The sequence below is a fragment of the Thalassophryne amazonica genome, chromosome 21 (genome assembly GCF_902500255.1).
Source record: "Thalassophryne amazonica chromosome 21, fThaAma1.1, whole genome shotgun sequence".
NCBI classification, from domain to species: domain Eukaryota; kingdom Metazoa; phylum Chordata; class Actinopteri; order Batrachoidiformes; family Batrachoididae; genus Thalassophryne; species Thalassophryne amazonica.
The window spans coordinates 30,388,746-30,526,007 of NC_047123.1; the positions used below are offsets into that span (position 1 = coordinate 30,388,746).

At 40.3% G+C, this 137,262-nt stretch overlaps 1 protein-coding gene and 1 long non-coding RNA gene across 4 annotated transcripts; both read left to right on the forward strand.

Annotated features, from left to right (window-relative positions):
* Positions 1-539: 539 nt before the first annotated feature.
* On the forward strand, positions 540-38,549 carry LOC117503465. Its single transcript, XR_004558571.1, has 3 exons — positions 540-771; positions 36,990-37,213; positions 38,533-38,549. It is a non-coding gene; the product is annotated as an uncharacterized LOC117503465 (long non-coding RNA).
* Positions 38,550-62,605: 24,056 nt separating this feature from the next.
* Positions 62,606-115,490, forward strand: pak7 (p21 protein (Cdc42/Rac)-activated kinase 7). 3 transcript variants are annotated; one of them, XM_034162188.1, is made up of 11 exons: positions 62,606-62,830; positions 64,154-64,198; positions 87,166-88,005; positions 94,959-95,168; positions 97,765-97,906; positions 99,879-100,033; positions 103,633-103,766; positions 110,878-111,004; positions 113,050-113,175; positions 113,250-113,384; positions 114,600-115,490. In XM_034162188.1, exons 1-11 carry the CDS (start codon positions 62,627-62,629, stop codon positions 114,753-114,755), a joined length of 2,274 nt encoding a protein of 757 aa, XP_034018079.1. In that variant the 5' UTR covers positions 62,606-62,626; the 3' UTR covers positions 114,756-115,490. The 3 variants fall into 3 exon arrangements, with proteins under 3 accessions (XP_034018079.1, XP_034018077.1, XP_034018078.1); XM_034162186.1 differs by lacking the exon at positions 64,154-64,198 and having other exon boundaries at positions 62,607-62,830; XM_034162187.1 differs by lacking the exons at positions 62,606-62,830; positions 64,154-64,198 and adding an exon at positions 73,306-73,623.
* The last annotated feature ends 21,772 nt before the right edge of the window (positions 115,491-137,262 follow it).

Below are 137,262 nucleotides of genomic sequence, written 5' to 3' on the forward strand. Positions count from 1 at the left end.
AGACTGCAAAAAAAAAAAAGAAAAAAAAAGTGATGTGATAGAGGAAATCCAAGCTCAGATTTGGATTCAGCACCTCAAAATGACCCTAAATCAGTTCTCAAAGTCCATGCAAGAAAAAAAGAAATTGTTGACCAGTGCAATCCATGCTGTGAGCCATAAAGTACTGGGTCAAGGCCTTATCCAGCCCGTGGGTCACCAGTTTGCAACCCATGTTTACATTTCTCACATGCACCTCAGCTGTCTTATAATCATGATTATAACCCCAGATTCTCAAATATTATCTCACCTTAATAACAAACATTTGCGTTATTTGAGTTTTACGCACATTTTTATGATCTTTTTCTTTTTAATTTAAATTGTGACATATTTCCTCACAAATGTCAGACAAGAAGCGGCTGGAAAGTGACGTGTGTGTGTGTGTGTGTGTGTGTGTGTGTGTGTGTGTGTGTGTGTGTGTGTGTGTGTGTGTGTGTGTGTGTGTGTGTGTGTGTGTGTGTGTGTGTGTGTGTGTGTGTGTGTGTGTGTGTGTGTGTGTGTGTGTTGGAGCTGCGCACAGGTGATCCATACCCGGTGCGCACTCCGCCCTCTGCGCGCACAGACTGCGCTCATTCGCTCGCCGCTGCAGCCCGGATGTAGCACACAGGAGGAGCGCGCACGCACGCAGAATCGGCCCGCTCCGTGATGATAACATGGCGCTGGCACACACGTAACGGTGACAAACGGCCACAATAACACACAGGACATGTGAGCGCTTCGATCCGAGCCGAGCAGGTACGTGCGCACCGCTCGATACTTGTTTTTAATACGCCATCTACGCTTTGGTGAAATGTGGCTGCAGATTTGGATTTTTGTTGCATGACGAGGTTTAAAAAAAATAATGAATAAAAAAAGCCGCCGTGCAAAGGCTCAGCACAGGTCGTCGGTTTGATGCCAGGTCGGGGAAACAGCACCGTCATCGCCGGAACCAACAGCGGTGTTTTTTTTGCAGCCTGCGCGGTGTCTGCGCGCGTTGGCTGCTGTCCTTGGTGTTGGCCCGGATCAACATCACACCTATGCGTCCTGCAAATACATTCTGAAGGCCCTTTTTTGTGCAATCCAGTGGAATAATCAGTGTAATGCACCCAGAGCTTATAGAATCGGCGCGTTTTCGTCCTCATTTTGCTGCTTTCCTTCAGATGTGCAGTCACATGCATCCTCATCATAGTAGGATCGCTCTGTTTTTATTGTTTACTGTATGACTGTGACGATGACCGTGCACAGTGATGCTTTTGTGGACAGAGGCTGATATCCACTAGGATATTTTTTAAAAAGTGCATAAATATCCAATTTGCAGCCAAAAATCAGCAAAGCTGGTCTTATTTATAGACTGTTGCTATAGGTCCAGACCCTGTATCTCTGTGACCAATAAGGGTTCAGACCTCTCCCACATATGGCAGTTGAAGTGCTTCAAGCATCAAAAGGAGATTGAGGACTTTCCTCAAGGGCATCTTGGTGATGATAATAAGAGATGGGTGCTGTTTTTCACCTTACCACCCACATTTTGCAATGGTCGTGGATCAAGACTAAAACCCAGGCTTTTGGTTGCTTCCTGGTTTTGGTGTTGGACTTGCAGAGGCGTTCATTTATCTTGGCAGTCACGTTTGTTTCTGTGGATCCTCGGCCTTTGAGATCGAGAGACGCCTCCGATAAAGCTTATGGAGTTGCTGGACAGAGGTGTTTAGTACCTTTGCAAGAAAACCAATGTTCAAGCATTTAGGATCCTGGTGCTTCCTTCCTGGGGAGGTGATGGTCTAGTGGCGTTGGTCTTCAGACCAGAGGATCCTCAGTTTATAACCCTGCCAGACTGGGAAAATCACTAAGGGCTTTTGGGCAAGATCCTTAATCCCCTAGTTGCTCATGGTGTATAGGGAGGGCCTTGAATGGCAGCACCCTGACAGCGGTGTGTGTGTGTGAATGGGTGAATGTGAGGCATAATTGTAAAGCGCTTTGAGTTTCTGATGCAGATGGAAAAGTGCTCTAGAAATGCAATCCATTTACCATTCCTTATAACACAATTGTGAGGCTTGGATGCTAATTAGTGACCTAGTAAGATGTGTCCCGAGAACTGATGGAATGAGCATTATGGCCATGTGGTGTGTTTCCTTGGGCATGATCCAGTACACCAATGCCTCAACACTTAGGCATCGGTGTACTGGACTGATGCCGGTGTCGATGCCGGCTGGAGAAGGGCAAGGGGACACCTACATATCACCTGTCTGCTGCAGATAGTTAATTTTGAAGGGTGCGGATGCACCGGTTGTCTATCTGGGTGGTTGCCATCCAAGATCAACCGCAATTCTGTAGTATGGCGGTTGTGGCAACATGACAAAAGAGAAACCAGTGCATGCTCCCAGACCTGACCTATCCCACATTTTCTTATCAGGATGAAGGATTGAGTCCATCCAGATGGTCTCATATCCAAGGCGTTGAACCTGTGATGCTCTGGTCACATGACAACATCTCTAACCATTTTAAGGATGTTTACTTGTTGTGCTCTGACTTACGGAAACACATTGCGGCAGATCAAACCTCTGAGCGCTCCACTTACATTTGTAAATTGTTTTGTTTCAGAGAAATACATTTTTTTTAATTAGCTGAGGAAGAGATGGATTAGAGTGAACATGGCAGACATCCTGGGATCTTCAAAAGTCCACCGTACGGTTACAGTAGCAACAAAATAATGCTAATAGCCATCAATGCATTTATCAGCCAGTTAATGGTATGAGGTGGGGAGAAAAGCACCCAGCAAGATGTTTATGTCCATGTCTGCCCCCCAGTGGTGATGTCCTATAGAACTATAAATGCAGTCAGCAATGCAACTTTCTCCAAATGTTGGTCAAGACAACTGCAATATGCAGCAGTGTCGATGTAAAGCCAACGTTAAGTTGCCTTTGAAGTAGTACTGGTAACCCTGAACCATCAACAATGGCACCAGAACTGAGACACACAGTTCCACAGAGTGTACTGACTTGTAGCTGATTGGGACCATTATAGGTTCAGACCGAGACACTTTGTTATTGTTATAATTCCATAGAGCTAGATGCTTTATTCAGACTTAAAACATGTCTTCTTGAGAAACTGATGGCACAAAAACATATAACCTTCATTTTTTCTAAATTTTTGTTACTTTTTTCAAAGGGGTTAGTGTTTCATTGTTGTGTGTCTATTTGTCAACAGCATGTCTCAGAAGGACAAAAAACGATTTTGGTGAAGTTTGGTAGTGAGGCCTTTAGGCTCCCTTAAATCATTAAAAAACAATTAAATGTTGGTACAGTTCCAGATCAAGTGGCTTATCCTGCCTTTTATCATTGAACTTTGATCTTTATTCCTTCCATCCTGATTACAGGACCAAAGCATTTAGGATCAGTTGATCAGAATCAACGATAAAAGAGCAAGATATAAATTAAAGATCAAAGATGGGTGATCAGGATCAAAATGAGTGATCAGGAAAAACAATTCCGGACAAAAAAAAACCCCGAGTGATTGGAATAACATTTCAGGATCAAAGATGAGTGATTGGGATAACATTTCAGGATCAAAGATGAGTGATTGGGGTACCATGCCAGGATCAAAAATGAGTGATTGGGACAACAGTTCAAAATCAAAGATGAGTGTTCAGGATCAAAGGCACATGATCAGTATGACGATTCAAGATCAAAGATGAGTGATCGGGACAAGCAGGATCAAAGACTAGTGATAAGGTCACAGATGAGTTAAAGATGAGTGATCAGAATCAAACACCAGTGGTCAAGATCAATAAATGATGGAGAAGCGATCAGAGGAATAACTGCCTCAGAATGAAAAATAAATCACCGGAAAATGTTATCAGAAGTGATGTGAGAGAATCAAACACCAGTGGTCAAGATCAATAAATGATGGAGAAGCGATCAGAGGAATAACTGCCTCAGAATGAAAAATAAATCACCGGAAAATGTTATCAGAAGTGATGTGAGATGAGGTTTTTGAGCCTTGGCAGAAGTACATGACCTCTGAGTGTATTTGTAGTTATTGACCTTTGGAGTGGGAAACTCTGGAACATGTTGACGTGATAAAGTACTCTAAAGGTTTCTTGTTCGTGTCCACAAAATTTATTGACGGGATTAACCTTATCAAGAGGAACATTCCAATAAATCTATTTGCTGATCAAGATCTTGGATTACCTGAGAGAACTTGCACATGCAAACGCTCCACAGAAAGGCCTAAAGTCAGATTTGCATACCTCCGACAAGCTGGAACAATCCCATTGGGATTGACAAGATTGCTGGATGTTTGGAACTCGAAATGTTAGAATACTGTGAAATTTCACTTGTTGGCTTTTTTCTTTGGTTATATATGACTGACAGGTTTAATTAGAATCACTGGTTTATATTAAAAACAACAATAACAACAATTAAACAACTGATAATGTGGAAAAATGGCATATTAATGTTTTAATATGAACATATCTTTATCTTTAGTAGCGCTCTGGATGCAGTGGCTCACATTACATATTCAGGGCCAAGCAATCATTACTGTAAGAGTATTTTCTTTATCGATGTATTGGAGAAGTATCGTGATAGCTTAGCAGCCAGTACAGGAGCTGGTGCCAATGATTTCAATCAGTGTTGCACACGCGCTAATCAATTTGAGGCAAGTATATAACACATGATGAAAATGTTGTCTGTCTCTCTCTAGGTGGCAGCATGGCATCATATACCCAAACAGCAACATGCTTGTCGATAATCTATCAATATCTTACAATTGACTATATGTAGATGCACCAAATTCAAGCCAGTTCATCTTCATATTAATGTTTGTCTTCATGTAAAATTGAAAGGACCTGTGTGTGTTTGTTCATGAGTTATCATGTTAACAACTCAGATGGACTAATTCATGTTTTGGGGCTCTACGCTTTGGAAATGAAAGATGGCAACAAACAATCTCATCTCAAGCTAGATATGACTTCAAAGCCACACTTGCTCCTAATTTCCATCATGCATGTGGTTGATGATAAAACTATTCCCTAAATGTAGTCCTGACATGTCCACCTGGTGGCACACAAGTGGGTGATTCTTAGACTACGGGCACTTATGTCCTTTGATCATATTGTATGAAGAACAGAAAAAAGGGGAAATTTCACACTTATAGTTATCTTTACAATGAAAGTGTGTTAAGACATTTGTTCTAGTAGTCTATGATGACTTTTTCACCTTTTTTCAGCATCATTATATGCAAATATTGCCGTTTTGTGCTTGTCCCACACCCAGACTTTTGATCTTCAATGATAAAAATGAATGGTAAAGAAACATTTTTTCTAATGTTTTAAAATATCTCTGAATAAAATATCAGTAAAATAATCAAAACATAATTGGGGTATTCAATGCCATACAACTGTTGTGATTTTTTTAAACAAAATGTAGTTGTCCCACACTATTGCCGTAATTTCCACCACAACACTGTAATGTCCCTAAACAGTTTGTATGAAAGATTGTTTGGGTAGTTTCTATGGAGATAAACAGTGACATCAGAGCACATGTATATAGCGCCAAATCACAACAAACAGTTGCCCCAAGGCGCTTTATATTGTAAGGCAATGGTGTGGTGGAAATTACATTTACAAGGCCAATAGTGCCCGTAGTTAAAGAATCACCCAAGTATATTGTATATAACATAATAAAAAGAAACTTTCTTTTTCTGCTCATTTGGAATAATAAATGGAATTAACATTCGTTCAGCCGCCCCACTTTGACCTGTGTTAATCCTTATGAGTCACAGGAAAACCTTTCAGGAAAAACTATGCTTCTCATCTTGCATCCATGGCACGTCGCAGTGATCCGAGATGAAGGTTTTTCTTTATTTCTGCTTTGGAGATGAAGGGATTTGTGCTAACACTTAGTAGCCGTGTCAGTGGGTCGGTTTGAGTACAATCCCCGGTTATTGGCTCTGTGACGTATTCAGCAGCTTCACATTCATGATCAAAGCTGCAGACTTCCAGATCACGCTGTAAGTCTGCAACAACAATAATAACATTAATAATCTCAATCCACGCCCTCATTCCCTTCATGTTCTCAATTTTCTGCTTTGGCAGTCTCCCTCCACTGTGCACCTACACACACCGGCCCACTCCAAAGGCGAGCACTTCAAAGTGGTCATGAACACATGACTATTTTGGTCACCGTGGCTACATGATGTAGACTGATCTCACTGTGCACCAGCAGGAGACTGTTTTTCTTTTTTTCTTTTTTTTAATGTACAGTTGTGCAACAGTCATACGTGGAATAATGTGAAGAAAAATCTGCAGTAATTTGTAAATATCAAAATGTCTTAACTGGAAAATTGGAAACCACTTGGTTTAAAAATCTTTGTAGCAGTTCTACAAGAATGTTTGCCTTTTTTAAAAAAATAACCAGATAATTTCAAAATGGTCTAACCAAACAACAAACTGTCTTTATTTGGATTTAATATGTGGTTAAATTAGATATGAACTGATTTGCACACTGATTTAAAGTAATTTTGAAAACACTTTAAAAGGGTCTTACACCACATGGTTGTTAGTTTCAAGTATATTAAAATTTATGTTGTTTAAATGGTTTTAAATCTAGTGTAAATGGTCTTAATATGAATTTACTGGATTAAATTTATATAATCTGGTGCAAAGTGATTTTGAACTATTGTAGAACATGGTTAAGCAAGATTAAAGTTGCATTAAACCACTTTTGAAAGTGTTTTAAACCAGATGTTTGTTGACTCAAAACTCTAAACATATGGTAAATGGTCTTAATATGCATTTTAAACTGATGACATTGATATAATGTGGTCTAATGTGCTTTTGAAATATTGAAGATCAAGGTTAGGCAAGATTAAAGTTCCATTAGGACACTTTTAAAAGAGCTTTAAACCAGATATTTGTTGGTTTAAATACTTCCTGCCATAAATGTGTTAATAATATGCACTTAATATGAATGAATTGGTATAATCTGGTTAAAAGTGGTTTTGAACTATTGTAGAACAAGATTAGTCAACTTTAAAGTGTAATTAAAACACTTTAAAAAGGGTTTTAAACCAGATACTTCTTACTTTAAATCCTCAAAACCTATGATAAATAGTCTTAATGTGCATTTAATCAGATTAAATTGATATAATCTGGTTGAAAGTGGCTTTTAACTACTATTGTAGAACAATTATAGCCAATTTTAAAGTTCTGTTATACAACGTTTAAAAGGGTGTTAAACCAGATATTGGGTTTAATGGCTCTAAATCAACAGTAAATTATCTTAATATGGATTTAATATGATAAAATTAATTCAGTGCAGTTTAAAGTGGTTTTGAATTATTGTAGAACAAGGCTAGACAAGATTCAAGTGTCATTGTTTCACCTTTTAAGAGTTTAACCCAGAAGGGGATTTAAATGGTTCTAATGCTACTGTTGTTGTTGTAATTGTTGTAATATGCATTTAATCTAATTAACTGATATAATCTGGTTTAAAGTGATTTTGAACTATTGTAGAATAAGGTTACGTAATATTAAATTCCCATTAAGCCACTTTTAAAGGGTTTTAAGACAGATATCTAAAGGATTTAAACGGCTCTAAACCAGTACAGGAAAAACGTTTTAAACTAGGTATTTGTTGGATTTAAATGGCTCTAATGTTACAGCAAATTATTATGGATTTAATCTGATTAAAATATTATAATTTGGGTTTAAAGTGGTTTTTAACTATTGTAGAACAAGAAGTAATGGCACCAGTTTTAAAAAGGTTCCAATCCAGATATGTGTTGGTTTTAAATGTGTCTACAAAAGTGGTAAATGGGCTGAACCTGGTTTTTACTGGTTGTCAGAAACCATATAAATACCTCTAAATTTCAGATTTAAATAATAATAAAATGCTTGTAGTCTCATGTTGTCTTTTAGGCTGATACTCAGACATTCAGTCGTGACCTTATGTGCCACCAGCCAAGACGCTCACTTTTTGTAGCCAACATGGGAATGTGTTCTCAGTATGTGAAGGTGAACCAATTCAGACTTCTGCTTACATGGGATCCTCTCCATGGCGCGCCGTCCTGCACGGCCGTGTTGATTGATTCCATGAAGCAAGAACCAACATGTCAGAAAGCATGCAAATGAGGAGTGAAAATCAGATGGATGCAAAGCGCAAAACAGGGGGAAAGGAGGAAGGACAGATGAGATGTGAGAAAAAGATAGATGACAGGTGACCGTGGCAGAGATGGATCTGGATCAAAAGGGATGCAGGAATGCCAAATCACTTTGTTATGCACAAAGAGGGTAGTCTTTGCTTTAGGCTCATTCCGACGCCGTGTCTGCCTGGAAATTCGCTCTCGCTTTCAGGCCGTTGCTTTGCAGGATGAAGTGTTTCTGCTAACTGGTCACTGCCGGAGAGAAACATGAATAAATAAGGCGGAGAAAAGCTTTTGTGTGTACAAAGGCTGCTTTGGGTGAAAAGTTACTGAAGTGTGCATCACCCAGATGTGCACTGTGCCGAAGACCAGAGTGTTAAAGACATCAAATTATGCACCTTTTTCATCAACTCATAGAGGTCAAAAAGTCTGGAGCTTAAAATGCCCCAGAGACACGGAGGTGAAGCTTCATAAAGGACAATTTTCAGGTTTCTGAGAAACAACCTGTTTGTGTGCCTGTTGCTTTAATTGGAAAGAAGCTGCTACCAGCCACAGGTGGCACAGTGGCTCAGTGGCTCAGTGGTTAGCACTGTTGCCTCACAGCCGGAAGGTTGTGGGATCATTTCCCACCTGGGGTCTTTCTGTGTGGAGTTTGCATGTTCCCTCCGGGTGCTCCTGCTTCCTAAAGCATTCCAAAGACATGCAGTTTAGTTGGATTGGTGACTTTAAATTGGCCGTAGGTGTCCATATGTTGTCCTATGACAGACTCCCGTCCTGTCCAGCGTGGTCCCTGCCTCACGGTGACATCACACAATACTCAGTTTAAGTCTATAACCCATTGCGCCCTCTGTTGAGTGAAACTGGGACTGCATTCCAACCCAGTTTCAACCAGCAATTGAATTTTAATGGTCAGTTCTTGACTTGAGCTTTGATGAATATCTATTTAAAGGTGCAGCCCCCAAAGAGTGCAAAAATGAAGGATTGCATTTCTTAATGTGTCGTGATACATATCAAACTGGCCCTCAGGTATCGAGATTTGTATCGGGAGATAGGTGTATCGTCTAGGTCCTAGTATGTACCAGCGCAATTCATCCACTACACAGACCTGAATAATGATGAATTCTGGAGAACTGATGTTGGGTTAAAATTCCTTTGAGACCTCAAGTTTTATTCTTGATCCATTTCAACATTTTTCCTGAAAAAGGTCAAAAAGTCCCATTTTGACCTTTGCCCTCAGATAAAATATCCACATGCTGTATCTCAGTAGTGACAAAAGCTAAAGAGCAGAATTCTGTGCATAAATTGCTCAAACATATTATTTGATCAAATGAAGCACTTTTTGGGCAAATGACCGTAAATCCCTGTGATGATGTTTGACCCTCGTGAAACAACCTCTCACTGTATTTCCAATAGGGAAGAGCACTTAAATGTATTCTAACTGTAAGACACAGCGAGAAGCTACTGGAAGTCTGTTGCAGGCATTGTGGAGGAGAGCTTCTCTATAATTACATCTTTTGTTTCTCCTGACAGTCTTTTTTTTTGGTAATACCTGTTCTGAATACTAAAGTCGTCCAGGCAGTCTCAGAATCCTGCACGACTGTAGTGCTGCTGCACTAGTGCTATTCTTTTTCCACCATGCCTTCCTTTGCAAAATGTTTTTTTTTTCTCACTGTTTCTCATGATAGTTTTGCTGTGATGTCACAGACGCGTGTGACACCAAAACACACCTCCTGAGAAGACCGAGATGACACATCTTCCTTCTGACTCCCTGGAATAAATCAAGGGTTGCATCAATTCAGTATCTGCTCAACCGCATCAAAAATCGTCACATTCATTCATATTTAAAACTACAAGATCATCTGGTTGACGGCAACCAATCACATCCTCCTGTAAGTACAAAGCACTTATTTTTTTACCATTGTCCATCTGTCCCACAACATTAGCTCGCGATTTCTCCTCCTATAATTTCCTCTTGGATCAGATGGAGGGTTTTTTTTATATTTTTACCCGAGGCCATCAAATATGTCCACTGGGTATTGCGAAGACTATGCGTCCCTCCGTCTGTCTGTCCATCTACAGTAGTGTTCAGAATAATAGTAGTGCTATGTGACTAAAAAGATTAATCCAGGTTTTGAGTATATTTCTTATTGTTACATGGGAAACAAGGTACCAGTAGATTCAGTAGATTCTCACAAATCCAACAAGACCAAGCATTCATGATATGCACACTCTTAAGGCTATAAAACTGGGCTATTTGTTAAAAAAAAAAGTAGAAAAGGGGGTGTTCACAATAATAGTGGCATCTGCTGTTGACGCTACAAACTCAAAACTATTATGTTCAAACTGCTCTTTTAGCAATTCTGTGAATCACTAAACTAGTATTTAGTTGTATAACCACAGTTTTTCATGATTTCTTCACATCTGCGAGGCATTAATTTTGTTGGTTTGGAACCACGATTTTGCTTGTTTACTAGTGTGCTTGGGGTCATTGTCTTGTTGAAACACCCATTTCAAGGGCATGTCCTCTTCAGCATAAGGCAACATGACCTCTTCAAGTATTTTGACATATCCAAACTGATCCATGATACCTGGTATGCGATATATAGGCCCAACACCATAGTAGGAGAAACATGCCCATATCATGATGCTTGCACCACCATGCTTCACTGTCTTCACTGTGAACTGTGGTTTGAATTCAGAGTTTGGGGGTCGTCTCACAAACTGTCTGCGGCCCTTGGACCCAAAAGAACAGTTTTACTCTCATCAGTCCACAAAATATTCCTCCATTTCTCTTTAGGCCAGTTGATGTGTTCTTTGGCAAATTGTAACCTCTTCTGCACGTCTTTTATTTAACAGAGGGACTTTGTGGGGGATTCTTGCAAATAAATTAGCTTCACACAGGCGTCTTCTAACTGTCACAGCACTTGCAGGTAATTCCAGACTGTCTTTGATCATCCTGGAGCTGATCAGTGATCAACCTTTGCCATTCTGGTTATTCTTCTATCCATTTTGATGGTTGTTTTCCGTTTTCTTCCACGCGTCTGTTTTTTTTTTTGTCCATTTTAAAGCATTGGAGATCATTGTAGATGAACAGCCTATAATTTTTTGCACCTGCGTATAAGTTTTCCCCTCTCCAATCAACTTTTTAATCAAACTACGCTGTTCTTCTGAACAATGTCTTGAATGTCCCATTTTCCTCAGGCTTTCAAAGAGAAAAGCATGTTCAACAGGTGTTGGCTTCATCCTTAAATAGGGGACACCTGTTTGTTCCACAAAATTGACAAACTCACTGACTGAATGCCACACTACTATTATTGTGAACACCCCCTTTTCTACTTTTTTTTACTAACAGCCCAATTTCATAGCCTTAAGAGTGTGCATATCATGAATGCTTGGTCTTGTTGGATTTGTGAGAATCTACTGAATCTACTGGTACCTTGTTTCCCATGTAACAATAAGAAATATACTCAAATCCTGGATTAATCTTTTTAGTCACATAGCACTACTATTATTCTGAACACTACTGTATCTGTGCTCAGCATAACTCCAGTCCTATTCTTGCCAGGGTCTTTAAATTCACAGGGACCATTCTTGGGGCACAGACCTTGGACAAGTTCAAAGATGGCTAACCATGACCTAAGCTGTGCGAAAAACAGGTATAAAGAAGTGACCTTGGTTTATTCTTCAAGGCAGGACAATGCTGAGGCCAAGACTGAGTCTGAGTCCTTGCATAAGGAGGACAAGGCCAAGGCTTAAAAAAAGGCCTTTAGACCTCCACCATCCTTTATAAAACCAATTAAACAAAAGAAAAAAAGACAGTAAGGCATAATTTTTGTATGCTTTAAAATACCACTGGAGGGTGTCCTTAAGGTATTCCCTCATACGGCACACTCTCACCGGCTTCACCATAAATTGTTGGCTAAGTGATCTGCAAATTAACATCTTGTAAAGTCTTATTAACATCGTGGGTGTTTCACAATAATTTGTGACTTTATGATGTTTAACGTGTTTGATGGACCTCCCGCTGAACAGCCTTTCAGATTGACTGCTTTACTACACAGAGGTGAAATCTCATAAAGCAGGTTAATTGCCACACACGGGCATAATCGTGAAACCAATCGGCACTTACTGGCTGGGAAAATAAATTACTTTTTTGTTTGTTTGTTTTTTAAAGCTCCTCTGAGTGTTTTCTACTCTAAGGGGTGCAAAGAGGCACATCGTTTGTGATGTTCATTGCAGATCGGTGAAACAATATGATTCAAATTGAATCAAAACGGGCCCAAGGTTAACGTAGGAAGGATGGAAGGAAGCATTGAAGGACAGAACACTTGGTTCTTGCTCGGATCGGGCAACAGTTTTCATCATACAGCCAGCGAGTGGAGCTTTGGTAATAGTCGTCTTTCGTAACAGTTGTCAGGAGGCTTTTGCTGTTTTGTTCTGTGATTTGAGATCAGTCAGGTGGAATTTCATCAAAGCAGACTGAAATAAGGACGTTCATTATGGCTCAGTTTGATTCATTACCAAACCCCAGCTTGTACACCCCTGTGACAAAACTTCAAAGGAAACTGTGGTTTAATATGCTGCTGTCATCACGCTAAAGGCACCTGATCCATCAAACAGGAACCGGTTCTCAGCCATCATGTAACCTGTAGACTTTCTTGGAATGACATGGTCAAGTGATGTTTTTACATACTGAAGACATTTGGTTGATTAATATGAGAAGAAAGTTTAGAATGTTAGTATTTGGTTATGTTTGGCTTCATCTGTGAAGATGGCCTGGTGTTGTTAAAAGGGATAAGCCACCATGAAGCAGGTTGCTCACTGGGGTTGGAGTTGGACTAGCGTTTTGTAGACTTGGGGTTGATTCTCGTTCATGCTACAAGTCTGTCTCCTTGGAGAAGTTAAATTATGTCCATGGTCTCAGTCACCACAGGTGTTAATAAGCACTGCTTTGGATGGGAAGGGAGCATGCAATGGACCGGTGTCCTGTCCAGTGGAAGTTACAGGCCTTTTTCAGGCTGCTAGTCAGTTTTATTGCAAATCTGATTCAAATCTGGGCAGCACGGTGCTTAGTGGTTAGCACTGCTGCCTCACAGTGAGAAGGTTGTGGGTTCAATTCCCGTGGCCTTTCTGTGTGGAGTTTGCATGTTCTCCCCGTGTTTGCGTGGGTTTCCTCCGGGTGCTCCGGTTTCCTCCCACATCCAAAGACTTGCGGGTTAGGTGGATTGGACTCTTTAAAATTGTCTGTAGTTGTGTGTGTGTGTGTGTGTGTGTGTGTGTGTGTGTGTGTGTGTGTGTGTGTGTGTGTGTCTGTGACAGGGTCCTGGGTGTACCCCACCTCACGCTCTGTGACTGCTGGGATAGGCTCCAGCCCCCCGTGACCCTTAATTGGACTAAGCGGTAGAAGATGAATGAATGATTCAAATATCCCTGATTGACTGTCCACATTGTATATACCAAGTGACCAGGTCCGTCCTGTATGTCTGTGTTGCAGTCTTTATTTCCCTCTTATCCGCACTGGTTGCTGTAGTATTGAAATGGTGCCTAGCGGTGCACACGGGTGTAGCGGAGTCACCTTAATCTCTGACTCTGGCTTATTCCACTTTCGCATGGCAGAGTGGGGGAGGGGGTGCAGCTTACCTCGCTTCGTTAAATTTTGCATAGTGTCAGAGGTCTCAGATGTAACACCAGAGAAGTACCCGTTAGTTCGACACAGTCATTCAAGCGATACCCAAGGACCCTCCAAATAGACCTCGTACCAAAGACATCCAGTCTTGACTGCAGGTCACTTGTGTTTCAGTTTTTTCCTGCCCAAAATTTTGGTGGTGTGATAGAAAAGGTTATATGTTTTTGAACTAATCTTCTATCTAACTACCAGGAAATAAATGCTGAAGTTCTCCAATGCCTTCTGTTATTCTTGCTTTGATATCATGACCCAAACATCTTCAGTGGACAGCAAAATGGGTGTTGTCCCAATTGTTTTGCGGGGAACTACAGTTACTGACATGGATTAATTTGTTGATGTTTGGAATAAGGTTTGCTAAATGGTTGATTTGAAGTGAACTTGAGCCTTTAAAGGTGGATCACCGTGTTCACCCATTGAACAGCAAATGCACAGAATCCCATTTGTTCTGGCCAAATGAGTGAAAGCCATTCAATAAGCATTAGAAGAGACAAATAACATCCTGTTGCTAAGCCAATTATACGCAGTAGATGACTTTCTTATTGGACGCAGTCAGTTGACACTGATTTATATGAGCTGAGACAATCTAATCTGTCCGAACGTTTGGTCTGTGGCTCAATTAAAAATTGACTCCGGGTGCTTCCTGATGTTCTTTTGGTCTACACGGACTTGCGAACACACATGCCGCCTTCATGTGTTTGCGCTCAGGTCTGGGAGTGTGCATTGGCTCCACGTGTTGTTGCACCTATCACACTGTGCAACCACATGGGTCCTGGTTCTGGTTACTCTTGGTTACTCCATGCTACACCCATTCCTGTCTCCCAAGAGTAACCATCAGTCTGCCACAGCGAGGTGATGTGTGGGCATCATCTTGCCTGTTTTCAGTTTGTGAAGTCCTCAGTACTGAACAACGAAATGTCAACATTTACTATGACGATTTAACTGCAATTTGCGCAAGAGCCTCGCTCGGTCATTTCGTCTTTTTGGGTTTGTCAACATTCTGAAAATATCATAACTTTTGTGCAAATCTGTAATAAAAACCCAGCTACTTTTCCATCATATTATATCAAAGCTGACGTTCCCTCTCAGAAACAGTAGTCCTCATCATGGTCTCCCTTAGTAACTGTTCTTTTCACACAAAATTATTCCAGTAGCACCAAAAATAGCCATATTCAGTTCACTTCAGTCTTTATTATGAGCGTGATAGTTTGTATCGCATCTGTGCATCGTGCATTTGGGTCAAGCTCTTGATGCCTGTCACCTGAAGCAAAGACAAAGGCTTTGGAGCAAGAACAACAACGATGTTTCAGTTCAGCTCTAGACACCCCTGCATCTGATGTACAGTACAGCAAGAAAATTCAATTATGAGGGTTTTTATCCTTTTGATTATAACAGGTTGCCATGACAACTCCAGCATCATCTGACTGATGTTGTATGGGAGGTATCGGTAACCGTGCAGTTGTACCTTCATGTATCATCTAAAACGGGCTCATGGACCAAACGGTGCTGCACAGAGACGAAAAGGTCTATAATCGACTCTGACATTCAGCTCTGCTGCTTCTTCCTGGGGAGAAAAGAAAAAGCAGAATAGCAGAAGCTAAAAGTGTGGAAATGCAGCCTGAGCTGCTTCTTTTACATTTAAAAGGCATTAAGAGAAGTTTCAAAGAAGCAATGGAGACTTTTTTAACAAGAGAAGATGCACAAGAACCCTGCAAAAATATCTGCATCGCCAAGCGTCTGTCAAAGTCAAAAGCTGAGGACCAGGAGATGTGAATCTGCAGCATTCGACTTCAGTTTGATTTCAGACTCCTACAATTGGCTTTTCTATGGGACTACACGTACCTGTGAAGGCACGTCCAGAAAGAATTCATGGTACTTCACTTATTCCACATTTCGTCAGGTTACAGCCTTATTTTGAAATGGAGTAATTTTTTTTTTCTCCTAAAAATTCCAGTCACAACACCCCATAATGACAACATGAAAAAAAGGTTTTGTTTTTTTGCTTTTTTGTTGTTGTTGCAAATTTATTAAAAAACAAACAAAAAACTAAGAAATCAAATATTCATAAGTATTCACACCCATTTCAATACTTTGTTGATGAACCTTTGGCAGCAATTACAGTCTCAAGTCTTCTTGAATATGATGCCACAAGGGTGGCCATCAGGTTCTTCGTCACCTCCCTGACTAAGGCCTTTCTCCCCCGATGGCTCAGTTTAGATGAGTGGCCAGTTCTGGTGGGTCTGAGCTTCTCCCATTTATGGATGATGGAGGTCACTGTGCTCATTGTGACCTTCATGACAGCAGAAATGTATTCTGTATCCTTCCCCAGGTTTGTGCCTTGAGACAATCCTGTCTCCGAGGTCTGCAGACATTTCCTTTGACTTCATGCTTGGTTTGTGCTCTGTCATGTGCTGTCATCTGTAGGACCTTATATTTAGACAGGTGTGCGCCTTTCCAAATCATGTCCAGTCAACTGAATTTACCCCAGGTGGACTCCAGTTAAGCTGTAGAAACATCTCAAGGGTCATCAGTGGAAACAGGATCCACCTACATGAGATTTCTTAGCTTTTGTTATTTGTAATAAATTTGTAAAAATAAAAAAAAAACAAAAAACAAACAAACACTTTATCACATTGTCATTATGGGGTGTTGTGTGTAGAACTTTGAGGAAAAAAATGGATTTCATCCATTTTGGAATAAGGCATAACAAAATGTGTGAAAAAGTGTAGCGCTGTGAATACTTTCTGGATGCACCGTATTCGCTCCTAATCCCGGTTGGGTATCAGTGTGTGAAGTCATGTGGACTGGTATGAGTCTGTGCTTTAGCCTCCCACATCATGCACCCGGGATCTACAGATGAGAGCGTCTCCACTGGAGGCCTGTCATTCTTTCACATCACGTGCCGCTGCCCGACAGCGAACATTAGCAACTACATTTAACATGACCTGTCATTAAGAGTCACTGTCGTCAGCACACACATGCCCCTGAACCTCCATGAAAAGGTTTAACTAAGCCACATTTCATTTTTGTTTTACTCTGTTTTGTGCTGAATTTTAATTCATTATGTTCCACCACATTGAACGATATATGTGATGGTGTGTGTGTGTGTGTGTGTGTGTGTGGGGACATACTTTTTTGAATATAATAATTCAAAACAGATACATGGGCAAACATGATACCCACAGAATTTGTACATTCCATGGAAGAGAGGAGTTGATTTGATTTTTGAGGTTACAGGGAGAAACTTGATACTTGCACCATAGGTACCCAGCAGGGAGCTGATGAGCTTATTATATTTTAGAGTTGTTTCGTGTATATATTTTCATATGAACGAAGATTAAGTGATTTTTTTTTTTTGACAGAATATCTCATTAGCAATACAAAGTAGGCCCTTGACACTTACACTGTAGGTATCCTCTGAGAATTTCATGTGTCTCCTATTAATGGAGAGTGCGGTATTTTTAGCTCATACTCATAAACTGATTGGGGATGTCACATCTGTGTGTGTGTGTGTGTGTGTGTGTGTGTGTGTGTGTGTGTGTGTGTGTGTGTGTGTGTGTGTGTGTGTAATCTCCTTGTGTATGCAGGGCTGCGAGTCATGAGTTCATAATGACGTTTCTAATTATCTCGGCTGCCCTGTCGGCTCATACTTAATTTGAAGTGTTGTTTCTTTTTTTTTTTTTTTAATAAATAAAAGCACCACTTTTATTTCCAACTTTTTTGAGTGCTGCTGAATCGAATCCTCCTTTTGGCACTGTCTAACAGTTGTTAGTTGCATTGAATAGCTGTCATATTTCAATTTACTGCAACATAAAATATGATTTATTTATTTTTAGTAGGGGGAATTTTTACAGAATACCACTCCACACATCACCAACGGGATGCAGCACCCAGATTAACAATTAATCCTCTGGTTAATTATCACTTTCATTAAAGATGCCCCCCCCCCCCACCCCCAGCTCTATTTTCAGGCATTTAAAAATAATCTGCTATGAATTTCATTTTGTCTTAAATCATATATTGATTAAAATTGTGCAGAAAAAGGCCTGAATGCATGTTTTCTCTAGAAAAATAGGGTACGCATATTCAAGAATTTGCTGATTGAACTGCTCCTCAAGCCCCACCCACCCGGCCACACCTTAATGTTCATATACATAGTGGTCTGTGATTGGCCAGTTGGAATTTGTGAGGTAGGAAATCCAGTTTGCCTCACTGTCCTCTTAATAAATGCAGAAGCAATTGATTTAGTTCAAAGAGTCCAAAGAGGTCCTCCCAAGGATGTTTAGGGGGCTGACTGGGGAACTCTGGAAGAATAGTAGGTGCACAATGTGCAATGTGAAAATAAATAATTAAATGAGATGAGGGCAGGACATAAAAGGAAGACATATCAGCAAAATTAAGAATGGCATTATCTTACAAAAGATCATGGATCAACATTTAATACCCCTCTTATACCATAGATGAAATGCAGTTTCTAAGAAGGAAGGAGGTGATTATTACATAAAGAGCCAAGAGCAAACGCAGACACACATTTGAAGTGAAGTCCAAATTAATACCATATTTTAAGAGAGGCAAGCACAATAGGATTATCTGTGTACTGAGACAGGGACACAGGGAGAGATTAAAATAATAAGGCTGGGAGAGAGGTGGATATACACCAAGTTGTATGAGGATCCTTTAACCAGTAAATGATTTTTGAATGTTAACTACCCAATAATAAAACATCAAATTAATTAAAGACAGACCTCCACTGAGCTGATATTTTTGTAATAATGACTTAGTATTTTTGGAGTTTTATCGTCCCATATAAATGAGGATAGCATTTGATTAATGGATGTAAAAAAAAAAGGTTTTGGGTAAGAACAAAAGAATACACAGGAAAGGTATAAAAACTTTGGTAAAACATTCATTTTCACTATATTAATCGTACCTAAAAGAGACACTGGTAAATTAGCCCATCTTTGAAAAGCTGACCTTATATTGGACAGTAAATTTACAGCCCACAGAGAATGAGGTGAACCAGTTACATTTACTACCAAATACTACCAAAGATGAGTTTGTCTGAGACGCTGTGCAGCTGCATTTATGGGCAAGTATTTACTTTTTTCTATGTTAAGCCTATATCCAGAAAAGGTGGTTATCATACTCTTGCTGTGTGATAAGTTGTAGTTGCTTGCACTGGGTACTGTGGTCCCTGCTGACATCAGCTTGTATTCTTTAATGCCTGCTGAGATGGTGAGGATGTAGGTCAACAGGTATATACTTCCATTTAGCGTCCCACGGGACAAGTGGGGTAGAAGAATGGGCTGCGGGATGTCACCTCACACAGGATGAGTGGGTGATGGAGGGGGACGGACGGAGCGTAGTGGTGATCTGATGAATGTTTTATATCACTCCTCTGGTTGTAGGATAAACGTATCTCTCTGCTGCCGTGCGTGGGCTGGTGGAGGAGCTGTGAGTCACACGGTCCTGTGTTGTTCAGATAAATCCCTGCATTGTGTCTGTTCTTTGGTTCTATTCCAGTACAATTAAACAGCAATAAAAGTAACCAGCGCTACTTTTAATTTTGCAACCGTGGAACGGTTCAATTTATTAAATTTAAGGCTTGCCAGATTTGTTTTTGTTGCCATGGTTGCGGATGCAAGGCACAGATGGTTCCATGGATACTGTTCTGCAGAAATAACAGAAATAATACTTTTGCTTTTTGGCTTTTGCAGAAATCTGTGTAAATATTTAGTTGATATACATATGCACCACTACAGATTTACCAAACATGTTCTTATCAAGATTAAAATGGTAGTTTTTAATGAAGAAGTTATTTTACTTGTGCTTTTTTTTTCTTCAGATATGATATTGCCATATTGCAAAAGTATAAGGGGGCGCATGCAACATATGGCAGAATCATCTTGGTTGCCCCAGGACAATTTGAACTGCCGTGACCTACATCCTCAACTGTGGGCTCAAAGACCATCAAACCCAGGTTAGGGTTCATCCCCCGACAAAAGGAACAGTGGATTGAATCCTGGTCCTTGAGCAAGTAGATTAACCCAAAATTGTGCTGTCTTTGACAAAAAATCTGCATCTAGATCTGTAGAAATCTCTCCATGGAGGTGTTGGACTGGTGTCGTGGCAAAGTGTCATAGTGTTGCAACATAATGCAACAGCCTTGCAGAAATGCACATTTGGTCACATGTTCATGATCTGCTTTCAGGGTGTAGATTTAGAGATGCACCCTGCACCAACGGATCAGTTCATCCTAAAATTTTGGCGCTCCATCCTTTGAAAGGACTAATATGTATATAGGAAGGCCCCGAGGCCCACTGGTGATTGTGCTTATCCATGGAGTTGATAACTACCCCTGGATGGGATGCCAATCCATCACAGGTTACTTCCCCAGCTAAGGCCGGCACCCATTTACAGCTGGGTGGACTGGGACAGTGTGGATGAAGTGTCTTGTCCAAGGAACCCAGGTCTACATATTGGTAGCCCACATCTTAGCAGAGCTTACCTGCTCTGCAATATGGAGGTAATAAATTTGGTTTCTCAGAGTTGAGAACCACAGAGTCTAGAGAAGGACAAGAAGATTCCTACATTTCACCTGGCTGCAGGAGATATGTGGCTGAATTTGAGAAGTTTGGATTGGCCTGGATGGGTGCTATGCTGCAGGGCCCCTGGCGGTTCCATGTTGTGATGGCTGTGGGGACGTGTGGCACCAGCAGACTTAACTTGATTAAAACAGCATCCTTAGCTTTGCAAATAGCAGCAAGGCTGAAGTTGCCATGCTGTAGGAGGCCTATACTGTCTTCCATCAATCCTCCATCTCCACCTTTTACATCTCGGGCTTAACCATTTTCCCAATACTCCAGGGAGGGTGGTTTCTTGGCGAGCTATCAATAATGAATGATTAAGTTTAACATGCTTTTGTAGATAATGGGCTGGAAAGTGGGAGGCTTTTAAAGAACAGAGTGCTTTTAACCCAGAAAACAAGCAGCACAATGCACATGGATGCAAATGGTCGGGAGCTGTGAGCTTTGGGTTACCATCTACAGATGGCTAATGACTTTGTTTTTAGCGTATAACCCTTCCCAGGAAGAAATGTACACTCAGCTCTCTGCATAAACAAGTGGACCTGTTCTTCTCTGTATGTTAGCACACTTCTGACTGAAAAGATAAGTGGATGAAAAGACCATTCTGTCTTCAGAAAAGAGAAACATTTGTCTCCTCACTCTGGATGCTAGCTGAATACAGATGTTATCCCTGGGGCACTAAGCTAATGTTGTACGGCAGCGCCTCCTTTTCATGTGCTTTTCAGCATTGATCAGAAGACAGACTTTATTCTTATTGCTTGATAAGATTGGAGAATTTGACTTGTTGGCTGAGAAATATTTTAAATCCTGGATAGTGTATGTAGAGTATGGGCCAGATGTAGTAAATTTGGCTCATAAGTATCACTTGGGGGGAAGGGAGAATGCTGAAAATATCTTTGAGAGAGTTATTATCTCTAGAGTTTATTTCAGTATGATGGCAATCAATTTTGTTTAGCCTCTTGATTTTACAGCCTTTCAAAGTGATCCCCATCAACCACAATCTTATGTATATAAAATAAAATTATTTCATTTAAATACATATGAATGCTAAATAGAATAATAAATCCCATTGTAATCACATACTTAATATCATATTTGTTCAATTTTAGCCCCCCTCCCTGCAAAAACAAAACAAAAAAAAAAACAACAACCTTGACTCAAATATGGCCGCCAGTATCCAACATGGCGGCTAAATATATTCCGAACACATCTTTCTATTTTTTTTTTTCCAAGAAGATGCCTTTTATGGTCTGAAATACCATGTACGCTGAGTGCTTTTGATTTATGTTTCAACAAAATGGAAATCAGGCAATTAAAGCGATAACTTTTTCAACATTTGGGGAAATAATTATTTCTACTCTAAAAATGTTTGATGTAAAAGAACAACTGTTCAATTCAGAAGATAGTTTGTTTTTTTGAATTCATGGCTACACATAATATAATGACCTGAATCATTTAAAACAATTATCACTTCACTAGACATTTTGTATATGTTTGCACATCAACTGTGATATTTAGTATGATTGCAAGACTAATTTACGCATTTTATATGTTTACACATGAATAAGGGATTATTTATTAATTTATTTTTGAAATTTTGCTTGAAATGTTTGAAAGCTTGTAAAATCAAGAAGTTACACTACATTGATTGCTATCATGCAAAAACAAACTCCAAAGAGATATAGCTTTCAGAATTAAATGTACTTCACATCTGCTAAGTAAAGTGGTAGTTATTACCCCTCTTAACCCATGCACGAATGGGCAAAGCAGGGTGTTGCTGCCACCTAAGGCCCAGTCCAGTGTCGGTATACCATGGCCGACACAAAAACTGTATGATAACCTTCCCTGAGTAGCAGCTATAGCCAGTTAGGGGTCAATAAATAATTTTATAGGGGTTAAAATTGTAAAATATTCCAATCATGTTGAAAGGTAAACCACATTGTACTGTATATCTGATCATAAGAATTCCTAAAAAGTATAGTTTTTACTAACTGTGACCAAACATTATGGGGTTAAAACAGCAAAAATGGTGCCAGGCCAATCTCAATTTGTACAAGTGGCTTCAATTTTGGTCCAAAGGGCTGCAAATGATTGGTTGAGCTAATAAGGTCTAATAAAGGACTAGTTTGCACCATCTGTTATGCTTAATTAGCACATTTCATGGTAACATATGTCATAGACTCCAATGGACGTTGACCTTGTTTGCCTGTTATTTTGGAGACGAAGTATTCAAAACAGTCACAAGTATTCTGTTTAGTCAAGTTTACAAATGATGAAATATCTGAACTCATTTCAAAAAATGATACATTTTCTTATATATTAATATGGGGCCATAAATTTGACCTTAACATCTAAATTTGATCACTAATCGATCCAAACCAAAGTCATAGGCCCAATTCATAGGCCCAGTGTATCTCCATGACTGATCAAAATTGGTTTCAGCAATTTTAAGATGTATCTTGAAAACATATGAGTTTGATCCGTTTTAGAGTGCACCAGATCAGAACATAAGAGTGCCATTAGAGCGCCAGCTTCCGCCAAGGACTCTACTTGCACATGCTTATACGCGAGATATGCTCGGTCATAAAGACATACGTGCACATGATGAACACTCCTCTGTCCTTGGGACAGTAGAGATCTCATTTAGATAATGATCCTGATCTCTCAGAACCTCCCACAGTCACCTATATGTCTGCTTTATTCATGTGTTATTTTACCACAGGGAGGAGATCCTTTCTCCTGATGGTGAAACCTCTGTGGAGGAACTGAAGACCTGTAGACTCTGGCATTGAAGCGGTTTTGATGCTTTTAAATACTACACTATCTGAACTAAAACCACTTTGCACTCAAATTGTTGCATGAATTATCTATCTCACTGCGAAGCCTTCGTACTGTGGCAATTATGAAAATCCACTAATAATCTATGCGGATGGTTCTGTATTGGTGCCTTCAGATTGTGGCGTTCTGAGCGAAGCCAAACTGGCCTCAACTGCCATAATTCTAGTTGTCTGCTTCTTGATTTAGTCTGCAGCTGCTCCTGCAGCTCTCCACCTCGAGAGCGCTTAAATTACTCCTACGTCCGATAGAAAACTCTGTCCACACGGCTACAATACCTACCACAAGGACATCCTGAGAGCGCATACCTCTGCCAAGGCCGAACAATCCTGGAATTTTGCATTATGATCAGCATGAGTGTATATTCTTACATGTATTTCTCCTTAACCAGATGCAACATATGTGTGCTTCCTCTTACTTTATTTTAGATTTGCTTTCTCCTGAAAATATAGTGATATATGCTGAGATTTCATTGCAAAATCATGTGTTGACTCCTGTAGACAACGTGCACCAGGCAAGATGGCGCCACTGAGAACATAACTAGCGTGAACACCATCTGGGGGTAATACTACACTCTCGCACAGATGAGGCAAGCAGTGAAAAATCATGACGTTTTGTCTAATCTAAGCATTTATCATTTAGCATTTATCATTCATGGCATGCGGTTTTGATTTGATAAGCAATTAAAAAGTAATTGTGAATAGAAGATTAGATTAGATTGAAATTTATTGATCTCTTGGGAAGACTCCCTCTGGGAAATTGAGGTTCCAGCAGCATTGTATAACAGCACAGAGGGTAAGAAGCACACAGAGTATCAAAAGTGAAGTAAAAACAAACAAACAAAAATCTGCAAATATAAATATAAATACCAGACATACTGATCAATACTGGTTTACTGGCTACTACTGTTCCTCTCCTTCCTGTCCCCTGTCTTCCTGTTACTCCTCCCCCTGAGTGAAGAGTCTGATGGCCTGAGGGACAAAGGAGTTGTGTGATGATGCGTGAGATGCATGATATTTCATGATAGTTTTAGGAAAAAAATGAAAATGGCCGATGTTATGTGCTGCATTGCCTCGCCGCTGGTTGTGGTCTGCATTTTGTAATCATTTTACATTTGCTAGATCCGTTAAAATTGCAATACAACCAATATATCATTGTGGATACACTGGAGAGACCGTTTCGGAGTTCTACATGGATTAAACCTGCCTTCCAAATGAAAACTATTTCACAAAACTCCTTTGGGCTCAACGTTATTTTCTTTGGGAAAAGTAATCTAATGCCAAGGCACAAATTACCGGCAGCAGATTTTTGTGCTCAGGTGTACATTTTTCTTTCTCTTTTGGTTGTAGAAGCTGGATCTCTGGACACGAACCTACTCTAATTTTATTTTGTTGAGGAGCAGTTTGGTGCTGAGTAGTCGGGGATTAAACCATGGACTCATCAGTCTAGTTGGACATCGTGAGCCACAGTTACTGTTGCCATTTATCCTAGAACCCAAAGTCAAATTAACATCAGAATTGTGTTCTTTTGTTCCACTTCATATGTCAAGTGATAGAGATTGAACAGTTGAAGTCAGATCAACACCAAAGTTTAAACCTACTTGATAAGTCTCATTATTCCACCAAGATTTGTGGAGATCATCTGGAAAGTTCTTCAGTAAGACATTTGCGATCACTCGGCAGACTTAACAAGCAAACAGACAGTAGTTTGTGGAAACACATCCAGTAGGTTTTGATGTCAGATCTTGTTTTTTCAGTTTGTCCAGTTGGTTTTTCATGGGATAAACTCCATGTGCCACGACTGAATGTCCCTTTAGCTTCAACAAGTGGCCAAACTGTCACCCTTTTCCTTTTCCTTCTAACTTTTCTCCTCTTTTGGTTTCAAAAGTTTTGAATTTGGATGCTAACCAGTTACAGAAAGCAATGATCGGTGTGTTCAGAGGACACTTGGGTACTGCTCCAATGACGTAGCATCAAACGAGCAGTTACTAAGAGATACTAAGATATCACTTGGACTGTCAAGGAGCATCAGCTTCAAAATTTTGGCCATTTCTCTGTGTATCATCCAGCACGCAGGTGCTTGAGAGGTGAGGACCCCAGTATGAAGCATGAAGCTTCCTCAGCTAAAATTCTTGCTCTGGTAGTCTGACTTCTGTCTTGACTCTTGTAGAGAAGAATAAACAGAAGCCACAAAAGCTGGAGTTTTAAACCTAACCAGACCCCTCCTATCGAGAGGCAGACTGCTATAGGTTAGTGACTAAACAATAGCTCTAATTAGCACCTATTGTGCTCTAGTTAGCACCATCCTAATGACAGGGCAGCTGTCCCTCCTAATGATGGGATGGACGCCTCTCCTGATGGTTCCCTTGACGACTCTCCTGATGACGTGAATGACTCATTACCATGAACAAAAGACTGAACCTCTTTGGCCTGAGTACCCCATTGTAAAAGGGGACAAAGCATGTCTCAGACCCCTCCCCGGTTAAAGCTGGGTTTCAATTGTTCCCGTAGCACCAACTCTTACGCCCAGACTTGACTTTTTTGTTGTGTACTTTTAATAATTGGCATTTATTCTCTTATGGTTGGAGTCTAATATTATTTTGTCCTTTGATTCCTGGGAAAACCCAGGAATGCCACGAATGGGGAATATAGAGTGTAATTCTATGAGGTGAGGTGGGGATGCACCCGTGGTCCACCTAGGTTGTTCCCACAACTTATCTGAATCTATTAAATGCCTCCAAAATGTGCCTGCATCTGGAACCCTGGTGATGTGTTCAAGTGGCTGAGAAAAGATCCAAAACTGTAAACACAGGTGATACCTTGGACCAAAACAGATCACCACCTGATTGTCTTCTGAGTCAATTCCTCCTCTTCTCTGCAGCTGCAAATGAAGACAGGAGCGTTGCCCCTCCAGCTGTTTGCTTATCAGCAGGAATTTGTTATTTTTATGTTGCAGCTTAAATTATGTATGACATATTTTTGCACATTTCCGTATGAATGAGAGCGTTCTGCATCCCGACGCCAAATTATTCTTCTAAATTACGATGTAAGGAGATGCAAAACTATGGCAGTGTTGTAAAGCACTTACGTAAGCCGTGCCGCCGCAGAGCGTTAACACGCTGTTAGGCGCCAAAAATACTCGCATAAACACCACAAGCACGCATGCACAGTGTAAATATCTTTGCTGTAATGTGGGGCAGGTTCCAGTGAAAGCCTGCATGCTGAGGTGCAGTTGCACAAAAGGGAAAATGCCTGCGGAGGCTCAGAGGGTGACAGATGGTTTGGAGACGAGTCAGGATCTCTGTCCTGGGATTGTGTCAGTGTGGAATGTGTCACCGATGGTGTACTGTGCACCTTCAGGTTATTGGTTTACACATCCAATCACAAAGTGTTGGTGTGTGTTGTTGCGCATCTCCAAGCCCACTGTTTGTGTATGTATAAGAGGTCAGCCAAGATTATTTCGGTGAATTTGATCGTTCGTAATTTGATTCAAGTAGGTAACGGTACTCGTGGGCATGACGACAGTCAGGCCAACAAAAATCTGACGTTTGACCACAGTGACCCTGATCTTTACCTAAATGATGGTGCAAATCAGCAAAAAGACCTGGTAGGAGTCAGAGACATACAGACATGACCTTGATCCTAATGATTCACCTTTGCCAAATCCGGCGTAGCTGGGCATTTCCAGATCCTTTGGTACAAATCAGGGCAACAAACTCAAATTTTGACCTTTTGATCCCAAAGATTGGCCTAAATACATGTGCAAAATTTGGTGGACATAAAAATTTCAGTTCAATTTTGACCTCAATGACTTTGACCTCTGCTTAAACTAACCCTTGATCTTCATCCATGTACTTTGGTGGAAATTGGTCAAAGGACCTGGTAGAAGTAGAGGAACAAACAACACATATGGTGTGCGGAAAGGATGCATAGAAGCAATAGAAATGGTGCTTTTGGGACTGCTGCTCAATGTTCCACTTCTGTAGTTGGTAATGCCATGGTGACAGAATTACTGTACAATTAGAGCAATTTTTTTAATGGCAAGATAAAATATGGCCAGATTTCGCTATCATTGAAATTCCAGTCCTGTAGAATTGCGCCGATGTTTTCTGGTGTGTTTTATCCTCGTTTCGGAGCTGATTAATCAAGCAAATGTTCAAAAAGTGGCTCCATTGTTTCACATTCTTGCTTGATGTGTGTTGCATTGGTCTGCACAAATCTTTACCGGGCTAAAGTTGATTTTCTCTTAACTGCACAAAAATTTGAAATCTGAACATTTCAGAAATCGTGCAGTGGCTTTGCATGTTTGCAGACATCTTGCACAGTAGCAGGATTCCAACATGACCTGCGTCCACTTCTGGAAGTGTCCATCTTTGCATAGCGTGCATACTGCAACACCAAGACAAATTAGACTATTACAGTCAATGCAACGACTTGGAGGCGTTTTTGCCAACGCGTAACAGTGCGTGCTGCCACTAGGATGCGCACTCTGCAGTTTTGGATGAAGTTTGCAGAACATCTGTGGAGGAGTGGCTGAGTGGAGCTTGTTGTGGCGTGGATGATTTCTTCACTCCCAGCCTGTGTTTCAGAGAATGGGCGGATCATCCCATTCAAGACATCTCACACATTTTACTTTTTTCTTCTTCTTTCTTTTCGTCTTTCTTTTTTTAAATACGGTGACGGATTCTGTGGCGCGGCAGCTGTTACCCGCTCTAATTGTAGTTATGTAATTTTAAAATTGATTGCTTTTGCATTTTTAAAGGGTTTATGTTGCAAAACAAAATCATAATCCAAAATTTATTTGAATGTGGAGCTCTGAGAGCTGTGTTTTATAAGTAAAACCATACAACACACTCTCTCTCTGCCTTTATCTTTCTCACTTATTCATTACAAAACCTCTTTTATCTCCAGTTTTAGACTCCAGAATAATGGAGTCTGTTTTTATTTATATTTTTCCAGACATCACTACATGCATTGATATTTCACTTTTAAGCAAGATGACTCCAGTTGTACTGTCACCAGACATGGTATATGTATTACATATACAAATGATTTTGGAGTCAAAAGGCCAAGGTCATCGGAGTTCTACTTTGAAGAACACAATAGGTTTTTAACTGCCTGATTGTCACCAAACTTGGTAACCTGACCCAGAAAAAGTAGGGCGTGGCTCTGCAGTCCTTGATTCTGAGAAATCAACACTTCTCAACATTGCACCCACTGAGGCAAAATTTCACACATTCTGGAGAAATGTTGATTTCTCAGAATGCAAAAGTTGCAGAACGACATCCCAGTTTTTCGGGATCAGGCTCAAAGCTCCTCAATCGACCCTCGTATGTTAGACATGGTGAAAGCAAGAAGCCCATTGATTTTGAGGTCAGAATCACTGACTTGTGCATTCTAAAAGTCTTCTGCAGAAATGCATTGGAAGTTATATAGTGGAATAAGAAGAATAAAATCATGCAAGACAACCAGAGAGGACTTTTGATCTAAAACTAACATATAAAAGAGACTAAAAATAAAGAAGGCAGCAGGTTATTTTGTCACAGCTTATGTCATATTTTACCAGGTGCTGTTTCTCACAGTTGCTTGTCGCTGGAGGAAAAACCTCCCAGGCGTTACGGTGAGATTTCACAAATTGTTTTACAATCTGGCTCTAAATTGCCACTGGAGAGTTGGTTATGTGGCGTCCGTGAGAAACCGGGCAGTCGGCCGCTCCCTTTGGCTTCGGCGTCCCCGGAGGCCTTTGCACTTACATCTTAGTCCAAACTTGTTTACACTGTGTTGACAGGGAGCGGTGCTGGAGAGTTAAGTGCCTGCTGTGTGAGTGCACGTGCATGCATTTCCATCTACTGTGACGTGTTTGTGTGTGTGTGTGTGTGCGCACGCTCCCATTGAGCTTGGACTAGATAATTTAAGCCTTACTAGGCTTCCGTAATCCCATTCTCCAGATTTACATCGACTGTAGGTCAGTGGTTTCTATCCCTCGTTGCTATGGTGACATAGACGCGATTGAAAGACTTTTATATATTTCTTACATTTCTCAGAAATATTCTTTCTGTCTAACCAAGTGTCCTTCACCGGAAATGCTGGTAGTACACAGATTGGTTAGTTAGAATCACAAATACCACTTTTCTTCATTACCATTTAATCTGTTTAAATGTTTTTTTTTTTGCCATTAATTAATCATTTAATCTGCACCATATCAAAGAATAGTAGGAAAGTCAACCACCAGTTGTCGCACAGCAGAATTAGACACCTTTATATGACTTCATATACAATTAATAGTGAGCATGTGGACAGCGCCCTGCTACAAAATGTGACATGTGAAACAAAATGTAACGTATGTACGATTTAAATCATCATTTTCATTTCTGTTTATTTCACTCTTCTAAATGAGACTATACAAATAATATCATTAGTTATAATCTTTATTGAGATGTTGAAACATAAAGGTGCACATACAACATCTACACGTACATTAATTAATGGTACTGATTTCATATTTCAGTGATGTTTTAAGTACTGATTTCTAAAAACATTTTTTTTTTTTTTTTTTTTTTTTACAGTGATTTAAATCATAGCAGCTCTGAGTATAGCTAATATGTGTCTTAAAACCTGTTTAAATCAAATGAAGGATATAGCAGAGGCATGAAATAATTTGTCAACTAATTGCGTAATAATTCTGTTACCGTTACGAAAATTTTCAGCAACTCGGACGTGAATTGATGGCGTCTAAGTTTGTGCCGCTGTTAACCTTCATGCGACCCAATGACCCCAGCTATATATATATATATATATATATATATATATATATATATATATATATATATATATATATATATATGCCATTTTTATACTTAGAATCAGAAAAAATCTGTCTATAATTTGTAAATCTGTCTGTTTTTTTGTTATATTAAATCAATAATTATAACATAAGAATGCATTTTAAGTACTTCAATCTTTTTTGTTATCACTGTTGTAGAACACCTGAATCTCAAAACTGGTTTATGTCAAATAAAAAAGGAACAAATCCTCACATTTGAGAAAAAAGAGATGTCTAAATTGGGCTTGTGTTACTGGATTACTTATCAAAAATTGTAGATTATTTTCCCTGTTGGACAGTATTATAAAAGAATTATTGGTTAACTGATTACAGTTGATTAAATGATGATGCTTTAGAAAATTTTGTTTCAGCAGAATGTCATTAAAAATGTTCTTACCGACCTTTTTGTTGGGATTCTTTTATGAATATTCTACTCTAAAGTAATGATGGCTTCACTTTTGGCATGTTGTCAATTTGTCTGACTCAGTATGATGACGCGTTGTTTAGTCACTGTGTGCTGCACAGCGTTGCACAACAGCGATGATGTGTTCAATATTTTCAAAATATTTGAGCCTTTGCCTTCTGTCTTGCTGCTCCTCTACCAGAAACTGTATGGTGGCTCCATTTTTGATGATGTCACTTCACGTCTTCTTCAGATGTGCTGTTTGTCTCTATGTTTATTCGACAGATGGTCAGCAGGATATCTCAAATGATATAGACAGGTTTCAGTGAAATTTGAAATAGCAACAAAATATAACAAAGATCACGATAAAAAAAACTGACTCAAAGATGAATGATCAAAGATGAGTGATCAGGATCAAATATTTGGATCAAAGACAAGCATTAAAATCAAAGGTCAGGATCAAAGGTCACATTCCGCCTCTTTGGCTTTGATTCCTTTGATCATGTAATCAGATAAATGGCAACAAATTTAAACTTAAAAAATGAGTAATTGAGATCAAAGATGACCAGTCAGTATCAATGATCATGTTCAAAGATGAGTGAACTCAGGTGAGTGACCAGGATCAAATATCTGGATTAAAGACAAGTGCTCAGGATCAAAGATCATGTAATCAGGCAAATGACAAAAAAGTATAACCTTATGGGTGAATTCAAATTTAACTACCAGGATCAAACTTTAGCTACCAGAATCAAAGATCTAGATTAAAGACAAGTGCTCAGGATCAAAGATTAAACATTAGCCACCAGGATCAAATACCTGGATCAAAGATGAGCGATCATCTTATCAAAAATATAACCTTATTGCTGAACATCAAAGTTAAACAATCAGGATCAAATATCAGGATCAAACATGAGCAGAAAGAGATAAAAGGAATAATATAGAATGGAAAATGTCAACAGAGACCAGCAGAGGTTACTGGACCTTGGTGAAGGTACCTGATCTCAAAGTGTCCTTGTAGTTTCATCAGTTTTAAATGCTTCAGCAACACCAAGGTCGGAATCACTGGGTCAGCCTGCACAGGTTTAAATAACCTTCTGCCAAAACAATGTTCACAGACCATAAGAGATGATTACTGCTCAGCAAAATGGAAACAGGGGTGGAGAAGACGGTGAGCATTAAAAGACTATTGCTGGTTTTGTTGTCGTCACTGTCACTGAGGACGGGGATGAGCGTGTTTTAAGTTAGCTCAAAAACTGTTAGAGTAGAAATGTGAATGCAGAGTCGTGTAAATATGCCTGTGGGACGCAGCATCTCTGTGTGATTTGGCACCTTTTTGTTCCAGTATCCAGCTTCCTAAAAGCAGCAGTGTGATACAGAATAATTAGTTGTACTCAGTTGCAAAGGTTCCAAATCCACAAATTCTCTGGATTTGACTGTGGTCTTTAAATCTTTAGTCTACTGAACGTCTTCTGCATTTGTTCTTGTTTCTGCTCCTGCACGTCCTCTGTCTTTTCTCACTCTCGCAGCAGTCGTTCTTTCACACCATTTTTTTTTCTGTGCGAGTTGCATACAGGGCGTAAATAAAATGATGGATTTCCGTAATTACACTTTCTTCCTTGTCTGCTTAAAAGGTGCAATTAGAAACAAAGTATTATTGGCTTCTGTGACTGCATGTTTTCAGGTGCAACTGCTAAAGCAAGAAAAAATAGTCAGTGTCATTTATACTGATTAGGGACAAGTCATTCAAATTTAGGAAAGGTTGAGCTAAAGGGAACATTCAGGAATTTATAAATGAGATATTGCAATATTTCAGAAATTTGTCTCTGATATAACAACGTACCAGTGGTAAAAGTTTTCCAGAAATGTACCTAATTTGCAACTTTGGGTAAACTGCTCCTTTCTTTTGCTGTCTACTGTTACATGGACGTGGTACATTTTGAATGATGGGAGATGTTCAAGGAAATTGGATGATTAGTTGATGTAGGTAGTTATCGTGGCTAACTGCAGCTAGCCTACAGGCTCATGACAACTGTGACTAGCATAGGAGCTCGCGACAACTGCTGCTAGCGTACGGGTTCGCGACAACTGCTGCTAGCCTACAGGCTCGCGACAACTGCTGCTAGCGTACTTGCTCGCGACAGCTGTGGCTAACCCACAGGCTCGCAACAACTGTGGCTAGCCTACAGGCTCGTGACAACCTGCTGCTAGTGTAGAGGCTTGCTACAGCTGTGGCTAGTGTATGGGCTTGTGTCAACTGCCCATTAGTGTACAGGCTCGCGGCAACTGCGGCTAGCCTACGGGCTCGCGGCAACTGCGGCTAGCCTACGGGCTCGCGGCAACTGCGGCTAGCCTACGGCTCGCGGCAACTGCGGCTAGCCTACAGGCTCGCGACAACTGCTGCTAGTGTAGAGGCTTGCTACAGCTGTGGCTAGTGTATGGGCTTGTGTCAACTGCCCATAGTGTACAGGCTCGCGGCAACTGCGGCTAGCCTACGGGCTCGCGGCAACTGCGGCTAGCCTACGGGCTCGCGGCAACTGCGGCTAGCCTACGGGCTCGCGGCAACTGATGCTAGCGTACGGGCTTGCGACAACTGCTGCTAGCGTACTTGCTCGCGACAGCTGTGGCTAGCCTACAGGCTTGCGACAACTGCTGCTAGCGTAGAGGCTCGCGACAGCTGTGGCTAACCCACAGGCTCGCGACAACTGTGCTAGCCTACAGGCTTGCGACAACTGCTGCTAGCGTAGAGGCTCGCTACAGCTGTGGCTAGTGTATGGGCTTGTGTCAACTGCCCATAGTGTACAGGCTCGCGGCAACTGCGGCTAGCCTACGGGCTCGCGGCAACTGCGGCTAGCCTACGGGCTCGCGGCAACTGCGGCTAGCCTACGGGCTCGCGACAACTAATGCTAGCGTACAGGCTTGCGACAACTGCTGCTAGCGTACTTGCTCGCGACAGCTGTGGCTAGCCTACAGGCCTGCGACAACTGCTGCTAGCGTAGAGGCTCGCGACAGCTGTGGCTAACCCACAGGCTCGCGACAACTGTGGCTAGCCTACAGGCTTGCGACAACTGCTGCTAGCGTAGAGGCTCGCTACAGCTGTGGCTAGTGTATGGGCTTGTGTCAACTGCCCATAGTGTACCTGCTCGCAGCAACTGCAGCTAGCCTACAGGCTCGCAACAACTTTTGGCCAGCGTACGGGCTCGCGACAACCACAGGTAGCATATGTTGGTACATGGTACCAACTATGGCTAGCATATGTGAGTGGTGCCAACTGCTAGCATACGCACCATGACTACATGATTAGTGGAAGTTTTCTTGTGCATGTTGTTCTGCCGCACACCCGGAAATTGGGTAAAATGTATAAAACATGTCACTGTCATACAAAGACGGATGACAACCAGTGCCATAGGTTCAACCTGAGTCCTGAAAGGACAAAGAGGCTGCAGGTTTCTTTGTAACCACCAACTCCACCAGGTGGTTTCACTGATCAACAGCAGACGAGATGAGTTCATCAATGAAATCAGCTGGTGGAGTTGGTGGTTACAAAGAAACCTGCAGCCTCTTTGTCCTTTCAGGACTCAGGTTGACACCTGTGCAGTGTTATGTTATATATGAGGTCATCTACCAGTAAGTCTGTCTTCAGATGCAGTTTATTCCGTGTCTGTTCTGTGTCTGACACATTCACAATAATCTGTGGAAAACCCGTAACTGGGAGAGAGACAGTGGGAAGGGGAAGAAGGGTGACTTTGTTTTTCTCTGAGGACAATGAAGCATAGATGGCAAACACACAAAAGACTCCTTTTACAGCCTCAGAAACCATCACGACATTGTGTCCCTGTGACTTAAAGTTTCTGTCCAAATCTCAAAAGGACTCCACCTCTTGGACATGCCATGTCACATACGTACTCATTTTGTATTCCCAAACTACTAAACAAATTAGCCGTGTGTCCATATCAAACCATTTATACCCCCCCCCCCCCCCCCCTTCAAATAAAAAAAAAAACTTGAATAACCAAAGTGTTTTTTAATTTTTAAATTGTTTGGTTAAATAAATATATAATAATAATAATAAATCTCTGTTTTGTGTATGAACTTGCTCTAAATATTCATTTTCTTTGAGTGGGTCTTACTGCTTGCTACTTGCTTGTTACTCTTTTTGGAGAGCGATGTTACATTTTGCCCAAAGTGCTTTTTAAAAATTTTAACAATTCATGGTAGACTGATGATGCCTTCATGGAAAATCAGAATTTCCATGCTCTTTGTGGAAAAGTGAAAAGCTCGTCTATCCAGCGTAGACATTTGATGAAACTTGAAATATTATTATTGCCATGATGTTTGGGGGATTTTTGTACGCTTTAGTTCTACTTGAGTTTGTTATTTATGCTGGTAATTAATAATTGTAGGTTGTTTTTTTTGGGGTGGGGTGGGGTGGAGAATAGTAAAGTCAAAAGCTGCAGTGGTTTTGAAAGGTTGAAGTGAAAACACAAAGATACACAAATTCATGATCAGTGACAGCAACGTCACCACTAGATGGCAATAAATCCTACACAGTGTAGCTTTAAAGTTGTGAGCTCAGTTTGTACTGAGTCATACTGATGTGATGATTATAATTATATTAATGTTGCACAGCTCTTAGAACTTTATCACCAGCTGTAAATGTAAGATAAAATAACAGTAAAGATTACCGTCACAGCCAATAAAACTGATTGATTGATGTGTAATTCAGCCACGCAAATACCAAACACCACAAACAAGGCCTAAAGTCTTGCAGTATTCTACAAAGCTTATAACATAACATCATTTTGTTCATATTTTCTTTTCACCTGCTTCACTATTTATGTTTTTGGTGTCCTTTTTCACAATGGGGCAAGTTTAAATCCCAGTAGTGGATGCTGCAAGATCCCGATGCTTCCAAAGTCTTGTTGCACACCAAATCTCTACAGGAGATACCTTCTGGCACATTTTCAGCTTCTTCAAATTCACCCTCAGGTTGTTATTTGTTGGCTCAATGTTTATGGAAAAAAAAATCTAAAAAAAAAAAAAAAAAAAAAAGGAACAAAGAAATGGATGGATTTTAACAAAATTTAAAGATGTGCAACTACCATATTTTCCAAAGTGTATATCATAGATTTTCTTTTGTTGTTGTAGCTGTTAATAGTTTAGGGGATCCTGCAACTTATACTAAGGTGACTTGTATAATCCTGCAACTTATTTTAAGGTGACTTGTATACTGAAAAATCACACATTTAGTATTATTAATCATAGCACAAACTTTATATATTGCTTTCCCATTAAGCAATGCACTAAACAAAAGAAGCTACAATAATGATGGTACACTACAACAATGCACAAAATCTAAAAGGACGGATTAAAAAAAGACGCAATGGACTCAAGTTTTTATTGTAGTATTTCCAATGTCCATTACATTGCCAACATGTTTAGTTGTCCATCTTGCGTATTTGTGGAATTTAAAAGTCCTTATGTTAAGTAACAGCCCACACTGTGGCGTGCACATGCGTTAAAATGAGCTCCTGCCCTGCTATTAAACTCACTCCAGGTGAATCACTGTGTTAAAAAGAGAGTTCAACATCCAGAAAAAAAAGGTGCAACTTTACTCCAGTGTATAAAAACTCTTTCTCCAGCGTCCTAGATGTCGACATGCTTTTTTGCATTTGTGATTAGAGCCCGACCGATATATCGACCGGCCGATATTATTGGCTGATATAACCCCTTTTCAAAGTATTCACTATTGGCTGAAATTTTGCTGATAGAATGCCAATAATTTCTTATAAACAGAACAGTTATTGAAATAATGTTTGTGTCGGCAATGTAAATGTCCTTGCAACCGTTTGTCCAGTAGATGGAGCTCTGACTCCGTTCAGCTGAGAGCTGGTTACACCCCTGCTTAAATGTGTTCATCACCGGCCCCCGTGTTCGCTGTCACACTGCACTGATTGGCTGACAAAAGCATACAAGTAAGTTTATAAGGATCTTGTTTGTAATAACTTTGCGATTACATTCACCCCCACATTCCTCCCGTTGATTAACTCAGTTTATGTAGTAAGATCAGATGTATTCACAACTCTTTTTAAGGATATGTATTTGCTATTTCATAAAGGTTTAATTCTTGATTGCATTTTTTGAACTTGAAAATTCTTCTCTGATATAAAGTTAATCAGTATGAGGACAAAGCTTCAGCTTTTAGCTCATACCTTTTTTTGTTAAGAGTCCAAAAAAAAACACATTTTATTCATTAAAATAATAATAATAATAATATCGGCTGATTTATCAGCCATCGCAAATCAGTCAATTTATCGATTATCGGCATTTTTTTTCATCCAAATATCATTATCGGCATCGGCCTCAAAAAAATCCATATCGGTCGGGCTCTATTTGTGATGTCACTAAGATCTGAAGAGCCTGCTGACTAATAGAATGTTAGGCCTTGATTGAGCTTTTAACCAACATCTCCTTTTTTTTTAATCTCTTTGTATTTTATTGTTGCCAGGTTTGCCAGGGTTTTCCAGCATGTTTGGGAAGAAGAAGAAACGGCTGGAGATCTCCGCTCCATCTAACTTTGAGCACCGGGTTCACACAGGCTTTGACCCGCGGGAGCAGAAGTTCACCGGGCTGCCGCAGCAATGGCAGAGCCTCCTGGCAGACACTGCCAACCGGCCCAAGCCCATGGTGGACCCGTCGTACATTACCCCCATTCAGCTGGCACCAATGAAGGTACAGAACCACACAATGAAGTCTGAAATGCTGGTGATGGTGAATAATATGATCTGATTTGGCTGAGATAGGATGTGGTGAAACATGTTTGAATTATTGAATTTAGCTGGAATAGTTGAGGTTTTTCACCTCCAGCTGTGGTTACAGTGAAAACTTTCATGCTGCATGACTGTCTGCTATAATCCACATTTTACAGTGGATTAAAAAAAAAAAAAAAGTTGGGGAAATGAAGGCATTATTTAATTTTTCCCCCTTTATTCCAAAATGAAATGTTTGTTTTGGTGTCACAATACAAAAACAAACAAACAAACAAAAAAAAGTGTAGTGCTCATGAGAACAGGAAACCAACTGCTGATGTCATTTAACAAAACGGACGTTTATTTTACGAAACATAATCACGTACTGACAAGAACATAGTTATTTAAAATATATATAATTGCATGTATAAATTATGTATTCTCATATACAATGAAGTCCATAAGTATCTGGACAGCAGCAAGTTTTTACATTTTACAGCTGTACACCACAACATCGGACTTTAAATGAAAGAGTCGGTGTGGTTGCAGTGCAGACTTTTAATATTGTTTTATATGTGTAGGTATTTCAGCCGTTTTTATACACAGTCCCTCCATTTTCAGAGGCCATAAGTAATTGGACAAGGTACTTTTACAGAGTGGCTTTTTTTTTTTAGGGGGATGGATACATGAACATTTCCATGTCACTGAATATGTCACACAGACGTCATTTTCATCAGTCATTAAAAAGTACAAATAGTTTGGTAGTGTAACTTTAAATCTGACTGATAGAGGCAGACCAGTGAGGGAAGCCACCAAGACTTAACTGGCAACTTGGTTAATTGCTGTAGGTGTGATTGAGAAGCGTTTAAATCTTAGTTTGTCCATTACTTCTGACTCTGAAAATGGAGGGACTTTTAGCAAAAATGGCAATAATTCCTAAATTTTTAATTATATTTTTGTTTAAAAGCCCTTGATTTAAAGATCAATGTTTGCACTATGAGCATATCTTGATTGTGGTGGGTGGCAGATACAAAAATTGTGTATGTGTCCTAATACTTATGATCCTTATGATCCTGACTGTATAAATCATATAACCAGAGCAGGAATAATGAGTTTTTATGTGAATATAGAACTTTGCATCAGTCTGAAGGAGTTTTGCGGCGTCCTCTGTTCCCTCACCCGCCGCCAAACTCCACACTGTGCCCGATTGTTGCCAGATATTTATTATTCACAGCAATATGCAGCAGGAGATATCTCTGAAGAGGGGGAAACAAGAAAATAATTCTCTTGCTCTCTTCACAGATATCTCCCGAGAACGCCCGGTTCAGCCGAAACGCCGTTGTCCAAAGTATGACTTCTTACAGTACTTCCCCGTTTTCCCCCCCGACTCACACAGTCGCTACTCGCTGTTTGCTGTGACATCACTCCACCGCTGTCAGCATTCAGGTGGAGATGGTGTGTGAGCAGTAACAGGGAGAAGCACTGAGAATGACATAACTACATCCTTCTGCAAATCTTTTTTGTTGTTGTTTTTGTTTTTAATAATTCATTTCCACATTTTCCTTTGATTCATTCGCATGAGCCTTCCCAGGAATGACTAGATTAACTGTAGCAGCATGTTCTCTTCTTTCTCCCTTTGACGAGTACAGTCAGAGCCACTGATGATGATGATCATCATCATCTTAATGATGGTGATGGCTGATGATACATGAAGTGCATGTTGCCATGACAGCTGATTCTACTCTGCTGTAGGCTACTGCTGTATCAAAAATAAGCAAAAAGAAAGAGGGGAAAAAAAAAAGCTTTGCATGTGCCAGAAGAATACGTCGTAAAATTAGTTGAGCTGGGATGAGCCCCGCCCCTTCTCTGCATGATGTAATGTCAGTTGTAAAAGCACATTACAGCCTGGAAGATGACACCTTTATGTCAGATATAAAGTCACGATCGAGTTTCACTCCACGTTTTATATTACGCTTCTAAATGTGAACACGGCTGAAGTGTATTTGACCATTTTTCATATCCTGCAGTCAGGTTAGAAGAGTGTGCAGTGATGTTTTCTTTTTTTTTTGGAGCAGGAAATTTGTTTAATTTGGCAAATCCTAGTGTTTTACTTAAAGGTGCTATAAATAAATTTTCTGCCACTAGGTGTCATACGTGCTCCACATTTCAAGACATAAACAAAGATTCCATCCTCAGCCACTGCTCACTTGAGCAGAAGGAACAGCAGGGGAGCCCGTTAACAGGTGTCACATTGTGGGAAAATGCAAATGTATCTGGACTCTAGTTAGAGTTGAGGTTTTTTAGCCTCTAAATGGGATTTTTGGATATATTTCTGTAAAGTCGCTGACATCCACAATGTTAAAAAACATTTAACAGCTATGCAGTGAGTCCAGAGAGTACTGCTGAGTCTTCATAAATCACTGCATCATCAAATCCAGGGGGGATCTTGCTCTGTTCTCCATCAGCTGAAAAAGTGTGCAAATTCAAGATGTGAGACTTCAAGATTAAAGTTGTAAGCACACAAAGCACTGGTTGGTACACAGTGTTTTGTGCAGGTGCAAGTTGCAGGTCTTAGTAAATATGATGAAAATTCCCAAGTAGCGCTTGTAACCGAAAGTCGTTCCCTGGGTGTATGCAGATTAATATAAAGGTTTTCCAATCAGTTTTTCATGACGTGGGCCAGTTCACAGCCCCAAGATTAATTGTGTTCTTAACAGAACTACTCGTGCGGTTCATCTCTTGGGACCCGCGCTGCTAGAAGGGCCCACATCAAGGTGTAATTTGGGTAACAGAGAGAACTGGAGATGGTAAAAAACACTCACTCAAAGAATTTGATATTAGAATCCGTTTTCTTGTCAATATAACATTAGAATTATATGATTAATGCTACAATGAATGTGTGAATGTATTTTTTTGTAACCGTTTGCGAGACCCGACTCTCAAGGTGTGTTGGGTTATTAATAGCGCTGCATCCGCGGGTGTTCTTCTTTCCCCCTTGTGTCCAGACACTTGATTGACATCAGGTTTTCTTCTTGGCAGACCTCGGGCTCTGCCGGCTTATCTGCATGTGTGCACGAGTGCCACATGGGTGTGGGTAAACTTTAGGGTACAAGTTTTTTTTTAATCTTTGAATAATGGCATACAAATAAGTTTTGGTTTTTGGGGGTTTTTTTTTTTCCCAATTTCAGTGACTCTTTTCCATTCTGAAACATTAAATTAGTTTGTGACAGTCAAAATTTGTTGAATTTTCTTATTCCAGCTTTCCTTTTTTTAAAAGAATGATTAAAACCCATTTTAAACTATTTTGTAATTAGTTTAAAATGGTTTCAAATGACTGTGAAAAACCACAAATATTTTAATGAATGTTTCATTTTTATCTTCAGATCTTGTCATACTGTTTAAAACTCATTAAAACTAGAATATTTGTACGCAGCCAAAATGCATCTCATTTAAAACCATTAAAACATTGTCTTTTTAAAAATGGTTTAATATATTTAGTTGTCTTTGAGGTACTTCAGAGAAAACATCCATCCTTGTGCAGAATGGTTTAAAAGAATTTAAAACCTAATTATTTCTGTTGGGGAGATTAAATCCAGTTTAAATTACTTTTAAAAACACAAAATTTTGGTTGATCAACGATGAATTCTGTTTAAAGTATTTAAAAAAAAAAACTCTTTAATTTATCATTGCATGCAATGTTTTAAAATACAATAAAATACAATAAAACAGAATATTTATGTTTATTAAAATTAAAAACAGGTAAAAAAAAATTATGATTAATTAATTCTATTTACAATCACCAATTCAGACCAAATATATATTTATAAAAAACACTTCTTAAAACAACATCAATGCTCTTTATATATTGGATTAAATCCATTTTAAAATTTTTACTGTTAGTTCAGTGTGTGTGCGAGCGCGTGTATGTATGTAGTAAGTGGGTTTAAGAATGACTTTAAACACACTTATCTATTCTGTTTTAAATCAGTTTAAACCAGAATATTTATAATAATAATAATGGATCCTTTTAAAATAATTGTTTACATTGAATCCAAGTTTTGAATAAAAATCTGGATTTTTTTATTAAACCCTTTAATCCGACCTGCAACTGATGATTAAAATTATTCACAAGTCGAACATCCAAACTGAGCATACAGTATCCTCATTCTCAATAATTAATTATCAGAGTGATTGATCGTTATTTTTCTGCCCATTGACTAATCGATTAGTCTCGATTAGATTAGTTAGTCCATCCTAGATTACGTTCACATGCGTTAATGTCGTCTCCTGTTCAGCAGACTTTGTAGTCGTCACAAAACAGTAGAAGGTCACTGTCATGTTTGTGTGTCCGCACTTTGATATGTGGGTTTTGTTACTTGGATTTCCACATATGCGACTGTGTTCGTGCACGCCGAGCTGGCCGGCCGGTCACTGTGCTGAAATAGCGACGCCTACGAGCGCCCCGCAGCTGGTGCGCTCATCGTTTATTCACGAGCCTTGTAGCCTTGTTGTCAGATTGCTCATCTGAGCTGAGCTTCGGTACTTCTTCGAGCCTCAGCTCTCCTCTGCATACCCCCCCCCCCCCACGATCCCCCCAGCCATGAGTACACATGCTAATCCATGAGTACACACGCTGGCTGCATGCACTCCCATGTTTTAAACATCGTGCTCTCCAGACCTCTGCGGTTGACTGTGATTCATCACAGCGTGAATGCATCTTCCTTGTGAAACGTCTTCCCTCTCATGTTGCAGTTGTTCTTGTTGTGGGAGATTTGTAAGTGCGCTAACGTGTTGCATCCGTTAACATCAGCAGGGGGCGGTGCTGTGGTTATTATTAATAGTATCTTATGTCACACCTTGACTTTTACACACTCAAACTGGCGTCTCCTGCTCAGTTGAATGGTTAATTTACCATTTTGTATGTGTTTTTGCAGGGTTATGATGACTGCTTTAAAAGTGTGTTACAACATAGTTACCAACTAATAATACTTGCAGTGTCCACAAAGGGCCATTTTGCTACAAGTCGGATTCTCCAACGGTATAGTACCTATTTTCCGGAGTATAAGTCGCCGTTTCTGTTTGGTCAGCTCTTTAATTTGGAGATTTTGTGCATTGCTGTGTACTTTTAATTTTAGTCTTTTAGTTCAAGTCCATTTTGTTTAGTGCTTTGATTCCTGGGAAAGTCTTGTAAAAATATTATTATTATTATTGTCATACCCAATGTGTGAATTTATTATTTCTATACAAGTTGCACTGGAGTGTAAGTCGCAGGACATCCCAATCTAGTTTTAAAAAAAAAAGTGACATATACTCTGGAAAATACTGTATATGGTACAAAACAAAATCACACATGGCTACTAAATACTAAACTAAATTGGCATTAATATTTGTGCTGGCTAGATCTGGGTAGAAATAGCACCATAGAATTACTTAAAAAAATTGTGAACAAATTACCATGGAGTTCCATAGTAGCGACTGTGCTAGGCTAGTTGGCTAGTTACCCAGTACAATGATTTGCCACCTATCTTTGTTGCTCTGAGTTACTCTAATTTAGCACACAATACTCTCTATCAGACACAAAGTGTTTAACAGCTTCCCAACAAAATGGTTTAATCATTGTTTTTATAAAAATGCTGATCTCAACTAAACCATGTTTGCTAACATCTAGCATCACATCACTATAAATATCACAGTAAAAGTCTCAATGTAGTTGGCTGATGCCATTTTTTTCCTGTGATGCAGTATTTTGGCATTGCTTTTCTTATTTCACTTCATGCCTGCAGCAACAGAAACTGCATAACAGCGTTTTCTAGTTTTCCCTTTTGAAAGCATACTCTCCAAAACCTTGACATCAGGCAGCCCCCACATTTTATCCTGGTTCACTGCCAGGCCTGAACAGTGGCAAGGGAATCCCTACAGCGATTTAATAAAAACGATGGACGACTCATGTTTTTCAAAATAAATCATGAATCTGATTTTTATCTCTGTAAGTGTAATACAATACAGTTACACCCTGATCATGTATAGGTGCATGTATTCTGTTACTTACCGTGTGTGCATACACAGTATGTACTGCACAGGTTTGTGCACATGAGCACGTCTGTTAATACCGTCTTCTTGTTCTTGCTTGATCACATTTCCTCAGCCGCAATCCGATATCAGATATCTCGCTTCTTGTAAGGAGAAACGGAACGACCTGCCAATAAAAACGTATGAATAGAAACGTACATAATTTCAGCACCAGCAGATTCTGCACACGGCACTGATTTTTCTACTGTCATTAATGACTCAAATGGTGACTTACATTTTCAGCTTCCAAATAAATTTTCTGAACCCGTTGTTGCAGTCACAGTTTAACAGCTTGAGCCAATATCTTGATTTTTGGCCGCATGAATGTGAAAAGAAATGTAGCATTGGATGCCTGAAGGCTGCAGGAACAATCCCAAATATGGCATGTGGAGAACACAGATTTACACACTGTGCTTGTGGAAGATGCCTCAGTCGCTAAGGACGTGTGGTGTAATACCGTCAAACGTGTTTCCTAAGGGTTTAGAGAGGTTGCTAATTCTTTGTTGAGGTGAGGGAAGATGGTGTTAAAAACAACCTGAGGATTAAGCTGTTGCTCTGCAGAGAGTTTTGCTCTGTGACTGGTGCCGACACTGCAGGAAAGAAACCACATGGAGGTGCACGGTGTGAACACCACCCGCACACGTGTACATGGGTGCGAGCCAACTGGGGCCAGTCCAGGTTCTTCAGAGTCCTTTCCAAACTCATAAGATTTAGTTGTTCAGCACCTACGGGGGCACTAAGTGGCACACATACCTCAGCCGAGGATTTGTGCTGATTGTCAGGACACAGAGGGAGATGGAAACAAGGTTAAATAAGACACTGCGGATATTTCAGTCACCATGTCCAGCTGGTGTGTGGTTGTGTCAGATTATGTAGAGTTAAGTAGGTTTGGTTGTATCTGGTTGTGTAAAGATGTGCCTGGTGGCTTGTGTTAGGTTATGTGAAGTTACCACATAATGTAAATTTGTCAGGTTGTGTGTTTACGTCAGGTAATGTTGGGTTGGGTTGTGTCCGGTTGTGTAGGGTTATGTAGATTTGTATCGGGCTGTAGCAGGATATGTAGATTTGTGTCAGGTTATTGAATTGGTGTCAGTTTTGTTGGGTTTTGTCAGGTTATGTAGGGTTGTAATAGTTTGTGTGCAGTTGTGTAGAATTACATAAATTTATGTTGTTATGCCAGGTTATGTTGGGTTATGTATACTTGTATAAGGTTGTGTGGGACTGTATCCAGTTGTGTGTGGCCATGCCTGTTGCCTGATTGTGTAGGGTTGTGTCAGGATATGTAGAGTTGTATCAGGTTGTAGCAAGATGTGTAGATTTGCGTCTGGTAGTCGGATTATATGGATTTGTGTCAGTTGTTTAGGTTCATGTAAGGTTATGTAGAGTTGGGTAGACTTTGACAGGTTTGTGTAGAGTTGTGCAGAGTTACATTTGTGTCGTGTGAGGTTATGTAGAGTTGTGCAGGATATGTAGATTTTTGTTGGGTTGTGTAGTTATGTAGATTTGTGTCAGGTTGTTGGGTTATGTAGAGTTGTGTAGACTTTTATAGGGTTGAGTAAGGTTGTTGGGTTATGTGGATTAGTGTCAGTTGTGTGGGTTCGCGTCAGGTTACGTAGGGTTGTGTAGAGTTCTATGGGCTTGTGTGTGGTTGTGTAGAGTTCTGTAGATGTGTGTCACGTTGTTGGGTTAGGTGGAGTTTGTTGTGTAGGTGCAGGTTACATAGGGTTGTGTAGAGTTCTATGGGCTTGTGTGTGGTTGTGTAGAGTTGATTTTGTTGTATAGGTGAGTATCAGGTTATGTAGGGTTGTGTAGAGTTTTATGGGCTTCAGTGTGGTTGTGTAGAGTTGATTTTGTTGTGTAGGTGAGTATCAGGTTACGTAGGGTTGTGTAGAGTTCTGTGAGCTTGTGTGTGGTTGTGTAGAGTTGATTTTGTTGTATAGGTGAGTATCAGGTTACGTAGGGTTGTGTAGAGCTGTATGGGCTTCTGTGTGGTTGTGTAGAGTTCTATAGGTTTGTGTGTGGTTGTGTAGAGTTCTGAAGAGTTGTGTCTGGTTATCAGAATAGGTGGATTTGTGTTAGTTGTGTGGGTTCATATCAGATTATGTAGGGTTGTGTAGACTTCTGCAGGTTTGTGTAGAGTTGTGCAGGATATGTAGATTTTTGTTGGGTTGTGTAGTTGTGTAGATTTGTGTCAGGTTGTTTGGTTATGTAGAGTTGTGTAGACTTTTATAGGGTTGAGTAGGGTTGTTGGGTTATGTGGATTAGTGTCAGTTGTGTGGGTTTGTGTCAGGTTATGTAGGGTTGTGTAGAGTTTCTATGGGTTTGTGTGTGGTTGTGTAGAGTTCTGAAGAGTTGTGTCTGGTTGTCAGGATAGGTGGATTTGTGTTAGTTGTGTAGGTGCGTATCAGGTTATGTAGGGTTGTGTAGACTTCTATAGGTTTGTGTGTTTGTGTAGGTTGTACAGAGTTATGTAGATTTGTGTCTCTTGTGCAAGATATAGATTGTGTCAGGTTGTTGGGTTATGTGGATTTGTGTCAGTTGTGTGGGTTTGCATCAGGTTATGTAGGGTTATGTGTAGTTCTACAGGTTTGTGTGTGGTTGTGTCTGGTTGTCAGGATAGGTGGATTTGTGTTAGTTGTGTGGGTCCGAATCAGATTATGTAGGGTTGTGTAGAGTTCTACAGGCTTGTATGTCGTGTGTAGGGTTGTGCAGGGTGATGTAGATTTGTGTCGATTGTACCAGGGTGTGTAGAGATTTGCACATTTGTGTGTAGTTCTGTAGATTTGCGTCAGGTTATGTGGATTTGTGTCTGCTGTGCCTGGTTTGTTGGATTGTATCAGGTAGAGTTGTGTAGGAGATGTTTGGACTTTTATAGGCTTGTGTTGGTTGTGTAGGGTTGTGTAGGTGTGTGAACTCTGATCTGCTGTCAAACCCATTATTGGTGCGCTGAAAATACCACAAACTTGTTACACTGCAATAAAAAATGTACCACACAGCGCTGGAAGCTGTTGCATAATGATGTAAGAACTCTGAGTTGATGTGTTAATTTTGGAAAAGTGGACAGTTTTATCTGAAGGACAGTAAAATATAATTGGCCTTGATAAAAATGAAAGTGTGATTCTGGTATGTTAAGTATGTTAATATTTGTCCTATCGTGCTAAATTTATTGAGTGAACCACACGCAGACATCTGCTATACTGTTTGTGTACTGTACTGTATCTACTGTACTGAGACTGTAGTGGATTAATACGTGGAGTTCAGAGATTGCAGTGGTTCCGAGATCGTAGTGGATTAATACATGGAGTTCAGAGATTGCAGTGGTTCCGAGATCGTAGTGGATTAATACATGGAGTTCAGAGATTGCAGTGGTTCCGAGATCGTAGTGGATTAATACGTGGAGTTCAGAGATTGCAGTGGTTCCGAGATCGTAGTGGATTAATACGTGGAGTTCGGAAATTGCAGTGGTTCCGAGATCGTAGTGGATTAATACGTGGAGTTCAGAGATTGCAGTGGTTCCGAGATCGTAGTGGATTAATACGTGGAGTTCAGAGAGTGCAGTGGTTCCGAGATCGTAGTGGATTAATACGTGGAGTTCAGAGATTGCAGTGGTTCCGAGATCGTAGTGGATTAATACTGGAGTTCAGAGATTGCAGTGGTTCCGAGATCGTAGTGGATTAATACGTGGAGTTCAGAGATTGCAGTGGTTCCGAGATCGTAGTGGATTAATACGTGGAGTTCAGAGATTGCAGTGGTTCCGAGATCGTAGTGGATTAATACGTGGAGTTCAGAGATTGCAGTGGTTCCGAGATCGTAGTGGATTAATACGTGGAGTTCAGAGATTGCAGTGGTTCCGAGATCGTAGTGGATTAATACGTGGAGTTCAGAGATTGCAGTGGTTCCGAGATCGCTGGTCCCAAGGGTGCATGGTTCCAAGATCTTTAGAAACCACCATAATCACTGAGATGACTTGCGTAACCAAAAAAGTGAGAGATAATCAAGATATTGGCTTCTGTGACTTATGTCGCGTAAGTGTAAAACAAGCTCTTTCAGACCTCAGTTTTGTTTACAGGAGGAGAATTTCTACATGCACAGTCCTAGAATTGTGGGATGCTGCGATTGTTTACCAAATGTTAAAAAAAGGTAAATTTAACAACTGATTTTTACATGATGAGACCCCTTTAATAATAATAATAAAATTGGACTTTGAGCGAATGGCAGAATTCTGTGTGACCTCACTTGGTCCTCATCTGACATCTTTCCCTAAAGGATCAGCTGTTATTCATCAGCTGTCATTATGCAAATTTTGCGGCCGTGTGAAACAATCTTCAGATTATTAAGTAGACGAATAACTCACAGGGGCAGTGCTGCAGATACGACAGCTGACTGCAGCGGCCCCACGTACTCGTTTTTGGCAGTTGATGGAAGAAGAAACTCGATCACTGGAGGGTAGTTTCTGGGAGTGAGCGGAGGTCAGACTTGTTGCCTGTTCCGTCTGGATGCAGCTGCACAGTGACCTATGGCGGGTGGGCGAGGAGCAGCGGAAAACGGGGCCGGACTAAACAGGAAGACGGCGGGTCTGAGGGTGCAGCTGAGAATGGTGAAGACTGAGGAGGCTGACGGGCCGAGGCAGGCGGGTCGTAAGCAGTTACAGGTGGGCTGTTGAGCTGTTTCTGCTTCTCATGAGCAGAGAGCACATGCTGGAATGTGAACTATGCAGATTTGTCTGTGCAACAGGTCTGTGTGTCGGCCAAGTGAATGAAAATTAGCCTGTGCATGTAGGTATGGTAATATAACAATCATTTTTCCTGTCATTGACTTTAGAGAGGTCAGGAATCATGCAAAATCATTTTTTAAATCTATGTTGGCAGTTAAAAGCTGTTGAGGTTAAACGTCCTCACATTGTAGGCTTGAAGTGGCTTGTTTCATATTTCTGTAACCAAACTGAATCTGAATCCAAAATTACACAATTATAATCATAATACTTAAAAAACATTAATGATGCTACCTTATGCAAGAAGTCTAGCTTTCATTAACAATCCTTGTCAAGATATCGCATACACAAGTATTCTGAGTGTCAGCTCCTGATTAATACAGTTAGAATCGAAACATGCCCAATTTTGAACATTTCTGAGGTCTTAGTGGGGTGATGTTCTGTGCCAAGTTTCATCTTGATACGCAAAGTCTTTGTCAAGATATCGCATACACAAGTATTCTGAGTGTCAGCTCCTGATTAATACAGTTAGAATCGAAACATGCCCAATTTTGAACATTTCTGAGGTCTTAGTGGGGTGATGTTCTGTGCCAAGTTTCATCTTGATACGCAAAGTCTTTGTCAAGATATCGCATACACAAGTATTCTGAGTGTCAGCTCCTGATTAATACAGTTAGAATCAAAACATGCCCAATTTTGAACATTTCTGAGGTCTTAGTGGGGATGTTCTGTGCCAAGTTTCATCTTGATACGCAAAGTCTTTGTCAAGATATCGCATACACAAGTATTCTGAGTGTCAGCTCCTGATTAATACAGTTAGAATCGAAACATGCCCAATTTTGAACATTTCTGAGGTCTTAGTGGGGTGATGTTCTGTGCCAAGTTTCACCTTGATACGCAAAGTCTTTGTTAAGATATCGCATACACAAGACTAGGTTCTACACCTACTCTGTCTTCAGTAAACTGCAATTGAGTTTTTCAAATTAGTTTTCAGATGACAGAAGATTTTAACAAACCTGAACATGTTTATAAAGACACCTGGTGACCTGTATTATCTTGCTGAAGAGGTGTATAATATGACCCCTTTAATCGACACTGTCAGTTATAGCTGTGCCGAGTCTTTGCTTTCTCATGTTGCTGGTGAGGAAGCAGGTTTGTAGTTATTTTTGTCGCCTTATGGAGCTGCTTTACAGGATGTGTACATGTGGAATTGGAGCTACTGTAAGACAGGTAGAGTTTCTGATAAATCAGGGTCACTCCGTACTTGCTTTGGGGAGGAAAAGCAAACCGGAGAACTGCAGTATTTTCACTCTGACAAGTGCATACACTTGCAAAAATGTTAAAATAAAACCCCCAAATCAGCGATCACTGTAGATGGAAGAACGGTGTGTTTTAAAGATGGCCTCAGATCCAGTATATGCAACGATAAAGCAGAACCCATAAACATTTCAAAGCATCAGGCTGCAGCGCAGCATTTAAATACGAGACTCCTAATTTGATATGGATGCTTATTCATGAAATGTCCAGCAGATGTCAGTGTTCAGCAAGTCTTTCTTTTGATACGGACTCCAGAATAATGTGCGAAAACAGGTTTCAAAAGGTTCCTGGGCACCGTTTTGGGTTTGCCATCATTAATTTGCAGTAGTGACGAAAAGATTTGGCTCCTCCCTCAGCCATCTGTTCTCTAACCCCTGTTTAACGTCATCATCTTCTTATTTTAATTTATTTATAGCATTTATATAGCGCCAAATCACAACAAAGTTGCCTCAAGTCTAACCTTAACAACCCCTATAAGCACACAGGCGACAGTGGTAAGGAAAAACTCCCTCTGATGATTTGAGGAAGAAACCTCAAGCAGACCAGACTCAGAGGGGTGACCCACTGCTTGGGCCATGTACAGTATATATCTGCAAATGGCTCATTTCACAGAATGAGTCCAGAAACTGTGGTTTAGTGCACTATGCGCTTTTTTTAAAGAGTCTATAGTCACTCAGTCTTGGAATTAGAAACTTCTGTGCTTTCGTTATGATGTTTTTGGACGCGTTTTCTCCATCACATGCAGGACATGTACTGCATTTACTTAAAAATCTCCTACACTGCATTTCCTCTCTTAATTCTCTTGCATAAATATGGGCATTTCTTCAGTTTTGAGATAGCTTGAGAGACATTTGCAACCAAAACGTGTTTGATTTCACAATTTAATCTCAGCTCAATCTCCCACTGATCTGGGATTAAATTGGTCAAAGCAGGAATAGACTGGAGGCAAAATAGCTCCTGATTGATGTGCGACTGTGCGGGCCTGCACTCGCGTACACTTATAAACAGATAGAGGGAGCATCTGTCTTTCTTGGCAGCGAGTTGAAGTGGCGGCATTGATTTGGGGCCCCTCTCATTCTGTCCTTGTCTCCGCTGCCCCTCCTCTGCTCTCCCATATTGTGTTCTCCACCAGCTGCCACTCACAGTCACACTCTTCAAAATCACCTCTCGCCGCGGCTTCAGATTCACAGTCAAGCAGAGGAATTTTGGCTTTCAGCAGCGCACGTTGCGCCGTACCAGGCCATCTGAAAATGTCCCGGCAAGCAGCCAAACGTCAGTGTCCGAATGTGGGGTTTTGGGAAGTGCAGTTTGAGTGTGAATGGTAAACGCAGAAAGTGTGAGTGTTGCAAGAATAAAAGCTCAGGTGCTCGTTGGAATGCATAATTCAAAGTATTGTCACTGCATCACAATATAATGGAACAGATTACTTTGCAACATTAAAGGGGATATATTGTGTAATAAAAGAAGAAGAATAAGAAGAATAAGAATAGGAAGAAGAAGAAGAACTGCTTTTGCAGTTATGTCTATTTGGTCCCACAATTCTGTGTTTGTGCACAGGAATGATCAAGCTGCAAGCAAAGTTTTTGTCTGAAACAGCTTGTTTTAAACCTCTGTGACATATGTCACAGAACTTGGACTACTTTTGGCTCTGGATGACACGCCCCCATCCTCTGTGGGAGAGCAAGTTTATGCATTGCCTTGTTTCTGGTTACTACCCATAGGGGAAGAGGGTGTGGCTACAACACCTTATTTGTATTTAAAGCAACAGACACAAATTATTTCTTTCTGAGGATGCATCACCTCAGTGAATAAATAAAAGAAATAAATTAATAAAATAATAAAAGCATACATTATATACAGTAGTGTTCAGAATAATAGTGGTGCTATGTGACTAAAAAGATTAATCCAGGTTTTGAGTATATTTCTTATTGTTACATGGGAAACAAGGTACCAGTAGATTCAGTAGATTCTCACAAATCCAACAAGACAAAGCATTCATGATATGCACACTCTTAAAGCTATGAAATTGGGCTATTAGTAAAAAAAAGTAGAAAAGGGGATGTTCACAATAATAGTAGCATCTGCTGTTGACGCTACAAACTCAAAACTATTATGTTCAAACGCTCTTTTAGCAATCCTGTGAATCACTAAACTAGTATTTAGTTGTATAACCACAGATTTTCATGATTTCTTCACATCTGCGAGGCATTAATTTTGTTGGTTGGAACCAAGATTTTGCTTTTACTACTGTGCTTGGGGTCATTGTGTTGTTGAAACACCCATTTCAAGGGCATGTCCTCTTCAGCATAAGGCAACATGACCTCTTCAAGTATTTTGACATATCCAAACTGATCCATGATACCTGGTATGCGATATAGGCCCAACACCATAGTAGGAGAAACATGCCCTATCATGATGCTTGCACCACCATGCTTCACTGTCTTCACTGTGAACTGTGGCTTGAATTCAGAGTTTGGGGGTCGTCTCACAAACTGTCTGCAGCCCTTAGACCCAAAAGAACAATTTTACTCTCATCAGTCCACAAAGTATTCCTCCATTTCTCTTTAGGCCAGTTGATGTGTTCTTTGGCAAATTGTAACCTCTTCTGCACATGTCTTTTATTTAACAGAGGGACTTTGTGGGGGATTTTTGCAAATAAATTAGCTTCACACAGGCGTCTTCTAACTGTCACAGCACTTACAGGTAACTCCAGACTGTCTTTGATCATCCTGGAGCTGATCAGTGGGTGAGCCTTTGCCATTCTGGTTATTCTTCTATCCATTTTGATGTTTTTTTTTCTGTTTTCTTCCACGCACCTCTGTTTTGTTTTGTTTTTTTGTTTTTTGTCCATTTTAAAGCATTGGAGATCATTGTAGATGAACAGCCTATAATGTTTTGCACCTGCGTATAAGTTTTCCCCTCTCCAATCGACTATTTAATCAAACTACACTGTTCTTCTGAACAATGTCTTGAACGTCCCATTTTCCTCAGGCTTTCAAAGAGAAAAGCATGTGCAACAGGTGCTGGCTTCATCCTTAAATAGGGGACACAAAATTGACGAACTCACTGACTGAATGCCACACTACTATTATTGTGAAAACCCCCTTTTCTACTTTTTTACTAATAGCCCAATTTCATAGCCTTAAGCATATCATGAATGCTTGGTCTTGTTGAATTTGTGAGAATCTACTGAATCTACTGGTACCTTGTTTCCCATGTAACAATAAGAAATATACTCAAAATGTGGATTAATCTTTTTAGTCACATAGCACTACTTATTCTGAACACTACTATATATATACTCAACAAAAATATAAACGCAACACTTTGGTTTTGCTCCCATTTTGTATGAGATGAACTCAAAGATCTAAAACTTTTTCCACATACACAATATCACCATTTCTCTCAAATATTGTGTATAGAGGAACAAACAACACATATGTGTGTGCGGAAAGGATGCATAGAAGCAATAGAAATGGTGCTTTTGGGACTGCTGCTCAATGTTCCACTTCTGTAGTTGGTAATGCCATGGTGACAGAATTACTGTACAATTAGAGCAATTTTTTTAATGGCAAGATAAAATATGGCCAGATTTCGCTATCATTGAAATTCCAGTCCTGTAGAATTGCGCCGATGTTTTCTGGTGTGTTTTATCCTCGTTTCGGAGCTGATTAATCAAGCAAATGTTCAAAAAGTGGCTCCATTGTTTCACATTCTTGCTTGATGTGTGTTGCATTGGTCTGCACAAATCTTTACCGGGCTAAAGTTGATTTTCTCTTAACTGCACAAAAATTTGAAATCTGAACATTTCAGAAATCGTGCAGTGGCTTTGCATGTTTGCAGACATCTTGCACAGTAGCAGGATTCCAACATGACCTGCGTCCACTTCTGGAAGTGTCCATCTTTGCATAGCGTGCATACTGCAACACCAAGACAAATTAGACTATTACAGTCAATGCAACGACTTGGAGGCGTTTTTGCCAACGCGTAACAGTGCGTGCTGCCACTAGGATGCGCACTCTGCAGTTTTGGATGAAGTTTGCAGAACATCTGTGGAGGAGTGGCTGAGTGGAGCTTGTTGTGGCGTGGATGATTTCTTCACTCCCAGCCTGTGTTTCAGAGAATGGGCGGATCATCCCATTCAAGACATCTCACACATTTTACTTTTTTCTTCTTCTTTCTTTTCGTCTTTCTTTTTTTAAATACGGTGACGGATTCTGTGGCGCGGCAGCTGTTACCCGCTCTAATTGTAGTTATGTAATTTTAAAATTGATTGCTTTTGCATTTTTAAAGGGTTTATGTTGCAAAACAAAATCATAATCCAAAATTTATTTGAATGTGGAGCTCTGAGAGCTGTGTTTTATAAGTAAAACCATACAACACACTCTCTCTCTGCCTTTATCTTTCTCACTTATTCATTACAAAACCTCTTTTATCTCCAGTTTTAGACTCCCAGAATAATGGAGTCTGTTTTTATTTATATTTTTCCAGACATCACTACATGCATTGATATTTCACTTTTAAGCAAGATGACTCCAGTTGTACTGTCACCAGACATGGTATATGTATTACATATACAAATGATTTTGGAGTCAAAAGGCCAAGGTCATCGGAGTTCTACTTTGAAGAACACAATAGGTTTTTAACTGCCTGATTGTCACCAAACTTGGTAACCTGACCCAGAAAAAGTAGGGCGTGGCTCTGCAGTCCTTGATTCTGAGAAATCAACACTTCTCAACATTGCACCCACTGAGGCAAAATTTCACACATTCTGGAGAAATGTTGATTTCTCAGAATGCAAAAGTTGCAGAACGACATCCCAGTTTTTCGGGATCAGGCTCAAAGCTCCTCAATCGACCCTCGTATGTTAGACATGGTGAAAGCAAGAAGCCCATTGATTTTTGAGGTCAGAATCACTGACTTGTGCATTCTAAAAGTCTTCTGCAGAAATGCATTGGAAGTTATATAGTGGAATAAGAAGAATAAAATCATGCAAGACAACCAGAGGGACTTTTGATCTAAAACTAACATATAAAAGAGACTAAAAATAAAGAAGGCAGCAGGTTATTTTGTCACAGCTTATGTCATATTTTACCAGGTGCTGTTTCTCACAGTTGCTTGTCGCTGGAGGAAAAACCTCCCAGGCGTTACGGTGAGATTTCACAAATTGTTTTACAATCTGGCTCTAAATTGCCACTGGAGAGTTGGTTATGTGGCGTCCGTGAGAAACCGGGCAGTCGGCCGCTCCCTTTGGCTTCGGCGTCCCCGGAGGCCTTTGCACTTACATCTTAGTCCAAACTTGTTTACACTGTGTTGACAGGGAGCGGTGCTGGAGAGTTAAGTGCCTGTGTGTGTGAGTGCACGTGCATGCATTTCCATCTACTGTGACGTGTTTGTGTGTGTGTGTGTGTGCGCACGCTCCCATTGAGCTTGGACTAGATAATTTAAGCCTTACTAGGCTTCCGTAATCCCATTCTCCAGATTTACATCGACTGTAGGTCAGTGGTTTCTATCCCTCGTTGCTATGGTGACATAGACGCGATTGAAAGACTTTTATATATTTCTTACATTTCTCAGAAATATTCTTTCTGTCTAACCAAGTGTCCTTCACCGGAAATGCTGGTAGTACACAGATTGGTTAGTTAGAATCACAAATACCACTTTTCTTCATTACCATTTAATCTGTTTAAATGTTTTTTTTTTTGCCATTAATTAATCATTTAATCTGCACCATATCAAAGAATAGTAGGAAAAGTCAACCACCAGTTGTCGCACAGCAGAATTAGACACCTTTATATGACTTCATATACAATTAATAGTGAGCATGTGGACAGCGCCCTGCTACAAAATGTGACATGTGAAACAAAATGTAACGTATGTACGATTTAAATCATCATTTTCATTTCTGTTTATTTCACTCTTCTAAATGAGACTATACAAATAATATCATTAGTTATAATCTTTATTGAGATGTTGAAACATAAAGGTGCACATACAACATCTACACGTAACATTAATTAATGGTACTGATTTCATATTTCAGTGATGTTTTAAGTACTGATTTCTAAAAACATTTTTTTTTTTTTTTTTTTTTTACAGTGATTTAAATCATAGCAGCTCTGAGTATAGCTAATATGTGTCTTAAAACCTGTTTAAATCAAATGAAGGATATAGCAGAGGCATGAAATAATTTGTCAACTAATTGCGTAATAATTCTGTTACCGTTACGAAAATTTTCAGCAACTCGGACGTGAATTGATGGCGTCTAAGTTTGTGCCGCTGTTAACCTTCATGCGACCCAATGACCCCAGCTATATATATATATATATATATATATATATATATATATATATATATATATATATATATATATATATATGCCATTTTTTATACTTAGAATCAGAAAAAATCTGTCTATAAATTTGTAAATCTGTCTGTTTTTTTTGTTATATTAAATCAATAATTATAACATAAGAATGCATTTTAAGTACTTCAATCTTTTTTGTTATCACTGTTGTAGAACACCTGAATCTCAAAACTGGTTTATGTCAAATAAAAAAGGAACAAATCCTCACATTTGAGAAAAAAGAGATGTCTAAATTGGGCTTGTGTTACTGGATTACTTATCAAAAATTGTAGATTATTTTCCCTGTTGGACAGTATTAAAAGAATTATTGGTTAACTGATTACAGTTGATTAAATGATGATGCTTTAGAAAATTTTGTTTCAGCAGAATGTCATTAAAAATGTGCTTACCGACCTTTTTGTTGGGATTCTTTTATGAATATTCTACTCTAAAGTAATGATGGCTTCACTTTTGGCATGTTGTCAATTTGTCTGACTCAGTATGATGACGCGTTGTTTAGTCACTGTGTGCTGCACAGCGTTGCACAACAGCGATGATGTGTTCAATATTTTCAAAATATTTGAGCCTTTGCCTTCTGTCTTGCTGCTCCTCTACCAGAAACTGTATGGTGGCTCCATTTTTGATGATGTCACTTCACGTCTTCTTCAGATGTGCTGTTTGTCTCTATGTTTATTCGACAGATGGTCAGCAGGATATCTCAAAAAGATATAGACAGGTTTCAGTGAAATTTGAAATAGCAACAAAATATAACAAAGATCACGATAAAAAAAACTGACTCAAAGATGAATGATCAAAGATGAGTGATCAGGATCAAATATTTGGATCAAAGACAAGCATTAAAATCAAAGGTCAGGATCAAAGGTCACATTCCGCCTCTTTGGCTTTGATTCCTTTGATCATGTAATCAGATAAATGGCAACAAAATTTAAACTTAAAAAAATGAGTAATTGAGATCAAAGATGACCAGTCAGTATCAATGATCATGTTCAAAGATGAGTGAACTCAGGTGAGTGACCAGGATCAAATATCTGGATTAAAGACAAGTGCTCAGGATCAAAGATCATGTAATCAGGCAAATGACAAAAAAGTATAACCTTATGGGTGAATTCAAATTTAACTACCAGGATCAAACTTTAGCTACCAGAATCAAAGATCTAGATTAAAGACAAGTGCTCAGGATCAAAGATTAAACATTAGCCACCAGGATCAAATACCTGGATCAAAGATGAGCGATCATCTTATCAAAATATAACCTTATTGCTGAACATCAAAGTTAAACAATCAGGATCAAATATCAGGATCAAACATGAGCAGAAAGAGATAAAAGGAATAATATAGAATGGAAAATGTCAACAGAGACCAGCAGAGGTTACTGGACCTTGGTGAAGGTACCTGATCTCAAAGTGTCCTTGTAGTTTCATCAGTTTTAAATGCTTCAGCAACACCAAGGTCGGAATCACTGGGTCAGCCTGCACAGGTTTAAATAACCTTCTGCCAAAACAATGTTCACAGACCATAAGAGATGATTTACTGCTCAGCAAAAATGGAAACAGGGGTGGAGAAGACGGTGAGCATTAAAAGACTATTGCTGGTTTTTGTTGTCGTCACTGTCACTGAGGACGGGGATGAGCGTGTTTTAATTAGCTCAAAAACTGTTAGAGTAGAAATGTGAATGCAGAGTCGTGTAAATATGCCTGTGGGACGCAGCATCTCTGTGTGATTTGGCACCTTTTTGTTCCAGTATCCAGCTTCCTAAAAGCAGCAGTGTGATACAGAATAATTAGTTGTACTCAGTTGCAAAGGTTCCAAAATCCACAAATTCTCTGGATTTGACTGTGTCTTTAAATCTTTAGTCTACTGAACGTCTTCTGCATTTGTTCTTGTTTTCTGCTCCTGCACGTCCTCTGTCTTTTCTCACTCTCGCAGCAGTCGTTCTTTCACACCATTTTTTTTTTCTGTGCGAGTTGCATACAGGGCGTAAATAAAATGATGGATTTCCGTAATTACACTTTCTTCCTTGTCTGCTTAAAAGGTGCAATTAGAAACAAAGTATTTATTGGCTTCTGTGACTGCATGTTTTCAGGTGCAACTGCTAAAGCAAGAAAAAAATAGTCAGTGTCATTTATACTGATTTAGGGACAAGTCATTCAAATTTAGGAAAGGTTGAGCTAAAGGGAACATTCAGGAATTTATAAATGAGATATTGCAATATTTCAGAAATTTGTCTCTTATATAACAACGTACCAGTGGTAAAAGTTTTCCAGAAATGTACCTAATTTGCAACTTTGGGTAAACTGCTCCTTTCTTTTGCTGTCTACTGTTACATGGACGTGGTACATTTTGAATGATGGGAGATGTTCAAGGAAATTGGATGATTAGTTGATGTAGGTAGTTATCGTGGCTAACTGCAGCTAGCCTACAGGCTCATGACAACTGTGACTAGCATAGGAGCTCGCGACAACTGCTGCTAGCGTACGGGTTCGCGACAACTGCTGCTAGCCTACAGGCTCGCGACAACTGCTGCTAGCGTACTTGCTCGCGACAGCTGTGGCTAACCCACAGGCTCGCAACAACTGTGGCTAGCCTACAGGCTCGTGACAACTGCTGCTAGTGTAGAGGCTTGCTACAGCTGTGGCTAGTGTATGGGCTTGTGTCAACTGCCCATAGTGTACAGGCTCGCGGCAACTGCGGCTAGCCTACGGGCTCGCGGCAACTGCGGCTAGCCTACGGGCTCGCGGCAACTGCGGCTAGCCTACGGGCTCGCGGCAACTGCGGCTAGCCTACAGGCTCGCGACAACTGCTGCTAGTGTAGAGGCTTGCTACAGCTGTGGCTAGTGTATGGGCTTGTGTCAACTGCCCATAGTGTACAGGCTCGCGGCAACTGCGGCTAGCCTACGGGCTCGCGGCAACTGCGGCTAGCCTACGGGCTCGCGGCAACTGCGGCTAGCCTACGGGCTCGCGGCAACTGATGCTAGCGTACGGGCTTGCGACAACTGCTGCTAGCGTACTTGCTCGCGACAGCTGTGGCTAGCCTACAGGCTTGCGACAACTGCTGCTAGCGTAGAGGCTCGCGACAGCTGTGGCTAACCCACAGGCTCGCGACAACTGTGGCTAGCCTACAGGCTTGCGACAACTGCTGCTAGCGTAGAGGCTCGCTACAGCTGTGGCTAGTGTATGGGCTTGTGTCAACTGCCCATAGTGTACAGGCTCGCGGCAACTGCGGCTAGCCTACGGGCTCGCGGCAACTGCGGCTAGCCTACGGGCTCGCGGCAACTGCGGCTAGCCTACGGGCTCGCGACAACTAATGCTAGCGTACAGGCTTGCGACAACTGCTGCTAGCGTACTTGCTCGCGACAGCTGTGGCTAGCCTACAGGCCTGCGACAACTGCTGCTAGCGTAGAGGCTCGCGACAGCTGTGGCTAACCCACAGGCTCGCGACAACTGTGGCTAGCCTACATGCTTGCGACAACTGCTGCTAGCGTAGAGGCTCGCTACAGCTGTGGCTAGTGTATGGACTTGTGTCAACTGCCCATAGTGTACCTGCTCGCAGCAACTGCAGCTAGCCTACAGGCTCGCAACAACTTTGGCCAGCGTACGGGCTCGCGCAACCACAGGTAGCATATGTTGGTACATGGTACCAACTATGGCTAGCATATGTGAGTGGTGCCAACTGCTAGCATACGCACCATGACTACATGATTAGTGGAAGTTTTCTTGTGCATGTTGTTCTGCCGCACACCCGGAAATTGGGTAAAATGTATAAAACATGTCACTGTCATACAAAGACGGATGACAACCAGTGCCATAGGTGTCAACCTGAGTCCTGAAAGGACAAAGAGGCTGCAGGTTTCTTTGTAACCACCAACTCCACCAGGTGGTTTCACTGATCAACAGCAGACGAGATGAGTTCATCAATGAAATCAGCTGGTGGAGTTGGTGGTTACAAGAAACCTGCAGCCTCTTTGTCCTTTCAGGACTCAGGTTGACACCTGTGCAGGTTATGTATATATGAGGTCATCTACCAGTAAGTCTGTCTTCAGATGCAGTTTATTCCGTGTCTGTTCTGTGTCTGACACATTCACAATAATCTGTGGAAAACCCGTAACTGGGAGAGAGACAGTGGGAAGGGGAAGAAGGGTGACTTTGTTTTTCTCTGAGGACAATGAAGCATAGATGGCAAACACACAAAAGACTCCTTTTACAGCCTCAGAAACCATCACGACATTGTGTCCCTGTGACTTAAAGTTTCTGTCCAAATCTCAAAAGGACTCCACCTCTTGGACATGCCATGTCACATACGTACTCATTTTGTATTCCCAAACTACTAAACAATTAGCCGTGTGTCCATATCAAACCATTTATACCCCCCCCCCCCCCCCCCCTTCAAATAAAAAAAAAACTTGAATAACCAAAGTGTTTTTTAATTTTTAAATTGTTTGGTTAAATAAATATATAATAATAATAATAAATCTCTGTTTTGTGTATGAACTTGCTCTAAATATTCATTTTCTTTGAGTGGGTCTTACTGCTTGCTACTTGCTTGTTACTCTTTTTGGAGAGCGATGTTACATTTTGCCCAAAGTGCTTTTTAAAAAATTTTAACAATTCATGGTAGACTGATGATGCCTTCATGGAAAATCAGAATTTCCATGCTCTTTGTGGAAAAGTGAAAAGCTCGTCTATCCAGCGTAGACATTTGATGAAACTTGAAATATTATTATTGCCATGATGTTTGGGGGATTTTTGTACGCTTTAGTTCTACTTGAGTTTGTTATTTATGCTGGTAATTAATAATTGTAGGTTGTTTTTTTTGGGGTGGGGTGGGGTGGAGAATAGTAAAGTCAAAAGCTGCAGTGGTTTTGAAAGGTTGAAGTGAAACACAAAGATACACAAATTCATGATCAGTGACAGCAACGTCACCACTAGATGGCAATAAATCCTACACAGTGTAGCTTTAAAGTTGTGAGCTCAGTTTGTACTGAGTCATACTGATGTGATGATTATAATTATATTAATGTTGCACAGCTCTTAGAACTTTATCACCAGCTGTAAATGTAAGATAAAATAACAGTAAAGATTTACCGTCACAGCCAATAAAACTGATTGATTGATGTGTAATTCAGCCACGCAAATACCAAACACCACAAACAAGGCCTAAAGTCTTGCAGTATTCTACAAAGCTTATAACATAACATCATTTTTGTTCATATTTTCTTTTCACCTGCTTCACTATTTATGTTTTTGGTGTCCTTTTTCACAATGGGGCAAGTTTAAATCCCAGTAGTGGATGCTGCAAGATCCCGATGCTTCCAAAGTCTTGTTGCACACCAAATCTCTACAGGAGATACCTTCTGGCACATTTTCAGCTTCTTCAAATTCACCCTCAGGTTGTTATTTGTTGGCTCAATGTTTATGGAAAAAAAAAATCTAAAAAAAAAAAAAAAAAAAAAAAGGAACAAAGAAATGGATGGATTTTAACAAAATTTAAAGATGTGCAACTACCATATTTTCCAAAGTGTATATCATAGATTTTCTTTTGTTGTTGTAGCTGTTAATAGTTTAGGGGATCCTGCAACTTATACTAAGGTGACTTGTATAATCCTGCAACTTATTTTAAGGTGACTTGTATACTGAAAAATCACACATTTAGTATTATTAATCATAGCACAAACTTTATATATTGCTTTCCCATTAAGCAATGCACTAAACAAAAGAAGCTACAATAATGATGGTACACTACAACAATGCACAAAATCTAAAAGGACGGATTAAAAAAAAGACGCAATGGACTCAAGTTTTTATTGTAGTATTTCCAATGTCCATTACATTGCCAACATGTTTAGTTGTCCATCTTGCGTATTTGTGGAATTTAAAAGTCCTTATGTTAAGTAACAGCCCACACTGTGGCGTGCACATGCGTTAAAATGAGCTCCTGCCCTGCTATTAAACTCACTCCAGGTGAATCACTGTGTTAAAAAGAGAGTTCAACATCCAGAAAAAAAAGGTGCAACTTTACTCCAGTGTATAAAAACTCTTTCTCCAGCGTCCTAGATGTCGACATGCTTTTTTGCATTTGTGATTAGAGCCCGACCGATATATCGACCGGCCGATATTATTGGCTGATATAACCCCTTTTCAAAGTATTCACTATTGGCTGAAATTTTGCTGATAGAATGCCAATAATTTCTTATAAACAGAACAGTTATTGAAATAATGTTTGTGTCGGCAATGTAAAATGTCCTTGCACCGTTTGTCCAGTAGATGGAGCTCTGACTCCGTTCAGCTGAGAGCTGGTTACACCCCTGCTTAAATGTGTTCATCACCGGCCCCCGTAGTTCGCTGTCACACTGCACTGATTGGCTGACAAAAGCATACAAGTAAGTTTATAAGGATCTTGTTTGTAATAACTTTGCGATTACATTCACCCCACATTTCTCCCGTTTGATTAACTCAGTTTATGTAGTAAGATCAGATGTATTTCACAACTCTTTTTAAGGATATGTATTTGCTAATTTCATAAAGGTTTAATTCTTGATTGCATTTTTTGAACTTGAAAATTCTTCTCTGATATAAAGTTAATCAGTATGAGGACAAAGCTTCAGCTTTTAGCTCATACCTTTTTTTGTTAAGAGTCCAAAAAAAACACATTTTATTCATTAAAATAATAATAATAATAATATCGGCTGATTTATCAGCCATCGGCAAATCAGTCAATTTATCGATTATCGGCATTTTTTTCATCCAAATATCATTATCGGCATCGGCCTCAAAAAAAATCCATATCGGTCGGGCTCTATTTGTGATGTCACTAAGATCTGAAGAGCCTGCTGACTAATAGAATGTTAGGCCTTGATTGAGCTTTTAACCAACATCTCCTTTTTTTTTAATCTCTTTGTATTTTATTGTTGCCAGGTTTGCCAGGGTTTTCCAGCATGTTTGGGAAGAAGAAGAAACGGCTGGAGATCTCCGCTCCATCTAACTTTGAGCACCGGGTTCACACAGGCTTTGACCCGCGGGAGCAGAAGTTCACCGGGCTGCCGCAGCAATGGCAGAGCCTCCTGGCAGACACTGCCAACCGGCCCAAGCCCATGGTGGACCCGTCGTACATTACCCCCATTCAGCTGGCACCAATGAAGGTACAGAACCACACAATGAAGTCTGAAATGCTGGTGATGGTGATAATATGATCTGATTTGGCTGAGATAGGATGTGGTGAAACATGTTTGAATTTATTGAATTTAGCTGGAATAGTTGAGGTTTTTCACCTCCAGCTGTGGTTACAGTGAAAACATTTCATGCTGCATGACTGTCTGCTATAATCCACATTTTACAGTGGATTAAAAAAAAAAAAAAAGTTGGGGAAATGAAGGCATTATTTAATTTTTCCCCCTTTATTCCAAAATGAAATGTTTGTTTTGGTGTCACAATACAAAAAACAAACAAACAAACAAAAAAAGTGTAGTGCTCATGAGAACAGGAAACCAACTGCTGATGTCATTTAACAAAACGGACGTTTATTTTACGAAACATAATCACGTACTGACAAGAACATAGTTATTTAAAATATATATAATTGCATGTATAAATTATGTATTCTCATATACAATGAAGTCCATAAGTATCTGGACAGCAGCAAGTTTTTACATTTTACAGCTGTACACCACAACATCGGACTTTAAATGAAAGAGTCGGTGTGGTTGCAGTGCAGACTTTTAATATTGTTTTATATGTTTAGGTATTTCAGCCGTTTTTATACACAGTCCCTCCATTTTCAGAGGCCATAAGTAATTGGACAAGGTACTTTTACAGAGTGGCTTTTTTTTTTAGGGGGATGGATACATGAACATTTCCATGTCACTGAATATGTCACACAGACGTCATTTTCATCAGTCATTAAAAAGTACAAATAGTTTGGTAGTGTACTTTAAATCTGACTGATAGAGGCAGACCAGTGAGGGAAGCCACCAAGACTTAACTGGCAACTTGGTTAATTGCTGTAGGTGTGATTGGAGAAGCGTTTAATCTTAGTTTGTCCAATTACTTCTGGACTCTGAAAATGGAGGCACTTTTAGCAAAAATGGCAATAATTCCTAAATTTTTAATTATATTTTTGTTTAAAAGCCCTTGATTTAAAGATCAATGTTTGCACTATGAGCATATCTTGATTGTGGTGGTGTGCAGATACAAAAATTGTGTATGTGTCCTAATACTTATGATCCTTATGATCCTGACTGTATAAATCATATAACCAGAGCAGGAAATAATGAGTTTTTATGTGAATATAGAACTTTGGCATCAGTCTGAAGGAGTTTTGCGGCGTCCTCTGTTCCCTCACCCGCCGCCAAACTCCACACTGTGCCCGATTGTTGCCAGATATTTTATTATTCACAGCAATATGCAGCAGGAGATATCTCTGAAGAGGGGGAAACAAGAAAATAATTCTCTTGCTCTCTTCACAGATATCTCCCGAGAACGCCCGGTCAGCCGAAACGCCGTTGTCCAAAGTATGACTTCTTACAGTACTTCCCCGTTTTCCCCCCGACTCACACAGTCGCTACTCGCTGTTTTGCTGTGACATCACTCCACCGCTGTCAGCATTCAGGTGGAGATGGTGTGTGAGCAGTAACAGGGAGAAGCACTGAGAATGACATAACTACATCCTTCTGCAAAATCTTTTTTGTTGTTGTTTTTGTTTTTAATAATTCATTTCCACATTTTCCTTTGATTCATTCGCATGAGCCTTCCCAGGAATGACTAGATTAACTGTAGCAGCATGTTCTCTTCTTTCTCCCTTTGACGAGTACAGTCAGAGCCACTGATGATGATGATGATCATCATCATCTTAATGATGGTGATGGCTGATGATACATGAAGTGCATGTTGCCATGACAGCTGATTCTACTCTGCTGTAGGCTACTGCTGTATCAAAAATAAGCAAAAAGAAAGAGGGGAAAAAAAAAAAGCTTTGCATGTGCCAGAAGAATACGTCGTAAAATTAGTTGAGCTGGGATGAGCCCCGCCCCTTCTCTGCATGATGTAATGTCAGTTGTAAAAGCACATTACAGCCTGGAAGATGACACCTTTATGTCAGATATAAAGTCACGATCGAGTTTCACTCCACGTTTTATATTACGCTTCTAAATGTGAACACGGCTGAAGTGTATTTGACCATTTTTCATATCCTGCAGTCAGGTTAGAAGAGTGTGCAGTGATGTTTTTCTTTTTTTTTGGAGCAGGAAATTTGTTTAATTTGGCAAATCCTAGTGTTTTTACTTAAAGGTGCTATAAATAAATTTTCTGCCACTAGGTGTCATACGTGCTCCACATTTCAAGACATAAACAAAGATTCCATCCTCAGCCACTGCTCACTTGAGCAGAAGGAACAGCAGGTGGAGCCCGTTAACAGGTGTCACATTGTGGGAAAATGCAAATGTATCTGGACTCTAGTTAGAGTTGAGGTATTTTTAGCCTCTAAATGGGATTTTTGGATATATTTCTGTAAAGTCGCTGACATCCACAATGTTAAAAAACATTTAACAGCTATGCAGTGAGTCCAGAGAGTACTGCTGAGTCTTCATAAATCACTGCATCATCAAATCCAGAGGGGATCTTGCTCTGTTCTCCATCAGCTGAAAAAGTGTGCAAATTCAAGATGTGAGACTTCAAGATTAAAGTTGTAAGCACACAAAGCACTGGTTGGTACACAGTGTTTTGTGCAGGTGCAAGTTGCAGGTCTTAGTAAAATATGATGAAAATTCCCAAGTAGCATGCTTGTAACCGAAAGTCGTTCCCTGGGTGTATGCAGATTAATATAAAGGTTTTCCAATCAGTTTTTCATGACGTGGGCCAGTTCACAGCCCCAAGATTAATTGTGTTCTTAACAGAACTACTCGTGCGGTTCATCTCTTGGGACCCGCGCTGCTAGAAGGGCCCACATCAAGGTGTAATTTGGGTAACAGAGAAGAACTGGAGATGGTAAAAACACACTCACTCAAAGAATTTGATATTAGAATCCGTTTTCTTGTCAATATAACATTAGAATTATATGATTAATGCTACAATGAATGTGTGAATGTATTTTTTTGTAACCGTTTGCGAGACCCCGACTCTCAAGGTGTGTTGGGTTATTAATAGCGCTGCATCCGCGGGCTGTTCTTCTTTCCCCCTTGTTGTCCAGACACTTGATTGACATCAGGTTTTCTTTTCTTGGCAGACACCTCGGGCTCTGCCGGCTTATCTGCATGTGTGCACGAGTGCCACATGGGTGTGGGTAAACTTTAGGGTACAAGTTTTTTTTTAATCTTTGAATAATGGCATACAAATAAGTTTTGGTTTTTTGGGGTTTTTTTTTTTCCCAATTTCAGTGACTCTTTTCCATTCTGAAACATTAAATTAGTTTGTGACAGTCAAAATTTGTTGAATTTTCTTATTCCAGCTTTCCTTTTTTTAAAAGAATGATTAAAACCCATTTTAAACTATTTTGTAATTAGTTTAAAATGGTTTCAAATGACTGTGAAAAACCACAAATATTTTAATGAATGTTTCATTTTTATCTTCAGATCTTGTCATACTGTTTAAAACTCATTAAAACTAGAATATTTGTACGCAGCCAAAATGCATCTCATTTAAAACCATTAAAACATTGTCTTTTTAAAAATGGTTTAATATATTTAGTTGTCTTTGAGGTACTTCAGAGTTAAAACATCCATCCTTTGTGCAGAATGGTTTAAAAGAATTTAAAACCTAATTATTTCTGTTGGGGAGATTAAATCCAGTTTAAATTACTTTTAAAAACACAAAATTTTGGTTGATCAACGATGAATTCTGTTTAAAGTATTTAAAAAAAAAACTCTTTAATTTATCATTGCATGCAATGTTTTAAAATACAATAAAATACAATAAAACAGAATATTTATGTTTATTAAAATTAAAAACAGGTAAAAAAAAATTATGATTAATTAATTCTATTTACAATCACCAATTCAGACCAAATATATATTTTACATTATAAAAAACACTTCTTAAAACAACATCAATGCTCTTTATATATTGGATTAAATCCATTTTAAAATTTTTACTGTTAGTTCAGTGTGTGTGCGAGCGCGTGTATGTATGTAGTAAGTGGGTTTAAGAATGACTTTAAACACACTTATCTATTCTGTTTTAAATCAGTTTAAACCAGAATATTTATAATAATAATAATGGATCCTTTTAAAATAATTGTTTACATTGAATCCAAGTTTTGAATAAAAATATCTGGATTTTTTTATTAAACCCTTTAATCCGACCTGCAACTGATGATTAAAATTATTCACAAGTCGAACATCCAAACTGAGCATACAGTATCCTCATTCTCAATAATTAATTATCAGAGTGATTGATCGTTATTTTTCTGCCCATTGACTAATCGATTAGTCTCGATTAGATTAGTTAGTCCATCCTAGATTACGTTCAACATGCGTTAATGTCGTCTCCTGTTCAGCAGACTTTGTAGTCGTCACAAAACAGTAGAAGGTCACTGTCATGTTTGTGTGTCCGCACTTTGATATGTGTGTGTGTTTGTTACTTGGATTTCCACATATGCGACTGTGTTCGTGCACGCCGAGCTGGCCGGTCACTGTGCTGAAATAGCGACGCCTACGAGCGCCCCGCAGCTGGTGCGCTCATCGTTTATTCACGAGCCTTGTAGCCTTGTTGTCAGATTGCTCATCTGAGCTGAGCTTCGGTACTTCTTCGAGCCTCAGCTCTCCTCTGCATACCCCCCCCCCCCCCCCCCACGATCCCCCCAGCCATGAGTACACATGCTAATCCATGAGTACACACGCTGGCTCCATGCACTCCCATGTTTTAAACATCGTGCTCTCCAGACCTCTGCGGTTGACTGTGATTCATCACAGCGTGAATGCATCTTCCTTGTGAAACGTCTTCCCTCTCATGTTGCAGTTGTTCTTGTTGTGGGAGATTTGTAAGTGCGCTAACGTGTTGCATCCGTTAACATCAGCAGGGGGCGGTGCTGTGGTTATTATTAATAGTAGTCTTATGTCACACCTTGACTTTTACACACTCAAACTGGCGTCTCCTGCTCAGTTGAATGGTTAATTTACCATTTTGTATGTGTTTTTGCAGGGTTATGATGACTGCTTTAAAAGTGTGTTACAACATAGTTACCAACTAATAATACTTGCAGTGTCCACAAAGGGCCATTTTGCTACAAGTCGGATTCTCCAACGGTATAGTACCTATTTTCCGGAGTATAAGTCGCCGTTTCTGTTTGGTCAGCTCTTTAATTTGGAGATTTTGTGCATTGCTGTCATGTACTTTTAATTTTAGTCTTTTAGTTCAAGTCCATTTTGTTTAGTGCTTTGATTCCTGGGAAAGTCTTGTAAAAATATTATTATTATTATTGTCATACCCAATGTGTGAATTTATTTATTTCTATACAAGTTGCACTGGAGTGTAAGTCGCAGGACATCCCAATCTAGTTTTAAAAAAAAAAGTGACATATACTCTGGAAAATACTGTATATTGGTACAAAACAAAATCACACATGGCTACTAAATACTAAACTAAATTGGCATTAATATTTGTGCTGGCTAGATCTGGGTAGAAATAGCACCATAGAATTACTTAAAAAAAATTGTGAACAAATTACCATGGAGTTCCATAGTAGCGACTGTGCTAGGCTAGTTGGCTAGTTACCCAGTACAATGATTTGCCACCTATCTTTGTTGCTCTGAGTTACTCTAATTTAGCACACAATACTCTCTATCAGACACAAAGTGTTTAACAGCTTCCCAACAAAATGGTTTAATCATTGTTTTTATAAAAATGCTGATCTCAACTAAACCATGTTTGCTAACATCTAGCATCACATCACTATAAATATCACAGTAAAAGTCTCAATGTAGTTGGCTGATGCCATTTTTTTCCTGTGATGCAGTATTTTGGCATTGCTTTTCTTATTTCACTTCATGCCTGCAGCAACAGAAACTGCATAACAGCGTTTTCTAGTTTTCCCTTTTGAAAGCATACTCTCCAAAACCTTGACATCAGGCAGCCCCCACATTTTATCCTGGTTCACTGCCAGGCCTGAACAGTGGCAAGGGAATCCCTACAGCGATTTAATAAAAACGATGGACGACTCATGCTTTTTCAAAATAAATCATGAATCTGATTTTTATCTCTGTAAGTGTAATACAATACAGTTACACCCTGATCATGTATAGGTGCATGTATTCTGTTACTTACCGTGTGTGCATACACAGTATGTACTGCACAGGTTTGTGCACATGAGCACGTCTGTTAATACCGTCTTCTTGTTCTTGCTTGATCACATTTCCTCAGCCGCAATCCGATATCAGATATCTCGCTTCTTGTAAGAGAGAAACGGAACGACCTGCCAATAAAAACGTATGAATAGAAACGTACATAATTTCAGCACCAGCAGATTCTGCACACGGCACTGATTTTTCTACTGTCATTAATGACTCAAATGGTGACTTACATTTTCAGCTTCCAAATAAATTTTCTGAACCCGTTGTTGCAGTCACAGTTTAACAGCTTGAGCCAATATCTTGATTTTTGCCGCATGAATGTGAAAAGAAATGTAGCATTGGATGCCTGAAGGCTGCAGGAACAATCCCAAATATGGCATGTGGAGAACACAGATTTACACACTGTGCTTGTGGAAGATGCCTCAGTCGCTAAGGACGTGTGGTGTAATACCGTCAAACGTGTTTCCTAAGGGTTTAGAGAGGTTGCTAATTCTTTGTTGAGGTGAGGGAAGATGGTGTTAAAAACAACCTGAGGATTAAGCTGTTGCTCTGCAGAGAGTTTTGCTCTGTGACTGGTGCCGACACTGCAGGAAAGAAACCACATGGAGGTGCACGGTGTGAACACCACCCGCACACGTGTACATGGGTGCGAGCCAACTGGGGCCAGTCCAGGTTCTTCAGAGTCCTTTCCAAACTCATAAGATTTAGTTGTTCAGCACCTACGGGGGCACTAAGTGGCACACATACCTCAGCCGAGGATTTGTGCTGATTGTCAGGACACAGAGGGAGATGGAAACAAGGTTAAATAAAGACACTGCGGATATTTCAGTCACCATGTCCAGCTGGTGTGTGGTTGTGTCAGATTATGTAGAGTTAAGTAGGTTTGGTTGTATCTGGTTGTGTAAAGATGTGCCTGGTGGCTTGTGTTAGGTTATGTGAAGTTACCACATAATGTAAATTTGTCAGGTTGTGTGTGTTACGTCAGGTAATGTTGGGTTGGGTTGTGTCCGGTTGTGTAGGGTTATGTAGATTTGTATCGGGCTGTAGCAGGATATGTAGATTTGTGTCAGGTTATGTGAATTGGTGTCAGTTTTGTTGGGTTTTGTCAGGTTATGTAGGGTTGTAATAGTTTGTGTGCAGTTGTGTAGAATTACATAAATTTATGTTGTTATGCCAGGTTATGTTGGGTTATGTATACTTGTATAAGGTTGTGTGGGACTGTATCCAGTTGTGTGTGGCCATGCCTGTTGCCTGATTGTGTAGGGTTGTGTCAGGATATGTAGAGTTGTATCAGGTTGTAGCAAGATGTGTAGATTTGCGTCTGGTAGTCGGATTATATGGATTTGTGTCAGTTGTTTAGGTTCATGTAAGGTTATGTAGAGTTGGGTAGACTTTGACAGGTTTGTGTAGAGTTGTGCAGAGTTACATTTGTGTCGTGTGAGGTTATGTAGAGTTGTGCAGGATATGTAGATTTTTGTTGGGTTGTGTAGTTATGTACATTTGTGTCAGGTTGTTGGGTTATGTAGAGTTGTGTAGACTTTTATAGGGTTGAGTAAGGTTGTTGGGTTATGTGGATTAGTGTCAGTTGTGTGGGTTCGCGTCAGGTTACGTAGGGTTGTGTAGAGTTCTATGGGCTTGTGTGTGGTTGTGTAGAGTTCTGTAGATGTGTGTCACGTTGTTGGGTTAGGTGGATTTTGTTGTGTAGGTGCATATCAGGTTACATAGGGTTGTGTAGAGTTCTATGGGCTTGTGTGTGGTTGTGTAGAGTTGATTTTGTTGTATAGGTGAGTATCAGGTTATGTAGGGTTGTGTAGCGTTTTATGGGCTTCAGTGTGGTTGTGTAGAGTTGATTTTGTTGTGTAGGTGAGTATCAGGTTACGTAGGGTTGTGTAGAGTTCTGTGAGCTTGTGTGTGGTTGTGTAGAGTTGATTTTGTTGTATAGGTGAGTATCAGGTTACGTAGGGTTGTGTAGAGCTGTATGGGCTTCTGTGTGGTTGTGTAGAGTTCTATAGGTTTGTGTGTGGTTGTGTAGAGTTCTGAAGAGTTGTGTCTGGTTATCAGAATAGGTGGATTTGTGTTAGTTGTGTGGGTTCATATCAGATTATGTAGGGTTGTGTAGACTTCTGCAGGTTTGTGTAGAGTTGTGCAGGATATGTAGATTTTTGTTGGGTTGTGTAGTTGTGTAGATTTGTGTCAGGTTGTTTGGTTATGTAGAGTTGTGTAGACTTTTATAGGGTTGAGTAGGGTTGTTGGGTTATGTGGATTAGTGTCAGTTGTGTGGGTTTGTGTCAGGTTATGTAGGGTTGTGTAGAGTTTCTATGGGTTTGTGTGTGGTTGTGTAGAGTTCTGAAGAGTTGTGTCTGGTTGTCAGGATAGGTGGATTTGTGTTAGTTGTGTAGGTGCGTATCAGGTTATGTAGGGTTGTGTAGACTTCTATAGGTTTGTGTGTTTGTGTAGGTTGTACAGAGTTATGTAGATTTGTGTCTCTTGTGCAAGATATAGATTGTGTCAGGTTGTTGGGTTATGTGGATTTGTGTCAGTTGTGTGGGTTTGCATCAGGTTATGTAGGGTTATGTGTAGTTCTACAGGTTTGTGTGTGGTTGTGTCTGGTTGTCAGGATAGGTGGATTTGTGTTAGTTGTGTGGGTCCGAATCAGATTATGTAGGGTTGTGTAGAGTTCTACAGGCTTGTATGTCGTGTGTAGGGTTGTGCAGGGTGATGTAGATTTGTGTCGATTGTACCAGGGTGTGTAGAGATTTGCACATTTGTGTGTAGTTCTGTAGATTTGCGTCAGGTTATGTGGATTTGTGTCTGCTGTGCCTGGTTTGTTGGATTGTATCAGGTAGAGTTGTGTAGGAGATGTTTGGACTTTTATAGGCTTGTGTTGGTTGTGTAGGGTTGTGTAGGTGTGTTGAACTCTGATCTGCTGTCAAACCCATTATTGGTGCGCTGAAAATACCACAAACTTGTTACACTGCAATAAAAAATGTACCACACAGCGCTGGAAGCTGTTGCATAATGATGTAAGAACTCTGAGTTGATGTGTTAATTTTGGAAAAGTGGACAGTTTTATCTGAAGGACAGTAAAATATAATTGGCCTTGATAAAAATGAAAGTGTGATTCTGGTATGTTAAGTATGTTAATATTTGTCCTATCGTGCTAAATTTATTGAGTGAACCACACGCAGACATCTGCTATACTGTTTGTGTACTGTACTGTATCTACTGTACTGAGACTGTAGTGGATTAATACGTGGAGTTCAGAGATTGCAGTGGTTCCGAGATCGTAGTGGATTAATACATGGAGTTCAGAGATTGCAGTGGTTCCGAGATCGTAGTGGATTAATACATGGAGTTCAGAGATTGCAGTGGTTCCGAGATCGTAGTGGATTAATACGTGGAGTTCAGAGATTGCAGTGGTTCCGAGATCGTAGTGGATTAATACGTGGAGTTCGGAAATTGCAGTGGTTCCGAGATCGTAGTGGATTAATACGTGGAGTTCAGAGATTGCAGTGGTTCCGAGATCGTAGTGGATTAATACGTGGAGTTCAGAGAGTGCAGTGGTTCCGAGATCGTAGTGGATTAATACGTGGAGTTCAGAGAGTGCAGTGGTTCCGAGATCGTAGTGGATTAATACATGGAGTTCAGAGATTGCAGTGGTTCCGAGATCGTAGTGGATTAATACGTGGAGTTCAGAGATTGCAGTGGTTCCGAGATCGTAGTGGATTAATACGTGGAGTTCAGAGATTGCAGTGGTTCCGAGATCGTAGTGGATTAATACGTGGAGTTCAGAGATTGCAGTGGTTCCGAGATCGTAGTGGATTAATACGTGGAGTTCAGAGATTGCAGTGGTTCCGAGATCGTAGTGGATTAATACGTGGAGTTCAGAGATTGCAGTGGTTCCGAGATCGCTGGTCCCAAGGGTGCATGGTTCCAAGATCTTTAGAAACCACCATAATCACTGAGATGACTTGCGTAACCAAAAAAGTGAGAGATAATCAAGATATTGGCTTCTGTGACTTATGTCGCGTAAGTGTAAAACAAGCTCTTTCAGACCTCAGTTTTGTTTACAGGAGGAGAATTTCTACATGCACAGTCCTAGAATTGTGGGATGCTGCGATTGTTTACCAAATGTTAAAAAAAGGTAAATTTAACAACTGATTTTTACATGATGAGACCCCTTTAATAATAATAATAAAATTGGACTTTGAGCGAATGGCAGAATTCTGTGTGACCTCACTTGGTCCTCATCTGACATCTTTCCCTAAAGGATCAGCTGTTATTCATCAGCTGTCATTATGCAAATTTTGCGGCCGTGTGAAACAATCTTCAGATTATTAAGTAGACGAATAACTCACAGGGGCAGTGCTGCAGATACGACAGCTGACTGCAGCGGCCCCACGTACTCGTTTTTGGCAGTTGATGGAAGAAGAAACTCGATCACTGGAGGGTAGTTTCTGGGAGTGAGCGGAGGTCAGACTTGTTGCCTGTTCCGTCTGGATGCAGCTGCACAGTGACCTATGGCGGGTGGGCGAGGAGCAGCGGAAAACGGGGCCGGACTAAACAGGAAGACGGCGGGTCTGAGGGTGCAGCTGAGAATGGTGAAGACTGAGGAGGCTGACGGGCCGAGGCAGGCGGGTCGTAAGCAGTTACAGGTGGGCTGTTGAGCTGTTTCTGCTTCTCATGAGCAGAGAGCACATGCTGGAATGTGAACTATGCAGATTTGTCTGTGCAACAGGTCTGTGTGTCGGCCAAGTGAATGAAAATTAGCCTGTGCATGTAGGTATGGTAATATAACAATCATTTTTCCTGTCATTGACTTTAGAGAGGTCAGGAATCATGCAAAATCATTTTTTAAATCTATGTTGGCAGTTAAAAGCTGTTGAGGTTAAACGTCCTCACATTGTAGGCTTGAAGTGGCTTGTTTCATATTTCTGTAACCAAACTGAATCTGAATCCAAAATTACACAATTATAATCATAATACTTAAAAAACATTAATGATGCTACCTTATGCAAGAAGTCTAGCTTTCATTAACAATCCTTGTCAAGATATCGCATACACAAGTATTCTGAGTGTCAGCTCCTGATTAATACAGTTAGAATCGAAACATGCCCAATTTTGAACATTTCTGAGGTCTTAGTGGGGTGATGTTCTGTGCCAAGTTTCATCTTGATACGCAAAGTCTTTGTCAAGATATCGCATACACAAGTATTCTGAGTGTCAGCTCCTGATTAATACAGTTAGAATCGAAACATGCCCAATTTTGAACATTTCTGAGGTCTTAGTGGGGTGATGTTCTGTGCCAAGTTTCATCTTGATACGCAAAGTCTTTGTCAAGATATCGCATACACAAGTATTCTGAGTGTCAGCTCCTGATTAATACAGTTAGAATCAAAACATGCCCAATTTTGAACATTTCTGAGGTCTTAGTGGGGTGATGTTCTGTGCCAAGTTTCATCTTGATACGCAAAGTCTTTGTCAAGATATCGCATACACAAGTATTCTGAGTGTCAGCTCCTGATTAATACAGTTAGAATCGAAACATGCCCAATTTTGAACATTTCTGAGGTCTTAGTGGGGTGATGTTCTGTGCCAAGTTTCACCTTGATACGCAAAGTCTTTGTTAAGATATCGCATACACAAGACTAGGTTCTACACCTACTCTGTCTTCAGTAAACTGCAATTGAGTTTTTCAAATTAGTTTTCAGATGACAGAAGATTTTAACAAACCTGAACATGTTTATAAAGACACCTGGTGACCTGTATTATCTTGCTGAAGAGGTGTATAATATGACCCCTTTAATCGACACTGTCAGTTATAGCTGTGCCGAGTCTTTGCTTTCTCATGTTGCTGGTGAGGAAGCAGGTTTGTAGTTATTTTTGTCGCCTTATGGAGCTGCTTTACAGGATGTGTACATGTGGAATTGGAGCTACTGTAAGACAGGTAGAGTTTCTGATAAATCAGGGTCACTCCGTACTTGCTTTGGGGAGGAAAAGCAAACCGGAGAACTGCAGTATTTTCACTCTGACAAGTGCATACACTTGCAAAAATGTTAAAATAAAACCCCCAAATCAGCGATCACTGTAGATGGAAGAACGGGTGTGTTTTAAAGATGGCCTCAGATCCAGTATATGCAACGATAAAGCAGAACCCATAAACATTTCAAAGCATCAGGCTGCAGCGCAGCATTTAAATACGAGACTCCTAATTTGATATGGATGCTTATTCATGAAATGTCCAGCAGATGTCAGTGTTCAGCAAGTCTTTCTTTTGATACGGACTCCAGAATAATGTGCGAAAACAGGTTTCAAAAGGTTCCTGGGCACCGTTTTGGGTTTGCCATCATTAATTTGCAGTAGTGACGAAAAGATTTGGCTCCTCCCTCAGCCATCTGTTCTCTAACCCCTGTTTAACGTCATCATCTTCTTATTTTAATTTATTTATAGCATTTATATAGCGCCAAATCACAACAAAGTTGCCTCAAGTCTAACCTTAACAACCCCTATAAGCACACAGGCGACAGTGGTAAGGAAAAACTCCCTCTGATGATTTGAGGAAGAAACCTCAAGCAGACCAGACTCAGAGGGGTGACCCACTGCTTGGGCCATGTACAGTATATATCTGCAAATGGCTCATTTCACAGAATGAGTCCAGAAACTGTGGTTTAGTGCACTATGCGCTTGTTTTTAAAGAGTCTATAGTCACTCAGTCTTGGAATTAGAAACTTCTGTGCTTTCGTTATGATGTTTTTGGACGCGTTTTCTCCATCACATGCAGGACATGTACTGCATTTACTTAAAAATCTCCTACACTGCATTTCCTCTCTTAATTCTCTTGCATAAATATGGGCATTTCTTCAGTTTTGAGATAGCTTGAGAGACATTTGCAACCAAAACGTGTTTGATTTCACAATTTAATCTCAGCTCAATCTCCCACTGATCTGGGATTAAATTGGTCAAAGCAGGAATAGACTGGAGGCAAAATAGCTCCTGATTGATGTGCGACTGTGCGGGCCTGCACTCGCGTACACTTATAAACAGATAGAGGGAGCATCTGTCTTTCTTGGCAGCGAGTTGAAGTGGCGGCATTGATTTGGGGCCCCTCTCATTCTGTCCTTGTCTCCGCTGCCCCTCCTCTGCTCTCCCATATTGTGTTCTCCACCAGCTGCCACTCACAGTCACACTCTTCAAAATCACCTCTCGCCGCGGCTTCAGATTCACAGTCAAGCAGAGGAATTTTGGCTTTCAGCAGCGCACGTTGCGCCGTACCAGGCCATCTGAAAATGTCCCGGCAAGCAGCCAAACGTCAGTGTCCGAATGTGGGGTTTTGGGAAGTGCAGTTTGAGTGTGAATGGTAAACGCAGAAAGTGTGAGTGTTGCAAGAATAAAAGCTCAGGTGCTCGTTGGAATGCATAATTCAAAGTATTGTCACTGCATCACAATATAATGGAACAGATTACTTTGCAACATTAAAGGGGATATATTGTGTAATAATAAGAAGAAGAAGAATAAGAAGAATAAGAATAGGAAGAAGAAGAAGAACTGCTTTTGCAGTTATGTCTATTTGGTCCCACAATTCTGTGTTTGTGCACAGGAATGATCAAGCTGCAAGCAAAGTTTTTGTCTGAAACAGCTTGTTTTAAACCTCTGTGACATATGTCACAGAACTTGGACTACTTTTGGCTCTGGATGACACGCCCCCACATCCTCTGTGGGAGAGCAAGTTTATGCATTGCCTTGTTTCTGGTTACTACCCATAGGGGAAGAGGGTGTGGCTACAACACCTTATTTGTATTTAAAGCAACAGACACAAATTATTTCTTTCTGAGGATGCATCACCTCAGTGAATAAATAAAAGAAATAAATTAATAAAATAATAAAAGCATACATTATATACAGTAGTGTTCAGAATAATAGTGGTGCTATGTGACTAAAAAGATTAATCCAGGTTTTGAGTATATTTCTTATTGTTACATGGGAAACAAGGTACCAGTAGATTCAGTAGATTCTCACAAATCCAACAAGACAAAGCATTCATGATATGCACACTCTTAAAGCTATGAAATTGGGCTATTAGTAAAAAAAAAGTAGAAAAGGGGATGTTCACAATAATAGTAGCATCTGCTGTTGACGCTACAAACTCAAAACTATTATGTTCAAACTGCTCTTTTAGCAATCCTGTGAATCACTAAACTAGTATTTAGTTGTATAACCACAGATTTTCATGATTTCTTCACATCTGCGAGGCATTAATTTTGTTGGTTTGGAACCAAGATTTTGCTCATTTACTACTGTGCTTGGGGTCATTGTGTTGTTGAAACACCCATTTCAAGGGCATGTCCTCTTCAGCATAAGGCAACATGACCTCTTCAAGTATTTTGACATATCCAAACTGATCCATGATACCTGGTATGCGATATAGGCCCAACACCATAGTAGGAGAAACATGCCCATATCATGATGCTTGCACCACCATGCTTCACTGTCTTCACTGTGAACTGTGGCTTGAATTCAGAGTTTGGGGGTCGTCTCACAAACTGTCTGCAGCCCTTAGACCCAAAAAGAACAATTTTACTCTCATCAGTCCACAAAGTATTCCTCCATTTCTCTTTAGGCCAGTTGATGTGTTCTTTGGCAAATTGTAACCTCTTCTGCACATGTCTTTTATTTAACAGAGGGACTTTGTGGGGGATTTTTGCAAATAAATTAGCTTCACACAGGCGTCTTCTAACTGTCACAGCACTTACAGGTAACTCCAGACTGTCTTTGATCATCCTGGAGCTGATCAGTGGGTGAGCCTTTGCCATTCTGGTTATTCTTCTATCCATTTTGATGTTTTTTTTTTCTGTTTTCTTCCACGCACCTCTGTTTTGTTTTGTTTTTTTGTTTTTTGTCCATTTTAAAGCATTGGAGATCATTGTAGATGAACAGCCTATAATGTTTTGCACCTGCGTATAAGTTTTCCCCTCTCCAATCGACTATTTAATCAAACTACACTGTTCTTCTGAACAATGTCTTGAACGTCCCATTTTCCTCAGGCTTTCAAAGAGAAAAGCATGTGCAACAGGTGCTGGCTTCATCCTTAAATAGGGGACACAAAATTGACGAACTCACTGACTGAATGCCACACTACTATTATTGTGAAAACCCCCTTTTCTACTTTTTTACTAATAGCCCAATTTCATAGCCTTAAGCATATCATGAATGCTTGGTCTTGTTGAATTTGTGAGAATCTACTGAATCTACTGGTACCTTGTTTCCCATGTAACAATAAGAAATATACTCAAAATGTGGATTAATCTTTTTAGTCACATAGCACTACTATTATTCTGAACACTACTATATATATACTCAACAAAAATATAAACGCAACACTTTTGGTTTTGCTCCCATTTTGTATGAGATGAACTCAAAGATCTAAAACTTTTTCCACATACACAATATCACCATTTCTCTCAAATATTGTGTATATTAACAATGTCCAGACCCCCATCCTTTCAAATCCATACTAAAATTGAATAGTGTCAATTTGAAGGCAGGTTAAAAATAAATAAATACACCATTCTGTCTTGGAATAAAAACTGACTACTCTTGCTCAATGGGAAAAGAAACAGGGGTGCATTTAGGAAGACTCTGTTCCTTAAAAAATTGAAGAAGGAAGTGGTTTTATTCTAAATGTTGGAATGGGCTGTGCTATTTTTATGCTTTTATGACTGGCCTTTAATGCTAAATATGACAAGAAAAAAAAAGATCAAGATTTTATATTTTCTTCATCAGCACACTGTTTGATGTGACTAAATTTGATGCCTCGTCCTTTAGTGCCCTCGTGCGGCCAGAGGCGAATTTACAACTCACTTCTCTGGATTTTAAATATGGATAAAAATCACTTTTGAATCTCAGATAATATTTGTTCATATAAACTTATGTAACTTTCTTATATTTTTATTCATTATGAAAATAATTTATCATTAAAATTAAATTGTGAATGTGTCAAATGTAATTTGAATGTATATTTGTATAAGTAGCTCTCATCATATTCTAAACCGTTTAAATTAATCTTTTCCAAAGTGATCTGAAAGATTGCAAAAGTTTATCAATTTAAGATGAAAGTCAAAGAAGTACACGATGGTCTGAGAGAGGAGGATGGCAGGAACCATGTGATGTTCAGGCAGCCTGAGATTAACGAGCACTGCTGAGTAATTAATCTGGAGCGGGGCAGCTGTCTCTTTATCTGTCTCAGAGTTGACGAGAAGATAAGTGAGGGACATTTAATTGATCCCCTCCTCTTCTTCAATGTCCCTTTCTTCTTATCCGTCAGCGGCACATTAATTCACAAACTCCTCGAAAGTGGACCCTAAAAACTATTTGCATTAATTGATCATGCTTTTGTGGACTAGTTATTCTTGGGATATTTTTCCAGATGATTCAGCTGGTAGTAAAAAGTTCTGCGGCTTTGTTAGAGTGTCATGATTAGTATCAGCATTTGGTTCCACTTAATATTGCTGGGCATCAGTTTTCTTTCCATGTGTAGCTCCATGTGTGACCTGTGGCTTCAGGTTCCATCTGCCTTGCTGAGGTCAAATGCCATCCTAGTATGAGCTGGAGCTTGTGGAGCTCAGACCTTCATGAAGCTTGTCATTGCATAGAGGATGATCGCACATGATGCTTCATTGGTCATTGGTCAACACATTTTGCCCTTCACAAAAGTGCAAGATTGCAAAGATGATGGACCAGCTGAAGGTGGGTCAAGCTGCAGGAATCTGGCATAGGGCTTGAAATTCTTCAGGCGGGTGGAGATGCTGTTCTCTTGATGTTGCAACTGCAGCCTGACTGCAGTTGCAACATCATGTAATTTGGCCAATATCAGCCTGTCATGCACATATCAGTATCAGCACCATTTATGTCAATATGAAAACTCTTATTTTACTCAATAAACAATGCAGAAAGATTCTTTGACTGTTGGAAATGGTGTGATTATATAGTTTGTGCAGCAGAGGTTGCTTTCACGGTACTGTTTACAATGCCAAGCATGGCTAGGACCCTTATCACCCCTTGGTCGCATGAGCTACAAGAGACAGAGGCAAAGCGACCAGCTGCCATTCATTTTCAATTGGAGCGGGTGTTGTGGTTCCTATGCCACCACCCTGGTGGGGCCAAAATAGCAGAGAAGTCAATTTTATGTAGATTTTATGCAAATGCTGAGCGATGCACCACGCCTAGCGAAAGCAGCGTGAAGGCAGCCTTCAATAGGATTCATGTCAAAATGTAAAACATCATCTCAATTACATTTTTTTCTCATAAGGGCTTGGTAATAAAATCTGAGGACTCATCGTTTTTTCATGGATTTATCAGCAGATATATTGGTATCATAACATTTTTACTCCCTAAGCTCTAAATCAGGTACATATCGCATGATCCAGCATGTAGGTGCCTCAGGAGATGGACTGGGAGTCTGTCTGGGTGGCTGCCCGTCAAAATCCAGGTCAGGTCTGTATCATGTGATGGTTGCTACAACATACAGCACCAGTGCATGCTCCCAAACCTGACCTGATCTGACCTGACTCACCCTCCCAAAGTCTAGACTATTCATAAAACAGACTGATATAATTTGCAGTAAATTATAGACTAGCACCAGATATGGAATAATTAATTGTCTGGTTCACAGCTGCACTTGTAATAAGGGTTGATGGATGTGTGCTTAAAAGCGCACAGTCCAGGAGAAACCACGCCATTGCACCTCAGATTGTTTTATAGCTTTTGATCATGTCCAAATATACGATGAAATTTCTCCCTCTCACCACTTTACAGCAAGCTGTAATGACTGTTCTTCATTGCTGTAACTACCAGGTGGCGCGATGGCCCGAGGAAACAGGCCGGCTCTCAGCCTATTAATCATGGAACTGCTCCAAAACCCTCGCCTGGAATGATCTGGCTCATATTTACCCAGACCTTGCCTGTAATTTAGCTAATAACATGCCAAGAACTCAGCAAAGCTGTTTTAAATCCTTATTTTCTTCATAATGTAGGTGGGTCAACCTGTCAGCCGGGTCAGGGGTCGCACATTTTAATTACAATCCTCAGCATGTGTCCCGGGAATCTTATTAAAAAAAAGCATTACTGTGTTGTGACCTTGCATCACTCAATTTAAAATCCACATAATTTTAATTAACACTTGTTTAAATTGAAATAAACATGCAATTTTAAGTATGCAATGCACACTCAGACCAGCAGATGGCAGCAGAGCTCAAGCAGGTTTTTTCAAATCAAACCACACTAAATATTGTTCTCACTTTAATAAATTGTTGAACAAATAATTAAATACAACATTATTTGTCTGTTTGTTTAATTAACAATTACTACCACAATAATCTGATTAGGTTATTATTTCTTGTATGTTTAATACATTTAATAGTAAAAGTAAGTCCCTTCGGCTGCTCCCTTGTTTGCACTCGGGGTCGCCACACCAAATCCAAGGTGGATCTGCATGTTGATTTGGCACATGTTTTACGCCGGATGCCCTTCCTGACGCAACTCCACATTACATGGAGAAATGTGGCAGGGGTGTGATTTGAACCCAGAACCTTCCGAACTGAAAATACACACATTAAATTAATACCACCTCTGTAAAAAGATCACGAGCGCCCTAAAATTAACATTTCCGCAATTAATATATTATTTAACAATAGATCGGGTACAGGGCTGATTATTTTTTAATGAAATACTTTTTTTTTTTTTTTCTTTTTTTTTTTGCTCGTCAACCTGTGTGCTTTAACAAGCTGCATCCAGCAGAGGGAGGTAGAGGATAAGTATCTCCATATCTGGACCATTCCAAGTCATTGTCTATTGAAGTCAATTTTACTCTGAATTCTTGCAGGGTTGTTTTAAAAAGTTTGATCATGAATAAATGAAAGAGGGGATAAGGATGACTGATGCAGAGCAGTGATCCTGCACAAAGCTAAATGCATCATTTTGTAAAGACTCTGGTTGTGCAACATCTGTAGAAGATTGTGGATACTTCTTTTCCAGACACTCGAATGCGAGTTTCAAATCGATGCTGCGCCTGCTGTCTCTGAGCGTATCTGAAGTGGCTCCTGCTGGTGATGCAGCAGGATGGAGCAACAGCAGGAGCAGCATATGCATAAAAAAATAAAAAATAAAAAAAAAACCTGCATGTGCTCGATCTCTGCAGTGTGAGTCGTGACGGAGAGGATGCACGGGATGCACCGCGCGGGGGGGGGGGGGGGGGGGGGGGGGGTCAGTGTGACGTGCAAATGATGTTAAAGGCTTCACATTATGCTATATTGTTAATTAGCATGTGATTAGTTGATATTATGCACAATTTCCAGGTGTTTTCATAACATTATTTCAAATGGTTTAACAAAAAAGTTGCGTTAAATATTTAGAAGTTCCAGCTTTTTTTTTTTTTTGCATGCATGCATGCATGCATGCACAGTCCCTCTGGGTCCAAAGACCACAAGTAACTGGACGAAATTAATATGTGGATTATAGTTAACAGATGTCATTGTTGCGTTTGCATTTCTTTGTGATTCCTGGAATCAGGAATTCTGGCGGTTGCGTGACGTCAACCCAGAGACAAAATGTGCAACTGAAGCTTGTGTGTCATCTGTAAAACCAAAGATCTGTACAGAGAGGAGCAGACTGTTCCCTCCTTAGGTGTCCCAGGACCCTGCTGGCCAGCCATGCAGATCCTCCAAACCAGGGTTCTAACAGGAGTCACAGGAAGGGCAAGCTCATTAATAATCTCTCCCTCCATCCTCCATTCACCCCTTCCTTCACTGACTGCAAGGTTAAACCCCGCCCCCACTCTCTTATCTCCCAATGAGCTTCATTTTTCATCAGTCCTTCCATCTGCAGCTGCTCCTCCTCTTCTTATCCTCTGCTCCTCCCCTAATGTCTTCGGTGACGCTCTCTTGTTTTTCCTCCTCTCCTGTGCTTACCTTGAACGGGCTGCGGCGAGCACAGAGAGTAGATCTATTACAGCTTATCGCTAAAGGACAGGCCAACGCAGCAGGGCAGTGAAATATGGCTGCTGTCACAGGCCCCACCCCACACGGCTCCTGCAAGGAGCAGGAGGAGAGGAGACGAGGGGGGAAGCTGGTATCAACCCCCCCCCTTCAAATTAATGGAAAGATTTTCAGGCCTGATGCCGGCTGTTTGACAGTGATTTGCCACACAATTAACCTTGTCTCTCAGCGCCGCCATCACCTCCTCGCTTTCATTTGCAGGCTTGTTCTCCCTCCCTTGTTGCCTCCTGAACTTCGCACACTCCTCGACACGGTCTTATTGATTATGAACCGAATGGGGACGATGGCGTTTTTATTAGATAACTGTCACTCCCCGTTTCTGGGCGCCAGTTGAATTAGCTCCGAATCACCGGCGTGCATGTATCCAAACACGATGCGACAGGTTTTTTGGTTTCACGCAAAATCCATCATTCATACTTGCTCAGCAAATTCTCTGCATCACTTTCATGAAACACATCTACATGCACTCAGGTCCATAAGTGTGTTTGTAGTTTTTCTCCTGCACAAAACAACGGTGGAGCTGAAATGAAACAATCGAGATTCACTTGTGGTGTCGACTTTCAGCTTTAATTCAAGGCGAAGCTGATCGGGAACTGCAGAGCTGCCGTCCAGACAGAGCTGAGGCACGACCGCTTTCCATTTGATGTTAGTGTCCAAGATTGTTGAGCCTTTTGAAACATTTCATCTTCTTGTGAAGCAATTGCTTCACTCTGTGTCTTTTAACATGGATCTTAATTTCTTGAGTTTTTTTAAGTCTTTTGGTAAACCATAAACCTTTTTTTTTAAATCGGGGACTACCAGCTGCCCATTAGATGTCCCCGTCGTCGTATTTATAATGTTTGTGAAGCAACTCTTTGATTATGTTTTAGTAATTCAAATCTCTGAATCTTTTATTATTTCTCGTTGACTGTTTCCAGCATTTCAAGATTATGAATCACTCTTTGAAGCATTTGTTTCATTTACGTTTTTGAGCATTTCAGTACAGTGAATCATTGTGTTAACTAATTGATTCAGTTAGTGTCTTGAACTTTTAAACACAATGAATCATTTTCTTAGCCAGCTGATTAAATAAGTGTTTTGAACATTTAACATCAGTCATTATCTGAACTGTTCTGAATTGCTTCACTAGTCATTTTAAACATTTCTAAACAATGAATCTTTGCATTTTTTTTCAGTTTGTTTCAATTTTTGACCATTTGAAAACAGTGAATCATTATTTGAACCAGGTTTTTTTTTTTTTTTTTTTACTGTGTTGAATAATTTAAAACACTTAACGTCTAATTTTTCTTATGTTTTGAGCATTTCTGATGCAATTATCTCAGTTAATGGTTTTGAGCATTTCTAGTCATTTTAGATTCATGTTTTTCTGAACCAATTGATTTATTTAGTCATTTGACATTTTTAAAACAGTCTCGGAGCCCCCATCAGGAGCCAGGCCTGAACGAAGGGCCCGTCAAAAGGCATCTGGTGGCCAGGCTTGGCATGGAGCCCAGACAGGCTCAGACCAAAGACATAACGTGGACTTTCCCTCTCCACCCACAGGGTGTATAGTTAACAGATGGGGTCGGGTGTCATATATGTGTTGAGCATTTCAAAATACTCATTTTAGTTGAGTCATTTTCCGAAGCAGCTGGTTTAAGTGGTTTGACCTTGTTTAAAAAAGAAAAAAATTTAATTTTTTAACCATGTAATATCTTTAACAACTGCAAACACTTTATCTTTTCAAAAGCAATTGTTTTGTTTATAGATTTAAGTGTATCAGAATAATGAATCATTTTCTAAAACAGTTGGTTTGTTTGGTTCAAAGTATCAAAAAGCACATTCCTGCCATCTGTGTGTGTGTGTGTGTGTGTGTGTGTGTGTGTGTGTGGTGTGTGTGTGTGTGTGTGTGTGTGTGTGTGTGTGTGTGTGTGTGTGTGTGTGTGTGTGTGTGTGTGTGGCTTCAAAACGTAAGTCCACCTGTAAGCTCCAGCTGTGTTCCGACATGTTTTTTGGGAATAACGAATTGTGGTTTGAGCTGAATGCGTTTCATTTCTGGTGCAAAGGTTCATGTATGTCTGCAGGACAAACAGGAAAAATACAAATGAATGCATCTGAACATGAGGCCTGTGGGAGTGCTGCTGTGCTGTATGCACTCTGACCCGAAGATGCTTAATGATCAAAGGTCAAGGTCACTGACACATGCTTTGTAAAAATCTTATGAACACAATAACTTCTATTTAAACTGCCTGATTGCAGCAAACTTGGTATGTGTTCAGTATATAAGACTTTGTAAAAAGTCTTCTGCAGAAAAGTGTCATTTGTGAATGGTAAGTGTATCAATGATCGCCTAAGGGTGCCGTGGGTCGCTGCAGACTGTTTGGTGTTGTTCATTGGTAGCCCAACTCCTTATCTGCTCTACACTGATAAGAGCCAGAGCCACACATTTTCTGACTATTTTTCACTTTTGTGTGATCAACCCTCAGATAGGTTATGCAAGAGTTTAAAATTCAGATGGTGTCCAACATTTGCTCTCCTTTCAGCAGTCAGCGTGACGCTATAACGCATCTTCTCTTCACGTCCAAGTGCTGCAGAGACGGCAGATAAAAGCCGTGTGGATGGCTTCCGAATTCGCTCTTGTGGTTTTTGAGTGGTGATGACGTTCCACGCCGTGAGCACATCTATCCACGCTCACTGTGTGTAATTCTGAGTATGACGTTGTAGTGCCGGTTCTTCCTCGTGACTCACGACACGGCCGTGTAAAGGGTTTAGCGTGATGTGGGAGGGGATCAGGAGCAGCTCTGATGTGTGCGCTGCGTTTGCTCTGAAGTAGATGTCAGCATGCATGCTCAAGTGTCCCTGTGTCTTTCTTTTCTTTGTGTGTGCATGGGTATGCTAGCGTGCTGATGCGCCTCACTAACTGTCACGACAGTTAATGTCCTCTGATCAGCCCACTGAAAATTAAGATAATCTGGGCAGGATTTGGCTCCTTCAGTCCACCAACAGTATACTTTTAGTGTCTTATCTCCATTCAGAGAACTACACCAGGTTATTACTATACTTTCCCGTGTATAAGTCAGTGTTTTTTACTAGTTTGGAAAATCCTGCAACTTGTCTGCATCTGCATCAAATAACATCCAATATATTGTCCAATGTGCGTTATTTGTCCATGTTGCTCATTTTTGGAATGTAAAAGTCCTTCTGTTAAGTAACAGCACATGCTGTGGTGTGCACATGAGTTACTATCCGTTGTTAAATTCACCCCCATGGAAAACCTGTGTTATAAAGTTATACGTGGGTGTGACAAATATATGTCCCCCCACCCCCTCTTCGAGACAAAGTTTTTGACAAGTACTCTAGTGCCATATATACACTGACAATTTTTTTTATTCCAGCTTCAGTTTTGTGTACAGTTGCAAATCTCCAACCATCCATCTAGCTATTCTCTTGGGGCTCCATGAGGCTGCTGGAGCTTCTCCCAGTGTACACTGGGTAACTCTGCAGAGATCACAAGTCTGTCACAGGACTAGAATTTTACAAAAGGGCATTCAAATTAAATCTTGTGTCTACTTCTGCAACCATCACGTCCTGTGCATCAGTAAAATTACCTGTATATTTGTTTTGTAAATTGTGTCAGTAGCACGGCCCATGCAGAGGGTCACCCCTTTGAGCCTGGTCTGCTTGAGGTTTCTTCCTGAAATCATCAGAGGGAGTTTTTCCTTACCATTGTCGCCCATGTGCTTGCTCAAGAGGTTGGTAAGGTTAGACCTTACTTGTGTGAAGTACCTTGAGGCAGCTTTGTTGTGAACTGGCACTATATAAATGAAATAAATTGAATTAAATTGAAATTGAAATCTTGAGGTTGCTGGACATATGTGTTTGGCGATGCAAATGCCTTTTCGCATCCAAGTCTTTAGGGTCCTCTGATTCCTACCTTACGGTATGGTTGTGAGACTTTGAGGAAAACCAGTGACATAAGGCCATGACTGGAGCCACCCAAGCAGACAAGGCCCAACCTGCTGCTTAAATTCAGTCAATTCAGTTTTAATCGGAAGTTATTGAATTTAAATTGATTATGCTGCCCCTCATCATGTGAAGATTGTTTTTGTCAAGATGTCACACAATGTACTGTCTTTTATATTAAGTGTAAATGTTTTGTCACCCCCTTAGACCATTGTTCGAGGCAACCGGCCACCAAAGGATGCATCCATCAATGGCCTTTTGGAAGAGTTCGACAACATCTCGGTGACGCGCTCCAATTCCCTGCGTAAAGAGAGCCCACCAGGTTCTCACCAGGTTGGCAGCAGTTCCAAACCCTCTGTCAGTGGTCGCCCCAATGCCCCAGAGGAGAATGGATTCAACCACTACTACTCCCGTTATTCCTGTGACCTGGACACCTCCAGCAGGGACTTCTCTCTCGATCCTGGCAAGCCAAGTTTCTCCATAGATGGAGATTGGGCTGTGGGAAGGCACTATCGCTTCACCAAGCAAAATGGCCACTCGCACCTCATACGCAGTCCCTTCTACCCAGATGCCATGCCCCAAAAATCAGACTACACCAAACTGCCACCAGATTACCATGCATACCTAGAGAGCAAAGGACGCTCAGCTGATGAGGTGGCATCCACAGTGGGCAGTGGGGTGGGCTCCAGTGGCTACTATCGGGCATCTGTGGGAGGATCTTCCAGCCAGGATTACCGGGACACTTCAGTAGGCACACCATCTCGTGCCTCACTACATAGTGAGCAGATTAACTATCCAGACAGTGAATGGAGTTACGGTGGCCTGCGAGATGACTATGACAAGCGACCCAAGAGTTCCTATGTGGCACAAACTAGCCCCACACCAGCTATAAGGCAACGATCCCGATCAGGCTCTGGACTACAGGAACCAAATGTTCCCTATGCGGCCAGCATTGCTTTCAAGAACCTCCCTCAGCCTCATTCGTACAGCTCCTATACTTTCCCCCGCCTGTCGGAGAGCCTCAGCAACACACAAACAATGACAAAGGTAACTACGTTACTACATATGAATCGAATTTTACAGAACTTTGTGAAATGGTGGCAACTACCCCAGAATAGCAGGCATTGAAATTTTGGGGTAGGGTTGACATTGCATTGGGGCACCTCTATGGCAATGGAATTACAATAAGAGCAATTTTTAATGGTGAGGTAAAACATGGCCAAATTTTGCTGTCAGTGTAATTCCGTAAATCACGGTGTTGAGAGGTTTTCTGGCCTCATTACAGGTTTGCACTGAATTCAGTTTGTGTTGAGCTTATTGCAATGGACCAGGAATATGTTGATCATGAGTACATTCTTAGACGCTCTTACCTTTCCAAAAATAATGTTAGCTAATAATGTACAACATGGCAGTCTGCCTGATAGAAAAGAGCAATTTAGCCCCCAAAATTGTAACGATGATCCCACTGAGGTTTGGTTTGTCCAGTTTATTGCAACATAACCCATTGTTAGATTATAAATTCATTGAGCCACAAAGAAACATTGAAAAAACTTAATCCGCTATCTAAATTTTATATTGATGACCAAATTGTTTAGAGTTTTGGTGAACCAACCATAGTTTAGTTGAGAGTAGCTATGTCACCCCTTTGAATAGAACCTATTAATAACTAAATTATCATAAGAAAGGTTATCGATACATATTTTTGGAAATTTTCACAAAGCTGTGCTCTGTTTTTATTTTGGCCAGTAGCTTATTGCATAGCAGATGCAAATTTAACCACTTGTCCTTTAAACAGCCACAAGGGGGCATTAGAAAAATTTTGGTTTCACTTTTCAAGAGGTGTCCCATCATTTATTTCTGTTACCTCTCACAAATGATGCTGTAACTTATAAAGGATTTGATTAATTGCAGTGCAAATGTTAAGGAGAGATGTCCTATATTTCAAAGAAATCTCAAGGAATTTTTTTGCAAAGACAATTTTTCTTATTGTTCTTTTCTTTAAATTTGTTAATATTGTGAGATAGGGTTTTCTTTTGCTCGTCTCAGTAATGTAATGCAAATCTAATTCTAATAAGAATGAAAGTAAATATTCGCACTGCCCCCCTCTGCTGGTTAGTGGAGGTAATAGCAGTTGGCTAAGGTATGCACCGTCTGAGTTCACCTTCTAGTTTATGGCTGCACCCTGTGATGTGCTCTAATGGAACGGTGCAAGGAACTAAGACACCCAACAGTCTGCAAAAAGATGCAACACCAAACAAAGACTCTATGTGGTGCAATTTAAGCGTATTTAGACCCCATGTTCCTCCTTTAACTAATGCATGTTGTCAGCTTTATTCATACTATATCATGTGCATGGATGCTGTGTGTCCAAAAGTGCTGCAATCGAAAGCAAGTCAAGTGGAGCAGTATGAGCCAGTAACAGTAAACCGTAAGGTGCTCTCGTATGCTTGTGTCGTTCTCGGTGCACCACTTCACCCGTTACAGCATGCAGCACTATTACATTTCCACACTCCCTTTTGCTCGCAGTTGGTCCAATAGTTTAAAAAACTGCACTTGCTGATGTAAGTCCCAGGGTGCCTTGATGAAAAACCATTTAACCTGCATGCTTCAGTAAATAGCTACTCGTACAAAAAAAAAAACACTAAAACAGCTACAGAGAACACACAGAGCAGCAGACTTACACGAGCTGCAGGAGGAGGTCATTTTTCTTCTGTATTACGTTTTGTTATTGCTTTCTGATTTGCCATGCTTGGAAAAGTTTCTTTTCTGAAAAGGTGTAAGAAATGTAAATAAAAAAAAATTGATATTTAACTATGATGGTGTATTAATGCCATTGTAGGTTTACAAAAGAAAAAGCATAAATAAATAATTAAAAGCCTCAGAATTTTTGTAAATTCATGAGTTTAATTTCAGTGACTGTCAGACTTATTTTAACTTGCAAATTTCTGACTTTATAATTAATAGAGATTTATGTTATGGGCAGTGACATGGTGGCTGTCTGTTGCCTCGCGGTGAGAAGGTCTTGGGTTTGCTTCCCCCCAATCCTTTCTGCGTGGAGTTTGCATGCCCCCCCTCCCCCCGACCTTTGTGAGGGTTCCCTCATCTCACCTCCGAACACATGCAGATTAGGTGAATTGGTGACTCCAAATTGGCCTCAGCTGTGCATCATAGTGCAAATTTGTTTGTCTATATGTGGCCGGACTGGAGGCGTGTCCAGGGTTTACCCCGCCTCTCACCCATTCATTGCTGGGATAGGCTCCACCTCCCCCATGACCCTTAATTGGAGTAGTCGTGGTGAGGAAGATCATCTCTTGGTTGATTCCCAGACAGGATGGTGGACATCCAGGGTCCATCATGAGATGCCTGCGTGTGGGTTTGTTTATCTTGGGAATGTCGTTACACGCCAACAAACACACAGTCCTGGAGAGATTCTTAGCCTGATCCAATGGCTGTGAAATCCCAGACAAACAGGGTCTGATGACCTGCTACAGCCTTCATTTGCCTTCATAGCCATTGTCTTACAGGCCATCACCTCCTCCGCCTGATCCACCTTTGAAGACTTCTTGTTTCACCAGAGCCCAGTTAGCTATCTCATGTTCAGGATTCCTGTTGGGCCTTCGTGGCACAGAAGGTTTAAAATTAAGCTCCATTCTCATGTTCAAGCAAATACATTGCAGAAGGTCACTGTCTGAAACCATGTCCATATCTTGGACAACCTTAGAGGGTCAAATCAAATCAAATCAATTTTATTTATATAGCGCCAAATCACAACAAACAGTTGCCCCAAGGCGCTTTATATTGTAAGGCAAGGCCATACAATAATTACGGAAAAACCCCAGCGGTCAAAACGACCCCCTGTGGGCAAGCACTTGGCAACAGTGGGAAGGAAAAACTCCCTTTTAACAGGAAGAAACCTCCAGCAGAACCAGGCTCAGGGAGGGGCAGTCTTCTGCTGGGACTGGTTGGGGCTGAGGGAGAGAACCAGGAAAAAGACATGCTGTGGAGGGGAGCAGAGATCAATCACTAATGATTAAATGCAGAGTGGTGCATACAGAGCAAAAGAGAAAGAAACACTCAGTGCATCATGGGAACCCCCCAGCAGTCTAAGTCTATAGCAGCATAACTAAGGGATGGTTCAGGGTCACCTGATCCAGCCCTAACTATAAGCTTTAGCAAAAGGAAAGTTTTAAGCCTAATTTTAAAAGTAGAGAGGGTGTCTGTCTCCCTGATCTGAATTGGGAGCTGGTTCCACAGGAGAGGAGCCTGAAAGCTGAAGGCTCTGCCTCCCATTCTACTCTTACAAACCCTAGGAACTACAAGTAAGCCTGCAGTCTGAGAGTGAAGCGCTCTATTTGGGTGTTATGGTACTATGAGGTCCCTAAGATAAGATGGGACCTGATTATTCAAAACCTTATAAGTAAGAAGAAGAATTTAAATTCTATTCTAGAATTAACAGGAAGCCAATGAAGAGAGACCAATATGGGTGAGATATGCTCTCTCCTTCTAGTCCCCGTTAGTACTCTAGCTGCAGTATTTTGAATTAACTGTTGTCAGATTGTGCGTAAGATCACATTCATGGCTCAGCGGGACCTTCACACGCTGGTTTCTCGCGGTTACAGATGGTGAGCGTACGGGATGTGACTGCAGTAGTGCAGGCAGCTCTGGGAACCCCTGTGGTCGCATCCCTTCTTGGAATTCTTTCCAAGCCGGAAAGATGCCAGCATGTTTTCAATGGAATCATAATATGTATCTTTAAAACGTGTTGCGCTTCAATTTGCCTTTTGATGCTTTGAGATTCTGCAGCATTGAGTAAGAAGGAAACAAGCAGGAGTTTTCTGGCAGCTTCCGAGTCACTATTCTTCTCGGCTCATAGAGCTCGTAACAAACCCATCCCTCTCCCCTATCACCCTCCCTCTTTCTTACTTCCTCCCACCCAAACCCACTTGCACCACTGAAGTAAATCCTTTTTGTTATTGGGATCCGTTGGGGGATGCGGTAGTAATCACCACGGAGACATAGCCTCACACAGACACCCGAAGAGGAAAATCCCCACCTTCATTCTCTCCCTTCCTTTCTCTTCCACTCCCTCCTTTTGTGGCGAGTTGTGAGCTCAGTGCCGCAGCTCTTGGTGACAAATTGATGTTGCGGCACTTTCTCTTTTCTGCAGCCTTAGCATAAAACTGGCCCGACGATGCTCTACCGCGGAATTCAATTTCACAGTTGAGTTAGGCTGTTGATTACCCTGCCAAACTCAGATTAATGCACGTTTAACCAACATGGATCACGAGACCCCTGGATGACAGCCAGTACAGTGGTGCAGGCCAACGATAGGAGGCCTCCAGACTGCCCCCCCGCTGCCTAGAACCAACCCCGCCTCCCCCGCACCTGCCTGAGAATGATTGATTAAGAGTTCACACCATGTAATTACACAACATCCCAACACATCAGTGCTCCTCCTCTTGGCCTGTCCGTGCACGAGTGGGTGTCACTCCACGGATGCGTAACGGAGAGAGTGATCGGCACAGACGGAGGGACAGATGAATAGAAAGGGAGAAGCAGAGCGTTTTCTGTTATCCCCTCCGTCTCAGTTTCCAGGAGGCGTGGCGACACTCATTTAACTTTGTCTCTGCCGCACACTGTCAGTTCGTTAGTTTCTTCGAGGTGGAATCAGCACCAGTGATCTGCAATGGACATGTTTTGCCTTTTGTGCAGTCAACAAAAATATGAACACAGCTTTTGTTTTTGTTCGCTTATTGCATGCGTTGAAGTTAAATATCAAGGATTTCATCCATGCACACAAAAGGCTAATTTCTCACAAATTTTGTTCACTATCCGTGTTCATGAGCACGTCACCTAATCCACCCACCTGGCTGGTGGGGCAGATCAAGATGCAGATTAAGCGGCATGATTATTGCACAAATGTACCTTGAATTGGTCACAATAAAAGGCCACTCTAAAATATGCAGATGATCTATTTTTTATATATATAGAAAAAAGGGTTTCTTTATATGGTAGAGATGAAACGATACACACTTGTTCCATGATATGATACATATCACGATACATAATTACATTACTGTTCACACTAATTATGCAGAAAGTAATCTATAGTGAATATTTAATATTTCTCTATTTCTTCCGTTCAGTATGTTACATTCATTGCAGGATCCACGATACGATTATCACGATACTCGATGTATCGCTCCGTCCCATTATCAGGTGAATAAGGCAGATATGGCAGTCCTCGACTGGCGTGGTGACACGTGCTCTGAAATTGTGAGACTGGTGAGGTAATGATTAATTACGGCCCCTGTAATGGTGACTAAATAGTTGACCTTAGATCTGTAGGGAACTAATTGTTGCTGCAGGGTGTTTGATGCATTTTATGAAAATTTCTGGTTAAAGCTGCCAATGTAGCAATAACTATAATATATATATATATATATATATATATATATATATATATATATATATATGATTTGAGATAGTGTTTCCTTTAAAATGAGCTGAAAACTCTTAAAAAAAAAAAACATTCATTTCTATGAAGAAAATATTCCTTCCTGTGGCTTTTACAATGCGTGCAAAGCTGTTTTTGAAAGCCATCTAATCTTCTTGATGCAGAAGAACACTCTTGTAAAATCAACTTAAAATATGTTTGAAAGTTTTGTATAATCAGGATATTTAATAAAATGCCTAAAGTTTTAATATGTTTGAAAGTTTTGTATAATCAGGATATTTAATAAAATGCCTAAAGTTTTAATATGTTTGAAAGTTTTGTATAATCAGGATATTTAATAAAATGCCTAAAGTTTTAATGTTTGAAAGTTTTGTATAATCAGGATATTTAATAAAATGCCTAAAGTTTTAATATGTTTGAAAGTTTTGTATAATCAGGATATTTAATAAAATGCCTAAAGTTTTAAGTCCCTTCGGCTGCTCCCTTGTTTGCACTCGGGGTCGCCACAGCAAATCCAAGGTGGATCTGCATGTTGATTTGGCACAGGTTTTACGCCGGATGCCCTTCCTGACGCAACTCCACATTACATGGAGAAATGTGGCAGGGGTGGGATTTGAACCCAGAACCTTCCGAACTGAAACCAAGCGCATTAACTACTTGGCCACCACCCATGCTTATAAAATGCAATTAGCAGAAAATTCATTTATATCCTGAAATAATAATAATAATAATAATACTTTCTTCTTCTTCTTCACTATTATTATTATAAATTTTCAACATTATAAAACATCACACCACAATAAAACAAAATTGCTGCACCTGAAAAATGATTAATATTCAATGTTACCTGCAAATAAATAATATATAAATCCATAAAAGTGGTGGAGCAGCACAGAGAAGGACTTTGTCAAAAGCAAACAAATGGAAATATCGGTTCAAGTCTCAGAAACCTAGAATTCTTTGAGTTGTCATGTGTGTCTTGGTGGCTTCCCTCACCCATCCTCTTCTTGCATGGTCGCTCAGTTTTTGAGAACTGCCTACTCTACAGCGCTTAATGATTCAGTAACTTAGAAATGCTCATTTATCAATATCCTCACGAGTCCAAAAGAAAACTGGCTGATGATTTACTGTGAATTTATCAAAGGATGCCAATAATTGAGTCGTGTACAATTTGTGCTTGAATTTTTATTTCTGTATGAAAGCATTTTCTGTTCTTCTTAAATTACCTTTTTGACATTTGAAAAATATTGGATTTATTTCTAAGTAAATTTAAATGTAGTGATGCCACGGATGCTAATCAGGCTTATGAATTTGTGAATGTAAAAAGTGATTGTGCAACAATTTGGCTCTGCATTAATCTGTTTAATATGTTTTATGTTAGTAACGCTCAAATCATGAGCGCTGCTTTGGACGTTTGTCTAAGTGCATAAAAATGTCATGTGATCATCTCTTCAGTAATGAAAAAGCTGTAAAATGGGGAGTAAAATGTGTAAATTTGGATCCATTTAGTGGCATAATGAAGTCCTTGTGCTTTCCCGTTCAGGGCAAATACGAACGTCAGCCGCGTGACAGCAGCCCCCAGGTCACGGGCGGGGACACCTACCCCAGAGGGCCTCTTAAGCTACCTCAGAGCCATACCAAGCCGCCTGGCTACCCCCCAACGCACCTGCCCTACCCACCGGTCTTTCACCATTACAAGCCGTCACCCTACCACCACCCCCCCTCCCAGCCCAGCCCACCTTACACCCCACAGGTACAGTATGTTTACAGTCACCCGCCTTATTAACTCCACCAACAAAGTTGGAGGTTATTTTTTGCCCCTGTTTATTTGTTTATCTGTTTGTCTGTTTTTTTTCACAATTTTTCATATGTTATTATGAAGTTTTTACTGAAGATTCATATCCTGATAGGCAAGAATTGATTCAATTTTCAAGGTCTAAGGTCAAAGTCAGAGAGAATCTTGGAAAACTGGAAAAATCCCTATTTGTATATTGAACAAATTTTCAAAAATTCATAACACCATCTAAAAAGATGAAATATCGTTCATATTTCAGAGCTTTATGTAGGATGGTATCCTTTATGCACTGACAAAGTTTGATCCAGGTCTGATCCAGATTACAGATTTTATGGCCATTTAAATTTAACTTGGAAAAACTCCTTTAATGTATATGTTACATTATTACGTACCTTAATCAAATGTGCCCCAATCACTCTCACATTTGAAAGTGAGGTGCAGACTGGCACTCACTATCACCTGACAAAGTTTGATCCAGATCTGATCTGGATTGTGGATTCTGTGGCCATTTAAATTTAACATTGAAAACTCCATTTAATGTATATGTTACATTATATCTTAACCAAACTTGCCCCAATCACTGTCATATTTGAAAATGAGGTTCAGACTGGCACTCACTATAGCCTGACAAAATTTGATCCAGATCTGATCTGGATTGTGGATTCTGTGGCCATTTAAATTTAACATTGAAAACTCCATTTAATGTATATGTTACATTATATCTTAACCAAACTTGCCCCAATCACTGTCATATTTGAAAATGAGGTTCAGACTGGCACTCACTATAGCCTGACAAAATTTGATCCAGATCTGATCTGGATTGTGGATTTTGTGGCCATTTAAATTTAACATTGAAAACCCCATTTAATATATATTTTACATTATATTTTAATCAAACGTGCCTCAGTCACTCTCATATTTGAAAGTAAGGTGCAGACTGGCACTCACTATCACCTGACAAAATTTGATCCAGATCTGATCTGGATTGTGGATTTTGTGGCCATTTAAATTTAACATTGAAAACCCCATTTAATATATATTTACATTATATTTTAATCAAACGTGCCTCAGTCACTCTCATATTTGAAAGTAAGGTGCAGACTGGCACTCACTATCACCTGACAAAATTTGATCCAGATCTGATCTGGATTGTGGATTTTGTGGCCATTTAAATTTAACATTGAAAACCCCATTTAATATATATTTTACATTATATTTTAATCAAACGTGCCTCAGTCACTCTCATATTTGAAAGTAAGGTGCAGACTGGCACTCACTATCACCTGACAAAATTTGATCCAGATCTGATCTGGATTGTGGATTTTGTGGCCATTTAAATTTAACATTGAAAACCCCATTTAATGTATATTTTACATTATATCTTAAACAACGTGCCTCAATCACTCTCATATTTAAAAGTGAGGTGCAGACTGGCACTCACTATCACCTGACAAAGTTTGTTCCAGATCTGATCCGGATTGTGGATTTTGTGGGTATTTGAATTTAATATTGAAAATCCCATTTGATGTACATTTTGCATTATATCGCAATCAAAAGTGTGTGTCACTCTCATTTGTGACAATGAGGTACAAACTGGCACTCAGATATTTTCAGATACTTTAGCAGATATTTGATTTTAACATTGAAAAGCCCTTTTGATCTATATTTTGTGTTATATTTTAGTTTATGAAAAGCCACTTCTAACAGGACTTTGACCTTGAAAATGTTTTTCCAACAAAAATGTGGAATTGGAAACTAGTGCTGGCAGACGTTTGCACTCTATGAGCATGGTGCTTTAGTCTGTGATTGTTGTGGCTCAAAATTTGCAGCACCTGGTGAAAAACTGTCTAAATTTGCAGTAAATTGCAATAAAATGTTTATCTCCTCTTATGTTTTGCAGTGTACTTGAATATGTGGATTATATTTTTCAGGCAAATACTCGTAGTGTTTTTAAGAGGCACTTTTAACCTAATTTATTGTTTGAGTGCTTTCAGGCTTTTTTGTGGGGAAAAACAAATGGGAAAATATGTAAAAGAAGACAGACATGAATGTCATATTCAGACTTAAATGACCTGATAACAATCATCAATTTAAATTACAGAAGGGTAATTTATGAACATTAAGAGAAATATTGCACATACGAAATCCTGCAAAATCGTAATAAAAAAAATTCTAACCATTATTTTGTGAGGTGAACTTGATGTGGCTGATTCCTCTTTGCAGAAATAATGAGTACAGTTAATAACTTTTTTATTACGCTCTTTTCCATCGTTGTTTTTCATCAGCAACAGCTCAGAATGTGATTACTGCTTTTAATGATTCGCAGCTCGCTGTTGGTAAATTGCTTCTTTTTTTATTAATGCATTTGCATCTTAACATGCAGGTGCATCCTGGTAATATTTCAAATTTCACATTTAATTGAGGCAAACCTGCTGACTGACTTTCCACTTCAGCATTATGCCTGACTGAAGCAATTTCAGAAAAAAAAAAAAAAACATGACCTGTGGAGACTAATAAAACGTTTTTTCTGTTTGTGTGTGCATTTTATTTTCAGGGGGCGTACTCGCAACCATCATCACCCTACATCCCCCCGGGAGCCTATCCACCTCCTTCCTGGGGTTCTAGCTCTGACATTCAGCCATCCAGGGTTTCCCATGAACAGTTCAGAGCTGCATTACAACTAGTGGTGAACCCAGGTGGGGAAAAAACTAGAGGACTCATTTACATGGTCTCTGACATTCCCTTTTCTTTGATCCTTGTGGCTAACATTTGATGCTGATCACTTTTGTATCCTGATTTGTAATCCAAATCATTCATTTTTGGTATAAATTGCCGAATTTTGATTCAGACTTTTAACATGATTACTCCTTTTTGATCCCGATTGCCGAAGTTTCACTCTTCTTTGATCCTGATTTGCAATCCAAATCCATTCACTTTGATCCTGATCTTTGGCCTCTATCACTCATATTTTATCCTGTTTGCAGAACTTTGATAGTAATTGCTAACTTTTGGTATTGATCATTCTTCTTTGATCATGATATCAATCAATCAACTTTTTTCTTGTATAGCGCCAAATCACAACAAACAGTTGCCCCAAGGCGCTCCACATTGCAAGGCAAGGCCATACAATAATTATGAAACACAGTCTACGTCTAAAGCAACATAACCAAGGGATGGTCCAGGGTCACCCGATCCAGCCCTAACTATAAGCCTTAGCGAAAAGGAAAGTTTTAAGCCTAATCTTAAAAGTAGAGAGGGTATCTGTCTCCCTGATCTGAATTGGGAGCTGGTTCCACAGGAGAGGAGCCTGAAAGCTGAAGGCTCTGCCTCCCATTCTACTCTTACAAACCCTAGGAACTACAAGTAAGCCCGCAGTCTGAGAGCGAAGCGCTCTAATGGGGTAATATGGTACTACGAGGTCCCTAAGATAAGATGGGACCTGATTATTCAAAACCTTATAAGTAAGAAGAAGAATTTTAAATTCTATTCTAGCATTAACAGGAAGCCAATGAAGGGAGGCCAACACGGGTGAGATATGCTCTCTCCTGCTAGTCCCCGTCAGTACTCTAGCTGCAGTATTCTGAACCAACTGAAGGCTTTTTAGGGAACTTTTAGGACAACCTGATAATAATGAATTACAATAGTCCAGCCTAGAGGAAATAAATGCATGAATTAGTTTTTCAGCATCACTCTGAGACAAGACCTTTCTGATTTTAGAGATATTGCGTAAATGCAAAAAGGCAGTCCTACATATTTGTTTAATATGCGCTTTGAATGACATATCCTGATCAAAAATAACTCCAAGATTTCTCACAGTATTACTAGAGATCAGGGAAATGCCATCCAGAGTAACGATCTGGTTAGACACCATGCTTCTAAGATTTGTGGGGCCAAGTACAATAACTTCAGTTTTATCTGAGTTTAAAAGCAGGAAATTAGAGGTCATCCATGTCTTTATGTCTGTAAGACAATCCTGCAGTTTAGCTAATTGGTGCGTATCCTCTGGCTTCATGGATAGATAAAGCTGGGTATCATCTGCGTAATGATATGTAATCTAGATCATTCATCTTTTATCCTGACTGATGAACTTTGATCCAGATTGTTGAACTTCAAGCATGATTGCTGAAAAGGTCTATGTAATCCTGATTAAGATAATCTCGATAATAATATGAAAGGAATCGGGGACAGAGATCATGAATCAAAGGAAAGACTGAGATCAAAGGAATCTGGATCAAAGGAAACCAAATCAAAGGACCTAAGACCAACCTCTCCACCAAATATTAGTGAAATTTGCTGATCTCATGTTGAGGTGTCCTGCTGATACCTGCCATTGATTCTGAACTTTGATCCTGGTTGATTACCTTAGATACTGATTGCTGAAAATGTCTTTGATCCTGTTCCCGATTACAGCAACTCTTGGTTATAAGACCAAAAGAATCAACAACAACAAAAAAAAGGCATGATTAGGATCCAATGAATCAGAATCCTGCTGACAACAAAGCGAACAAACATACAGAGGGGATGAAAACAAAACCTTTTTGAGGGAGATAAAAGTATAGTTTTCAACAAGAGCCCTCAGCCAAACCACACTTTGTAATGCTGTGAAACATTCCCCCGTAAAATTCTGTCTCACGTTTGTTTCTGGTGTGGTCCTGTGTGTTCCACTAGGAGACCCTCGGGAATACCTGGACAGCTTTATCAAGATTGGCGAGGGCTCCACAGGTATCGTGTGCATCGCCAGCGAAAAACACAGCGGCAAGCAGGTGGCTGTGAAGAAGATGGACCTCAGGAAACAGCAGAGGAGAGAGCTGCTCTTTAATGAGGTGTGAAAAATCCACAACACACACCTAAAGGCATTCATTTGGCATCATGTTACTGAAAATGCTATTATGTACGGTGGTCGTGAGATGCTTTCAACTTTAAAAAAAAATTTAACTTGTTAGTTGTTATAGGAGGGAGTCGAACTCACACTTTGACATAAAAGTCAGGCATCTCCAATCCCCACAAGCAAGTTCTGAGGTTCAAGATCTCTAATGTGGCACTGCACCTGTGTGATCATCCATGTCGATGAGTCACGTACAACAACATTAGTTCCTCCCCACATCAGTTCAGTCACAACGCACATCCGCTGATTCTCTCCAGCGCGGCTGGAAATTCGTCACCACCGAAAGCTGCAGTCTTCATCTATCCGCTGCCATCAACCCCACGCGGTGTGTGCAGGCAGGATCCCGGATAGACAACAAATAGGAATCAATCACAATGACAAATCCAGCATAACATTGTCAACATAACAGATTTGCTGTTAGCATTCAAATATGGATATTAGGATAGGAGTTGGACTACCAATATGTAGTCCTGGGTTTGATTCTTGGTCATGCTACCAGTTCCTGTCCACCCAGCTGTAAGCAGATACCAGCCTCAGCTGGGGGAGTAACTTGATGGCTCAGGTACCTTTGAGCGTTTGGGCTCATGTAGTACTACTTCCTTATCTAAACAGGATTAAGCCAATTAAAGGTATTTCACATCAAATGGAGCTAGCTGAGGTGGTTTAGGGATTTGGTGAGGATGCCCTCTGGTCATCTCCCTAGGGAGGTCTTCCAGGCACATCCAACTGAGAGGAGGCCTGCAGGAGGGATTACATTTCCCAACTGGATTGGGAATGCCTCGGGATCCCCATGGAAGAGTTACAGGACTTGGCCGATAGGATAGAGAAGTGGGGTTTGAGCTGCTTGGTTGGCTTCCACTGCCACCTGGACCCAGATAACCGGCAGAAGATGAATGAATGAATGCATGAACAGTTATGATGATTGTTATCTATGAAGCTAACCATTAGCCATGATGCTTAGTTGCTAACAATTAGCATTGTTTAATCCAGTCGGCCAACAGCCAAATGTGCCACGTTAGCGTAACGATATAAGAAAGAAACTGGGAAATCCAGTAATATCTAGACTAAAATGTTATTTAGTCAACTGAATCATCTGAGTTGTTTTAGTTTTAATTTACCTGATGAGATATCACCAGATTTTAGTCAACTAAGTTTGTAGATTTTTAATTTAGTTTATTTAGATGTTAGAATTTGCAGCATAATTATGAATGTGGAGGCTCGTAGTTAATTGCGGTGATGTGTGTGTGTGGGCGGGGGGGGGGTCCCCTCTGAATTAAATAGTATTCAGAGCCAAACACTGGAGGCAAGAACTGTATTTATAGCCGTCTGGCACATTCATGTTATTTGCAGTAAATTTATTCATATTTCCACACGTTTCTGTGTAGGCTTTCAGTTGTCCAGGTGCTTTCCATAGTAGAGAAGCTTGAATCTTCGACTGGACTGGGTTGCTTGATGTGAGGAAGTTTCGCTTCAAATCACAGAAGCTTCCTCAGCTAAAATTCTTGCTCTGGTAGTCTGACTTCTGTCTGACTCTTGTAGAGAAGAATAAAACAGAAGCCAACAAAAGCTGGAGTTTTAAACCTAACCAGACCCCTCCTACTGAGAGGCAGACTGCTATAGGCTAGTGACTAAACAATAGCTCTAATTAGCAACTATTGTGCTCTAGTTAGCACACCTAATGACAGGACAGCTGTCCCTCTAATGATGGGATGGATGCCTTTCTGATGGCTCCCTTGATGACGTGAATGACTCATTACCATGAACAAAAGACTGAAACTCCTTTGACCTGAGTACCCCATTGTAAACAGGGGATAAATTGTGTCTCAGACCCCCTCCCCTGGTTAAGGCTGGGTTTCAAACGTTTCACATAAAATGCCTCCTTGACCCCTCTCTCAAACAATTTCTTCTCTCTGGCTAATATTTTAACTTCCTTGTCCTTAAACGTGTGGTTAGTGTCTTTAAGGTGGAGATGAACTGCAGACTGAGGTCCACTGGCGCCCTCTCTGCGGTGCTGGTATAGCCTTTTGTGTAAAGGTTGCTTAGTCTCACCTATGTAGTGTTTGTTACAGTTTTCCTGACATCTGATAGAATACACTACATTGCTCTGTTTGTAACTAGGGATCATGTCCTTAGGGTGAACTAAGTTCTGTCTCAAGGTGTTAACCGGTTTAAAGTAAACTGGGATTTTGTGCTGTCTGAAGATCCTCTGTAGTTTTTCCCCTACTCCTGCTAAATAAGGGAGAGACACTCTTCTTCTTCTTGTCTCCGTCTCCTGTCTATCTGGTCTCTTTGTTCTCTGGGACTTCTGCACTTTGTCCAGGGACCATCGTGGGTACCCACATACTGTGAGGGCTTTCCGGACACGTTGTTGTTCTTCAGCCCTTCCCTCTGCAGTTGTGGGCACCTGTAGGGCTCTGTGTTGAAGAGTCCTGATCACCCCGAGCTTGTGTTCAAGGGGGTGGTTTGAGCCAAAGAGCAGATATTGGTCAGTGTGAGTTGGTTTTCTGTAAACCCCTGTCTGGAGCTGCCTGTTCTCTCCAATCGTAACATCACAGTCCAAGAAGGCTAAATGGTTGTTTCTGGCATCCTCACGTGTGAACTTGATATTGGCGTCCACCGAGTTGATGTGTTCTGTAAAGTCCTCAACTTGCTGTTGCTTGATTTTAACCCATGTGTCATCAACATATCTGAACCAGTGACTGGGAGAGATTCCCGTGGAAGACGTCAAGGCTGTCTTCTCCACTCGCTCCATGTACAGATTGGCCACAATGGGGGATACCGGAGACCCCATCGCACAACCATGAATCTGTCTGTAGTAATTCCCCCTAAACAGGAAATACGTGGTGTTGAGGCAGATCTCCAAGAGTTGGCAGATGTGGTCTGGTGTGAGTTTGGTCCTTTCAAGTAGAGACACATCCTTCAGCAGTCTCTGCCTCACAGCTGAGACGGCCTCAGCAGTGGGGATGCAGGTGAACAACGATGTCACATCAAATGACACCATAGTTTCATCTGCCTCCAGCTGTAGGTCCTTGAGCTTGTTCACAAAATCTTGTGTGTTCTCCACATGGTGGTCTGAGTTACCCACTAGAGGAGCCAACATATTTCCACATATATATATCATGATTACTTGTAGTGGCATCATAAAGTAGGAAATCTGTGATTTTGCTTTAGTCTTTGCAGCACAGGATGTGTTTATTTGGGTGCTAATTTATTTTACGTAATCTGACCCATTTTTTTTTTTTTTTTTTTTTTTTTTTATGTAATCCTTTTACAGTTGAGCCTCCAGAACTTCTTCAAAATAGAGTCAAATTAATATTTAACTGTCAGATATTCAGAGATTAATTTAATTTAGTTGCATGTTTCAATGAATTTAATTTTGTGTGTTGATGCAACGACTGCGTCTACTCACGCTGTGGCAAATGGGAAATGTCTTTCATGTCAGGATGTTTGTTCGACCTTATTGGGTTGAGAAAGGGGGGAAATGAAGACATTAAGCGATAACGGCGGTGACTGTTGGAGGTTATTCGTCTGTTTTAGGTGGTGATCATGAGGGACTACCATCATGAGAATGTGGTGGACATGTACAACAGCTACCTGGTGGGAGATGAGCTGTGGGTTGTAATGGAGTTCCTAGAGGGCGGCGCCCTGACTGACATCGTGACCCACACCAGGTAGGAAGTCGCATATAAAAAGGACCATCACTGACCTGAGATCAGGGGTACAAAACACAAAATAGCTGGAATGAAAAGGTCTAATTCATAATTCATCTGTTACTAATACTTCCTTATGCAGTTTTAAAATGGGTCGTCAACAGGAAATTTAGCATCACTAGCATTTTTTTTTTTTTTTTTTTGCATGTCTTCAGACTGTTGGACAAAATCCTTCAACTTTCAAACAATAAACTACCTGACCTTAGTCCATTTTCCCTGGATCAGCATGTCCAGGAGTTCTGGACATGCTGTATATGACTATTTACAGTGGACATGGCAACGTTTACGTCGCACATTTGGCTACTGGGGATCTGTATCACAGGGAATCACTGACCTCCATTAGCATGACCACATATGGTAATGCTAACCGTGGCTGCTGCTAATATTAGGGATCTTGTTGGGAACTTCCCACTAGACCTAGGGTCCCCTAGTCCTAGTATTAAGGAGAGCATGTTGAAGTTTTTACATTTATGATAGGCTATATGTTGCACTAAAGTAGGTTAAGTAATGTTACAAAAGTGTGACAATTAAAAAAATAAATTTTAGTTATGGTAAATTACCATTATTTGTTGATTTTCAATTCAACAGATTTATAGGCAACAATACAATTAAAGGTGATTAATGGTGTATGTCAACAGAATCATACGCTTTATAAATTAAACAAAACTGGATCTGGTTTGTTACCAATTTGAAGTTTATGGTTGTAATATACACCATCAAATAATATAAAGAGGTTAGGACCAGTGGAGCCTAGGACTAGTGGACCTTCCCCATGTTGGTTAGAATCACCCGCTAACCATTAGCATCAACCATGGTTGTCGCTAACTACGTACCACTAGCAGACAATATTACAGGAAAACATTTGCAGTTATACCACCTGTGGTTGATGCCAACCATGAGGGTTGCTCATAATACTAGCCGTGGGCAGCGTGAGCGTGTATGCTAATGCTAACTGCTAAAGCGTGACCACATTTTCTGTCATACGGCCTGCCAGTAGGCAAACGTGCCACGCCTATGTAACAGCAGCTGGTATCAGTAATGTAAATTGCACATCTGAAAATCTGCTACTTTGTGGGAAATTTTTGACACTGGTATATAAATGTTATTCATTTAATTAATTAATGAATTAATTACTTATTTTAAGTTCATGCATTATTTTATAATATATTGCAAAAGTGGTGGCATAGGATTGGGTGTGGTGATTAGATCCATGGATTCACCCCTGGATTCAGATATACACTGAATTTCAAAATAAAAAATAATGAATTAAAAAAAATTGGATAAACTGCTAAAACAACACAAGCAAATGCCAGTGATCATGTTACATCCTTGTCAGATATAGAAATAATAATAATTCATGCATCAACTGTGTAATATTTCTACATGTGCGGAGAAGACAGAAATATCTCCAGTAATTTTGCAATAACAGAGAATATAGTTAAGACGCTGAAAAATCTATATCTAGGATATAAAATGTAAATTGAAGCTAAACGATTCCCAGCATAAAGTGTAACTGAAGACAATGTAAATTAAGCGTTAAATTTATTTCTCTGGTGTAACGATCACGATTTGTAATGTTCTCTGTCATTATTTATTTGCCAAATCAAACAGCAGGGTATGAAAAAGATGATGTGATGAGCTGTAATCCAGCTCTGTGTTTGACAGTTTGAGGCCGAGCGTTTTCCAACTTTTCCTAATTACTTCTGCAGAGTTGCGTCGTGTTTCAAAGCGAACGCCTCGTGTTTTAAGCTTACTCGGTGCGTGGTGTTTAATTACAGTCATTACAGTCATGTGTGGAGTGTCAGTGCGGGCGCGGCGCAGTGTTGAGTGCTAATAACACGCTTTGGTGAGGCCGAGCCGGCGCCGTTGCCGTGGAGTTTTGAACCATCTCCCACACAAGCCTGTTTGTGTGTGTGTGTGTGTGTGTGTGTGTGTGTGTGTGTATGCACGATTTATTTTGGAAGTATGAACAGAAATGCCCATCAACAGGACACTACTGACCACATGTTAATTTCGCTGATTTTATTTCTATAAAAATTAAAAAAAAAAGACATAATTCACTTGTTCCATCTTCTGAAATGGGAGGATTTCTGTTCTACGTGGGACAGGTTGAGACGGATTTGAAGGAGATCTTTCACTGTGTGCCTTAAACCACCAGTAAGGGCTGCCAAATCGCAATGTCTCCATACAGCCAGTAGGTGGCAGTAAATGTCCACATCAGAGTTAATGCTTTGAAATTTGAGCCACCCTACTTTAAAAACATGTCGTGATGCACGTCATTAATGTAGAGGAGGTAGCTGAGTGGGATAAGGATTTGGGATACCGAATTCTGGTCATGTGACCTGTCTGTGTACTTGGTCAAAACACTTGTCCGTCTAAATGTAAATTCGTACCAGCCCTGGCTGGAGTAGTAACCTGTGTTGGACAGGCGTGCCGTCCAGAGTGGGTCATTCTCTTGGCGCTACAGAATCCGGCAGTAAGCCCAGGCGCCACCTGCCCTTAGGATTGATATCGTCGTGGCAATCCTTCGGTAATCCTTCCTCTCTTTTTCGATTCCCAAGAGATCTAGAGATACCTATGCAAGGGTTTGTTTAATGTGGGAATGTTGTTACATGCCAACAAATGCATGGTCCTGGACAGATCGTTATCCTTACTCTCGTCCAATAGCTGGGAAATCCTAGATGATCGGGGTCTGAAGACCTGCTGCAGCCTTCATCTGCCTTCACAACCGTTGGATTACAAGCCATCATCTCCTCCGCCTGATCTGCCGTTGAGGACTTCTTGTTTCACCAGAGCCTGATTAGCCTTCTTGTGTTCAGGGTTCCTGCTGGGCCTTCATGGTTGACCATAGCGGCCACAAGGCACACAAGGTCCACATCGTATTTCACCCTGACAGACAATCCCCTACTTAATCTGTTACCCAGGTGTCACAACACGGACAAGGTGTTAGGACTAATCTAGGACCCTGTTAGGGCTAATCTAGGACTTAGTTCCCATTGTTTAATTTTTTTAACCTCAAATGTTGCTCCTTCTGTCCTCAGCACTTATCTTGTAGCTTTTAAGTCTCTCCAACAGAGACACTGTCCTCCTGAAGAATAGAACTGGAGCTACACTAGCGAACGCCGCTTGGATGAGCGTTGAGATTGAATCTCCATGACAGACTGTGTTTGACTACAACTGGCCAATAACAAAACAGTCTGTACTTTCCGGGCAAAATCTCAAATTTAGCCACTAGAAGGTGCTACACACCATCCTAAAACATCTGAATGTACCATCACAACCAACATACTCCCCAAAAAATCGTGATTGTTCACCAGCACACTTTACGTTGCTCGTACGTGATCGCACGTCCTACCCGAAATGTATATCTGTTCCGTGCAAAGTGTGGATGTGCGCATGAATTGCCCCTCCCCTTCCTTTAACAATGTGAATAGGCTCATTAAAAGTGTTTTTCACGCATTGGGACAATTTTCTGTTTCAGCAATTCTGTTTAATTGTGAGAGTTTGGTGGGTTTTTATTGATTTTTATTATTATTTATTAATTATTTTACATACACATCTCCAGCTCATTCACTTTCGTTTCGCCAGTTGTTTTCTTTTCCCCATTAGCAGAAAGCAAATCTCATTTATCTGTTGTGATTGCGAAAGCATACACGTGTGACAGTAAAATCTGCTGCAGTCTGTCGAGTTGGTGTGCACGAGCGGGTGTAAACCTGGTTTATATGAGGACCCAGTGGAATTTTATACCTCTCATTATCCTTCAAAGAGTTCAGAAGGGGGGGTTTCTGTGTGGCATTAGAATCGGGTTTTAAATATCCAAATTGTCTTCAGCAGCAAGAAGATGAACGTCCTACAGAGGGTTTGAGGCCCATTGGTGCACGTCCCTGTATTCTGACACCCTCTGAACAGGGCACCAGCCCATCATTGTACCAAGGGTACCAAGGCTGGTACCCTTTTACAGCTGAGTGGACTAGGACGATGCAAATCAAGCATCTCTTACAACGACCAGAAATCAAACCCTGGTCTGCTTGTTGTCAGCCCAACTCCTATCTCATGGAGTTCGAAGAAGTAAGTCCTACACAGTCCTTGAGGTCCACTGGTGCCACTGCTTATCCTCAAATTCCGTACCATGAAATGGTTGATGAGTCGACAACACCACCAAACACATCACAGCACGCAAACACAGAACAGCCACCAGTGCTCCCTGAGGTGAAGCTTTGTATTTTTCCGTTCATCAAGTCAAGTCAAGTGTGGGCGAGAAAGCTGGTGCTGTGGATCACCGTGTGCATTACACAGTTGAATCTCCGTGGGTCCTGGATGGCACCCACCCAGGCAGACAACTGACCCGTCCCCATTCTCACACAGAAACCATGTGCTATACATGCCGGCACTTGTTGAGAAATGGTCTCCAAAAACTCCCTGAGTATCCATTCATGTTTATTGAACTTAAGTGTTGTGTTCTGTTCAGTTTTGATGTATATACAAGCAGACGGTACACGCCTTTAACCCACTTATGTAAACCGTAGCATATCTTTGGTCTTAATATTCCGCAGGGAAACAAGACTGTGTTTTTTGTGGTCTGTGGTGCAGTTGTTTGTTGCTGTGCCCAACCACACGTCATGTTTAGACTAACATGCTCGCATGCGCACAAATGAGGGGATTTCCGATTTAAAGGACACTCGCTCTGGGTGTGAATACCACAGCTGCTTCGGGTAGAAAGTAGCACTGTGCGGTTCTCTGCATATTGCACTGGATGGAATTGAAGGTCCAATGTGTTTCATTCCACCACCCCCCCGCAACTAGCTGCCCAACTTTTTGCAGATGAAGGAGCATCATCTCCTAATGTTCTCTCTGCACCGGCATGGATTTGCATAAGAATTAACCCTTTCACTGATGATTGAGCAAAGACTATACTGCCTGTTTCCTGGATTGGGTTTATCTGTGTGCAGAATGTGTGCCTGTCCTGTATATTCATTCACGTGTGGTACATACATGTAGATGCATGTGTGTTATGTTGTGCATGCAGATGAGAGAGCACACACATTGTGCACTGCCCAGCTGGGCTCAGTGGAGCTGTGAGCGCAACTCCATATGGGACCCTGCCGCCTGCAGGCTACTGGGGAATATAAAAAAAAAATAAATAAATAAATCCTGCTTAGTCTCACTAATGTTGGACTGAAATCATGTCAAGAGTCTGAATCCAGATGTGTCTCTGCTGTGACATAACACACACTGTGTATTTGTTTATCAGCATCATAGCCAATTTTGCATCTCATTTTTTACTTTCTCAACAAATTTAAATTTTTTTCTCCTATTTTTTTATGACAATGTAAACTGAGATACATTTCAAAGTAACATGTAAATCCATGTTTTGAAATAAATTCTGTTGGTTTAAGAGAAATAAGGAGATGATCAAAACCCAACAGTGCCTCTTAAATCATGTTTAAGAAAAGAAAATTGTGATTTAAAATATTAATAAATCAAGATGGTATTGACTCATATGTATTTGTGTTCCACCTCAGCAAAATTCTTTCTCTGCAAATTCACAGAATAAGTCTGAAAATGTATTTGTCTCTTTGTTTTTCATACTGTTAACAACAATAATATTAATAATAATAATAATAATGGCAAAAAAAATGTTAGGTAATTTTATATTAATTTTATTGATTTTTGAAAAATAATCTCATTTATAATACTTTTTTTTTGTTTTATTTAAATAAATAAGTTTGATTTTTTTAAAGTTAATTTTTTATTTATTGTTTTTTAAACATCAAATACGCAATAATCCCGATACTGTTTTGAAAAATATTCTTTCTCTCCAAGTATTTTTTGTTTAAGATCTGGACAACAGACACTTTTTTAAAATTATATAACTACAATCCCAATAGCAATTAATATATTGCTGAACCATTTGGAACATGTGCGTTTATTGGGAAGGCAAAAAAAGTTTATTAATCAGTTAGTAAATTAAGTGCCATGTTTAGCATCAATCATTTTGAGACTTTATGTAAAGAAATTCTCCTATTTCAGGTTCTCAAATGTGAATATTTTTTGGTTTCTTTACTTCTTTACACTTATATTCTGAGGACGTAATTTTTGGCTTTGGGAAAAACCAATCAGCCGATCACTCAGCTTTGATCCTGAATTCTTTTTTTGATCACTCATATTTGATACATATTTTTATCCTGATTTCACCATTTTCTGACATTTTATGAACTCAAGAAAATAATTAAAGATGCTAATCCAATTACATTTTTTCTGCGAAGAGATTTCAGACCATAAAATATTGCATAAACGGTGGCAAAATATTAAAACCATTTCACCTTTAATGTGTTACTCCGCGCCCTGTCCGTGCGCGTTGCTACACAGACGTCAGTAATGGTGCTGTCAGCTGAGAGCGAGAGGTTGCCAACCGCCATTAAACACAAAGAAGAAGAAGAAGAAACAACAAAAACAACTGGCGGGGCAACAACACAGAAATGGATTAAAGATACCATACGAAAGTAGCGATGTGGATTCTGCTCACAGAATTTCCAGTTTTGCATGAAGACGCCGGTGTCATGGTAAACTTTGACAACCACACCCTTTGTCTGCGTAACATTTTTTAACTATATTGAGATGCGGATTAAGATGTAGCCTTCAGTGGTGGACACGGATCCTTGCAAACGTTGGAATTGGATTAGAATGTGGATTAGAATGGGAATAACCGCCTTGTATCTGATGATTTGCAGACGTTAATGCTGGATTACGGTTGTAAATTATCGTAACTCGTAAAATCAATTTGCGACCATAAAATCCAGCATTAACGTCCGCAAATCATCAGACACAACAGGGTTATTCCCTAATTAATCAATAATGAAAACAGTCGTTACTTGCAGCCCGAATGGCTAATGACATAAAGTTTTTATTTAAAGCATTTTGCAATTCTTAAAGACGACCTAACATGGTGTTTTTGTTTTGTTTTGTTTAACCATAGATTTGTGGTTGGGATTTTGCATCATTTGATTGATTGATTTATTTGTGCTTATGTCATTTTGTTGCGCTCTCTGACGTTTGCCGTTTGTGTCCGCAGGATGAATGAGGAGCAGATTGCTACTGTGTGTTTGTCGGTGCTGAGGGCTCTGTCCTACCTGCACATGCAGGGCGTCATCCACCGCGACATCAAGAGCGACTCCATCCTCCTCACCAGCGACGGCCGGGTAACGACACACACGCCTGTGCGTCTATATTTGTATGTTTGTCTGTGATGGTGCTTCTCACTGAAGAACATCACAAAACCACAGGATTCCATTTCAAACATTCCGCTTCAGATGACTGCTGAAATAGTTTCTGCAGCGAGGCAGCATAAACATTACAAACAATAGAAGAGGCCAATGTGAACGCAAATTTGTTTAAAGTGGCCCAAAAAATCGGCTTAAACCAGATCTCCTTCCAGTTCACCATATCAGACGATAGTCTGAGCAACTTCTGTCTATTTGTCCATCCTTCAGAGACCAGAATTGCCCTTTGGAGGTTTGTTTTGGCACAAGTCAAGGTCATTTGGCTTAGAGCCCGACCGATATGGATTTTTGAGGCCGATGCCGATAACGATATTTTGGTGAAAAAATGCAGATAATTAATAAATTGGCTGATTTGCCGATAGCCGATAAATCAGCCGATATTTTTTTTTTAGTGAATAAAATGTTCTTTTTTGGACCCTTAACAAAATAAGGTATAAGCTAAAAGCTGAAGCTTTGTCCTCATATTGATTAACTTTATAACAGAGAAGAATTTTCAAGTTAAAAAAATGCAATCTAGAATTAAACCTTTGTGAAATTTGCAAATACATATCCTTAAAAAGAGTTGTGAAATACATCGGATCTTGTACCTTTTGTTGCTGCAACTTAGATATAGGTTCAGGATAAGGATATAGATCCTTTTAAACTTACTTGTATGCTTTTGTCAGCCGATCAGTGCAGTGTGACGGCAAACTACGGGGGCTGGTGATGAACACATTTAAGCAGGGGTGTAAGCAGCTCTCAGTTGAATGGAGTCAGAGCTCCATCTACTGGACAAATGGTGCAAGGACATTTTACATTGCCGACACAAACATTATTTCAATAACTGTTCTGTTTATGAGAAATTATCGGTGTTCTATCGGCAAAATTTCGGCTGATAGTGATTACTTTGAAAAGAGCTTATATCGGCCGATAATATCGGCTGGCCGATATATCGGTCGGGCTCTAATTTGGGTCAAAGGTCAGGTTTTTCAGTGCAGTTTGCACCAAACTTAACACATAAATGGAGGTAGCCTCCAGAATTACCCAACAAGCTCAAATTTGCCAAAAGTCGATCACTGGGGTCAAATGTCATCTTTGCCTGTCTGTTTGCTGACCTCCCAAACTTGGTATGTCAGTGAACCCTGAAATTGTCCTTGCAGCAATGTGATTTGAACACATTTAGATTCTAGAAGTGCCCTGACAATGTCAGCCAGAGGCCGATCATTTGGGTGAAAATCGAGGTCATTGTGGTCAAATGTCAGATTACAGTAGCCTTTATGGGTGTTATCAAATTGGTTAGTTTGTTTTAAATCATGTTGCTAACAATCAAACATGCATGTGTGCACAGGCAAAAACAATAAAGGCATGAAATGAAATGGTACTCTGAGTCCAGAAATTTTAATTTGAAATAATCTTGCTCCTTTTTTTTGGCCATTCAGCACAAATCTGGGTTTTTACTCCTGTTTGGAACCAACTTTTCACCAAGTCTGAGGAACACCGTTGTTTCTTCCCTCATTTATCCAGATCTGCCCCAAAATGGAACATGTTCTTGATTTTCACCCCACAAAAAAACATGAATTACAGTTTATTGTGCCCACGTAAATCAGAGTACAATAAACTTGAATTCCTAATGTGAGTTTGTTTGTTTTATACCATAAGTACATCCTTGTGGTTTCACTGGTTATTTTAGTTATTTCGTGATTATGTATGCTGACCTTCTTCATGGGTGCCACGTGTCAGTAGCTCATGCCAGGAATTCATCGTAATTAATTCACACTTTGGCTGTGCTAATTAATTCCAGCCCGCTGCCTCCTAACGAGCCTACACGACATGATTAATTGGAGGATAATTAACAGTGAGTTGGGGAGATTAGCATCTTTTATGAATTGTTCATCGCAAGGGGTTATTGTGCCTCTCGACTTCGAACGCTGAGGTGTCAAAGTCCACGGCTGCTACTGTACGTACTATTTGTGTTTTCTGTGTAGATAAAACTGTCAGACTTCGGCTTTTGTGCGCAAGTTTCCAAAGAGGTGCTGAAGAGGAAATCTCTCGTGGGTACACCCTACTGGATGGCACCAGAAGTTATCTCCAGACTGCCTTACGGGACTGAGGTAAAAACATATTATGTCACTCAACAACACGGAGGTAGCTGCCGTATGTCACCTTGTGTGACCTATGTGTCCAGGTGGACATCTGGTCTTTAGGCATCATGGTGATTGAGATGGTTGATGGAGAGCCCCCTTATTTCAACGAGCCCCCCTTGCAAGCCATGAGGAGGATACGAGATAATCTGCCACCGCGGCTAAAAGAGTCACACAAGGTAAAGAAACAAACAAAACAAAAAGCAATAGTTAGTTTGCTCTCATTATTTACAATAAGATGTTGAAGACCAAACCTTTCATTGTTTACTATGAAGTTATATATATACATGTATAAAGGTAGCTGTATGTTTGTACGTACCTATGTCGGGGGGGTCATAACATTCATTTTATTATCCAGTACATGTGTAATAACTTTATGTACATTAGTTGGGAATCATTTTGTAAAAATGCTGAATTCATATACTAGCGTAGATGATGGTTTGTACTTTTGCATGATATGAATGCCCCCCCCCCAGTGGTGATGATATGAAGTAATGTGCATGCACTACAGTATATCTTCTTACATCGTCTTCTACCTAGAAGCATTGCATTCCACACTAACCCTGCGGTCACACTAGCTACAAGCGACAGAGGCAAAGTGACGACTTATCATTCATTTTCAATCAGAGTGGGCGTTTTGCAGTGACAAGAGGCAACACCCGCTGTGCCACCTCACTGGCAGCACAGCGATGCCATACGGCAAGTGCCAATCCAAATAAAAAGGCAGCGTGACGTCAGCTGTTTGGTTGCTTGAACAAAATAATCCTATATGTCGGAATACTCTCCGAAACAGTTGCATTTCTGTGTAAATCTAATATGTTTGGCATTTTTTATATATATATTTTGTAAAAGTTAGCAAGAAATAAACACTTCTAAATCTAAAACGTTGTTTTTGTAACCGGATAATACATCTAAAGTGAATAACAAGACATATTATGGAGATGTTAGCATGCTAACTAGCAATACAGGAATGTCCCTGTGAAAGACATTGAAGTGGAAAAAAAAAATCAAGCAGTCAAGCACGGAGGACAAACTCATGCTAACAGTGTTGGGTTTCCCTGTCCTTTATAACCTATCATTAAACATAATGCCAAGTAACCGCGAGCTGGCCACGCCCTGGGAACAGCCATCGTGCCACAAACGCCGAGTGTTTGTCACCTACACTTGAAGCTAATTTGATTGTAGGGTTAGGTTATAGGTAACATATATATATATATATATATATATATATATATATATATATATATATATATATATATATATATATATATATATATATGAATCTTGGCATCTATGGCACATCTACTGTATTTTTCAGACATTTGCTAATCTGCTGCTTATCTTGTAACCTCTTTAAATTTTGAAGTAATGTTACTTTGTCTCCCATGTCCCAGGTGTCCTCAGTGCTGCGGTCTTTTCTGGACCTAATGCTGGTGAGAGAGCCGTCTCAGAGAGCCACAGCCCAGGAACTCCTCCAACACCCCTTCCTAAAACTATCGGGACCCCCTTCCTGCATCGTCCCCCTCATGAGACACTACCGCCATCGCTGACCTCCTGACCCCAACTTCCCCCATCCACACTGAAACCATACATACACTCGCCATCAAGGAGGCTCCGCCCTCACCCAGCCAAAACACGCACACCGCACAGTGCCGCGACACTGAAGTAACACTCCCACCTGTAACCGTGACGTAGATTAGCTCCAGGAATATCTAAGTACCACAAACAAAACACATGACTGAGAAAAGAAGAAATATATATCTATACCCAAACTGTGACCTGGAGTAGACGAGCCACGCCGCGCCGCGCTATGCTGCACCGCGCTGCAGGAACTCTGTAGAATTCCAGTAAAAACATTCGGGCCAGCTCGCCCTCTCTCTCTGTCTCTTCCTGTCCTGAGTCTTCAGCTGCCTGTCGTAGCCATCAGCGAGAGCGCGAAGCGGGGTGCGGAGGGACCACGGGGACCGACTGGTGCGCTGCTCCACCCTTGAACAACAGGGGGCAGCACAATCAGCTGCAAGCTCTGAAAAAGAGACAAACTCTCTTGTATTGCTCTTCTTGCGCACTAACTTAAAAAAAAAAGTATTTTAGAGAAACTTGTAAGTTTTTCTGTACAGTTTTGATAATTTGCAGTATTTTATCGTGTCGTAACCATTGTGATATGAGCAGTATTAAATAGAGTTTCTGCAGAGATCTTTCCTACTGTTTATAACACAGTTTTTGCTTAAAGATATAAGAGATATCCCACAGTAAACTCACCTAACTGCTACTAAAAATTCAAAATATATTTATTATATTACATTTGTAAACAGAACTTCCATTAAATGTTGGGAAAAGGGTAATGTCAGAATTTTTTGTATGACATTTTAAAGTATTTATTTATTTATTGGAATTGGAGCTTTATTTTTTGGTAATGTGGCCTTTTGTCTGTTCTTGGTTTTGTTCTAGTTTTGATTTAATTTCTAAAAGTACAATACCCCACGTATATTTGTGACATCATAAAGGTTTGATTTATGATACTTGTAATTTCACATTTAAATGTAGCACAGACTGAGAAGATTTGATCCCCCCCCCCCCCCCACACACACACACCCCTAAAAAAAGGAGAAAGCTGTATTTTTTTTTTTTTTCTAATGCAGACTTATTTTATATTTGAAGCCTCCGTGTTTTTCATGATACAATGTCCACATCATCTCGCGCTCACCGGGACTGTGCTGCCATTTTCATCTCCTTCTCGGACCGAGAGATCCTCCTCCTCCTCCACGTCGTTTTCACCCATCATCCACTGTGATTTGTAAATATGACTGTGTGTGTGTGTGTGTGTGTGTGTGTGTGTGTGTGTGTGTGTGTGTGTGTGTGTGTGTGTGTGTGTGTGTGTGTGTGTGTGTGTGTGTGTGTGTGTGTGTGTGTGTGTGTGTCGAAGCGCGAAAGGGATTCGAGTGCATTTATCTCTGTGCCGCATCTGCTGGCTGATCCTCGACAAAACGTGGAGCCCTGAATGAGTGACACTTATCTCTGGTGTCGGCTTGTACAGTGATACTGCATGTTTGTTATCATTGAAAGCTGGTCTCAATTAAAAACTTTTTTAAAAAAATAATTAAAAATGTCATGTGTTGCATGGATTTTTGTTTCAACACCACACTGTCAGACATTGTTTTTAATCCCAGTGTCATTTGGGTCTTTCATAACCTCCTATTTCTACACTTCTCATTTCCAGCGGTTTCACCCCGATGTTGCCTCAGAACAGATAAATGACATATTCGCGGATCGGTATTGCCATAATACAAGTATATGACGTTATTTCTCCTTCTTCCCTCTATCACTAAAAGCACCATCTGGAGACAGAATCGTAAGAACCTGTGCCACTTTGGGACAAATGCAATGATTATTCTTATTAAAATATCCTGTAAATCCTTCTGTTTGTACCATTATGTACCTATAAAACTTACTCAAAGTGTGTTTAAGTATTCCGAAGCGTCACAAACTCAACCAGCTCTTAAACTTGGCCACATTCGGTGTGAGTTCCCCCAAGCAGAGTTTTCAGCACGTTTGGAGTCTTGCAGAGTTGCACTCCCGGAGGCGCTTGGTGCATGGCTGATGCATTCCCTGCACACCACAAAATGCACAAGTAAATATACTCATTTGTAATGGTCTTTTTGACTCTGTATGACTTCATCATATGGCTTCTGTGTGACGTTATTATGAATTCCTACCAATCAATCACCAATATTTTGCTGATCAATATTTGCTTTAGATCACCCATCTTGGCGTCTTGGTTGTTGAGATATTAAAAAAGGTTTTGAGTTGTTCCTCGCCTTTCCTAGACCATCCTGAGCCAAATACAGGTGGAACCAAGGTGGTTAGAAGTCCATCAAGCTCTGGGGGGGGGGAAGACTTTTTGTGAATTTTTCCGAGCAGTGCGCCTGTTTGAGAGGTCACATGGTCAGGCGAGGTACACGCTTTTGTAGGTTGCAATCCGCACATGAATCACACTATTTAGTGATTTGGGTCACTTGTGCCAGGTCGTCGTGCTCATTCCTGTTCTACCCTCATTTATTTATTTATTTATATTTTTTGTTACATTATGATGCATCATCTGCTGTCATTCCTCAGTATGATCATCAAGCTGCCCTAACATTTGCCAGATTTCTATCTGCATTCCTTCTTCACTCACCAGCTTCATTTTTCCTGCCCTGCTACTTCACATTTGCCAGATTGTCATGTGTTTTGTCTGCTTTGCTGCTTGACATTTGTGAGATCAACATGCGCATTACTGCCTTAACGTCTAGCATTGATCACTGGTCCATGTTCCTACTTCACATTTGCCAGATTGTCATATGGGTTTCTACCATAATCTCTACCTTGATCATTGTTTGATCTTCTTATATCACATTCGCCAAATTCTAATGGGTGTTCTGCCATAAGATATGACCATGATTATTATTCAGCCCCCCATTTGCAATTAACCAGATTTTCCTGTGCAGCCCTGCCGTACTCTCCAGCTTTGATCATCTTTCTACCATTCTTCATATTTGCCAGATTGTCATGTACAGTTGTGCCACATTCTGCCTCTGTGATCACCATGCTACCCTACTACTTATCATTTGCCACTTTTTTATGTGCATTACTACCATAACATCTATTTTTGAGAATTGATTCAGCCTGATACTTAATGTTTGCCACATTCTTATATGCATTAGTCACCTGACATCTGTGTAATGTTAAGTTTTGATCATTGCCAGATTGTAACGGGTGTTCTATGCCCGTGAGCGTTATTCCATCCTGCTTTTTTGCATTCACCTGATTGTCCTGTGGCTTCTGTCCCTCCATGATCATCATGCTGCCCAACTATTTAGCATTTGCCAGATTCTCATGTGCATTAGTGCAATAATGTCTAGTTTTGATAGTTTTTTGATTTGCCAGATGTGTGTTCCTACTGTACTCTCTAGTTTGCTTATTGTTCTACCCTCTTGTTTCTCGTTTGCCACATGTGCTTTTACTAGATTCTTTACAACCTTGATAATTTTTCCTACCATGCTAGCAAAAAGAAATCTGTTTTTGTTGTTTTGCCTGATCCTGGGGGAGGGGATCTGGGGGGAGTGAATCTACCGTCTGTCTGGGAGTTGATTTTGGTTCCAGCTGGTTATTTTTCTCGACTCAGCTCAGTCTGGCAAATGTGGAGTGCATAAGTGCATGTGTAATGGAGTGCGGCAGGGATGATGGTGAGGTGACACCAATGGCAGGAGGAACAGGAGGTGTGATAGGCGATTATTTGCAACAATTAAAAGTTATAGCTGACGAAATAGAAGCATGGTGGAGAAATCATGATATAATTAATATTCCTTATAATGTTTATCTTGTTCTTTTTATGTGTAATTTTTTTATGTTTCCATCTTGCTCCAGTGTTCCGACTCTGACTGTTGATTGGTCGACTTTGAGAATCTGAGCTAATATCTTCAGTCTGCCCTGTAATACATTTTTTAAAAAAGAGGATGTATTTGGTCCCACCAGGTTTTCTCGGGGGTCAGATGAAAAATTTTTGAGTAAGACTGCAAAAACCCCAAACAATTGGAGGCAATCACACGTCCTGATTGGCCGGTTTATCAGTGAGGTTCTGCAAAAGTGTGTTTGAGGATTAGACTTTGAGGAGCGGTGATTCAGGACAACACACAATGTGAATGATGTCTTTTCAGCTGCTCAGATTGGATTTCCTCTGATGGACTCACTCAGACGACACGATCAATAGTTCGTCCCTGCAGCATCGCCTCTGATGGGAGCATCACTCAGCTTTTCCACTCGCCTAGATTCTGATTATTTTCCAGCAAATACACAACAAAGCAGTGATTCTCCCCACAGTCATTTATATTGAGGTTGAGTGTAATAAATCGTAATAAAATTAGACAGGCTTGTCAAGATGATTCCAGCAATTTATTTGGATGAATGGAATACTGCACAAGATTGCATCAGCAGAGGTTTATGCATAGACCTTGTTTGTGAAAATATTATGTACACGTTTACTTTTTAAATGTGATAATCTCTTGCAAGGGGTCATGCATTCCATAATTCACATCTCTCTTACATATATTCTCCATCGCACATACAGATATTTCTCACGTTCACGTCTCTTTCACGTGTTTTTGCCATATTCCCTAATACATATATACTTTCCCTCTCTCGTACATATATTCTTATTCATATACATGCAGCATGTTAATCCTCGCATTCTACTTCTTATGTACGTACAGCGTATTGTCTTTCGCATGTATGTATGTATGTTTATATGTATATATTCCTTTCATTCACTTCATATCTTCTCCATCTTGTATTTTTTCTTCATTCAACATACATTCTTCCTCTCACATACATAAGACATATTATCCCTCTCACACACACATAATTCTCTCTTCCACATGCATATATGTATTCTTCCTCTTACTTACATGCAGCACATTATCTTTCCCACATACAGCTATTCTCCTCACTCACATACATGATATTATCCCGCTTGCATGCATATACTCTCCTTCTCACAAACATCTACCACTATAAGCAACAGGTTGGCCGTTGTCATGGCCCACAGCAGCCTGAACTCAGGGTTCTTGAAATGGAGCAATATCTCCACCTGGTGGACATTTACCATTAATGCAGGTACAACAGAATTTCACCAAGAGGTCTAGTATACCATTCTCTATTCTGCATTCATATATTCTCCTTCTCACATACATACAGGATATTATCCCACTCACATGCATTCATTTTCCCTCTTACTTACATGCAGCACATTCTCCTTCCCACATTCATGTAATCTCCTTCTCATACATCTACTAATATAAGCAACAGGTCAGTCATTGTCATGTCATCCACTAGACTGAACCCAAGGTTCTTGAAATGGAGCAATATCTCCACCTGGTGGACATTTACCATTAATGCAAGTAGAAAAGAATTTCGACAAGTACAATAGTGTCACATTTTCTGTCCTGCATCCATATATTCTCCCTCTCACATACATACAGTATGTATGTATGTATGTATGCATACATACCATCTCCAGCTTACATGCATGCAGCATCTTTCCACATACATATATTTCTATCTATTCTTCATCTTACATACACTCTCATTCACATTTATATTCTCCCTCTCACATTTTTCCTCATATGCATATATTCTTCCTCTTACATATACTACATAGAGCATAGGCGTCTCACATACAGTACATATTCTTACATGCAGTATATATCCTTCCTCTTGCATACAGTACATGTATTCTACCTCTTATGTACATATATTTTCCTCCACATTTGAATGCATTTCTCTCACATACACTACATACATTATATTCTTCTCACGTTCACACACATTAATAAATCTATTTTTATGAGATGCAGAATGAATTATGACTTGCACAGCCCCTTGCAGTCTTTAGGTTCATAAACAAATTCATATGGCATTCTGATAAATAAAGCATTCATCAGTGGAACATTTCTTTTAAAGTACTCACTCTCTCTTTTTTCTGTATTTGATATGTTCCATAAATGAACCTGTGGATAAAATATTACTTCAGCTTAAAGCAATATCTCCATTAAATGTTAATGACTGTGGATGGCACTGCACTGGACATACAAGACAAGACTGTAAACTGTCAACACTATGGCTGCATTAAAAACAAACAAGTAAAGAAAAAATATTCATTCCAAAAAAAAAAAAATTCCAAAATTATATTAGCAATCCACAGATGGGTGGTGGAATTTTTTTTTTTTTTTGCAGCAGATTCAGAGAAATATAGGAGAAGACAAACTGTTTGTTATTTCAAAAAAGAAGTTGAAGTGATAAATAATGAGGAAATTATGGGGAAAAGTGTAACCCATGCACAAATTTAGAGATTATCAAGTTGCAAACTACCAATATGAATACATTAACACAGCATGAAATATTTCCCAATTTTTTAATGGATGTAGCTCACTACAATGTAGAATATGAATTTTATGGCATAACGATTCAAAGACTGAAGCACTCCAGAAATCGAGTTACGTTGGGTTTACTCTCCGCTCCATGTTGGGCCCCAAACACATGTCCAGTAGGCATACCAGTTCCAAACAGAGTTCCGGGCCCTTTTTGTTTGGGAGGGTTGGGCCTGGGCCATCCAGGAGGACAGCAGTCCTGCGTCAGGTGAGGTTTTGAAAGAGCTGCAGTATCACTGGCTACATGTTCTTGTACATGGAGCGATCTCTGGGGAGCTGCGACTGGTTCACTGTCAGTTTGAGGTGGAAGTGGTAGACTGTGAGCGTGGTGATTATTATCAGGCCCAAAATGAGACCCAGGATGAGAGGGAGGGTTTCCTCCAGGCGCTCCCTCTGGTCGGTGATGCATTTATATGCTGTGTGAAAAGAAGGAACATGTAAACATTCAGCTTAATAAGAAATCAGTACCATTGCTGAAGAGTAGACTTTTGTATCATCTGCATACAACTGCACACTCAAGTTGGTAATAAAGGAGTAACATTGCGTGATTTGATGGTAAATGCATCAATTTGTGCACAAACACTGTTTGGTACACAATTAAAAAATGATTTCATGTCAAGATCAATTTTTTATATATATATTTTCATTATCAATTTAATTATGGTTGGAATGGATTCAGCATGTGAGAAAACATAGAAAACTGCACCTCAGCTTTGAAAATATTCCTAAATGGCAGGTGGCCATCTATCCTTAGCTTGGCATATCTAAATTTTTTATTATATATCAAACAGTTTAGTGGTTTTACCATAGATCCCATAATCACAGTGATATTTTACACATATCTGTTCCACTACTGTGAACTACAGCCAAAACCAATGTGGATTATGTGAAGGCTGACACCGATCCCAATATTGGGGAATATAACAAATTTATGAAACCAATATATCTGCCAATATATATATAAAAAATGGCAGTGATTATGAACATTTCATTATCAAACCCTTACGACAAAAAAATGTAATTGAGGCTTGATGTTTTACCGTTTAAACATGAAGTTTATTATAAATAAATATAACCAGCAACCCACCAACATATGTCACATTGCCTGTACTCTGATTGGCAATCAGCGTGTTGCATCGCTCGTCATTTGCATAAAATAAATTTCTCATCTATTATGGTTTGTAGCCCCACCTAATTGTCCACACTTATCTCTTCTTGATGTAAAACACCCACTCTGACTGAAAATGAAGGGCAACTAGTTGCTTCGCCTCAGTCTTTTGCAGCGAATGTGAGTAAGGGGTGATGGGGTCCCAGCCATGCTTGAAAGCATTGTAAAACAACGTTGTCAGAGCACCCTCTGCTGGACAAACTATGTAATGGCACCATTTAAAACAGACCAATGGTTTGTTTCTACATTGCCTGCTCTGCAAAATACAAGTTTTCATATCAGCAAAAATTTTGTCAATACTAACACCTGTTTGTGAAAGACTCATATCAGCCAACTGATATATCGGTCAGGTATGAAGTGCAACATGGGTGTTGGTGTGCATGCATTTTTGGGCAAACCAGTCTATGCCAATGATATGAATTTGATGCTGATGTTTCTTCTCTGTTGCACAAACATGAGATGATTTTTTTTTTTTTTACTCTTTGTTGTACTGGGCCAAGATGCATGCATGAGAACGGTACTAAAACTGCCGAAGTATCTATATGTGTCTGGCAGAGGAAGGTGCTAAAGGAAGGCGGTGAAGCGGACGACACTGTAGTTTCCCGCAGCTGAAATGATTCTTCCAAGGTGATTGTCTTCAAAGGACAGATGGGATCATTATGTCTATAAAAGCTGCACTGACTGTACTCGTAAAGTCCTAACGACCCCAAACCCCCGTTCTCTCTTTGTCTCCTCACACTGCAGCAAATAAACCCCTAGAGCGTTGGCGGGCACTGTTCTAGAAGAGGTGTGCTCCTCTTACGCTCGCTGAACATGAAGTCAGACGAGATGTCGAAAGGCTGGATCTGGATATTGGACATGGACATGGTGACGCCCTTCTGGTGGTCGCTCGAGATGAGGGTGAGGGTCTGCTGTGCCGTGCACATGTAGGAGCGCCCGGCAGGGGTTACCAAGGCCGAGAGGCGGTGCGTGCTGGCTGTGTGCTTCCCAGCTGAAGACAGAGTGTGTCGCAAAAACACAAAGAGAGAGAGAGTGAGCAGGGAACAAATAACCTCAATGAAATTTTCTTCTGAGTCTGGGCTTGTTGCAGGGGATAATCTTATCATCACATGCATGAGGGAGATTAGGAGCATGTGTTTCCGTTTCATGGTGATAGAATATTAAATTTAAAAAAAAAAAAAACTTTGCAGAGGATTCATGTTGAAGTCCAGCAACCAAAGATCAACCAAGACTATGGACAAGAAACGCGTGCATCTGATCAACTACCTCTGTCTATAACGGAACACTACTCAAACTGTGCAATGTTATGGGTTTGAATCTCAGCTTTGCCACTCAGATTTGAAGTCCAAGAGACAACATACAAAATTCCAAAAAGTAGATGTTAGCTATGTGTTTGTGTGTAGTTCACAGTAATACTGTGCCTTTTGAGGTTGTGGGTTCAAATCTCATTTTACAGTTTATCTGTGAGATTTCATAACAGAAAGTGAACATTGAAAAAGTGTGAAGACTTTGTAGTAATTATTATGTGTTTCCTTCGTGGAATACTTTGAAGTTAAAACCACCTACACATGTCTGCTAATGTGACTTAAACTGTTCCTGTTATGGTTCCCAATTTTGACATCTGACATACAAAACAACACCTCAAAAGCTATGTGTGTGTGTGAAGATTCAAGTACCTGTTGGTAAAAAGGGCATTGGTTTATGCATTGATTTGTCTCACACCTGTGAGTTGAGTTCCTGAATGTCTGATAGAATTTTGAAGTCAGTTCAAGAAAGTAGAAGCCTGAACAAACATTGTCTGTCTTCATATGGCTCAAATACCTGAAAGGCTGCATAGAGTTGTTTTTAACATCATGGGTTCAATTCTCAGCCTGATGTCTCCTGTTTATGTTCACCAACAAAAGAGAATACTCAAAAGTCCTGTGGTGGCTCGAGTGAAAGTTATGGCAGCACCAAATTTTAACGGCCAGCTTTTCAAGTAAAAAGATAAATGCTCCAGGAGAACATATGGATTCAATGTGGTCTGGTGGTATGTTGATGTGATAGACTTCAGCTTTGATGCCACAAAGCTATTGGCTCAAATCTTGTTGGCACACCAAAATTCTGAAGGCTAACTTATAGAGGGAAAAGATAGAAGTACCATGAGAGGAGACACTCAGCATGAAGTGTTTGTGGTGCTGTGGTAGGTTTTTTTGTTAGGAAACACTTTTAATATTATTAAGTCATGGGTTCAAATCTTACACATGCCATGAAATTTTCAAGTCCAGCTTACCAAATGAAAAGATTAAAATGCCACAAGAAGAAATAAAACACATTAAGGGCTGGTGGTGTAGTGGCATGTTGGAGTGTGACTTTGACATCATAATGCTGTTGGTTCAAATTCTGTGCCTCTTCTAAGGTTTTGAAGTCCAAACATAAAATGTTGTGGGGTCAGGGCTGTGTTTTTTGCACTAAGTTGGTCTGGTCTGAAGTGAGCTTGAGAGGGGTGGAGTCAGTCCTTGAGAAGACCTTAAGGTGTCCAGGCCTGTTGGTGCAGGGGTCTGATGCTGGATTACAACATGACTTCAGCACCATAAAGTTGTGTGTTCAAATCCTGGTGATAGTCCAAAATTTTGAAGCCTAATTTATGAAGGGGAAAGGATAAAAGTACCATGAGAGGATGTGCTAAATGTGAATGGTTTGTGGTCCTGGGGTAAGGAGTTGAGGAGACATCTTTGACATTATGAAGCCATGGGTTCAAATCTTGCACATACTGTGAAATTTTTAAGTCCATTTTACCAAGTCAAAAGATAAAAGCACCAGGAGAAGTGCTGGAGGTGTTCAGGCCAGTTGGTGCAGTGGTCTGGTGCTGTGATACAGCATCATGAGGTTATCATTTCAAATCCTGTTTATATGCCAAATTTTTAAAGTCTAGTTTATGAAGAGTAAAGGATAAAAGCACCATGAGAGGATGAGCCAAACATGAAGTGTTTGTGGCTCAGTGGTAAAGTCTTCTTAAGAAACAAATGTGATATTAGGAAGTCATGGGTTCAAGTTTTGCACATCCTTTGAAATTTTCAAGTCTAATTTACCAAGTGAAAATATAAAAGCACCAAGAGAAGAACTGAAGGTGTTTAGACCAGTTGGTGCAGTGGTCTGGTGCTGAGTTACAACATCATGAAGTTGTGAGTTCAAATCCTGTTGATATGCCAGATTTTTAAAGTCTAATTTATGAAGAGGAAAGAATAAAAGCACCAGCAGAAGATGGTAAAATATTAATTGTTGGTGGTTCAGTTGTAAAGTCTTCTGTTAAACTATAAATTTGACATTATGAAGTCATGGGTTCAAATCTTGCACATACTTTAAAATTTTAAAGTCCAATTTACCAAGTTAAAGGATAAAAGCACCAGGAGAAGTGATGAGATGTTAAGAGCTAGTGGTGCAGTAGTATGTTTGTAGGTTAGTGTGTAGTTTTGACATTATGAAGCCATGGGTTCAAATCTTGCACATACTGCAAAATTTTCAAGTCCATTTTGCCAAGTCAAACGATAAAAGCTCCAGGACAAGAACAAGGTGTTCAGGCCACTTGGTGCAGTGGTCTGGCGCTGTGTTACAGCATCATGAAGTTGTGAGTTCAAATCCTGTTGATATGTCAAATTTTTCAGGTGTAATTTGTGAAGAGGAAAGGAAAAAAGCACCATGAGAGGAGGTGCCAAATATTAAGCTTTGGTGGCTCAGTGGTAAAGTCTTCTGTTAGGCTACAAATTTGACATTATGAAGTCATGGGTTCAAATCTTGCACATACTTCAAAAATTTAAAGTCCAATTTACCAAGTTAAAGGTTAAAGTGCCAGAAAACGTGATGAAGTGCTAAGAGCTGGTGGTGTAGTTGTATGTTTGTGGGTTAGTGTGCAGCTTTGACATTATGATGCCATGGGTTCAAATCTTGCACATCCTGTGAATTTTTTAAGTCCATTTTACCAAGTCAAATGATAAAAGCTCCAGGAGAAGAACTGGAGGTGTTCAGGCCAGTTGGTGCAGTGTTGTGGTGCTGTGTTACAGCATCATGAAGCTGTGAGTTCAAATCCTGTTGATATATCAAATTTTTGAAGTCTAATTTATGAAGAGGAAAACATAAAAGCGCCAGGAGAGGATGAGCCAAACATTAAGTGTTTGTGGTCTTGTGGTAAGGACTTCTGTTAGGAGACATGTTTGACATTATGAAGTCATGGGTTCAAATCTTGCACATACTTCAAAATTTTCAAGTCTAATTTATCAAGATAAAAAAATAAAAGCACCAGGAGAAGAACTTGAGGTGTTCAGGCCAGTTGGTGCAGTGTTGTGATGCAGTGTTACTACATCATGAAGCTGTGAGTTCAAATCCTGCAGGTATGCTAAATTTTTGAAGTCTAATTTATGAAGAGGAAAGGATAAAAGCACCAGGAAACATTAAGTGTTTGTGGTCTTGTGTTAAGACACAAGTTTGAGATGATCAAATCATGGGTTCAAATCTTGCACATACTTCAAAATTTTCAAGCCTAATTTACCAAGTTAAAAGATAAAAGCGCCAGGAGAAGAACTTGAGGTGTTCAGGCCAGTTGGTGCAGTGGTCTGGTGCTGTGTTACAACATCATGAAGTTGTAAGTTCAAATCCTGCTCATATGCTAAATTTTTTAAGTGTAATTTATGAGGAGGAAAGGATAAAAGCATAAAAGTATATTAGATAAGCATCATATTAGCTTTATATGAAGGTATTTCCTATATAGGCAATATATTAGATTACATTAGTATAGAAGGGAAGCAAATAATAAAAATAGAATATTAAAAGCAGTTAAATAATTAATAAATGAATTCTATTTAAATAATTAATTAAATATTTAAACACATTTAAATTATTTTAATAATTAATTCAATTATTATTTAATTAATAATTGATTCCACCCCTTTATAGTTTCCTCTTAAAATTATAGCCAGTCACTTCACTCTGCAGCATAACCCCAACCTTCTACACGGCCCCTCCCGAGTCCCCCCGGGCAACTGATCCAGACACGAGTGGTACGGCGGGTCTTGAACCAGACACTGCATCACTGACGACTTACGGTCGCGAACACTGCCCTAACCGCAACACCACGAGCCCTTCACAGCCACAGAGCTTCTCCTGGCACTTTTATCTCTTCCCTTGGTAAGCTAGCCTTCAAAATTTTAAGCATGTGCAAGATTTGAACCCATGACTTCATAATGTCAAACACATCTCCTGACAGAAGACTTTACCACTGAGCTACCAACATTGCATGTTTGACACATCTTCTCCTGGCGCTTTTATCCTTTCCCCTTCATAAATTAGACTTCAAAAGTTCAGAGCATAAACAGAATTTGAACTCACACCTTCATGATGTTGTAACACAGCACCAGACCACTGCACCAACTGGCCTGAACACCTTCAGTGCTTCTCTTGGTGCTTTTATCATTTAACTTGGTAAAATGGACTTGAAAATTTCACAGTATGTGCAAGATTTGAACCCATGACTTCATAATGTCAAACATGCCCCCTAACAGAAGACTTAAACACTGAACCACAAACTCTTTGGATTTGGTGCATCCTCTCATGGTGTTTTTATCCTTTCCCCTTCATAAATTAAACTTCAAAATTTTGGAGTGTTACCAGGATTTGAACCCATAACTTCATGATGCTGGGACACAGCACCACACCACTACACTACACTAACAGGTCTGGACACCATGAACACTTCTCCTGGTGCTTTTATCTTTTCACTTGGTAAAATGGACTTGAAAATTACACAGTATGTGCAAGATTTGAACCCATGGCTTCATAATGTCAAACATGTCTCCTAACAGAAGACTTAACCACTAAACCACAAACTCTTTATATTTGGTACATCCTCTCATGGTGTTTTTATCCTTTCCCCTTCATAAATTAAACTTAAAAATTTTGGAGTGTCATCAGGATTTGAAGCCCTAACTTCATGATGCTGGAACACAGCACCACACCACTACACTAACAGGTCCAGACACCTCAAACACTTCTCCGGGTGCTTTTATCTTTTCACTTGGTAAGGGTGACTTGAATATTTCAAATGATCTGCCATATTTGAACCCATGACTTCAGAATGTTGAAAGTGTTTCCTACCAAGGAAACCTACCACTGCACCACTGACCCTTGACACTGAATTGATGCCCCTGTGGTGCTTTATCTTTTCACTTGATTATTTGGACTTCAAAACTTGTGTGCCGGCTTAACTTTCACTTCTAAGCCACATTAATGACGGCGCTGAAAACTGAACCTGCAACTGCTAAAGCTCATAGGCCTTTTTAACACTGTCATCTTAAACCATGTCATATGTAGACAGACGTCAGCAAATTTTACTTCAGGCTTTTATGTTTTCACTTTGGATATGTGACTTTAAAATTTGTAGTCAGCCTGAGATTTGAACTAATAACAGCAAAAAAATCAGAAAACTTTGGAGAAACACCAACACCTTACACCACATAAGTGGAGTAATACAGATTGGGATGTCGAAAGTGAGGGTTATGCTCCTGAGTGGTGTGGCCAGCTGATATTTTAAAAGAAACTATTAAGTGAACTAGTCAAAATTGTTTTTTATTTATTTATTTATTTATTTAGCTGAAACAGTTAATTAAATCTTTCTTATTTACTGCCGCCACCAGGTCTATAACAGTTAAAGGCATTGTCTTCTGTTGGGCTTTTGAGTTTTCTCTTTTGTTGGTGAACATTAAACAGGAGAGATCAGGATGAGAATTGAACCCATGATGTCAAAACAACTCCATGCAGGCTTTCAGGTATCTGAGCCACATGAAGACAGACATCAGCTTTTGTTCAGACTTCCACTTTCTTGAACTGACTTTAAAATTCTACCAGACATTTGGGAACTCAAGTCACTGGTGTTCTAACACTCTGAGACAAATCAATGTACAAACCAATGCCCTTTTCCAACAGGTACTTGAATTTTCACACTACTTCCAAAATTAAAATGTGTTCACTTTTGGAATTCTTACCTCAATTAAATAAAACAAGTTGACAGTTGGAACACATGGGAAATGAACTCATCACCTGTTAAAACTGTTACCAGCATGAACCACTACAAGAGACAAGGAGCCAATTCTTTTTTTTTCCCCCCATTTGAGTTTGCATTTGGTTTATTTGCCAAAAACAATTGTCACAGCTGAGAACCAACCCAATAGCACCAAAAATTTCAAAAAGTCAGTTCATAACCTCAGCAACAGGCTTCCAAGTTTTTCTTTTATTTGATGTCAATATTAACAGAAGTGTCAATGTTTGAACTTACTATAGAACACCTAACAAGTCACCAAACAGATTAAACCACAAAACCAACTACTTTGGTGTGGCCTTTTGAGTTTTCATTTCAGGTGTTTGGCTTAGATTAATTCATGCTGTTGGATAATAAGTCAACAGTTCTTTTCAAACTTGTTCCAACATAAAATATTTTTTGCCATTAACTTAATGGCAGTCTGGGAAACATAATGTCAAAACCTGAACAGGCAACTTGCACACAGCTCCAGCATCCTATGTCAACCACTTGGGTGTTTCTAAGAACAGAACCCGTAAGCTCAAATAGACCACCTTTGAAAAGCAAACACATGTCACATCGATATCTGGGATTCAAGCCCATGACTTTAAACTCTCTCAGCACTCTTCTAAAACCCGTAAAGCTTTTTGTTTATCCTTTAAAATTTTCACTTTCAAACTGCAGCGACTGGCATCAGCTCTGATATTGTACCAGTATGAGAGTCATGATACATTATGATTGACAGGCGCCTCAACCAATGACTTGCAAATTGCCTGTTACTGGGTGTTGGTGGGACATATAAGTCTCCTCCCAAAAGAGGGACAGTAGACACTTCTGGAATGTCTACATGGAAGACAGTTCTCAGGCTGCAGGTTTTGTTTTACTGCAAAAGTAGTGAATGCATGAGGGGAATCAACCCCATAGCACCCACACAATCCAAGAAGTCTTCTAACACAGTGAACAACAAACACATAGCAATTGAGTTTTTCTTAAGACTTCTGAGGTTTTTTGTTGCTGTTCACAAAAAAATTCAGCACAAGGCCTGAGGAGCGAACCCATAACGTCTCAAGCTACGGGCATTCATCAGTAATTTTGAACCACCTCAGTGAGTTCTTCACCTTTGGTTTTTGTGTTTTTAGTTTGTCAATCTGAATAAGCACACTAGCACAAGAATAACATTCCTAAAACAAAAATTTGCACAGTCTGGGATTTGAACCCATAACATCAAAATCTGAAAACAATTGTCTACTGATTTCATTGCATGAGCTACATTACCAGACATGTGAAAGAATGTTGCTCTTGGACCTTTGTGTTTACATTTCAAACACCAGTGGACAGAAGTGAGATTTAAACTCATAACATCAACACTTGGCAGCAAATCTCTACTAAATCCAACCTTTGAAGTGCCTGAGCCACATGGGTGGCAACACAAAGCCAGCCCGACTCTTAGACATTTATGTTTTCATTTTATTACTGTAGAATGAATGTGATTCGAACCCATAACATCAAAGCACCAAAACACCTGAAAGCAGCTTTCTACCAAGTCCAACCTTTAACCTGTCTGAGCCACAAAGGATCAATGCACTTCTGTTCTTGGACCTTTATGTTTTAACTTTATGTTTAATTTTAATGGTTAAACTGCTTCCATAATATTATGACTTGTAAACATTCTTTTAAAGAACAAAGTTGACCCACATGGACAAAAAATAAAGTTTTTGGTTTTTTTCCAGTTTTCACCTTGTTTTGTGGACATCAAAAGGTGATAAGGATGGAACCAACATTCCTGACAAGCCACACAAAACACCACCTCCCAGACTGCACCACAGAGACATATAAAGCCTGACCTCACTTTTTTATTATTATTATTTTCACTTTTCTTGGTGAATTTCAAAATAAAGCTTCACTGAGGTTTGACCAACCTGAACTTTTAATCTGACTGAACCACTGGGACATAAAGAGAATCACACCTCTGATTCTCAGACTTTTTGAACTTTGAAATTAATTTAACTTAGATTTTGAGTCCCTTTCCCCATCTCTCTGAAGGAATTTTTATATCTAATTTACACAAATAATTACAAATAACATTTTAAAAATAAATAATAGTTATACTAATGTTTGAACTGTATTTTTAGGGATCAGAGTTAAAAATTAAAAGCACAGTTTATGTTTCTGAAATGGACATTTAAGCACCAGCAAATACACAAAGACATAAGGTTTACCAAAAGCCAGCTCTGTGAAAAAACTATACTCAGCAATTTTTGGAAATTTGTTGATGTTACAGTGGTCACCTGTGCGAACCTTTATTATTATTATTATTATTATTATTATTATTATTATTATTATTATTATTATTATTATATTCTGTTATTTTATTTTATTTATTGATTGATTTTTATTTTATTTTATTTTATTTTAGTGAAATAACCAAAATGGTGGGTAACATTTTCACTCATGAACTGAACTAAAAAATAATAAGAATAATAATTAAAAAAAATAATAAATAAAAAAAATAGAAGTGAAATAACCGTGTTGCTCCTTATTTAAATATTCTTAAAGCAACATCAAAATGTCTGGAAACAAGACATAAAATAATCAAACAGGTCAATGTTAATGATACGGTTTAAAAAAACTTCTATATATATATATATATATATATATATATATATATATATATATATATATATATATATATATATATATACACAAACTTTATTACAATGATAATATAGGAATTGGGTTTAAAAGATCTTTTTTTCTTTACCACCCCCCCTCCTGCACGGGGGGTGGGGGGAGGAGGCAACAAGCTGCACGCGCTCTGAACGTTCCCCTGCATGTGGGCGGGAGTCATGACGCATAAATGATACGTTTAATGCCCGCTGAAAGCAGGAATGAGGTGCACGTTTTCCTATGAGTGTGCGGTGTGCGCGCGGGGACACTCACGGTTGTACGCGTTGATGAAATGCGACGTCTCCGAGGTGTCGTAGACGAGCTGCACCTTGCTGATTTTCCACACCTCCGCACCCTTGTCACGGAATTCCTGCAACACGCAGACATACACTTCGCCTTAAGAGGCTTTAAACTACTCTTCACCATTAATCTTTTCAAAATTAAGGATGATCAGTTCTCACACACACATCTTCAACCGCTTATCCAAGATCGGGTCGCGGTCTGGAGCCTATCCCAGCAGTTATAGGCGTGAGGCAGGGTTCACCCTGGACAGAACGCCAGTCTGTCGCGAGGCCACATATAAACACATTCACACCTAAGGACAATTAAAAAGTTTCCATTTCACCAATCTTGCATGTCTTTGGATGTGGGAGGAAGTCGGAGCACCCGGAGGGAACCCACGCAAACTCCATACAGAAAGGCACACACGTGGAAATGGATCTGTGACGCAGCAGTGCTAACCCCGTGCTGCCATGATCAATTAAAGTCTTTCCAAAATATTTAAATTATTCAAATGTGTCAATTCATGTGTTCCATTACGAATGGGAAAAGATTACAATTTCACCAAAATTAGCATTCGGATTGTTTTTGTTTTTGGTCAAATTGTTATTTAAATTCAGGCTGTAATATGTTGAGATGTCACTATCAGTCGTAATTATTTTGTGAAGATGTGGAGTCTTTTCTCGCCCACCTTGGAGAAGTGGAAGCGGAGCGTGTAGGCGTTGTTCTTCCAGCTTATGTGGATCTCTGACTCGGTCTTCCCACATTTCCCCTCGATTTCTGCGCCGCGGGGCAAAGTGAAGGACACCTGCTCTGTGATCAGCTGCACAACAGACGCACAGGAAGAAAAATATATAACAAAATGATCTTTGTTAATGTTTGGAGCTTGAAAAACCACGATCTTTACGCACCAAATGTTTTGTGAGACTTAAATCGCATTACGCACGACCAAACATACTAAAAACCAAGTTTCCAAATATTCCAACTCAATCAGAGCAGCTCCTTCTTCTTGACAAGTGACTGCTAAACTAACTAGTATATTTTTTATGTCGAGACGAGCTTTACGCACGGCGGATCAAACCCTTTAAAGCTAAACTGGAGCATTTTACGCACAAATTACGCGGCTCAAACCATCAGCGCATGTCGTGTATGATCCATCGACACTGAATTCAGAGTGTTGGAGAGCCTTACATCTATTCCGTTGAGCGCAAGCACGTCGTATGGCACGAGGAATTTAACAGCGAACTCCACCATGAGGCAGGTGGTGCCGTTCTCCCGGACCGCGAAGATGGCTTTGTCTGGGTTGTTGGAGAGACCGGAGAGGTTCTCCCCTTCCTCCTCCGCCTGCACCGCGGGCAGCGCCAGCACACCTGAGAACACAACAAAATGGAACAGAACAGGTCCGCAACGCAAAGTTTAAAGTTGGAGGTGGTCGGAGATGAGGCGGACTCACACTGGACATGCACAGTCAGCAAACGCGGCGGGATGAATGGCTGTTAGGAGGTTTTCACCACCTCCGTTTGCCCACGGCAAAGTCAAAATCAGGTGGAAAAAGCCCTCGAGAATGAAATCTGCAGTATCGGGGGAGCAGCGCGCACAGCTGGCTGCAACCCAAACAATTGCCCCGTTTTTGTAATGACACGGCTGACTCAAACCTTCATATTTTACCATAACTTTCATCGTATATCCACAAAATTTTGACGTCTCGTCTTGGGCACACTCATGCAAGGAGTGCACGCACCACACACACACATGCACTGCAGCGTGAAGTCACGACACGTGTGCACAAACACTTTCCTTACCAAGCGTACTCAGCAGCAGCAGGAGTGTGGAGCTCTCCGAGGTGCTGAATCCGAGGGGTCCCATCGTTAAGTGCGCGGAAGCCGCGAGAAGAAGCGCTGAGAAATAAGGTGGGAGAGAGAAAGAGGGGGAATAAAGGAGAAAGAGAGGGAGAGAGAGAGAAAGAGAGACGCGCCGCTGCGCTCAGATCACCATCGCAAAGGAAGGAAAGCTTTATCAACCGGGAGTTCCAGCCGCGTCGGCGGAGTTCAGAGCGACTCTGTGCGCAAGTTTGACAGCGGCGACAGCGAGCCGCGTCCACACATGATCGGGAATATGGAGGACTGCCCCACGTCCAAGGAGTGGGCAGTGGGTGGTGGGACAAGTCAAATTTCCCCTTTTAAAAAAAGATCTCATGCATCGTGTCCGCCCTTGTTGGAGGTTTGAGCTGAAATGTTGCGCGTCTGGAGAGAAACGCCGCAAACGCCTCCTCCCACTCCGCTCCTCCACGGCCGCAGCGACATGGAAGAAGTGTTGCAATCAAGCACACAGAGACTTAAAAATGAAAATTACTCGTGCATGCATACATACTTTTTTCTCAAATCGTTGCCAACGATGGTTTTGCAAAAACGAATCCTTCTTTCAAGACCGGTGTTGTTTACCAGAGTAGAAATTTAAAGGGGTCATGATGTGTAAAGTCAGCTTTTCTTGTTTTTGTGTTAAACACCCTTTTTTGCCACAGGCCGACAAGACGGCCCTGCGAACAGAAACTCCTTTCAGTTTAAAGCTGCAGACTGCTTTATTAAAGATCGTTTGTGTCTTTCACCCCATAAACTTTAATATCTATTTTAAAATCACCCAGTGTTCTTTGCTAGTGTGACAAAAAGTACATAAAATCTCTACTGTGCATATTTTTTTGAAAGATGAATACAATAAACTCAGGAAAAAAATCTGCATGAGAGAAAACGCCACAATTCTAATTCTCACAAATGATAATGCAGGAAATAATTTACATTTAACATCCACATAGAAATTATTTTCTAGTCAGCTTAGCATTCAAAAACAGCAACAATAATAAATTCACATAATAAACAGATACTTTTAAGTAATTTTCTGCAGCTACCTCCATTATGCCAAAACAGGAAAACTAACGAGAAAGGAAAGGCATCAGAGGGCTGATGTACCCTACACACTCTTCACACCATAACATAAATATACAAGTAAATATATAAATATTTATTTAAACTTGTAATATTTAATCACAAATGTTTTGCTGATCATATATGCTTTGGATCATTCATCTAGGTTCCTTGGTTGTCGAGATATACAAAAAAAGGTGTTTGTGGGCCATGTTTTCATTCCATGGAATGTAAAGTGCATTACAAATAAAATGTATTATTATTATTATTATGTTTTCTTTGAACTTTGAGCAAAATACTCCAAAATCTAATCACCTCCAGATATGTAGCTATGTAATATTCCCACCAAATTTGAAGGAAATCCATCCAACCATGTTTGAGTTATCTTGTCCAGACACGCAGGCACACCAAACAATACCGTGCCGTTTTCCCAACTCGTGTGCTTTGTGCTTCATCATCTGTACTATTCACACGGTGTATTTTTTAAAACCAATCTTGTGCTAAAAGTTGATCCACGTGGCTGTTTTACAGTCTGAGAAGTTCCTCTGCAGTGTGGATGCTGTGATCTCTGTCTGGGATTTTTCAGCATCACTTTTTTATACGCACGGTGGCTTCAAGAGAAGGTGGCTTGAGATCAAAGTCAAACTCGCACTTCACGGAGCTGATGCTGTCCACGCTCAGTTTACCGCCCACCTGGGGATGTTTTCCACACTGGGGGAAAGTTTCCAATCGCGAAAGCCGGAGCGCATCTGGCGCAGACTCCTTCACACCCCTTTTAAACTCCGGGGAGTTAATTCGGCGCAAGAGTTTGTTTCCCAGCGGTGAGAACGCAGAGGTGTTTGGGGTGGAAGGGAAACACTCATCAACGGTGGGAGATGCTACGCGCGTCCGCAAGGTTCTGGTTTTACGCAGTGGCACCACTGCGCGCTCCGGAGGCGTCGGGCTGAGGATGCTGGTCGGTAAACTAAATCTTTTTTGGTAATAGCTGACATTAAATCTTTTCGCAGATAAGTCTGATGAGTCTATCCTGGACTTGTTGGCGAGAATGGGAGTCAGTAAGATGTCCAATACGCGTCTCGTGCACCGTTCCGAGGTGTTCCTGTGAGGTACGGATTGCTGAGTTTCTGGATCGTGGACGAGAGGAGGCAGAGGATCAGCAGAGGATGCGAGAGTTTTGCAGATGGTGGGACGGTCGTGGACGGGCAGAGGAGGTAAAGCGCTGGGAGGAGCGGAAAGCTGCTCCTGTGGAGGTGAAGAGGAGCCGCTCTCCATGTCAAACTTCTCTATGGAGTCCATGGTCAGAAGATCCTTTTTGACCCTAGGATCCATGTGGTGGACTTCAAGTTTTTTCACCAAATGTCCAATTTTGCTGTGAAACTTTTCAGATGCGGTGCGCCCAGGAGCGCCAACATCATGGGTTTTTGTAGCGCTCGTGAGCACCAAGACGCACTCGGTATGACCAAGAAACTTCGCCACTTCAGCGGCTGAATTTCCTATTTTGTTCTGCCTGTGCACGCGCAGGCCGAGCCGCTTGAAAGATCTCACCAGAAACTCAACAACAGTGGCGTGACCCGCCGCCGCGGCGTACATGAGGGCGGTGTTCCCCCACGCGTCCACGACCTCCGGATCCGCGTTGTGCCGGACCAGGATCTTCACCGCGTCCAGGCAGCCTTCCTCGCACGCGTAACTCAGCGCCGTGCGCCCGGTGTCGTCTTGGAAGTTGACGCTTGCTCCTTTCTGCAGGAGAAGCTCCACGAGCTTGCACCGAGTCTGAACCTCCGGCAGCAGGACCGAACAGATCAGGGGGGTCCGTGCGCCCTCTGTTTTGGAGTCCACGATTTCTCCATCCAGCGCGTCCAGGACGAACTTCGCCAGGTGGATTTTATCCTGGGACATGGCCTCCAGGAGGATCCTGGTGCCTGCTCGCCTGTCGGATTTCCCAGCAGCTTTCAGCATACTTCTGAACCGGGTCAATAATGGATCCAAACACGAAGATCTTCCATAATTTGGTTCTGATCT

Excerpts from the sequence above, each read along its gene's own strand:
- pak7 (XM_034162188.1), top strand. The coding sequence starts at position 62,627 with ATGTTTGGGAAGAAGAAGAAACGGCTGGAGATCTCCGCTCCATCTAAC. Across the intron at positions 97,907-99,878 it reads ACAACTAGTGGTGAACCCAG|GAGACCCTCGGGAATACCTG; the intron begins GTGGGGAAAAAA and ends GTGTTCCACTAG. Across the intron at positions 113,176-113,249 it reads GACTGCCTTACGGGACTGAG|GTGGACATCTGGTCTTTAGG; the intron begins GTAAAAACATAT and ends CTATGTGTCCAG.